Below are 144,179 nucleotides of genomic sequence, written 5' to 3' on the forward strand. Positions count from 1 at the left end.
GCTGTCTTGAATTGTTAAGCAATGGGCCCACACTCTCATTCATTTTCCTCCTGTTCCTTACATACCTAAAGAAGGACCTCTTGTTGTCCTTGATTCCCATTGCTAATTTTAGTTCAGTCGCTGCTTTAGCTTTTCTAATCTGATGCCTACAAGTGTGGGTCATAGTTATATAGTCCTCCTTAGGGGCTGTCCTTAGCTTCCATTGACTGTACATCTCTTCCTTCTTTCTTAAGAGGACCATGATTTCCCTGTTTACCCAAGAGGGCTTCCCAGCCCTTTTGCTACATTTCCTCTGCATGGGAATAGAGTTCCTTTGTGCTTCAAGGATCGTGTCCTTTAGGAACAACCATCCTTCATGCATTCCTTTCACCTTCATAGATTCATAGATTCATAGATGTTAGGGTCGGAAGGGACCTCAATAGATCATCAAGTCCGACCCCCTGCATAGGCAGGAAAGCGTGCTGGGTCTAGATGACCCCAGCTAGATGCTTATCTAACCTCCTCTTGAAGACCCCCAGGGTAGGGGAGAGCACCACCTCCCTTGGGAGCCCATTCCAGACCTTGGCCACTCTAACTGTGAAGAAGTTCTTCCTAATGTCCAATCTAAATCTGCTCTCTGCTAGCTTGTGGCCATTATTTCTTGTAACCCCCGGGGGCGCCTTGGTGAGGAAAACCTCACCAATTCCCTTCTGTGCACTCGTGATGAACTTATAGGCAGCCACAAGGTCGCTTCTCAACCTTCTCTTGCGGAGGCTAAAAAGCTCCAGGTTCTCTTGTCTCTCCTCGTATGGCTTGGCCTGCAAGCCCTTAACCATATGAGTGGCCCTTCTCTGGACCCTCTCCAGGTTATCCACATCTCTCTTGAAGTGCGGTGCCCAGAATTGCACGCAGTACTCCAACTGCGGTCTGACGAGCGCCCGAAAGAGGGGAAGTATCACCTTCTTGGATCTATTCATCATGCATCTGCTGATGCACGATAAAGTGCCATTGGCTTTTCTGACGGCTTCGTCACATTGCCGACTCATGTTCATCTTGGAGTCCACTAGGACTCCAAGATCCCTTTCCACTTCCGTGGCACCCAGCAGGTCATTCCCTAGGCTGTAGGTGTGCTGGACATTTTTCCTCCCTAGGTCCAGCACTTTGCATTTCTCCTTTTTGAACTGCATTCTGTTGTTTTCTGCCCACTTGTCCAACCTGTCCAGGTCTGCTTGCAGCTGTTCCCTGCCCTCCGGCGTGTCCACTTCTCCCCATAGCTTTGTGTCATCTGCAAACTTGGACAGAGTACATTTCACTCCCTTGTCCAAGTCGCTGATGAAGACATTGAAGAGTATCGGTCCAAGGACTGAGCCCTGCGGGACCCCACTGCCCACACCCTTCCAGGTTGAAACCGACCCATCCACTACGACTCTCTGGGTGTGACCTTCTAGCCAATTCGCCACCCACCGGACTGTGTAGTCATCCAAGTCACAGCCTCTTAACTTGTTCACCAGTATGGGGTGGGATGCCATATCGAAGGCCTTCCTTCAGTCCCTGGCCCCTCAGCACTTTTCCTACTAGTGACCTGAACTCAACATGTATTTCACTGTTTTACACCACCTTCATAAATGACCTTGATGTTTAATTTTCTGCTATTTTGTATTCAGTAACCACTTTTTAAAATAAATGTTACATTTCTGTTTATTACATTATATATTTAAATGCATTTAGTAAAAGGGTATATTAGTAAAAGCATTTAAGAAAGAACATCTTGAGGAAGAATGTTATGTGCAGTCATACATAGTATCTCTTTCTTCTCAAAACAATTTTACTTTGTGAGTCAAATAATTTGTTACAACTTGAAGTGGTTAAAATCCTATTTGCTTATGTGTTCCTTACATAATAAATTATACTAATTTCTAGTTTTTAATTTTCTTCCATTCATAATCATTACCTCCGGACAGGCAGTAGTTGAGGAAAATTATGTCTATAACTGAAATTGTTTATCTACCTCTGATTCTTTTAATTAGCTTATATCTTAGGATATATTTCAGAGCAGCAAGGTGGACTCCCTGTAGTTTATTCATTAAAACTAAAGACAATAATCTGACCCCTTTGACAATAGCTTCTTATAAGCATCCTACATTTAAACTCATTCTTTACCTTGAATCTAAATTTTGAATCTTCTTTAATAGGCTCTATTGAAGACCTAGATTAGAATAACTCTTTCAAACTGTATGCTTTACTCATGAAAAAAAATAAGGTTTGGCAAGATGTTAGAAATTCAGGACATCAAAAATGATATCCATAAGCATTATAATCTTAAACTATATATTTAAAGAAAAGAATGGAATCAATTCCCAGGATAAAATTAGTAATCAAAGAGACATGAGGTACTCCACATTGTGGGCCCATTTTATCCCCTCAGGTTTTCTCTTTATGATTTTGATAACCTTAGATTTGACATTCTTGTATGCACACATAGAGGAAGGATGAATCCTGTATTCAGGTGGTGAACATAAGAAGTAGAAATGGGAGACTGAGTAAATCCTGACTGAGGGTAGTATTATATGCACAATGTAACTATGTAAAACCTAGCTTTACCTAGGTACAAAATAAATTAGACATAGGAGACATAGGTCTGTTGGAGCTGTACTTATCTAACTGTGATTGATTGGAATGGAGTTAAGGAATTTAACATACAAGAATGCTGAGATCCACCCAAAACAATAAAAAAATATGTTCATACATACATCTCTCTTGATAGTGCCTTGCATTAATACATGCCAAATGTAGGTGCTATTTTGCCATGAATGGATCTCAAAAGATTTTTGAATGGCAGGACCTGTAGTGTCTTTTTTAAGACAAATGCCAATTACATCATACTCCAGATACATCTTCTCAGGTGTTAGCCATGAATAAATGTCTCAGCTCCTGACTACTTGATTATAGGAAGTTTCAGAGACATGGTTAGTGTTCTGCTTTGCTTAGGAACAGGAGGGTGGGTCATTTTCTTTCCTTACTGACAAAATGCCTCAAGCATAGTTCCCATTTTGGACATCTACTTACCTCATATGTGATGTTGATCCCCACTATGTCTGAAAAAAAATTCTTATTCTTCAACCAATTTGCACCAGTACATGGAGATATATATATACTTGTCAGAGGATGGATGTTCTAATGACTAGCTCTAAACTCATACTTAAGTTCCTGCTCTTCCACAGATGTAATGAAGACAAATACATTAGAAAATGTGAAAGCCATATAAGAACCTAAGATTAACACTACTGAAAACATGGATTCATATATGCATTATAAATAACCACGGTTTTTCCTCAGAAGATACATGCAGCTGGTTTCCTTTTCAAAAGCAGCCTCTTCATAGGAAAATGGCTGAGTTTTCTAAAACCCAGGACAGACAGTGTTTTTAAAAAGGTATTATATAACTGTTTTCAAAGAGGCTTTAACTATATATGGCAGTAATCTCCAAATACAGACACTCTGCAGATTGGATTGCACAATGTAGAAAAAGATAAGGAAATTCTACCAACTGCTTGCTGTCCTGTACAGTAACAGCTGTCTAGGAAAAATTGATTTTATTACAGGGGAGTAAAGGATTCCTTACTTTCCCAAAGTGGTAGTTTGGTCTGTACATGCAAATTACACATATCAATCTCCAGTATAAGCATGCCTTTCAAAAATATCCTGGCTTATGCTCCTAACCCATTTTTTCAAATAGAACAGTAGGGTTCATCCCAATCAATCACATTTTCACACCCATAAGCCACAGGTTCATTATCTGTCAAAAGTTAAAAAAATAAAATAAATCAGCAGCAGTGTGAGTTATACTTATGTGTGGGTAAGATGAGGAAAAGTTTACTGAGTAGAGGTTTCCTGTTTTTCCCATGGAGAAAGGGATGGGATAGGAAACAAATTTTAGAGCCACCTGCAACCACTTACAAAAACAGTCTTAAAAGAAAGTGGCAGCGCACAGTGCATTTTAGGACTCCCCTGATCTTATCAGTGTATTAGGCATTATCAGACCAGCTCAACTGGACCAGGCTCCTCAGGGGACCTAGGCAGGGGAATGCCTACTTTTGATTCTTGGTGAGGCTTAGGCAGTTTTAGGAATGTCCAGCTCCAGATTATCCATTCTCTCAGTTTATACAAAATTAAAACAGAGCATAGTATATGATGATATAAAAATAGACGAAAATGAATCAGTAAAACAGTTCTATTTAATTTTGGCCCTTATTCTTTGTGCAAGTAATGCAAATGCACCTAAGAATTATAGGACTGGCTCCAAGTTGTTCGAAGCCAAATTGTTTTCTTTTTCAGTAGCCTGGTGTTTAAAATTTACCATTAATGGAGAAATCCATTTTCCTCTTATTTCTTCAACAACAACAACAACCCAATAAGAGCACAAAGAGTGTTTTACGTCATCCATCTCATTCTCCTCACAAGCACACATTGGCCATGTCCACACAAGGGCGGCCGTGTGGTACCTGATGCCATAAATATATCTGCAGTGCCACATGCCACACATTCAGCTGTTCTCTGTGCTACAAGGGAGCAGCACAGGGGGTGGGGGGTGGTATTTGACCCCTGGATATTCCCAGATAAAGCTGCTGGGGCCAGTGTTGACTTCGGCCCAGTAAAATTGTATTTGGTCTAATGGTTAGGATTCCTGGTTTTTTCAGCCAAGTGGCTTGGGTTTGACTCCTGGTGTGAGAATAGCTGGCCTTTGGGGACTGGACCTGATGATCCCATGAGATCCCTTCCAGCCCTAAACTTCTGTGAATTTGAATACATTCAATTTTGACTGTGTAATAATTCTATCCATTTATATAGTTTGGTAATGCTGAGGGAAAATGCAGTCGGGGTAACCTACTGCACACCAGAGGGTGCATGCCACAGGTGTTCCCCAAGGACAACTAGCAGCACCACAAGGTATCCTGTTGCTAGTTGTCCCTGGGGAACCAAATGTCCACACTTGTGTGGATGTGGCCATTCTGTCCAAACCTAGAGTCCAACACCACCTGCCCATGACAACTGCAGATCTTATTAAAGTAAATCACATTCTTGTAGTGGCTTCTGGTTGTATTTTTGTGCTGTAGATAGATAGATTTCCAGTCCAAAGGAATGTTTTCTTAACCTCAGAAAAGAGAAAGTTTGAGAAAGTTTCATTGCTAATATATTTGTTAGCATGTTGGCATCTTTCATTTGTAAATGCATGTCTTGCTTTCTAATATGGAGTAAATGTTGGGGCAGTGATTCTGAGTACATTGCCAAGGTCATTTGTTTGGAGAATATGGATGTTATTTAACCATCCAAACAAATGTTTATTTGGTAAAGGAGAGGCTTCTAAAATACACTTTAGGGTATCTGGTAGATGTAAAAAAATCTAATTTTCATCCAATTGTTTATAATTCTTAATTTAGCTAAGGTGTTCACATTAATCAGTCCTGTTACCACATACATTAATCTTTCTCCAGTAAAGCCAGAGTCCTCTAGTTGAATTGGATTGTAGTAGCATGGGCAAATGGCAACATTGGTACAGCCAAAAGCTCTTTGCTGTACTTAAAAAAATATTTTTATCTAAATTTCAAATAGTTTTTAAACATTATATCATTTTGTTTACCTTAAAAAAGCTAGCATTTACGACTCAGGTATGTAGATGGACATTTCTATACAATGGTTTAAATCCTTAAACAGGATTTGGATTCCTGACACCCCTTCCAGACCTATTTTTCTATCATTCTGATTCCATGAATTATACTTACATTTTTTTATCCCCAGATGGCAGTGGTGTTGACTTCGGCCCAGTAAAATTGTATTTGGTCTAATGGTTAGGATTCCTGGTTTTTCAGCCAAGTGGCTTGGGTTTGACTCCTGGTGTGAGAATAGCTGGCCTTTGGGGACTGGACCTGATGATCCCATGAGATCCCTTCCAGCCCTAAACTTCTGTGAATTTGAATACATTCAATTTTGACTGTGTAATAATTCTATCCATTTATATAGTTTGGTAATGCTGCAAAAGGAAAAAAAAAATGCATTGACAGCTATTCAGAACACAAAAAGTCAATGTTGTGTAGAATAGTGTTAGAGCTGTTTGATTGTAATCTTCCTTTGTTCCTCATGAGATGTGGCAAGGGAAATAGGATTATATCGTGGAGCTATAATTAACCTTTATTTGGCCTATGTATTCTATTTTGTTAGTGTATTTTTGATTGTCATATTACCTGATGTGGAAACATCTCAAAGTGATTACATTATTATACTGTCATGGTGCAGGTGTGCATGTATTTGTGTAGAATCAGATGCAAACAATGACTACATTAAAAGAAAGTTAATAAGAGTGCAAAAATAAAAAAATAAAAAGTTATACCTGGAACCTTAATTTAGCTCCCACATATCTCTGCTTTGTGATGAAGGCTTTATTATGTGATCAAATGCTATTTTTTCTATTGGACTCCACAAATCCAGGGTATAGAATGTATTTTAGAATGAGAAGCTACTCCATATTTTGTTTTATCCTAATTATTCAGTGTGTGGCTATAGGCCTTATTTACTGAACAATATTCAAACCCTTCTCTAAAGATCATTAATTTCCGTATTCATTTTTAAGGTACTCATCAGTGTAGTAACTGGGTGCTTCCCAGACATGAATATATTTTTATAATATGTCTGTGAAATGAGGTGGTGGGGGACAGCTTTGCTATTATCCCTATTTTTAGATAGAGAACTGAGTCACAGGGATAAAGGTATAAAATGTGTTATGCTGGATATCGAATGTAAGATGCCTAGAATCTGATTTTTAATTTTTAATGACTTAGCATTAGGGTTAGGTTTTTTTAGAAGTTGAAACCACCCAGATGATGCCTAAGGATGACCACTATGTAGAAACTATATGTTCCTCTACTTAGTTTATACGTCTGAGCCTCTCAAGAGATTTTTATTTTGAAATATAACTACTACATACAAAGAGTCTTGCCCCCACCTGCTTCCCTTCATGCCTTTATGCCAAGTCTCTTTGTCAAGCCAGGATCTAAAGTGTTTTTGCTTCAAGGTCAAAGCCTTTAGATAAAAACCAACACGTTCATAAAGATAAATATTTCAAGCAAATTATGCCTCTGGTCACTTTCTATTCATATACTGTCCAGGCCTATCAACATATTTTAATACATGAAGAGATAGCCATTGAACAACATCCTTTGCCATATAGCATAATTTTACCTCTACATAGAGATCAATAGGAATGCTCTTTAGATGACTTTTCCTGTAGTGGTTCCAGGCAAATGATGTATCCCAAAGAACTGAAATTACTATCTTGCTCACCAAAACAGTATCTCGATTTTGTCCTATTTTATATCAGCATGCTTAAGAGTTACATGAAATTATTTATTGGGGGAAAAAAAACAAACAAAACCAAAGCTATGTAACTAGCCATTAGGCTGAAAGATATTTCTAAGAGGACAGTTTGATTGTGTATTTTAAAGTGGAAATACATATATTATGCATCTATATTCTACATAGATTTAGAATATACCATCTTCAAACCCTTTACTAATATTTATGAAGATACCAACTTTGGGTATCCTATTATCTCAAAGACAATGAGATAAAGACATAGAATATATATATTCATTCAATATTTGTTCCTACATTTATCTATGTAGAAACATAGATAGATGTATGTTTTTGGTATTTATATATATATGCATATACTGCACTGGAATACTGTATCTGAAATATGCACTGAAGATAAACTTTCTGCAGAAATACAGAGGAATCTGAAAATGCCTGGGCAGTATACCATGTAGACTCAAATTGAATGGTTATAGTTTCACACATTTCCAATAACATTTTTGTATGGGTGAATAGTTTTTGCATCCTTTTTCTATGCAAGTTATTCATTTATTTCCAATCACGGGGCTAGCACACAAATGTGCAAGAAACTGAATTCCTCCATTTGTTGCTAATGTCCTACTTGAATGTCATATAAAAAAGGCACATCATTAAAGAATCCTAGCAAAAAGAACCTTTTAACAAGAATGAGATAAGTAGAGCTAGAGTTACAGCAAATTATTCACTACCTTCTTCACTCCCTTTAACTGCTAATATTCATGAAGATACCAACTTTAGATAGCCTATTATCTCAAAGACAATGAGATAAATTTTATTCTCTGGTATGCCAGTGAAACTTGGAGTTGTGCTGGTAGATTGAGAGAACTATTTTTTTCAGTCAAGTTGTAGCAGGAATTGTAAAGGGAAAATTGAGTATTTGAAATATCTGTATGAGCTTATGTAATTTATCCAATGGTATATACAGGAATAGCACCTTGCCTGATATAAAATTACACTTTGTACAAATAACTCACTTGATGGATAATAGCATAAATAACCTGGAGTGACAAAAGTGAACAAAATAATAATGAAAAAAAAATCAAGAGTCAATCATTTCTATTAATAGTTAAGAAGGCATAAATAATGTTATACATATTTTTATTGTATTCCTCTTCCACAACCATTCTTTCTCTTCCTAAATTGTAATCAGTTTAGAACAGGAAACATGAATGTTAAGATTACCTGTTTAACTTCTGGCATCAGTATATTACTACTACTCTCTTTTTTATATATTATATACTTACATAAGTTTATTTATGTCTTAGAATCATAGGATTGGATTAGGATTGGAAGGGACCTCAGGAGGTCATCTAGTCCATCCCCAGCTCAAAGCAGGACCATTCCCAATGATCTCATTCCAGCCAAGGCTGCATCTTAAAAACCTCCAACCTCCACAATCTCTCTGGGTAACCTGTTCCAGTGCTTTGCTATCCTCCTGGTGAGAAAGTTCTTCCTAATATCTAACTTAAACTTCCCTTGCTGCAAACTTGAGACCATCTTCGTGCCATTCACCACTGTAGCTTTAAAATGCTGCATGCAATGACCCCAGGTTTAACTCAATCATAGGTAAACATTGATTAATTAAATAATGCTGAATTCTGTTGCTGTGTGTGAATGCGTGTGTGCATGTGTGTACACACACATGCGCACATGCATACCTGTGCACATATTTTTAGAGGCAGTTGTGTATACATGAAATTTAAGAACAGATTTTTCTCTACATTGCATATATTACTTTGTTTGTTCAGTAGCCAACTCATCTTCATTTTCTGCTTCCTCACTTGATTGCACATTTTTAACTTGTGCAACAGTCAGATATCCCACTGAGCTCTGAGAAACTGGTGTTAATAAACATATTGATTTCCTGTTGCACTGGAGGGGGGCATTGTTAGATTTCTCTATAAAACTTAGATGAAAAGTAACCTTACACAGCATGCACCTCTTCTTGGATTGGGTTTTTAAAAGTGCAAGTACCCATATTTTTAGTGGTGTTGATGTAGTTTCTGAATTCAGCATTATTCCCACACAAATATCCTGTAGTTAAGATATATAAACTCGGCTCTTATCACACAGACATTCTACCTTAGGGTTAACTGTAAGTATTAAGTTACATTTAGTATTAAGAATATGAGCCTGCCATATGTTGATATGTATCCCAGGAAAACAAATCTCAAATGGAATAAGTCAATGAAAATAAGCTATATATACTTACAAGGGATATATATATATATAATGAGCTCAACCACTAAATTAAACAAAGAAACAGAATTTAATGTGTAGTTGTGATATTCCAAAGCTAGTGTGACTCCATTAGTGAGCCTATAATAATAATTCCCAAGAATACAGGGTGTGAAAAGTTTCACAGGCCAGCATGGAAGGAAGTGTAAGTGCCTTGTTTCTCCAAACAACTTTCTATATAACCCTCTTTCCCTTTTTAGCAGCCAAAGAGTATGGACAAAGAAATATGTGGAGCCATTTCAAAATGGGAAGGTTTCAAAAGGGAAGCAGCTGTTACATTTTACTTGTTACTGCACCTACATGCAGAGCTGACCCTAGGAGGATGCAGGGCCCAGGGCAAATCAGCCACTGCAGGATCCCCCTTAACACTGTGTGGGGCTGTGGTACTCCCGCAAAAGCGGGGCGGGGGGAGGGGCTCCATGCTTCTTCTGTGGCATGGGGCTGAGCCGCCAGCTTCAGGCGGGCTCTGCAGGAGGGGTCACAGATGCTCTGCCTGGCTCTCCAGGTCCCCTGCAAAGCATGGGGCCTGGTGCAGTTGTTCCAGTTCACCAAACGTTAGGAATGGCTCTGCCTACATGTTCATTAATGTACCATAATTGCACCACATTACATTTAGTACTTGTAATGACAGGTACTAACTTAATGTGCTGTAATTGGCACTACTGCACCTTAGTGCAGATGAATGCTTTTTTAGTAATATTAATGTGCATTAGACTAAATATACTGTGCATTAGTGCCTTAGCATGGGTTTTGTCTGCTGAGCTAATACGCAGTAGAATTAGTCTTCTGCACATTAAGCATCTCATGTGGATGTGCCCCCAGGTAGACAAGATGGAATTGATACAAATGTAGCAAAAATGCTCTACTTTTAACACTGCTTCACCGGTGTTAAAGTTGGAGTACCTTTGCTGCATTTTCATTGTTCTCTACCTGTCCCAATGTATCAATTAGAACATAACTGCTGCTGCCCTTTTGAAATATTTCTCTTTTAAAGTGACTCCAGATGTACCATGTCCATGCCCATGGTAACACACATAACTTGAAGCTTCATTTCGTCCTCAAATCTTGTCTCCATTATGTTTGAACAATTACAAATTTCAGTGGTTAATCAGAAACAATATCACTGAAAAAACACATATTGATATTAACCCATATTTACAGTTCTTCTAGACAGATAGAATTTCCCTGGGCACAAATCTAGGATATTTTTTTTTCCAGAGTACCTTTAATATTAACTTAGAATTTTTCCTCTTCAAAGCAGGAAGGATTATTGCATTAGGATTATAAATAAATAATTCATTTTCACATAATTACATAATATGTCATGTCCAGAGATAGATAATGTTCGGCAAATTAAAATAAATATTACAAGCTTTTTTAATGTAAAGAGAATTAAATTGATCAACTTTATATTTTTTCCTTAAAAAAGTTAAAAACTCTGACTGTAACAATTTACATTATGGTAAGAATACTGTTTTTTTCTTGCTTACTTTTTTGCATCTAGATTCTCAGATGGTATAATTTACAAAATTCATTGTACTTCAGTTGAACTACTCTGATTAATTCCAATTCAGAATGTAGTTCATCGGTCATAGTTGAAGAAGTTACTCAGGAGAATCTATGACAAAAATTATTTGTCAGGCAAATGGATAATCTTAAAAAAAAATTATCACAATCAAAAGTAATATACAGCTTTTGTAAAGGATTACACGGTAGCAGTTTATTAAGATGATGCTTTTGTCACATGAATTGGCATTTAAAGTTGATATTGAAAAAATGCTTCTCAAAGGAGTGATTGGTTTCATGGTTTTCCCTGAACATAAATGTTCATATTGTAGAACTATTAAATACTGTAATACAAACAATATGGAAAATAAATGACTCTGCCCATTCTTTATAAACAGAACATTTGACAATTCTTGATGAGTACTTTCCAAGGGAATATTTTTTCAGTTATACAGAAATCTAGAAACAAGTGAGAAATTACTGTAGTAAGAGAATGTTATATATGAAAATCTTATGTATGAAACTATTGTGAGAAGTGCTAACATAAGTCCCTTTCAGAATGTACACAATCAAGCACCAGTCTAGATACTTCTTCCTGCTTACATGTTTTCTAAAGAGTTTCTGTTGTTTCCCCCAGAACATGCTACTGTTCTCACCAGCATCTCAAAGGACTTTTTGGCCAAATATCAGGTTTTACTCCAACCTTATCCTTCTGGATTCATTGGTAGTCTACATGGAGTCATGGTGTTTTCCTTGTCTATATCTTATTCACTATTGGTTTTCTGATCTTGTTTTATCCTTTTCTTTCCCCTACTATTTTTAGGTGATTACTTCAGAATCTTTTTATATATCTTGTAATCCGTTGTTTGGGATACTTCTGCTTCTACTTCTCTCCCTCTAAAACCTTTCCTTAGCTGAACTGTTGCATACCTAATTACTGTGACATTTACCTAAATTATCTCAAACTTCTCTCATATTCTGATCTCTTCCTTTCTATCTAATGTCACAGTATGGCCTATCTCTCTGACCTCTTTTTTGGATGCCCTTCCATGACTGAATGTTTAATATGATCCGAACTAACTTTCATCCTCAAAATTTCTCCACTACATATGATAAAATCAGTATCTTCCCAGCCAGTCCTGTTGCCTCTTCAAGAGCATATGCTTGGATCCCACCAACACAAATATGTCTCTATAGGGAAAAATGGTTTGATAACTATTGCCCATTTATCTACCCCCCCCCCCTCCCCACTACCAAAAGTGTCTTTGTGTGTGACTACATGTCTACATGTCTACGCTGCCTCCACACTGGGCTTATTGACATGCTGAGAATCACTCTGAAATGGTTAAATAACTTTATTTCTGGGAGTTGATATGTGCTGAGCAGGAGTAGGAGGGTGGCATAGACATGATTCATAACAGGATTTCCAGGTAAAATACAGAGGTATGCACTAAGAAACTTTACAGACCAGTCTAACCTAAATCTAACTTAATTCAGTATACCTTGCACCAGGTCCATCTTAGACCACTTGCATAATTTTTTAGACTCTTGTACTGTGCCAGTTGTCTGTACAGTTATGGGTTTAGGTGATTTACATTCTCTTAAACCAGCCTAAGTGTAATGTCTGTATGTGGCCTAAGACTCTTTGGGGCTGAGACCTTAGCTTGTTTCCATACAGCACTAATTCCATATGGAACTTCTAGGAAACCAATACAAAACAAAGAATAATTTGATTAAAGATGATCTGGCAAATACAGTTTCTTTCAAATTTTCTGTTAGTGTATATTTTAGCTATGTTTATGGTCATATTCCAAATGAATGTACATACCAAGGTTTTTGCACAGAAAAACAGAGCATCTCTCCTTTTCTTCTATAATGAAAACTTACAACATTCTTTTGTATTTAACAATTTAATCAACTCCTACCTCTTGACACTAATGGACCTGAACAGAACTATTCTTCCTCTGAGGGAAGGGATGGTTGGTTAGTTTTGTTTTCAAATTAACCTGTTGCTCAAATCTGGATTGGAAGAAAAGCAAACAAAAACATAGGATCAAAGCCAAATAGGAAAAAAAGGTATTCTTACTAAATGCTTCTACTTTTAGATACATTTTAAGCAGGATTTTTATGCTTACCGATATAGTTAAAAATCATAATAAAAACCTCATATTGGTGGGCCTGGTCCATCTCCTGCCAAAATGTCACACATCTCAGTCGGAGCAGGTTTGACTTCATTTTATGAAATCTTACGAGTATTCATCTAGATCTGATACAGTTATTCACTTAAAGCAATAACTAATAATAACAAATAACTGTTGTAGCGAGAGTGCAATTAATGTCCTTGTCCAGGTCCAAGCAAATATGGATGTTTGGTTCCCTGGGGGACAACTAGCAGCAGCACACATGTCCTAGGGGAATGCTTGTGCCACATTTCTTCTGGCACACAGAAAGTTACCCTGGGTGGGGTATAGAAGGCTGAGGACAGCATTGGGCTGGCCCCAGAAGCCTTACCTAGAGTCCTGGGGGCCTCTTGGAACTGCAGCAGCAGTGATCCTGCTGCTTGGAGCCTGGTTAGCAGGAGCCACACTCAGGCTTCCAGCAGGAAGTATCAGATCTAGATGAATACTCGTAAGATTTCATAAAATGCAGTCAAACCTGCTCCGACTGAGATGTGTGACATTTTGGCAGGAGATGGACCAGGCCCACCAATATGAGGTTTTTATTATGATTTTTAACTATATCGGTAAGCATAAAAATCCTGCTTAAAATGTATCTAAAAGTAGAAGCATTTAGTAAGAATACCTTTTTTTCCTATTTGGCTTTGATCCTATGTTTTTGTTTGCTTTTCTTCCAATCCAGATTTGAGCAACAGGTTAATTTGAAAACCTGTATAAGAGGAGAGCAGCAGTTTTGAGTGACATGTGCTGCTCTCCTCTTTTTTTGCACAGGTTTTTATTTATTTTTTTTTTGATCCCTGGATATTCAGGGATCATCTGCCTCTCTCCTCCCATGCTGTGCTGCTCCCTTGCAGCATGGAGAATAACTAAATTTGCAGCATGTGGTGCTGCACATGTGTCTGTGGCACCACATACTGCACAGTTATGCTCATCTGGATGCGGCTCCTTAGTCCAAGATTTGAAACTATTAGCAGCTATGATAGGACTCATAAATGTGTTCCTAATTGTGATTTTTTTAAACCCACTGTTGGATCCATCATACTAATGATTAGAGGATATCTAAAAAAAAAAGTCATTAGCAATAAGAAATATTATTTAAATGCCAGGAATAAATGAATCAATACTAGGACCCCATAAACAAAATAAGATGAATGGTAAATGGGAATAAAATTTTATCATAGAGCTAATTGGAAACAGGCAAAGGTGCACAAGAACTATTGATTACAAAAATATTAAATTTTTTACAAGAAGTTTTCATTCTTTGACTGGCACTATGTAGTAGTCTTGCCAAACATGTTTTTCATAGAAATTTTCTTGCACTTATTATATAAAAAAAAGCTTAAAAAAAGTTTTAAAAACTTTTTTAAAAAAAAGTTTTCATTGGGGTATTATGCTGCAAAATGTTTCACACATGCAGGTAATTTTTGTATTTTGCCAAGGTGTTCCTCACTCCCAGGAAATTCAAAAGAGTCCAATTCAGAAGTTATCTCCTTCCCATATATTCTCAATTTGCTCATGTTAGCTACAGCAAAATATTGAATGGAATTATCTTTCTGTCAGTGGGTGCATTTACACTAGATGCTCTATCACCACAGTGACAAGCTACAATGATGTAACTCATTGCTACGATGATATAGTGTTGGAGGGTATAAACCGTGACGCCGATGCTACGTCACCATAGTGATGACATACATCATTGTAGCTTGTCACTTTGTCATTACTATGACATAGCATCTAAAAATAACCGTGCACTGCTAGAACTATATAGTACCAGTGGATACCGAGCAGTCATTTAGTACTTGCTACACAGTACGCATTCAGGGGTCACATGTAGAAATGCCCAGTATCTCTTAACAACAATTTGTTTCCTTTAATATATTGGAATTGTTAGCACCAAGTCTTTAAAATGTCATTCATTTAGATAGTATGCAGTGTGTATAATTTACTACATGCTGTGAACAAATATAGAAAGCTATCGTGAAAATACGCTAGATTTTATCATTACTTAATTTTTTTTTATAAAAAAAAATGCTTATGTAGGGTCTTTTGCATCTTGCTAAATTTGGTAGTGAGATATTAATATTTCCAACAAGTTATAATTTAAGAGATCTCAGTTTCTTAATTGCTGAAATACCTATATTACATCTAGCTTAAACAACATCTGTTCTGGTAGCAGTTGACACTAAAATTTCCATCAAGACAGACTTTTTCCCAGTATTCTTTTCAAAACTGGAGAAACTATTTTTTGTTTGATATTTTTCATATACAATCTAATATAGTCATCAGAACCTAAGGTTCTTATTTTGATAAGTTTGAGCTGTAAGTCTCATATATTTAATAATATTTCCTTTGATCCTTCTTTTCTTCTTTGTTGACATTTTTCTTTGTTCTTTGGCTGCACAAGACTCATTCACCTTTATTTTCATTTAAGCCCTGCCAATGCCTTCATCTGTATCTTTGTTGTCATAGTTCTGATGTATGTTTTCTGCCTTTTTTTTAACCTTTTTATCAGACCATCTGATTCTGTTTAGCTTTTAATCTTTTAAATTCTCTCTATTGCTAGGATGTCTTTTAATCTTCCTTTAGCAATGCTGCTTGTTATGGCTCTTGATCTTTCAGGAAAGAGTGACAACACTGACTGAAATTGTTGATTCTCAGTCCAAATTTAAACAAAAAACACAGTGATTTTTTACCATTTAGAAATATAAGGGTATATGTACACATTCATAATACCTGATCTATCATCACACATCTTGCTTTAGCCATGTGATAATAGGTCAGGTTCCCCTTGTGTGCACGTTTGCCAGCATCAGAAGCCATGTGAGAATCCAATTTAAATAACTCAGATGGGGGCAAGAGCTGGTCAGGATTGGGAGGAGCGGGGGGGCTGGTACACTTGGGGTGGTGCTGGTGGTGCAGGGGAAGGGGGAGTTGGTGGTTTCAGAGGTGGGACTACTGTGGGCTAAAAATATCCTGGTCAGTGTGTGTATGTGTGTGGTGTGGGGGAACGGGGTGGTTAGGAAGAGCATAGCTCCAGGCTAAGACAAGCATCTGGGCTTTCCAAGCCCTGGGTCTGTGCTCCAAACACATACAGACATTTGTTAGATTGGGTTAAACTCATTTCCAATCAAACTTAAATCACCTCCTCAAATTGGCACTTAGATCATCCTAACCCTAGTTAGGTCGATCTAAGTGTATTGTCTGCATGTACCCTGAGATATGTAAACTGAACTTAAACCATGGAAAACAGGGAAAGTCTCTATTTCAGTACCTGCAGATGTAAGGGGTTTTAAATGGAAGTCAGGAGCTTGCTAGAATTGGTGATGGGAACCTATCCATTGCTATCTATTAGATTACAGTTTGCCCTTTTTTCTGTCTGCAAATCAATCATGATTTTATGCATGTGTTTGTTATTCATAAATTACTTGTCAAACAAAGTTTATGAAGAACCAATTTACCTGAGAGCTTTATGAATTATTTTTACTGAATGCTTTTTAGAGTATTGTGAACTCAGTGTTAAAACTATGAGACTGGTTATAAGTAGTAAGATAAACTTCCTATTCTCTGATTGGTTAAAACTGGGACAGGGGGCTGGACTTGATGATCTTCAAGGTCCCTTCTGGTGCTAATGTCTATGAAATCTATGAAATCTATGAAAACTAGCATTTATATGTTGGGGGTCACTCCCAAATAAATTAATGGGGGAACTACATGCTGTAGAATATTTTTGGATGGGTATGAGAGACATTTGTAAAAGATCAGCTGTAATTTTAAGGACACTGAAATCTTATTCAGCACAAGGAAGTTCATGGACCCAGATTTTTTTTTGAAAGAATAGATTCCTTCCTGTTGTTGAAAGATAGAAAGTTATAAACCAAATTTATTGCCTCCTAACTGTCTATTTTGCTTTCCCTGATTCTGTGTATGAGTATAGAATAGTTGGTTAGTGCTTTTACCATAACTGGTCATATGCATGCTAATGTTGATAATTAATCTTAAATCCATATATTTGTATAAATTCGTAGTGGGGGGAGGGAGAAACCTCCTCAAACATTCATGTGAAGCTATATAACTTTATTCTACATTCACAAAAAAGTGAAATGACTGGGTAAAAAAATGGCTTATGTTCAAATCAGTTACCATGGCTACCTCTTAGTCATTGAAAAAAAATGTTGCATATGAAAGAAATGAAAGATTGGCAGAGAGATGCAAGTTTCTGAGTAGGTTTCACTGCGGTGGAATAATAGTCTGGCCACTAAGAGATTCTGGGTTCATCTACAGAAGATGTTTACTGCACAGTAGCATAGTTTCCTGTGCAGTAAGTGTGCACATCTACATGTGCACACACTTACTGTGCAGTAAACCTCATGATTCATGAGTACTTACTGTGCAGTAACACACATATAGATGCCAAAACAGGAGCAAACTTGCTCCTGGTCAGCCCCTTCACTAAGGGGGCAGCCTGTACTCAGATCCAGGGCTCTGGGGCTGGGAACCTCTCCTGTCCCAGCTCCTAGTCCTGCACTGCTGCCAGGCATCCTCTGCCCTATGTGCCTCCTCTGCCTAGGCTTCATGAAAGAGCTCTCCCTGGGGCTCACATATGTTATACAACACCACATTATGAAACAGGCTGTGATGATGACCTGGAGGATCTTGTCCTTAGGAAACTCGAGGAGGGGGGTGAGGGTGCACCAGCATTCCCTGAGGCAGAGGAAGGTGCATTCCACCAGGGCATAAGTCCAGCCCAGGCACCTGGTGAAGTGGGTATGGTGGGGGTCCAGCTGGCCAGTGTAGGGCTGCATGAGCCAAAGCAGGAGCAGGTAGGCAGGGGCCCAAATGAAGAGGGGTGGGACCACCACGGCACCCAGCTGAAGGCCCAGTGCCCCCAATGCAAAGTGCTTGCTTTGTACCAGGGCTGGCAGGGTGGAATTAAAGAAGATGTTGTTGTCATGGGTACTGTCCACCCAGCCAGGGCTCATGTTGGTGAAGGTGCCACGGTGGTAAATGATGCCCTGGAGCAGAATGGAGTGAAAGCCACTCCAGCTGTAGTAGAGGTGGTTGCTGTGGAGTGGGCAGGTGACAGGGATGAGGGCCCCAATGCAGTGGAGGAATCCCAGGGCATAGAACCCTGCCACCACCTGGCTGCTTCAGGCTGTCTAGAGTAGCCAGCTTCAGCAGGGAAATGGAAAACAAGATGTCTGTGGGCCGGGGTGTCCATATGGTGGTGTCCTGCCACTCCAGATGTGGGTGAAGATACTCCAAGAGGTTCAGGAAGGTGGCTCAGGTTATGCAGAATGCTTCCAAGCACTGCTCATCATCTCAGGTGTGCTGGATGATGTGTAGCCACCAGTACTGGCTGGCCCTGTGTGCCCAGGGGTGGCAGTGCTGGAGGCCCAGGAGGGTGAGGATGGCATCCTGGATCCTATCATTGGCATCCCTGGTGGGGTCATGTCATCAGGATGGGGTCCAGGCAGAAGCTGCATAAAGGTGGTAGCTCTGGGATGGCACACTGGGGCTGGGCAGGTGGTTGTTGAGCATGGGGGAGGCAGGAGCATGGAATAGGTTACTCACAAGTAAACTGATCCCACATCAAATGCACATGTAGATATGCTCAGTTTTACTTTTATGAGACTATATCCATTATTAACTAATATTTTTTCAATATTAAAACTATTAATGTGATTCTTGAGTTTTCAGGGTGAAACATGAGAATTGTGTAAGTTTTGCATGTATACACACAAATTCCGTAAGAGTTTTAGCTCCAAATATTTTTTTTTTACCCTGAAGCAGCTCACCCAGGAATTTCCTCCAATTCTATTCAAGTCTAGTGCATAGAATTATGGGATAATTTATGACAGCACCATTTTTATTAAGTCTTTTGTGAATACTGATACTGACATTTAGCATCCCTTTTACTTTCCGTTAGTTGTCTCTTTCAGAAAGAGACATTCACAAGCTACCCCAAAGGCAACTACTTGCAAAGTATTTCAGTTGTGATCCATCCCTTGCAAAGGCAGGCAAGCTTCATTTGATCTTTTTATAGTTTGCAATAGACTTTACAGATGTGGTTTGTACTCTGTACTGTAGAAAGACACCATTAACCAGGCAAACTTAGTATAAAGAGACTTTTAAACTGCCTCTGATAGGGTCTACTAAACCTGTTTTGTAAATTCAGATTTTTTTTCCAATGTTGTTGATCTTGATTCTTTTAATTTTCGACCAGGTTTTCAAATGTAGGGGAAAGGAGAAGGAGAAAGGGAAAGGGTAGCCTGCTTTTAGTAACCTAAATAAACAGTGCAGTTTTAATCTTTAAAAAAATCATGGAATAATTTGCATTTAAGTCAGGCAGCTCCCATGAATGGTGAGACAATATTGGAAATAATGAAGTGTTTTTTTTTAAATGGAGCTATTTTTGTATAAACTGTCTATAGAGCATTTCCCTTTCCTACTTGCACTGGGAAAGACACACATAACCCTTTCCAGGTTATTTAACATTAGCACCTTGCCATTTTCTGTCTTGGCCAAGATTCCACGACAAACAGTTCTTGCTCCAAACAGCAGCAACGTCCTTCTTAGTGAAGCACAAATGATCCAAGATTTCTGCTTTCAATACCCACCAAATCCAGATCATTGCATAGTAAAAACATGTCATGCTAGTTTGCAGCTGTCAGTTATGGCAGTCTTGATGCTCCCTATATCCTGTGGCCAGGTGCTTTAAGATAACTTACCATACAGCCCTCCCTACCTATCATTTCTCTATAAGTAACAAATGGTTAATTCCTGCCTTGAACTAGCTTCCATTATCCACTTAAAGGTTCAGACACTCCCATGCTTGGAAATTGTACCATGTAAACATCTACAAAGTCACCTCTGTCCTCTTTCTAGCTCTTAATTAAAACTTTTTTGGGTTTTAAACTATGATTCTGACATCAGCTGGGCCACTCCTGCATTCAGATGACTATGCATAAACATCATGGGTGCAGAGAAGTGCCATTTTTTGCCTGATCTGGCCATAGAAAACAGCCTATAGCCATTACGAAACACAAATGCATAGCTGCAAGCCAGTCAAAAAAGGGCCGATTGAGTGAAAATCTGAACCCTGATGAAGAAATTTCAAAACATAGCACCTTCTCTAACTTGTCTACACTGCCTCCCAGCCTGTTGCTGCTCTCAGAATGGGAGGGGGCAAAGGGAGCTAAAGGGGATCAGTCTGGGGTTTTTTCAGCCCTTGCTGAAGGGTGGGGTGGGTATACTGGAACCCCTCACCAAGATGGGGAACCCCTAGAATGAGCTGCCTCTGCTCCCTTTACCCCTCCCATTCTGAAAACAGCACAGGATAAGAAGAAGTAGGGGCAGTTTCTAGTAGAAACCAGCTACAGGATGGCAGCCAACAGCTAGATTCCCCTCCCCCTGGAACCAACAGTGAACTTTTGTTTGGTCTGGGGGACCTTTGTCACTCAGAACGCTTCCTGAAAAGCATTCTGAGTTACAGTGAGGAGCTGCACTTCTGTCTGAGCCCCATCTGATTATTTCTTTGCACTTCTGCCTTAAGCTGATTAACCTGTTGTCCTTTGTCCTACATTGAGTTTGTAAGTGCTTTGGAACAGAGAATGCCCTCTTATTCTGTGTATTTACAGGCCCTATCACATTAGAGTCCTGTTCTATAAGGGCTTCTATAACACTAGAAAAACAAACATAATGGTGGGTAGCTATTACCTTTCAAAGGTTACCAGAAATACCTAAAAGTCCTCGTCCAGTCCCATTTTTGATGAGATATATTCTACCCAAGTGTAAGCTGCAACATCCCATCTACTTCCAAGTCCCTAGCATCTTGATCAAGAAACTGGAACAGAAGATCCATCTGGCTTCCCTCTTATTGTGGTTGAAATAGCTATAGGCACTTTTACACATACTCTGGGGGCAGGAGGGGCAGCACTTAATTAAGGTGCTGATGTGTCTCCTGTATCAGGATCCCTGTGATTAAAAATGGTAGTGGGGCGCTTGATCTAAAGCTCATTCAATGAGCTTTAGTTCAAGTGCTCCTGCTGCCATTTTTAAGTGCGAGGACGCTGATACACCAGGCGCAGGAGACTGCTAGAGTGCAGCAATTGCCATGCTCCAACAAACTCGATTAATTGAGTCTGTTCCGAAGCACTGGAATTCCAGTGCATCAGAGCAGACTCAACACCAGTGCAGAGGCTACCTATGGGTATTACTGTAACGGTGGCTGCAGCTGCTGGTACAGCTTCTGTTGTGGCTAGGAGTAGCTGCAGCTGCTACTTCTGTTCTCCCAGGTACATCAGTTTGTATTCAGGTTGTGGCAACTCTTCATATTTTCCAACAGATTTAAGCCAGTGGGCAGTCTAAAGAAAAAAAAAAACTAATACAACACCCAAGTCTCCTTCAGGCCCTTTTCTCAGGCCACCATGCATAAATTCAAAAGCCAAAATGCAATGTAACACAAAAGAAAAGGAAAGGGGCAGGAAAAGAAGCTACAGCATAATGTTAATGTGAGATTAAAGACTACATTTATTTCTTTTTCATGCTGGCATAATTATTTCTCTAAATACCCCTTCCTTTTATGCTGCCATTAAAAAAGTTAAAACCCTATCCTCAAACTTTCTTCACCAGGCTCTTTTCTTGTTATGAGAGGGTAGCTATCAGCAGGTACAAAAGTTCAAAGAAAGAGCGTGAAAACTCAAACACTTCCAACTTACAAAAATAAGATCCTAATACTGGAATCCTGCTGAGAAGCTTTTATTAGTTCTGATTAAATCAAACTTTTCACAGTTATATAATGATCTTCTCCCATTCCTGGGAATTCCCTCCCTTGCTCTTAGCTCTTTTTTCACAGGTACTCTGAACCAAACCATTTTCCTTTAATTGCTATTTCACTGTACACCTAAGGATAGCACTGCAGGAAAATAGTTAGTAGAGGGTGGAGTATTGACTTGCAGTTTTAGTGAAGGTGATGGAATGACTGATTAAAGCATTACTGAGTGTGATACGCTGAAAGACAGACAAAGAAACTGGCATAAAAATGAAGTCCTCGTCTACCTCATTGTATTCCAAAGGCTGCCTCATCCTGGGAGTTAGGAGGTCTGCACTTATTTTTCTTTTATAAACTTTGGGGAAATTAAATTCTCTTTGAAAGCTTTGAAAAGTTTGATTCACAAGCAGGCTCCAGACCAAAGCAAATTTGAAATATTAACTATTAAGGACCAAATTCTACTTTTCTTTCTGATTCCAGTAATACTACAGGCTTCAAAAGGATTTCTCACTTGACTCCATACTGCTTGCTTTAAGATGTATGGCATGCACTCAGTTAAAGGAAGCCCTATGTCCTTTAGCAAATAAAAATGTGGCAGTTTTACGTGAATATCTTACTCATTGATGTGGATTAGAACTTGGTTATTTATATTTGAGATGCACCATGTATTCTATGGTTGCAGATTCCACAGGCAAAGTAGGAACAGAAAGGTGGAAGGGGCCCTCTTAGTTAAACTTAAGTTCCTAGGTGTTGTAGGAACCATGCTTTGTAATCCCTTTCATACAACTTACCTAACTAAACCTTAAAAATAGATAAAGGTTTTGCCCCCACTACTCTGATCTGAAGGCTGTTTCATAACCTCAGTGCTCAACTAGTTAGTCTCCTAATTTCCATCTTAAATTTTTTCATATACATTTTATACCTAATTGTTCTTGTGCCACCATTTCCCATTAGTCTAAATATCTCTTTTCCCTCTTTGATGTTTGCTCCAGCATGTGTATATATAGAAAACAATTATATCCTCTTTCAGCCTTCATTTTTCTACTAAATAAGTCAAGAAGCTAGATTTGTTTTGTTTGACTGGTTGTATAGTTGAAATACATGTTAGGGAAGCTTTCAGACACAGGATCTCTTCCCAGGCCTCCAATAGCTTACAATCCAGTTTTAGACAAAGGGTGTGGGTCAAAAAGAAGAACAAGAATTAAAGGTCATAAATGATCGCTACCATGCAAGAAATGGTCTTTGTAGCTGTGATTCCCCACATTTGAATGATCCTCATGGAGCGAGGCAATGTAAGGTCCAAAGGTGGGAAACTGGCAGGAAAAGGTGTTCCAAATAGACCTCAAGTGAAGGAGACAGGACAGCAACACAAACTACATATAAAGAGGACAGTTTCCTAGGGAAATGTCTGCTGCTTTTTGGAGAAAAAAAAGGTCTCTGCTCCTTGATGGATTATTCCAAATATATGTACTTTTACTTGTCTTAGTTTACATTATTATATTAATTTATTATATTAATTTTGAATATTGGCCCCTGTTATTCACGAGAATTATTGAATTGGGTTGTGCTTCATAAGAATTACAACTAAAACATTATCCAGGTACTTAGGCTCACAGTTTCATTTAATTTTAAAATATTTCTTCTGTGGTTGAGATATGGTATGTGCAGACATTGAGAAAACATGGAGAAGAACCAACCTGAGTTACATAGTTTACTTTGAGCAATCTACGTTTAGGTTGGGAGTGAAAAGTAGATGTTTACCTTTGGTTTAGGAAGAGCACAGGCAGCTCTCAAAGAGGCCCACAGATGGGGGATGCTTGTACATGCATCCCAGTGTGCTCTATGGGCTCCCTGGGCTATCAGAAGATACTAAGCACAGCCAAGCTGTGCCACCCTTGATTGACTGCCCAACATGGAGAAACCATGCCCCCTAGTGCCACGCTTGCCCCCAGCTCCCACCCAGACACTTTCAGAGGAGACCCAGAGTGTCAGTTTCCCTACCTACCCACACTCTAACAGGGTGATCCACCTTGTACAGCCAAGCCTGCAGACCCCAGAGCTGCAGCATATCCTGCCTATCCTCATGCACAACTCTCACCAGAGGCTATTGGGCATCATACGTACAAGTCTGGAAATGGCTGGCAGATAGTCATGGTGACTTCATGCCCATAAGCCAATGCCTTCATGCCCATAAGCTAGCAGCCAGGCATCCAATAGAGAGCCACTTACCTTATCCTATGGCCACCAAGCATCCTGAACTGGGCTGACTTCTGAATTACTGAAGAGGAGGAGCGTATCCATGATGCTGTGGAACTACTTCCATATCATTGTATGGTGATTCTGTGCCTATGCCAAAACCATCGACTAGTGGGAGTGGATCATGCTGGGTCCTCGAAATGATGACGTGTGGTTCCAGAACTTCTGCATCTGCTGGGAGATCTTCATGGACTTCATTGCCCAACTGCCCCCCCCCCCCCATTAAGCACATGAGATGACCCCTCTTTCTGGAGAAGCTGGTAGCCATCACCATATGGAAGCTGGCCCCTGCCACCCAGCCTCCACATGTCTAATGCATGGTACTCCTGTTCTTCACAGAGAGGGGATTGGGCCCAATAGGCACCTTCTGGAGACAGTTTTAACCAAAGGCTTGGGGTTGTTGAGGCATCATTGTCCCACATCCTCTGTGTACCACTGGCCATGGGTGAGGCCCACCTGCAGCAATTGCTCCTTTCCATTTTTTAGGACACTTGCATTTTCCCTGTTGCCTGGATCTCTTTCACAGCTGAATGATGTGAGGTAGAAATGTACATATCTGGGCAGAGGGCTCTGGTCACTCAGTGCAAGAAACATTGCTGGAATTGGGAGGAGGGGTGGAATCAGGTGCTGTATGGCCCACAGTGCTGGAACCAGGGAGATTGGTGGGCATCCGTGATGGTGTCACCAAGGAGACATTGAGGACCAGGAGTGGAATACCCATGGTACTGATGCAGGAAATGGTGTCCCTGAAACCATGTGTTTTCCCACAGCTAGCAGTTTTGAGAACTGGGGGGAGGGGAGAGGTGATACTCATGCCCAAGGCACCTGCAAGGTGGATGGCACAGTGTTGAGGTCCAGATCCTTGGTCTCCATGAATGCGCTGTTGAAGCTGTCCCCCAGGTCCTCTATGGTGGGATCCTTGCTCCAGCCACACCTCTGGTGCTGGTTCCTCTGATGTACCAGGGACCAGCACCAGTGATCCAGGGTCCTTAGGGACTAACAGTAGCACATCTTCTGCCCTGGGTCCCTGGAGACCTGATTCTGGGCATCCAGTCCTCCCATCTTCTCCAGATGAGAAGCAGCTGAGCAGGATCTGGAGGGGAAGCCCCCCGAGTCCCATATAGCTGAGCCAGTAGGGAGCCACGCTCCCAAGCTGCGCGGTGCGAACAGAGCATGCAAACAGGCGCGCTCTGTAAGAGCACGCCGGCGTTTGCGCAGGCGTTCGCGCCGGCGGGCGGGCCGGGAGGGCCAGGAGTGAGACTCCTGTACGGGTAGGGTGTAGACACCACACAGGTCTACAAACAGCAGCTAATAGAATGGTGTCTACGAGGAGTGCTGCTAGGGCCTCTGCCCAGGGGGACAAGGCTACCCGGGGCTGGTCTGAGGCCTCCACCCAGACCGAGCCCATGGGGGAGCTGATGTCCCCCTACCTCCTGGCCTGTGGGGGATCCCCAGCAGGGCCGGGGGGAGCAGAGATTGGGGGCCCCCACACCTGTCCAGCAGGTGCCCATCTTAGGGCTCTGGAGGCGCAGGTGAGGGAGCTCCGGGAGGAGGTTAGCAGGTTGAGGGGGATCAGGGAGGCGGAGGATGAAATTGACAGTTACTTCCTTTCCCTGCAGGCCCAGGCACCCAAGGAAGAAGCACCCCGGGGAATACCCTCCACAGCAGAGTGGCAGACGGTCACAGCCAGGACCGGAGCGGCACACAGCGAACCGGTACCAGCTTCTCCAGTCCGACTGGTGAACAGGTACGAGGCCCTGGCGACCCTGCAGGAGATGGAAGGGGAGGAGGACACCCTTGAGCAAGAAGAAACACCACGTTCTTCACACTCCAAACAGATCAAGAGATCCACGATGACCCAGAGGAGGAGGCGACGAGTGCTCGTCATAGGAGACTCCATCCTGAGAGGTACGGAAGGACCCATCTGTCGCCAGGACCCCTCGGCACGAGAGGTATGCTGCCTCCCTGGAGCAAAGATTCGGGATGTGACAGAGGTAATCCAGGCCAGGATCAAGCCCACCGATTATTTCCCCATGGTCCTAGTCCATGTGGGTACTAATGATGTGGCCAGGAGAACCCCCAATCACTTGATGGTGGACTACTGTGCTCTGGGCGGTGTGCTGAAGGAGTTCGGTGCCCAGGTGGTTTTCTCTTCCATCCTACCAGTGACCGGACGAGGAAGACGGCAGGAGAACTGCATCAGAGAGACCAACTGGCGGCTTCGGCAGTGGTGTCTTGAGGCAGGCTTCGGCTTCCTGGACAATGACCCGCACATCACGATGAGGGACATGCTCAGCTGGGATGGGCTTCACCTGTCCCCCAAAGGTAAGCGTGTGTTTTCTTCTAGGTTGGCGGATCTCCTCCGGCGGGCTTTAAACTAGGCTCGTCGGGGGGAGGGGAGTACGAGGGCAGGGGAAGCTGTGGACCACCAAACCATGTGGCACCCACAAGGACAGCCCAGCCTGAAGAAGGAGAACATTGGGAACCTGAAAGCCATTGGGAGGCCAGCACTACAGAACAGGTAAGGAACAAGAAGGTAAGAAACAATGGTCCCCATGGGACTCGGAGCGGGAGGGCAGCAAAGGCACCAGTCGCAGGGCTCAAGTGCCTATATACTAATGCTAGGAGCATGGGGAACAAGCAGGATGAACTAGCACTCCTGCTTGCACTAAACACCTATGACTTAGTGGGGCTAACACAGACCTGGTGGGATTCATCCCATGACTGGGCGGTACATATTGAGGGCTATAGATTGTACAGAAAGGACAGGTTGGGGAAGAAAGGGGGGGGGGGTTGCACTTTATGTCAGTGAGCAATACACATCAACCCTCATCAAGACAGAATCCGAGGTTGAGGAAGTAGAAGGATTGTGGGTTAGGCTACATGGGGGGCAAGGAGAAAGGGATTTGGTGGTAGGGGTCTGTTACAGACCCCCACACCAAGGGGAAGAAATAGATGCGGGGCTCCTGAGGCAACTCTCGGAGACCATAAAAGCTAAAGAGGCGGTAGTCATGGGGGACCTAAACTACCCGGACATCTGCTGGGAGACGCAGACAGCAAGGTCCCATCGCTCACGCAGGTTTCTAACCTGTGTACAGGACCTCCATCTGACACAGGAGGTGCATGGTCCCACTAGGGGGGATGCCATACTGGATCTGGTATTGGCAACAGGGGATGACATGATAGGGGACCTCCAGATCGGTAGCCATTTGGGAGACAGTGATCACTTAATAATAGAATTCAACATAAGACATCGAGTGGGTAAGGTAACTAGTAGGGTGAAAGTGCTAGACTTTAGGAAAGCTGATCTCAATGCACTCAGGCGATTAGTCAAGGATGCACTGCAGAGTAGGAGTTTTGAAGGGATGGGAGCCCAAGAAGGGTGGCTGTGCCTTAAGGAAACGATCCTTCGGGCACAAAGCAAGACGATCCCCGAGCGAGGCAAAAGAGGGAAAGGGGCCAGGAGGCTTCCACGGCTGACTAGAGAAATCCAGGGCAGCCTAAGGGCCAAAAGGGGAGCACATAAAAAGTGGAAACAAGGTGAGATCACCAAAGATGAATATACCTCCTCTGCTCTAGCTTGTAGGGAGGCAGTTAGACGGGCCAAAGCTACCATGAAGCTGAGGATGGCAACCCAAGTAAAAGACAACAAGAAATTGTTTTTTAGATATATTGGGAGTAAAAGGAAGGCCCAGGGAGGAATAGGGCCCCTGCTAAATGGGCAGAAACAATTGGTGACAGATAGGGGGGACAAGGCTGAACTCCTCAACGAGTTCTTTGCCTCAGTGTTCCTAAGTGAGGGGCATGACAAGTCTCTCACTGGGGTTGTAGAGAGGCAGCAGCAAGGTGCCAGACTTCCATACGTAGATCCTGAGGTGGTGCAGAGTCACTTGGAAGAACTGGATGCCTTTAAGTCGGCAGGCCCAGATGAGCTCCATCCGAGGGTGCTGAAGGCACTGGCCAACATCATTGCAGAGCCACTGGCGGGAATATTCGAATGCTCGTGGCGCACGGGCCAAGTCCCGGAGGACTGGAAAAGGGCTAACGTGGTCCCCATTTTCAAAAAGGGGAGGAAGGAGGACCCGGGCAACTATAGGCCAGTCAGTCTCACCTCCATCCTTGGTAAAGTCTTTGAAAAAATTATCAAGGCTCACATCTGTGAGAGCCCGGCAGGGCAAATTATGCTGAGGGGAAACCAGCACGGGTTTATGGTGGGCAGATCGTGCCTTACCAATCTAGTCTCTTTCTATGACCAGGTTACGAAACGCCTGGACACAGGAGGAGGGGTGGATGTCGTATACTTAGACTTCAGGAAGGCCTTCGATACGGTATCCCACCACATACTGGTGAACACGTTAAGAGGCTGTGATGTGGATGACTACACAGTCCGGTGGGTGGCGAATTGGCTAGAGGGTCATACCCAGAGAGTCGTGGTGGATGGGTCGGTCTCGACCTGGAAGGGTGTGGGCAGTGGGGTCCCGCAGGGCTTGGTCCTTGGACCGATACTCTTTAATGTCTTCATCAGTGACTTGGACGAGGAAGTCAAATGTACTCTGTCCAAGTTTGCAGATGACACAAAGCTATGGGGAGAAGTGGACACACCGGAGGGCAGGGAACAGCTGCAGGCGGACCTGGATAGGTTGTACAAGTGGGCAGAAAACAACAGGATGCAGTTCAACAAGGAGAAATGCAAAGTGCTGCACCTAGGTAGGAAAAATGTCCAGCACACCTACAGCCTAGGGAATGACCTGCTGGGTGGCACGGAAGTGGAAAGGGATCTTGGAGTCCTAGTGGACTCCAAGATGAACATGAGTCGGCAATGTGACGAAGCCGTCAGAAAAGCCAATGGCACTTTATCGTGCATCAGCAGATGCATGATGAATAGATCCAAGAAGGTGATACTTCCCTTCTTTCGGGCGCTGGTCAGACCGCAGTTGGAGTACTGCATGCAATTCTGGGCACCGCACTTCAAGAGAGATGTGGATAACCTGGAGAGGGTCCAGAGAAGGGCCACTCATATGGTTAAGGGCTTGCAGGCCAAGCCATACGAGGAGAGACAAGAGAAACTGGACCTTTTCAGCTTCCGCAAGAGAAGGTTGAGAGGTGACCTTGTGGCTGCCTATAAGTTCATCATGGGGGCACAGAAGGGAATTGGTGAGTATTTATTCACCAAGGCGCCCCCAGGGGTTACAAGAAACAATGGCCACAAGCTAGCAGAGAGCAGATTTAGATTGGACATTAGGAAGAAATTCTTCACAGTTCAAGTGACCAAGGTCTGGAACGGGCTCCCAAGGGAGGTGGTGCTCTCCCCTACCCTGGGGGTCTTCAAGAGGAGGTTAGATTAGTATCTAGCTGGGGTCATCTAGACCCAGCACTCTTTCCTGCTTATGCAGGAGGTCGGACTCGATGATCTATTGAGGTCCCTTCCGACCCTAACATCTATGAATAAGATCTTCCTGCACAACCTCCTGGGGGGTGGGGGGGAGCACAAACTACTGATTCTTCCCCTCCCTATTAGTGTCATAGGTCTCTGGGGTAGAGATAGCCCTATCAATGGTGAGGAAGCAGCACAACGTCTAGTAGAAAGGCATGGTGTCCTTGCCACTGGACATCTTGTTGGTATTATGTATGTGTATTCATTGCACCGTCATCAACTTGGTCTTTGCCCAGTAGTGCACCCAGTCCCTGTTGTGGCCTAACACTAACATCTGGTCAGCAATCTGTTTAAACACCTCCCTGTTGCAATTCCAAATGAATTGCTGTTCCTAGGTCACCTGCTCACCTCAGATGGAGATGAAATTCCTAATCTCTGTGAGGGCGTAGTATGTACCCAGGTGGCTGGCCATATTCCACCTGCTACCAAAGTTTTCAAGGAAATCCACCTATCTGCTCTGGCTTGTTTATGGCTCCCCACAAGGCATGGGATTACTCCAGGAACATGTACAAGCCATCCAGCCAGTAAACCCTGATAGCACTTGTTGGCTTTACCCAAGCTACAGAAATGACAGTCACCTATGTGCCAGCTGAGTTCCAAGGTTCTTCTCTCTCCCCCACCTCACCAAGGGATGACTTTCCACACTGGCCCCTGCTTGGGGTGGGTGGGGTGGTATATGTGTGGTCTGGGTCACGCAGTGCCTGGATCTGGTATCTGAAATGTGTGGTCTGTTGGGCTGTGCCTGAGTCTGTGCATGTGAAGTTTCCAACTTGGTGTGTTAATGCTATGGTCCAGGGCTGAGGGGCTATGTTGACATTTTGGGGGTCTCCTTACCTCAGTATTTGAGTTAGTAGGTTCTAGGGTGATTTGAGATGGGGTCTTGGGTATGTGAGGACAAGGTCTGGGAACTGTGGTGCCCAGGGTATGTACAGGGGACACAGATACCCTGCTTATCCACCTACCTGTCTAGAGCCTGAAGCTGGATGCAGGGTCTCAGGAGTGGAGCTGGGCTCTAAGACAGCCCAGGGGAGGGGTTTGCTGAGCTCTTGGCTGGAGCAGCCAGTGCACATTGGGTGTCAGTGTACTTTCTGATAAGAGAGGGTTAAAGTGGGTGCAAAGTATGCTGGGGCAATTTAACTTTAATCAATAAGGGAACAGTGCAGATATTTGATAGATCAACCTACCCTGAACTGATCTCAGATATGATTTAGGTTTAGATTGCTTGAACCACTTTAGCCCATTTTTAAGTGTGCATGTGCATTGCCCCTCTATACCTGCAGGTTTAGATGGATCTACATTCACTTAGACTGACCAAAGTCTAACATCTGTACATACTTATAGTATTTAGCTGACTAATGCTAATGTTAGTGAGTCCTTCATAAATATCTGAGTTATCCAATAAAGCAGATCAGGTTTACTGAGATTGGAAAATTGTTTCAGACAAGCAGGAAGATGGAAGAAAAGATCCAAAGAGATCTTAGGCTTGCATCACAGAACAGACACAAGGCCAAATGCTATTTTAAAAATGGGACTCAAAATGGAGGCTAGAGTGGAGTTGTATAGAAACTACACAAAAGTTAATAAATACGGACTGGGGATTAGTATATTTTGAGACTAGGAGAAATGACCATGATAATGTAATTTAATTTTTAAGACAGACAGTCCAGGAACACTTGGATAGAGGTAGCCAGTGGGACTATTGTGAGAGAAGAGGAACATAGTCAAAGTGATTATTTTTTAAAACATAATAATTATTAAATTAGTGGATTCACTTAAGAGCAGTGGTGCTAGCATAAGGAATGCCAGAGAAGTTGATGTTGAACACAGAAGTAAAGATAGAAAATACATTATATGAATAGATGTATTGATAAGGTATGTTTGGATTTTTTTTGAAAAAACTTTTTTTTCCCCTCTTTTCTCTTCCTTCCCTGCACACCCCTCATACTCCTCCCCCCCCACTAGTTGTTTACTTATCAAAGCTGAAATTGGTAATCAAATAAAAGACAGTTTGATTAACCTTGCTCGGCTTACATCCCTTTCCATCATTAGCAAATTAACATCTCATGACGCACCCCCAACCCAGGAGAAAGCAACAACTTTCACTCCATCCCTTTGTCCTTTGTCCCTTCATCTTTACTCAGGCTCTTCTCTGTCTTTTACTTCTCCATCTCATCTGTATCTTGATCCACATAGTATTTCAATTTATAAACTGCCAACTCCAAATATTATTTTTTTGGTGAGAGCCAGTCCTTTGGCTAACCAGTAGATTTCATGGGCAGATCCCATGGCTGGCCACCATTTTCATGGGCTTAGCATGGTGCCTCCACCCGCCATCTCCCATCCTCCACATCTCTGATTGGCCAAGGAGCCTAGGCAGTCTTGCCACAGGGCCTGAAACCATGGCTTAATTACCCTGAATAACACATTAATCTGTGTGTTGCTAAGCATTAATTAATGGCTTCCCTGGGCTTATTCAGGGTAATTAAGCCATGGTTTCAGGCCATCCCCAAGTGGTAGGCTCCAGGCTTTTGGCTGGCTCACTGAAAAAAAATAAATACTGGCAAGCAGAGAAGCCCTGAGCATGGGGTAAAGGTAGAGGGGAGAGGGTAGGGAGCAGGGGAGGGGGAAGAGGGTGGAGGAGGTGAGAGGGCAGGGAGGAGGGAAGGTGGGGTGGGGTGGCTGCCATGATGGTGCATACACCTCCCATGTGTAAATGATGATCAGCAAGAGTACCATTTTCACTGCAGTTACGTTACTCTTTAAAGTTAGTGCTCTATCACTCCATGTTCCTAAGATCTGCATCATTCTTACCTCTAACTATCTAACATCTCCTACACCTTTGTTCTTTTCCCTTCATCATCCAATGGGATTCCCAAGATCCCATTACCAACTGGTAGATACCCTCTACCACCTGCAGTTGGAACATCTGTAAATTCTCCCCATTCCCCACAAACATCAATATACTTTTCATCTTATTTAGTTTTGCCCTTGACATTTCACTGTAGTCCTCAGTATGCTTCAATATGCTATTGACTGATACATTGTCCTAGCCATTAAGTTCACATCATCCATATATAATGTACATTTGATTTATCCTCCTCCTGTTATATTCAAATTGATTATCAGCTTTTCATCATGAATTCCCTACACCAATGATTCAATCACACACATAAAAAGATAGGGGGACAATGAGCATTCCTGTCTTACTCCCTTTGGTATGTGGAATGCTTTCCTCAAGTAACCATTCACTAGTAATTGATAGGCAATTGAGGAAGTTTTTGTGAGAGTGTTGGAGACAATAGTGCAAATGTTAAACAGGCCAACTAGGGGCTATGTTTTCTTGGCCTGCTGCTCATGAACAGGGAAGAATTAGTGGGGAATGTAGAAGTGGATGGCAAACGTGGCAGCGGTGATCATGAGATGGCTGCATTAATGATCCTGAGGAAAGAAAGGAAGAAGAGCAGCGGAGTAAGGATGCTGCAGACTTTGACATGCTCAGAGAACTTGCTCAGAGCAGGATTCCCTTGGAGACCAGTCTGAGGGGGACAGGAGTCTAGGAAAGCTGGTTGTATTTTAAAGAAACTTTACTAAGGGTGCAGGAATGAAACATTCTGATGTGCAAGGAAACTATAAGTATTGTAGAAGATCATTTGGCCACTCTTCATTGAGCTAAAACACAAAGGAGTCTAAGAATATTGCTTGGGCATGCAGGGATGAAATCAGGAAGACCAGAGCTCAGTTGGTTTAGCAGGGAACTCTTCAGTGACCTTAAACACAAAGAGGAAGTTTACAAGAAATGGAAACTTGAACAAACAACTAGGGAGGAGTTTAAGAGCATTGCTCAGGCCTGATGGGATGACATCAGGAAGGCCAAAGTGCAAATATAGCCAGCAAGAAGTTGAAGTTGCAGCTAGCAAAGACATGAAGGGTAACAAGAAGGGTTTCTATAAGTATGTCAGCAACAAGAGAAAATCAGGGAAAGTGTGGGTCCCTTACCAAAGGCAACCTAGTGAGAGAGGATGCAGAAAAGGCTGAAGTACTCAGTGCCTTGCTCATCTCAGTCTTCATGAGGTTTAATAAAATCAAGTGCAAAATCCTGCACTTAGGATGGACCAATCCCATGCACCACTCAGTCACCCAGGCTGGAGGGTGAGTGGCTAAGCAGCAGCTGTGCAGAAAAGGACCTGAGGGTCACAGTGGACAATATGCTGAATATGAACCAAAAGTATGACCTTCTTGCCAAGAAGGCTAGCAGCGTACTGGGATGCATTACTGAGAGTGTTTCCAGCAGACTGAGGAAAGGGTTACTAACCTCTGATCAGGACTGGGAAGGCCACATCTGGAGTTCTGTGTCCAGTTTTGGACCCCTCACTACATAAAGGGTGTAGACAAATTGTAGAAGGCACCAGAGGGCAGCAGAGGGCAACAAAAATGGTTATGGTTCTGGGGCACATGACTTATGAGGAAAGACTGATGCTAGTAAAGCCCTGGAACAGGTCACCTAGATAGGTTGTGGAATCTCCATCGCTGGAGGTTTTTAAGACTTGGGTAGACAAAGATTTGGCTGGGATGCTCTAGTTGGGGATGATCCTGCTTTGAGCAGGGGGTTTGACTAGATCCGTGGTTCTCAACCACCAACCATTTTGTCAAAACACCCTGGTCCCACCATGATAAAAACAAAACCCCACTTTTTCCAGAAGTGTATTTTTTATGTTTAGATAGTTTCATAGTTTCATAGATGTTAGGGTTGGAAGGGACCTATTACATCATCGAGTCTGACCCCCTTGCCTTGGGCAGGAATGAGTGCTGGGGTCAGATGACCCCAGCCAGGTGTCTGTCCAATCTCCTTTTAAATACCTCCAAGGAAGGGGACAGCATCACCTCCCTTGGAAGCATATTCCATATATGGCAACCCTCACTGTACAGAATTTTTTCCTGATGTCCAATCTAAATTTGCTCCTTTCCAGTTTGTGGCCATTATTTCTAGTTACCCTGACAGGCACCCTGGTAAACATTGTATCCCCTATTTCTTGCTGGCCCCCCGATGAGTTTGTAGGCAGCCATAAGATGACCTCTCAGCCTCCTCTTCTGGAGGCTGAAGAGGTTCAGGTCTCCCAATTGGTCCACATAGGGTTTTTTGTCTGTAGACCTTTAACCAGATTAGTGGCCCCCCTCTGAATCCTTTCCAAGCCATCCACATTCCTCCTGAAGTGTGTTATCCAAAACTGGATGCAGTACTCCAGCTGTGACCTGACCAATGCTGCATCGAGGGGAAGTATCACCTCCCTAGACCTGTTTGTGATGCACCTACTTATGCAAGAAAGGGTGTGGTTAGCTTTACTTATTACCTCATCACACTGGTGACCCATGTTCATTTTGGAGTTGACTACTACTTCGAGATCCCTTTCTGCAGTTGTGTTACGTAGAATGGTACCTCCCAGGATATAGGAGTGTTGATGATTCTTCCTCCCCAGGTGCAACACATGACACTGTGAAACCGCATCCTATTCTGTTCGGCCCATTTTCCTAGCCTGTCTAAATCAGCCTGGATTTGCTCCCTGCCTTCTAGATTTCATAGATTTCATAGATGTTAGGGCTGGAAGGGACCTCAAAGATCATCAAGTCCAGCCCCCTGTCTCAGAGGCAGGAAGTCAGCTAGGGTCAAAGGACCCCAGCAAGATAAGCATTCAAACATTTCTTGAATAAGTCCAGAGTAGGTGCCTGCACCACCTCTGTAGGGAGTCTATTCCAGGTCTTGGGGGTTCAGACAGTAAAGAATTTTTTTTCTTATGTCCAGTCTAAAATGGTCTTGTAGGAGTTTATGACCATTGGTCTTTGTTTTTCCTTGGGGCACTCTGGTGAACAGATGTTCTCCCAGATCCTGATGAACACCCCTTGTGTAGTTTATGTACCTCCCCCCATAGTTTGGTGTCATCAGAAAACTTGGACAGGGTGCTTTCTACTTCCTCATACAAGTCACTAATGAAGATATTGAATAGTCCCGGTCCCAGGACAGAGTCTTAGGAGACTCCGCTGCCTACATTTCTCCATGTAGAAACTGAATCATCCACCACCACTCTCTGGGTGCATAGCATAAGCCAATTTTTCTAACCACTGGACTGTGCAATAATTGACATTGCAAGTGTTTAGTTTATTTATAAGAATTGGGTTTGACACTGTATCAAAGGCCTTTTTAAAATCTAAGTAAATAACATCTACCTCTCTTCCTTCATCCAAGCATTTTGTGACCCGGTCATAAAATGAAACCAAGTTAGACAGGCAGGATCTGCCTGCTAGGAACCCATGGTGATTGCCCCTTACCATTATTTTACCCGCTGGTCCCCCACAAATGTGATCCTTAAAAATTTTCTTGAAGGTGTTGCCAAGGATAGAGGTGAGACTAACCAGTCTACAGTTACCCACTTCCTCCTTCCTCCCCTTGAAAATAGGGACCACATTGGCCCTTTTTCAATCCTCCAGGACCTGTCCTGAGCACCATGAGTGCTCAAACAGTTGTGCCAGTGGCTCCGCTATGACTCCAGCTAATTTCCTAAGTACCCAAGGATGAAGATCATCAGGACCTATTGACTTAAATACATTCAACCACTCCAAGTGCCCCTTTACTAGGTCAGCATAAATAGTTGGTGGGTTGGTATTTATACTGGGCTTACCTAAAGTCCCAATGGGATGCGTATTTGTATTTGTGTCCAGGAACGTGGATGCAAAGAAATCATTTATTAGCTCCTCTTTCGCCATCCTATCTGTTACCAGTTGCCCTAGTTCATCCTGAAATGGCCCTAAGTTACGCTGCATCTTCTTTTTGCTTCCTATGTATTTAAAGAATGACTGTTTGTTATCCTTAACTTTTGCTGCCAGCCTAAGCTCCATTTCTGCTTTGGCTCTCCTCACCTTTTCCCTTCAAGCTCGAGCCAAGCAGGGATACTCCTCCTTAGTAGCAGCCCCCTGTTCAACAGCCTGTAGGCCTCTTTTTTCCCCTCCAGGCTCTCCTGGATTTCCCTGCTCAACCAAGTGGGTTTCTTTGGTTTTTTGCTCCCTTTTATGTGTACTGGGATGGTCCTTTTCTGCTCCAAATCTGCGAGTTGACCTCTCCAATGCAATTGCTGTGGTGCTGTCTGTGACCACTGACTGGTAGGATGGATAAGAAGACCACCTGTGCCCCCTAACCTCTGAGCCTGCCTCCCAGCACCATGTAGACACTCATGAACCTGTCTGGACTACTCCGGGCTGTGTCATTCATTCCTACATGGATGAGAACCATGGGATAGTAGTTAGAGGGGCTAATCAGATCTGGAATCCTCATTGTGATGTCTCATATCCAGGCTCTGGGCAGGCAGCATACCTCCCGTACCATGGGATCTGGGCGGCAGATGGTTCCCTCCGTTCCTCTCAGGAGGGAGTCACCCACCGCGATGACCCAATGTCTTCTCCTCTGGCTTCATGGTTCTCTCATAGCTTGCTTGGTGGTGACTGTGGGAGTGGCCTACACTGCTGAGCTCTGTGCCAGTGATGCCATGGCCACATATTTGTTCTCTAGCTGCACAGAGGGAGTCACCCTGGCCTTGTGTTGTCTAGCCCCCAAGGTGACTGTCTGCCGTCTGGGTGCTTTGACTCCCTCCTGTGACTCCTTCCCTCCAGGCGTGTGAACCTGCAGAGAATGGAAGTACCCATCAATCTCCTCCTCAATCGCCCTGATACCCCACAGCCTACTCACCTCTGCCTGGAGTTCCCTCACCTGCCACTCCAGGGCCTGAATCTGGGCACATGTGGGACAGGTGAGGGGAGTCCTGGCCCTCCTGATACCCCTGGGGCCCTTGAGAAGCCACCAGGCAACCCCTCCAGGCAGGAGCCCCGGGTGCTGCTGAACCACCCAATGGCTTCGTCTGGGTGGAGGCCTCAGTGGAGCCCTGGGTTGGAGGGATTCCCTAGTAAGCAGCAGCCTCTCCCCAGGGGTCAGTGCCCCTTCAGCTGCCCCTCTCCCCTCAGTTGCCCCTCTCTCCTAACCCACTCCTGTGCAAACTCCATTGCACTTTTGAAGAGCGTGCCTGTTTGCCCGACCTGTTCGCCCAGCTCGAGAGCATGGCTCCTGCCCAGTGCATCTAAGTAGGGATGGGAGGGGAGGAAAACCCCTTCCTAATTCCCTACAGCTGGCCCAGCTCAGCTCTCCCTTCCCTCTCCATGACCAGCTTACCTTATTGCTGCTGCTGGTTCCTCGCTGCTCCACTTGCTGAGGTCAGAGGAGCTGAGGACACACGTGCACTGGTGCACATGTGTGCTCACTTTGGCATCCAGATCCTGATGTGCATGCATTTTAGCAGTATATTAATCATTAATGGAAATTTTCAAATGCATTGAAGTCCCACCTACACAACCTTCGTGTCCTACCAGTAGGGCGAGCCCCACTGGTTGAGAAACACTGGACTAGATAACCTCCTGAGGTTCCTTCAAACAGTAATTTTCTATGGTTCTATGATGTCCCTCTTTGCTATATAACATTTTAATCCATGCAATCACCTTCACAAGAAACACCATCCTCCACAATACTTCAACCACGAAACCATATTCAACCTTGTCATAGTCTTTTTTTCCAGGTCTAAATTAATTATTATCATGTTTCTTTTCCTATCTTGAACATCTGATAAGACATCTATCATAGATTTCATAGATTTCATAGACACTAGGGCTGGGACCTCACAAGATCTTTGGGTCTAGCACCCTGCCCAAGGGGCGGGAAGTCAGCTGGGGTCAGATAACCCCAGCAGGATAAGCATCCAGGCATTTCTTAAAGGTATCCAGAGTAGGTGCTTGCACCACTTCTGACAGAAGTCTATTCCACACTTTGGAGATTCAGACAGTGAAGAAGTTTTTCCTTATGTCCAATCTAAAATGGTCTTCCAGCAGTTTGTGACCATTAGATCTTGTCTTTCCTTGGGTGAATAGGTGTTCTTCCAGTTCCTGATGCACACCCCTTATATACTTATAGGCTGCCAACAGGTCACCCCTGAGCCTTCGCATCTCCAGACTGAAGAGTCCCATGCCTCTCAGCCTTTCCTCATAAGGCCTGCTCTCTTGACCTCTGATCATGTGCATGGCTCTCTTCTGGACTCTTTTAAGCTTCTCCACATCCTTTCTGAAGTGTGGAGACAAGAATTGGATGCAATACTCCAGCTGCAGCCTCACCAAGGCTGAGTAAAGCAGGGGGATGACTTCTTGGGTCTTGCTTGAGATGTATCGGTAGATGCAAGCCAGAGTTTTTTTTTGCTTATGTTCATCTTGTGGTCAATCATGACCCCCAAGTCTATTTCAGTCATGGTGTCACTCTGACAGTGAGTGTAGCACTGCCAAGACTATAAGTATGATGTAGGGTTTTTTTCTCCTGAAGTGGAGCACCTTGCATTTCTCTGTGTTGATTGTCATCAGGTTTCTATCTGTGCACCTTGTGAGCCTGTCCAGATTGGCCTGAATTGCCAGCCTATCCTCTAGTGTGCCCACATTTTCCCATAATTGGTTTTTTTGAAGTCTAAATATATGACATTAACGTCTTCTCTTTCTCCAGGTGATACATCACCTGGTCATAGAAGGAAATGAGGTTAGTCAGGCAAGACCTACCCACAACAAAGCCATGTTGGCTATCCCTTAGAATGTTGTTTTCCATTAGCCTGTAGTTGATTGTTTCTTTGATTATTTTTTTCAAGATCTTTCCAGGGATTGAGGTAAAACTGTTTGGTCTGTAGTTCCCTGGATCCTCCTTCCTTCCTTTCTTGCAGATAAGCACCACATTGTCCCTCTTCCAATCTTCAGGAACCTCCCCTGAGCACCATTAGTTCTCAAATATCCTTGCCATTGTTCTTGCTATGATGTTAGAGACCTCTTTTAGCACTCTTGGGTGCACTCCATCTGGGCCAGCTGACTTGTGGATGTCCAGCATCTCAAGCTGTTCCCTCACAAGATCTTTGCCAATTATAGGTATATGATCACCCTTACCCTGGTAGTCCTGTGTCCTGTCAGGTAAGATGATCCCTTTGGGATGACAGAAACTGACACAAAGGAATCATTCAGGAGATTAACTTTTTCCTGGGTGTTGGTTGTCAGCTGTTTCGTTTGGTTCAGGAAGGGTCTGATGTTGTCCTTGTTTTGTTTTGTTTTGTTTTTTGTTTGTTTTTTTCTGACTTCCCATGTAATTAGAGAAGGAATTTTTATTGTCCTTGATTCCCATAGCCAGCTTGAGTTCGGTTTAAGCCTTGGCTTTTCTGTTCCACTACAGGTTTGGGCCAGTGCTGTATAACCCTCCTTAGTGATAATTCCCAATTTCCATCTCTTTTAAGCTTCTCTTTTCAGATGCAGGAGGTCCATGCATTCCCTATTGAGTCAATGGGGTCTCCCAACCTTTTTGTTACCTTTCCTATGGGCTGGAATTGACTTCCCTTGTGCTTTTAGGATCATGTCCTTAAGGAGTAACCACTCATCATGGACTCTCAGGGCCTCAAAACCCAACCTCCTGAACTTGTGAAAGTCAGCTTTCCTAAAGTTGGGAATTTCTTCATTGCTGAGTGATTTGCCAGCATTGCAATGGTTAGAGAAAGTGATCAACTCATGATCACTGTTACTGAGCTTCCCTTCAATCCTCAGGTCCCCTTTGGCCAGTACCAGATCCAGCAGTGCCTTACCTCTTGTTGGTCCGTAGACTTCTTGAGACATTTTAAAAATTTGGTATAATTTTCCATTTATATAATCTATTTATAAAGGACTGTCTTAAATTCATCCCCCCCAATACCTTTGTAAAAGATGACATGGCTGCAGGGTCGGGGGGGGGGGTGCTGGATCAGGGGGAAGCATTGTGGGGCAGGCAGTGGATGCAGGAATTGGGAGAGAATTAGATGGAAAGGCAGTGACAGTCAGATGGTAGGAGGGAGGAGGTGTGGAGGCAGTAGGGGGCAGACAGTTTGTGCCCTGTCTCCTTTCTCCCCTCAGTTACCCCTCCTTGTTTCATAGTTTCATTGTTGGTAGGGTCAGAAGGGTCCTGAGGAGATCATCTAGTCTGACCCCCTGCCATGGCAGGAAAGAATACTGGGGTAAAACAACCCCGGCCAGATGTTCGTCCAGCTTCCTTTTAAAGACCCCCAGGGTAGGAGCCAGCACCACTTCTTTTGGAAGTTGGTTCCAGGTCCTAGCCACCCTGACAGTGAAATAACACTTCCTAATGTCTAGCCTGAAACTACCCTCCGCTAGCTCGTGTCCATTGTTTCTTGTAACTCCCAGGATTGCTCATGGGAACAGGGACTCTCCCAATGCCTGCTGGTCCCCCTTGACTACTTTGTAGATTGCCACTAGATCCCCTCTCAGCCTTCTCTTTTGAAGGCTGAACAGGTTGAGGTCCCTCAGCCTCTCCTCGTAGGGCCTGCCCTGCTGACCTCAAATCATGCATGTGGCCCTCCTTTGGACTCTCTCCATATTGGCCACATCCCTCCTAAAGCGTGGCACCCAAAACTGGACACAGTACTCCGGCTGCGGCCAGACCAGTGTCGCATAGAGGGGGAGGATCACCTCCTTGGACCTGCTTGAGATGCATCTGTGGATGCACGACAAGGTATGGTTGGACTTCCTGACCTTGTCCCCACACTGTCGGCCCATGTTCATTGTGGCATCAATGATGACTCCAAGATCCTTTTCTGTCTCAACACTGGTGAGAAGAGAGTTCCCCAGCCTGTAGGTGTGCTGCTGGTTCTTCCTCCCCAGGTGCATTACCCTGCACTTGTCAGTGTTGAACCCCATCCTGTTCTCTTCGGCCAACCCCTGTAACCTGTCTAGATCTGCTTGCAGCCTGTTCCTTCCTACTAGTGTACCCACTTCCCCCCACATCTTAGTGTCATCTGCAAACTTGAACAGGGTGATTTCTACCCCCTCGCCCAAGTCACTGATGAAGATGTTGAATAGTGCGGGCCTGAGGACTGAGCCCTGGGGAACCCCACTGCCCACATCCCTCCAGGTTGAATAAGACCCGCCCACCACCACCCTCTGGGTGTGGCCCTCCAGCCAGTTAGTGACCCATCTGACCGTGTAGGCATCAACACCACTGTCTCTTAGTTTCTTACTGAGAATGGGGTGAGAGACCGTGTGGAAGGCCTTCCTGAAGTCCAGAAAGACTATATCCACTGCAACACCTGCATCCAAGGACTTGGTGACCTGGTCATAGAAGGCCACCAGGTTGGTTTGACAAGACCTGCCCCTAATGAACCCATGCTGGTTGCCCCTAAGCATAACCTCCCCTGCTGGCCCTTCCTGGACATATGCCAGGATAATTCTTTCGAAAAGGTTCCTCAGGACTGAGGTAAAACTCATGTGCCTATAGTTTCCTGGGTCCTCCTTCCTCCCTTTTTTGAAGATGGGGACCACATTGGCCCTTTTCCAGTCCTCTGGCACATCACCCGAGTGCCATGAGTGCTCAAAAAGCTGCGCCAGTGGTCCCGCAATGACCCCTTCTAGTTCCTTCAGCACTCTGGGGTGGAAATCATCAGGACCTGCAGATTTAAATACATCCAGTCCCTCCAGAAGTTCCCTGACAAGCTCCTCATTAACCCTAGGCCTGGGTGTGCTACCCACAGGGCCTTCAGGGGGGGCATTGGGGGAGATATCTGGGTCCCTCCTCAGAAATACAGAGGCAAAGGAATTGTTGAATATGTCAGGTTTAATGTCAGTTGAGATGACCAGAATTCCTAGCATGTCCTGAAGAGGCCCCACATTACTTGGCACCTTCTTTTGCCCCCCTGTGTATTTGAAAAAAGAATTATTGTTGTCCTTGATCTGGGCCACTTGTCTCAGCTCCATTTCTGCCTTGGCCTTCCTGACCACCCCCCTACATTCCCGAGCTACCAAGGTATAGTCCTCTCTTGTGATGGCCCCTCCCTTCCAATGGGTGTACTCTTCCTTTTTTGTTTGGAGATGTTCCCAGGTGCTTTTGGTGAGTCATGGGGGCCTTTGTGCCCTCTTGCCGTCTTTGATTCATGTAGGGATTACTTCCTTTTGAGTTTGGAGGATCGTCTCCTTAAGGAGCGACCACTCCTCCTGGACACTCGACTCCCTCCAGCTCTGGGACCTCAGTGCTTCCCCCACTAGTCTTCTTACTTCATTAAAGTCCGTATCTGCCCCCTGCTATCTTGTATCTTCCCCCTGCAGTCTCAATCAGACCACTGCCCCTTTTCCTCCCATTACCCCCACTTCCTTCTATCTCCCTTCTACACTGCTTCTACTTCCCTACAATCTCAGGTTCCCAGTCCCCTCCCCCACAACCTGAAACCTCTGTTCCCCACCAGGTTCTCCCCACAGCTTACCCTTTCATTATGCTAGTTGGCTCCGTCCAAACTGCAGCCTGGGTCATGGATCATGGCCCCAGCCTGGCCCCATAGCAGAGGTGCAAAGCTGGAACAATTGCTGTGTGCCCAGGCTGGGGCTGTGCTCCATGGTAAATGTTGCAGCATAGACAGAACCTGCCTTCACTGGAGCAAATGTAAGAAGGGGTGGGTTGCGGAGGGACAGAAGCAGCATGGGGCCAGATAGGAGGGCCCAAAGATTTAGTGGGGTGGAAGGGTAAGGGGTTTAGAAGTGGCAGGGGGACAGACAGCAGCCCAGGGTAGTTGTCTGACCCTCTCCCCTCCACCTCCTTGTACTCAATGCCAAGATGAGGGGCTTTTTCCCCCATGTTAAGTGTGGGGATGGGGAGAACCTAATTTTGGAACTGAATAAATATGGCATTTGAATTACAGTTGAGCCCAGAATTGCCAGCTAATGTCAGTACCTATTCTAAAGATTTTGGAATAAAAAAAGATACAGAAGGGTAAAAGAGACAACAAAGGCACCCTTCAGGAATTAGCAGAATACATATAAGCTTTTTATCCATTCATAGCTAGCTACAATCATAACTGAAAAGATAAGCAACTTTTTTTAGGAAAGTTTTTCTTGCTGTAGGTGTAGTAATTTCATATACTAAACATTCTACTTGCATTCACAACATATCCTTCACAAAATGATTATTGTTGATTGTTTCATGATGATAATTATTATGTTTGCAAAGAAAAATATGCCTTTTTTTTCTATCCATCGTTGGAAAGCAATAATTTGTATAGTTTTGAAACACCAAACAACTTTTAAAAACTGGGGAGTGGGGAGGGGTTAAGAAAATGAAAATTTAGTGTTTTGCAGTTGGGTTACCTCAAATGACAAAGTAGTCAATCATAATGATTTAGCTATGTTCAAAACAAAAACAAAAAAAAGAGGGGGTTTTGTTTCATTTTTTTAAAAATACACACAACATACCCAATAAACAAGAGCTGAATCTCTCATTAGTGACAGCTGGAAAGAAACAATTTACTACTTGATGGAATTTCCCTGAGGGAATTCTTCCATGAAACAAACCTATTTAATTGAAGATGCCAGAATCAATATAAGGGGAAACAACAATTGTGATCTTACAGTTGAAATAATGCTGGAGAATGGTGCTAAAGAAGATGCTTAAATCACACAAATAAACTATTAACAACAAAATGACAAAAGCAGAAGAGAGAAAATGAACTGTAGATGATGAAAAGGAAGTTAAAATAGAATATTTTGCTTGGTTTCAAAAGGATTAATTCAGCATAAAATGTGTCTCTTGATATAGGTAACCATGTAAAAAATCGATCAGTGTCTCCCTGATAGTGTTCAAAGGGAGGCAGGAATTCCCTAACTCTATTCCTACATATACACTCTGGCCTGGTCCAATATTATGCTGATCAGCTGATTGGGCAGGCAGCAGAGGGGCTGAGGGAGGGGAGAGTTAGAGTGATGGAGTTCTCACTGTTGTTTGAACAGTATCAGGGAACCCCAAAGCTGATAAAAGGGCTGGAAGCCAGGCTACCATGGTAGTGTTCAAGTAGTGGCAAAAATCAGCACTACTACTTGAACAGTACTGGCAGTATTGAATTGTACCAGCAGCCAGGTCCAAGCAGGACTCCCTGAGAGCTTGATGATGGGCGGACCATTGGTAGCTAGTGCTCTCTCTTCCTCCTACCCCCTTGAAAGAGGAGAGGGAAAGTTGCAGACTGGAATATTGGGGATCCTAGGAACCCAGAAATGACCACTTACGTGGCACTAAAAAACTTCTTTCCTCCAAGAATTTACTGGTTAAAAGATCTAACATTTTTGGCAGAACAGATAGTTTTATCCCACAAAAAAAGTCTCAAATATCTGTTATGCTAGTTTTTCTGTGTTGACAAAAGGGAATATTTCTCATCACAAATATAATGCCTGTCCATGGCCCGTAAATTACTAACTTATAGCTAGGGGTTTGTTCAACTTGTAAATTCACAGATTTCATAAAAACTGTAAAATCTGGGATTGTCCACTAAATCAATTTAGAAAAAAATAACTTAATAAAAATAAAATACTTGCTGCCATGTGGGAGCAAGTAATTCTCACTGTCATAGCCTGCCCTCACAGCCTGCCTGGGTGGTGGAAGGTGCCAGCTGGCGGGATGGCACAAAGAGCAGCAGACAAGATAGTGGCTGTCCCCTCTTCCCTCCTCCCCGTGCTGAGTCTTTCCACCAGTCAACACCAAGGGGCAGGGCCTTATGAAGAGTAGCCATCAGACAAGAAGCATAGGCCCAAGAGGCATGGGACTCTACAGCCTGGAAAAGTGAAGGCTCAGGGAGGACTTGGTGGCAGGCTATAAGTATATTAGGAGTGTGCACCAGGAACTGGGAGAATGTCTGTTCACCAGGGCACCCCAAGGGAAGACAAGGTCTAATGGTTATAAACTCTGGGAAGACTGTATTAGTCTGGACATAAGAAAAAAATGTCTTTATCATCCAAGTCCCCAGAGTCTGGAATAAACTTTTCACAGAAGTGCTGCAAGCACCTACTCTGGACACCTTTAAAACACATTTGAATGTTTATCTTGCTGGGATCATTTAACTCCAGCAGACTTCCTGCCCATTGGTTAGAGGGCTGGACCCAGTGATCTTGTAAAGTCCCTTCCAGTCCTAATGTCTATGAAATCTATGAAATCTGGGTCATTCCACTGGTACTTTTATTACTCTCAAAGTTCAAACAGGAAGGGAAAAAACCTTGAGAAGCCTAAACAAATTAAATGTAGGGCCTCTTAACTGCTCGGTGTGAGCTGTCAAGGAGGCTGATTGGCTGCCCCACCCCTGGTGCTTGCTGTCTAACAGCAGTGCTGCCAGGGCAGGGACTACCTAGGAAAAATGTAGGTTTCTATTTGGCATGTAAGCTGCTACCAAAAAGTGGAAAAGTCATCCAACTAGTAGATGATCAACTATCTAATTTAGCATGTGGGGAGATATGGTCAGGGGGCACTAAATCTGCAAGCTGGGGTGAGCAGACAGACACCTCTGGAACATTTAAGACCATGTGGGATGTGGCCACCCACCTCCTTGATTGACCTTTGAATTTTACAGCTTGGGTGAGGTGTGCAGCACTGCCAGAATCATGGAGCATCTTCTGAAAGACCCTGGAAATCTCAAGACTGTGGAGGTGACCTGAGCAATGGAGCCCAGGTGACATGGGAATTTGAGCCAAAGTCCTCTGAAGTGAAATCGAAAGCAAAACCTATGTACCCAGAACCGCACTTTCACATGTCTGCTGCTGCTTTTATCCACCCTTGCATCCAACCCCTCGCAGCCAAATCTCTACCCATCCATGGACACCAAGATCCCATGAGCACCACCACGGACCATGGATGAATCCTCCCTGTCTGCTGCCACCAGCCAAACCCATGCACTGAACTGTTTCTGGGGGCACAAAAGAGACTGGTTGCAGTGTTTCACTAAGATCATGTTGCTGAGAGACAGTATTAACTCATTGTTGCTGAGAGACAGTATTAACTTATGCTTGATACTACAAAGTGGTTTGTGGGTTCCATACAGGTGCTGTTCCAGACCGAATGCTGTCATATGTTTTTCAACCACACCAGGCACCCCAGTAACAGTGCAGCAGCCACTGTGCTAGAAAATTTGGTTTTGGAAGGGACCTCAGTCCAACCCCTTTCTCAGTCCAACATGTAGTCCAACCCCCTGCTCACTCAAGGTAGAACCATCCTCTATTAGATCATCCCAACCAAAGCTTTGTCTAGCCAAGTCTTCAAAACCTCCAAGGATGGGGATTCCACCACTTCTCTTGGTAACCTGTTCTAGTGTTACTACACTCCTAGTAAGAAAATTCTTCCTAATATCTCACCTAAACTTCCCTTGCTACAATTTGAGACTGTTGCTCCTTGTTCTGTCATTTGCCACTGCTGAGAACAGTCTAGCTTCATCCCCTTTTGAACGCCCCCCCCCCCCCCCCTGCTTCCGGTAGTTGAAGGATGCTAATAAATCCCCTCTCACTCTCCTATTTTCTAGACTAAATAAACCCAGTTCCCTCAGTCTTGCCTCCTAAGTCATGTCCCCCAGCCCTCTCACCATTTTTGTTGTCCTCTGCTGGACTCTATCCAACTTGTCCACATCCTTTATGTAGTGGGGGGCTCAAAATGGACACAGTACTGAAGATGTGGCCTCACCAGTGCTGAAATAATCATTTCCCTTGATATGCTGGCAACACTCCTACCAATGCAGCCCAGTATGCCATTAGTCTTCTTTGCAACAAGGGCATACTGCTGGTTCATATTCATCTTATTGTCCACTGTAACTCCTAGGTCCTTTTCTGCAGAGCTGCTGCCCAGCCTACCCTTCAGTGTATTTAGTACACCCCCCAGCTTGTTATCACCTGAAAACTTGATGACTTGACAAGTTATGTTCTGCATGAGGACTCCATGCAAACTGTGATGGTAAAATTTGCCCAAGCTCCATGCCACTATGGTGGGAACTTAGGCCCTGAGGGAAATGCAGTCCCCTTGGATGGGGGAATAATGGGTACTGGAGGATCCAAAACCACCACAGGCTATGCCCTGTAATCATAGCCCTCTCTCAGGCCATTATGGCCGAGAGGCCCACAAAGGGGCTTGGGGGGGGGGGGTGGAATACTGGGGCATAGAAGAAGGGTGAATTGCCCACTTTCCCCCTACCCCTGCCCTTCCCTGCTGAAGCCTGACAAAGTGCTCAGGTCACACACCCCTCCCCCCACCCCACACTCTTCATCACTTAAGAAAGTATGCCCCATTCAATGAAATCATAAATCTGTGTAATCAATATATCCATGGGATATTGGAGTCTAAGCACATATCCTGAGTGCTTGTATGTAAACAGCTCTCCCTCCCCACAAAGCACTCATAGAAAGGCACCAATACTGCTTATTGAACTCAGCATTAAACAGCAGTTTTGGCAGACAGCACTCCCAAGTCAGGGGCAGGATTTACCACACAGCTATGTCTGACAACTGCTGCAGTCACAGCGCAGCAGGAACAAGAAAAAACACTTTAACAAAATCGCCCAGATCTCCCTCCCACCCTCCCTTCCAGGCCAGGAAAGGGACACATGTGATAGAAGGACTCCCACATGGGAACTATTATCTCATCTATTTAGGTTTCACTGCCATGGTGATTCCTGGGTTCTGCACCTGAACAGGCTAACAAGTGTCCCAACAGCATTTTTCTCTCCTCACCTCTGATCCAATCCATGGGTGAAATCCAATGGGTGTTGGCTGATTCCAGTTCTCACATCACAGGCATTCAATGTACTGAGACCTCAGAGTAACCCCAGCCTTTCTCCTGAAATTGTGCTGCCATCCCACCCACATACCATCCCCCAAACCCATCCACCCCAGCTCCTGAAAGCTGAGCAACCCCTCCACCTTGTCTACAGTCTCCACATCTGTGCATGGGAAGCTAGCTTGTGTCTGTTGGATGGTGGATTCAGGATGGATGCTTAAACACCCACAGATCACATGAAAGATGTGCATATGAGGCACCAGAGAAATAAAGAAGAGATGTTATAAGCTCTAGTCCCAGCCTTTGAGGTCAGGCTGAGCACCACGGACTTCTGGCATCAGGGGCTGTGAGACCAGCATAAGGAATGAATCCAGATGGCCACGTGCTGTTTAGTGGTGATAATCTGTGCTGCAGCAGAGCTGAGAGAGTTGCAGCACCAGGATAGGAAGTGAATGTACACAGTTCTAGACGACTGGCAGTCATCCCATATGCACAAGCCCCTCAAGCTCCTCAGTATGCACAAGCCCCTCAGTATCAGGGCAGTCCCAGAGAGATGCAGGAGTGCTCAAAAGGAAGGGGGGGGCAGTGCAGCTTACAAGCTTACTGAGACAGGTGGTCACTGGGGCAGCTTCTGGCAGCACAGCCTGGTGGCCCCAGCTCATCCATCCACCAGCCAGGAGGCCCAGGGGAGAGCTCTTCCACTCCCTGTGGCCCCACTCCTCTCCCAGGTCCTGCTATGCGGAAGTGGTGCAGCTTTGGTGAGGATAGGCATCCTCCCAGCTCAGCCTGGCTGCCTGACATGAGTCCTAAGTGTTGACAAGGGCCACAGCTATGAAGGGAGAGACAGCCTCAGGGCCCAAGGGGCCAGGAGTCCCATGTGGGAGGGCCAGAAGTCCTTGGCACCTGCCTGTGGCCTCCTGACTGCCCTCCCCTCTGCCTCAGCCCAGAAGCCACTTCCTGGTCCACAGATGTCTCTCAAACAGAAATTAGGTCTGGGATCACACAGCTCTCCAGCTCCTACATGGAGAAATCCCTGGTCTTTACTCTGGATACCTAAAAGTAGGGTGCCAGGTCAAAATCCCCTACCTCATGCCTCCCCTCCAAGATTTTATGTTTGTTGAGTTCAGTCTCTGTGGTATTCCCCCTGGCCCTGCACTCCCTGTAAGGTTCTGGCACCTCGTTCTCAGCCAACCCCCTATCCCGTCCAAAGGTTTGTTGTTTTGTGTTATTTGAAAGGAGGGACCAAGCAGAGAAATGGGCAATGTTCAAGGGTTTTTTATTATTATTATTAAATACAGGAAAAGTTTGGCAACTGCAATATTTTAAATTAAGGCATGTCTCTTTCTCATGCTGCATTCTCCTGCTCTTCAATGTGTCCCCCTGGCAGTGGGGTTGGGAGAAAGAGGGGAAGGGGAATGGTCCCTGGGCAACCTGAGTTGTGGGCAGCTCTGCATGGGACACAGTGCCAGTGCACAGGCACGCAAAGCCCTCTAGCCCTACTGATGTGGAGAGGGCTTCTGGTCCCTGTGGTTGAGGTAGTCATCCAGGGCTTTATGGATTAGGACAGCTTGCCACTGCATGGGGCTGGGGCCACCAACATCAGCAGTGGGGCTTGCCCTCTCCCCCAGTCCCTGTGGCACATGTGCTCATAGTGCTAGGTTCAGTCCATAGTTGAAGTGCTCCTTTGGGTGGTCCAGCTGCCCTTCATAGAGCTTTATGAGCCAGGGAAGGAGGGGGTTGGCTAGCCTCTGATGAGGACTGGGGGGTGATGACATTAATGATAACAAAATCAGAGACTCCAGGAGCATAGTGCTCACTATCCATCAACTAGGAGAAAAGGGAGTTACACAAGACATAAACATCATCCTCATTGGTTGTGTGAAAGCTGGTGGCCCAGTTGTGCCCTGGATGCCTGGGTTGTGTGCGCATCCCAGATGCCTGGGTTATGTGTGTATGTGTGTGTGTGTGTGTTTGTGTGTGATTGTTCTGGACCTAACCCTGGGCACATAGAGTAAAGCTCAAAATTTAGAGGGCTTCTGCCACAGGCTTCTTGATTCTTAGCCAAAGGTGTTAGACATGCCATTTTTCAAACGAACCCACAATTTATGTTCTCACTAGTTGTAGTACTTAAAACTCTGCTGTTTTTATTTCTTTTTTTTCTTTACTTTTGTTAAGTTGTTAATTCTAGTGACCTTACTAAATTCCACTTCGATTGAGTATATTTTTTTTCAAGTTTCATTTGGATAGTGCTAATTTTCATATTCGCTCTTACATGATTATAAATTATTCTCATTTTCTAAATAGAATTAATACATTCCTAGATTTTGGTTAATAAATTATTTCAGATTGTATATGTATATGTAGTGTATGCATGCATGTGAGTGTGTGAGAGCATGAGTGTACATGTGAATGTGCGTGCATGCATGAATGTGTGTATAAAACAAAATGTTAAGGGGAAACATGATGCTACATTACTTACACTAGGACTGAATCAAGCACAGTTTGTTAATATTTAGTTAATATTTTGATAGCAAGCTCTTAAGTAAGATTTAGGTAAATGGGTGCTATCTTTTTCAAGACAAAAACTGGATACACTGTTTCCTTTTTCAATGTATATTTACCAGGATGGCAAGAAAAAAGCAGCTGTGCATTTGAGGTTGCTTTCAAAACAATAATTCAAGTCACTTCAGAATTAACTTTGACTGTCTGATCTGAAAAAGGAGCATAAAAAGGTGTGTTACATTCTGTCACCTAATGTGACATGGCATGTCAAATTAAAAATAAAATAAAATCAAAGAATTTGAACTTGCTAGCAGCCTCTTTGTTAATCTGCATTCAAATAATTTTTGAGCAATTTGGCCCATCTCTAATTATCTCCATGCTTGAATAAGAATAATGGCAGAGACCACAGAGATTCAGTGTGAGAATAAATTATAGATGGATTATTTCTTTGGAGTTAAAACATTAGTCTTTCCCTAGCTGTAACAGAAGAGAGAAGCATGGCTGTATCATGATGAACAATTTCATCTGAGTGATTATATATTCATAAATCTCATATAATAGGCTATTACGTCTCAGAAAAAAAATAAAGGGGATTTGTGCTTTACACCACATCCAAGTATTATATGGCTATTTTTTTTTGTTTGTTTTTAAACAAGAAACATTTTTTTACCATAGGTGTCACATGAATAATAATATCCTAAATTTATATAGATCAGTTCATTTTTCAAAGGAAGCATGGAGGTTTATCTCTCTCTCTTTTTTTTTTTTTTTTTTGGAACAAACTGAAAATGGATGGGGTACATATTAATCTAGGCAAAGGAGTCCTCTTAAAACTTGGTGGTAAGTCTATCCCTGCAGCAATTTGATTTCTTCACAAAATTATTCATTAAGGACTGTCATCGCTTTGCAGTGAAGTCTTAATGAGCATACATGAGAGATATGGAGTAAGATTGTCTACAAGTGCTTGTAAGATATTTAGTATCCTCCCAATCCTGGGTTATTTAGGGATAGGAGAGGGACCCAAAAAAAAAAAAAAAATGACAACTGTGACTCCTAAGTTAATCAGCCTCTCTAGTCTGTCTATGGGCAACTGCCTAGAATCACCACCAATTCTGCATGCCTTTCTACATTCCTCCCCCTTGGCAAAACCAACTCTTGTAGCCTATTTTCAGGACCCTTGAGGGGCAGCATTCTGGCCATTTTCTCTTGTTCCTGAATGAAATTCCTCCCCGATTCCTTTTAGGACCCTATTCTGACCCTTCTACATGTGGTAAATAAAACAGTCCAGAGAGAGGGTGAGAGTATCACTTAATGCCATTCCAGAAAATAATCTATTAAAAAAAAATGAAGTTTTGATACTTTTAATTCTGCCAGTAGTCAGAGCATTCACCTAGGACATAGGGAACCCAGGGTTTAGTCCCTTCTTTGACAAATTCAAGCTGCCATATCCTCCATTACAGGCGATTAGGAACACTAGGTTATTAGCTGTTCTGGGTTTTCTCTCTTTTGATAGTAACACATTTTGAGGGAGAGGAGAAAGGTTCTGGTTTTAACAAATGAAGCTTTTGGTTAAAAAAAAGGAAAAAGAAAAAAAAAGAAAGAAAGATTTTGTCGTCAGCATGCCAAACAACTTTGTTTTCCTAGCTTTGCTTGTTTTGTCCTTTTTTATTATTATTAAAGAGCTCGCTTTTAGCATCCCAGTGCAAATCAGTGATTCTTCTACCATATATTACATGTTTCATTTAGTGCCAAAAACCTAGTAACATTTTTTTTTTTCTATTTATCTCACGGAGACACAGAGCCACAGTGTCATACACAAATGTCATACCCAAAGTCAGTACAGACTGTAAATATCTTGACACCTAGTCTCATAATAGATTTCTCAAATTAGACTCACTAACCCATAATTCCAGCACTTTAAGTAGCTCACCGAGCATAGGTGACATTACATAACAACAATGGATTCATCACAGACCAATAGGGCTACTGGTGCATGCAGAGCTGCAAAGTTTTACTTTCATACCATTGGACATCCTTTCTCTTGATTCTGAACAGTCGCTTCAGCAGACTAGATGGAGGGGGAGGAAGGTGGAAACCAGTCATCATCATCTCCATAGCTGCCTCTCTAGCACCTCCTGAGATGTGAATTTAAGGTTTTTGCTAATCTCTTCCTGTTGTGACAATTTCCATCATGAGTTTATTCTCCGTGCCTGCATTCTATGTTTTTCTCTTCACTTGAGAGCCTGTCTTGGCCAGACTGGATAAATCTGACATTGCAGTGCTGCTGTGGCCAGTTTGGCAAGCTGTGTTCTGTGGGTCTGATTTTTTCACCAACTAAACTACAAGCATCAGACAGGGAGGCTTCATTTTCTTCTTTTTTGTCCATCTATTCCATCCAGTGCCCCATGCTTTTGTGGCTGCTTTTTTTTTTTTCCCAACATGTACAGTCAATCTTTCTAGAACCTGTGAACAACTAACTATAGCTAACCCCAGATGCTTTTGCAACGAAGAGAAAGATATTTGACGTCACCTAATGGAATTTCAAGCAAAAAGTTTTCTGTTTCATAAATACTCTCTACAGTTAATGAAAGCATAAGAGAATATGTTAAAACTTATGATTTATTTATGCCTTTACTTTCTCAGTAATCATTTCTTTCTGCCTCATCCTTGTTCTTTATTATGTGCATGTGCATGCTTGTTCTTAATGAATGTTAAACATTATTTCTAGTTCAATTATGTACAGCAAATGAAACCATGACCCCGGCAACAGAAACCAGAGCCCAAGTTACACTTGATGCTGTAGCAAATGAAGAAAAGTAGAAAGTAAAATACCTTGAGAGTATGATACATTAATCCTTCTATTTTATCTCTATAACATTTTTTCTCTCTTCCTCACTTCTGTACCCACAAATTCTGGTGAGTCCCAGCAGAAATCAAAGACATTCCACTTTGTTAATGTGGCTTTACAAATAATTGTGGGATGGGGGGGGGGGGGGGGGAGGGGTTGTACTATGAAAAGAGCAAGAAAACTTTGTGCCCATATAGGAAAAGTTTGAAAATAGCTGTATTGCTGACCTCTATCCTTTTCATCAGCTGGTGGTTCATTACTCAAATTGATTGAGTAAATAAACTCCAGAACTGATCCAACTAATATTATCTTAAAATTTAGTTTGAAGTATTTTCAACCAGATGCTGAAATAGTCAAATATTTTATGATTATATTGAATAAAACTTAAGCCTTTTTATTCATGTTTCATTATAAACTTTCAATATTCAGGAAAATTCAGAAGTAGACTATCGGAGAAAGTTACTCTGTTTTCATGTGATTAAAATAAGCATCAACGGGTATGTCTACATTAGCTGTTTGCTGCACAGTGGACCAATGAGCTTCATTGTAAATGTCTCAGCGTCTACGCGTGCACCCCTATTAGGCTGGAGTAAACTAATTTACTCTGCAGCAGCACATGTGTGGACACTGCTTTGGCTGGCGGGGGCACAAGGGTGCTTCAGTGTGGGGGCTACCTGCTGGCTAGCCCCCACACTGAAGCACCCTTATGCCCCAACCAGCTCTTCCCCAGCATGTTGAGCCAAGGGGAGCAGCCCTGGGCTGGCAGGCTAACCCTGGAGGGCCCCTGCCAACTGGGGCTGCTCTGACCCAGCTCAACATGCTATACTTCCGGGCACATGTTCAAATGGCAATAAATTCTAGCAGGCAAGGTTCTTTGAGTAGATGTGATATCTTTTATTAGAGCAGCTAAGTAGTTGGTCCAATAAAAGTAGTCTAATAAAAGATATCACATCTACTCAAAGAACCTTACCTGCTTACGTCCTTAGACCAACATAGCTACAACCAAAAACCCAGCAATAAATTCTGAAGCATGTTCAAACAGCATGCGCCCGAGCAATAAACTACAGAGCAATAAACCCCAGAGTTTATTGCTTCACACTAATTGTATGTGTTTACACACCCAGTACAATGTTAACCAGTGACCACATCATTTACATACCTTTCATAGGGCTTTCCCTTGATATCTGTACTGGGCCAAGTGTTTTCTTTATAGGAGATCCCATTTCTAGCCTATGAAAGGACCACTTTATTTTTTTATGTGCAAATGGCAATAAATACAAACAATTGAAGTCATTGCATTATACCTGTGTCTTGTGTAATAATTAAAAAAAAAATCACTGGGATTTCTTTCATTGAATTTCTTCTTTCAGCATAACTCTTCATTGTATTAAAAGTTTTTTCAAACATGAAGGTGTCAAGGCTTAAACTGAAAACAAAATGTGTGTTGTGTCAGTATGCAGACCATCAAATAAAAATGAGGCAACTAATCAAATAAGAACTATAGATTGAAAAGCAATTAGAAGTGACATTTTGACTAGAAAGCTTGCTTTTGGCTATGGAAAAAATAGTGGGGCGGGGAAAGTGGTTGCTGGAGTGAGAAAGTGAACAGCCAAACTGCAGAGAGAGAGATAAAAGAGGAAGAATAAAAACTCAAGATATAATACATGAATAAAAATATAGAGAATTAGTAGTTGAAATGGTCAGGTTACATGCAAAAAAAGGGGGGAAATGAAGTAATCAGAGGGCAAAAGCATTGTTTAGATGATCAAAAGATATATTTTAAAAAATAGGGTGTGATTAAAATGAGGAAGCCTGAGAGATTTAGAATAGAGAGGTGATAATTAGAATGGGCTGTTCATTTTTTTTCTGTTAATTCACATACCAATGCTATCCTCATTTGCAAGTTTATGAATTTTTAGACTTTTAACCCAGATTCTACAGAGCCAATTTGCTCACATTGCATCTAGAAGCCATTATCAGACTCCTCAGGTAGAAATGCTGTACTCTGCTATATGATCTTACTTTTACATTTTTTGAAGGCGTTCCTGCTTTTTATCAGTTTAGGTTCATGACATCATTGAGTTAGACATACAACACAAAAGTGCATTTATCTAAATAATGAAAAACTGAATTCCTGCTGACAATAAAATTAGTATCCACTTGCTGTAGCTGGGGAAGCTATGATAAATTTTCCTTGTAGAAACAAATGCAGACTACTTACAAGAGATTGTTTTCACCATGAAGATCCATCTAATTAGTTTGTTCTACAAATGAAGGGGGTGGGGGAAGAAGCAGGGAAGCAATATTACTAGAGAACAGGGCAAAAGTTTTTTGACAAAAAAATATTTTCTAAAGATGCAGTTTCAGGTTCACTGAAACTATCTGAAAATTGAATTAAATTTAATGTATACTTTCAGACAAAAATAAATGTAAAAACTATTGAAAAGTCAAAATGGATCATTTTAGCATTTTTGAAATAAACTGAAATAACAGTTTTCATTTTTAATTTTGAAATTATTACAGAATTTTGATTTTTTCCTTTTTTTTTCAAGAGAATTAAAAATCCCAAAATGAAGCAAAGTGTTTAATTTGAGGCTCAGCAAAATGTATATGTAAATTCCAAATAATGTGGTCATCTTTTTTTTTTAAATCTAAAACAGAAAAAAACCTTGGACATTGTTTCCATTAGGATGGATTCAAAACAGTTATTTTTGTTGTGTTATTATCATTATTTATTTTGGTTCAGTTCGTGAACTAAATAGAAAAATTAATTATTTGTGTCTACTTCTAGACCAAAGTATGCCTCTACGATCCATGCAAAGTAAGAACTTGCCATATAAAATCTTTCCCTGACTGTAGCAGGATATGTGAGTATATGGGTCTGAGTTTTCAATAGCTTCTACAATTAGGGGTTTCACTGACCATCTGGCCGAGTTGTTTCATGGGTTGGGTATCACTCATGGTATCATCATTTAGGAATGCAGGATAAAATCTTACATGCATACCTGAATTTGACCAGGAATTGACATAAATGCTTAAATGTGTCAGGACGATGTAGAGTACCACCACGTATGGGTATTGCTGAATAACCTTCCTCATCCCCACAAACTATGAGGAAATTTCTCATGTTCTAAAAGTCATAATCTAAGCACAGGCCACTCAGAGAGCATTAAAGGAAATGAAAAAGCAAAATTCTGAAAAGGGCCACTGACTCTTTAAAAAGAGTTTAAACTGTTTTGGCAACAAGCCAGTGAAGAGCTGAAAATGGAAAAGGCTTATGATGGTGGGATACACATTCTATCTGCACCTTAGAAATCAGACAGCTCTCTGAATTCAATAAAAGAGAACCAAAACATCATTTGAAAATTCTTCCTGACACAGATACTCGACTCTATCAGCAAAAAGAAACCAATCAGATAAACAAAGTCATTTGTGAGCTAGAACTGTTCCAGGAAGAACAGGAAAATCATATGGAAGCAAGTGCATTACTTTTCTGCAAAAATAGTAATTTTCATCTTTAAAGTTTGTAACATAATATTTTAGCATTAAGTGAATAAAATCTAGTTGGAAGAACAGTTTCAAACATTTTGAATTTTCCTTGCTTGTCTTCATTCTAGTTTTTCTATTCTTTTCTTCCATCTATTTTTAACTAGGTTTAATAATTTTTCCTTCATGTTTCCCCATTATTCTTTCTCCTTACTTTTCCTGTATTATATCCTCTCCTTAATTTCTTATGTTCTCTATCAATCTGTATATACTGTTTTGTTTTGCTTTGTTTTGTTTTGTTTTGTTCTCTACAGAAGTGGTATGAATTAATCATTCTAGAACTGTTTTGATAGGAGAAAAAATAGGCATGTTAATACAAGAATAATACTAATAAAATCTAAGCTCAATCATTCTACAATATAGGCAGGCAGGCACATTATCCACTAAGCTATCAATAACATTTATGAGAATATAGAGGTACAATGCTGGCTATGGAAGGAGGACTTGCCTATTGCTCCATAAATGGAATATAAACATATTGAAAGTATACAAATAGTGAGCCAATGAAAACGGAATATAATGAATACAAAGACAAATAAAGCGTGGCTCTACACTCCCACCAAGATCTACCTAAAAAGTATCATGCTAACTAAATTTAAATTACTGTGACTTCTGTTTTTCAGTAAAAGAGTTATGTAAATATCAACAGTCTTTTTTACACTTTAACAGCACATTTTCATAACTAGAACACTTCTAAAAATTATTCTGTTTCGGAACCAGAGGAATGTAAAAGAAACAAAGATTCAGTGCTAGACAAGGCAAGTACTTCAGATTTTCCACCAAGGACTTGAAAATGATGAACCCCAAAGATGACCCCCCCCCCCCCCCCCGGTCCAAGGACCTTCTACTGAAACCAATATATTATTACTTATTCAGATATTTAGGGTCTGGGTCCCAAGTCTGGTGGAGCTCATTGAAACAAAAGATTTTCTAATTTGGTTCTGCTCCTTTCATTGCTTTAATTATTTAGATAGACTTCATTTTCACATATGTGAAGGTTTATACCTAATAATGTGTATTAGCAATAGGCAACTAATGGTTGTCACAATGATGATACAGTTTGCTCATCATGGTAAAAAGACATACAGCTGGATTGAGAGATGTTTATAATCCATGAACACACAAATACACACACGTTCTGATCTCTTAACTAGAAAATCTTCTTTAATACGTGGTAGACTTTTCAGTGTGAGACCACATCTGCCATATCCCAGTTCTATGGGTATTATATGGATTTTATTTTTCAATCTTCTGCAAACAGACCCACCACAAGGCCCTTATTTCCTTCTAGAGTCCCACTGAAACCTATGGTGAAAGTACCAAAATCACACAATTAAAATCTAGGCTAGTTCCAGTGCACAGAAAATGAGAAAGGAAGTTAGTAAAAATATTAAATGGCAATGTTACACAAAGTTTGAACTGCTTCTATGAAAATCTTTTCAAGCTGCTTAGCCTTAGAAAACTGCATTTCTCCTATTGAGAAAAAAAGAAGAGAATACATTTTAATGATATTGGAAACCCTTTGATTTTTCAAGATTAATGTGAAATCCACATTTAAGAAATCATTCACTACAGATTAGAGAGGAAAGGATTGCATTCTCAGGCTTACAGTTTCAGTACTGAACATTTTCACATAACATGAAAATCCCACAGTTGTTCAAATGTATTTTCCTTCATCTTCAATGTTTATATGATCTTTTAATTTACATAAAATAAAGGATTCACCAAATGAAACTGCAACTCCCCCTCCAGTTAAAATTGTTTATCATCTCCACTCCTCTCCTTTCACCAATAATCTGGACTTCAGTTCATATTCAAAATAAGACATTTTAATGATAAAAAACTGCTGTAAGTAAATTAAAATATTATGAAGGACAAGAAAATAAGTATGTGTATGTTGTGAATAATAGAAAACTTTGTACTGGCCTGAATTCTGCAAACTGACTGACTGTGAATAAACTGAGAAGTGTATTGAGGCCTATTACTACCTACTAGGCTTACTAAGATTTTCTTATTGTTTTCATATTGCCCTCCCTGATCTGCCACTATCTATTATCCCTTGTCTTGCTTTTGGAAGAACAAAATTATGGTTTTTGTCCCAAGCAGTCATGTCAGTATGGTACATAGCAAAATGGTTCCTGGTGCATGATAGGGGCTCCCAGGGACCATGTTAATACAAATAATATCTGATCAAAGCACTCATGTGGATGCTGAATTTCCAATTTCAGATGAATGGCACTAGTATTAATGTTTTCTTTTACTATTTTGAATGTAGTGTCCATAACCATGGAAACATAAATAGTCCTAGCTAGGGAACACCACTACAAACAGATATAAAAGCATCCCTCAGCTTGGGCCAGTGAGCTTTGGACCCCAATCTTAGATAAAGACCTCTTTTGAAGCTAATCGCATAATGGCAGGTTTGTGAGGTGGGGAAAGAGAACTATGATAAAACTTCCAATCTCATTTTTATTTTGACATCAAGTAAATATTGGAATCAGGTTTTATAGTGAAAAATCCAAGAAGACAATTACAAGGATCAAACTTAGTCCCTGTTTATATATGAGTTTATTCCCATTTATAATAATTCCCAATGATGCAGTAACTGGGGATGGCAGTAAAAAAGTCCACTGCAAGTCAAATATAACCCAGACCAATCCACCAGTTAAGCCCCAAAGCCTTTAATCCATATTCTCCTTTATATGACTAGGAGTGGGGAAAGTAAGGGACGGGGGAGGGGATGGGGGGCTTTATAACACGTGCAAACTTAACAAATCTACACATGCACTTTACTGTGGAGCTGACTAATTAGCTCCAAAAGAAAGCATCATCATCTACACATGCATCTGTATTAATTAACTCAGCTGTAGGATAGTATTGTCTGGGACAAGGTAAGTGCAGAGCAGCATGTGAGGAGTAATAGTAGTACTATGTACAGAGTAGTTACAGGTGCCAAAATGCATGTGGAGACAGTGACTGGGCTGGCTGGGGCATGAAGTTGAGGGGGTTGGGGCACTGTGGGTGCTGCCTGCTAGCTAGCCCTGCACTGTAGCACTCTTGTGCCCCAGACAGCCCCTCTGGGTGGAGAAGCCCCAGGCTGGCAGGCTAACCCCTTGGGCTCCATGCCATGCCAGGGCTGCTCCTCCCCAACTCTACATGTAAACACTGTGCCCGGGAGAAATAAATTCCATCTCGAACTGTGCTGAAATTTATTGCTACATGCTAATTGGATGTGTAGATGCACTCCCTGTGCATGAATGCTGAAACATTTTCTATTTTAACCTCAATGCCCATAACAGCAGTGTTGAAAGTAGAGCTATTAGATGTTAGGGACCAGGTCAAGGGCAGTTAGGAAGGGTCCCTTGGTAATCAGGAGAAGTCTAGGAACTGAGTTCATGAGAAACTATGAGTTAAGGCTTGGGTCACAGCAAGCCAGGAGACAAGATCACAGTCCTAGGTAAACTATGCCTAAGCCGGGGTGGGCAATTATTTTGGGCAGAGGGCCACTTACCCAGTTTTGGCAGGCTGTCAAGGGTCACATGGGTAGGCCCGCCCCGTGACAGGTGCCCCACCCCTTGACAGGTGTTCCTCCCCCTGGTCACCATCTTGGGACCAATGTCCCAATGTCTTGGGACCAATGTCCCAGGGCCAGCACTGGTGGGGTCCAGAGTAGGGCACACGCTGGCAAGGGTCTGTGGAGCTGGGCTGGGCTGCACCAGCAGGGAGGGGGGAGCTGGCCTGGATCCATAGAGCCCCTGACAGCTGGGACCCCGCACTCCTGCCACCCTGCTCTGGGCCCTGCTGGCGCTGGCCCCAGGATACGGGTGTGGGTCCCATGCTCCTGCTGGCTCCCCACCCGCTTATGCCCAGTGCCTCTCAGCCCCGCAGTACAGGTGGGGGGGCAGCACTCAGCCCTGACCTCTTGCTCGCCAGCAGCAAAGAAACTGGTGCTGAGCAAGGGGAAAAGTGGCCCCTCACCTGCCACATGGCCAGTGCTCCCTGCTGCAGCTGCTTGCAGCCCACATGGGGCTCTCTGGAGCAGGCACAGGCAGCCCCAGGCAGGCTGCAGGTGGCTGCAGCACGGGGTGCTGGCCATGGGGCCGGTGAGGGGCCATTTTTCCCCATGCTCAGCACCAGCTTGTAACCTGCCCCACGGCCAGCCTGGGAAAGCAGCACCTTGCCCACTGCATGCCTGGCACCCCATACTGCAGCTGCTCGCAGAAGGCCTGGGACTGCCCATGCCTGCTCTGGAGAGCCCCGTGCGAGCTGTGAGTGCCTGCAGCATGGCGTGCCAGTGAAGGGCCACCTTTCTCCATGCAGGGAAGGAGCCCAGGGAAAAGCTGAGTGTGGGGGGGAAGCAGCCCCTCCCCCGCCCTATGGCCCATGCCCCACACTGCAGATGCTTGCAGCCCAAGTGGGGCTGTCTGGAGTGGGCACAGGCAGCCCCACATGGGCTGCAAGCAGCTGCAGTGCAGGGCACTGAGCACTGAGCACTGGGCATGGGGAGGGGAGGGGCTGCTTCTCCCCTGCTTCGCTCCTTCCTTCCCTGGGGTCCCCCCCCCCCACTTACCTGAGCTTCCCAAGCTGGGGCAGCAACATGCTCCCAGCCCAGAAACCCCAGCTGGGGGGGTGAGGCCAGGTGGGCCCTTGGAGCCCACAGGGTTCCCCTGGGACCTACTGCCTTTGGTTCCTGTCATTTTTGACAGGAACCAAGGGCAGATAAATATTAATTTTCTATATTTTTTAGGGTCTCCACAGGCCAGATAGAATGGCTTCATGGACCAGATCTGGCCTGAGGGCCATATTTTGCCCACCCCTGGCCTAAGCCCGAGCCAGGGTACACTAAGGAGTTAATATCCAAGTCAGGGTGTGTCAAAAACCAGGGTTTCACATGAGCAAGTCAAGGAATTGGAAAGGAAACAGACACAAGTACTAGCATCTTTGCCCAGACAGCATACTGCTGTTTGGGACTCACTTTAAAGGCTGATGAGGGTGGACTCTATTTCACCTGCTGCTGGGGGATAGGTTGCTCTGATTGATTAATTAAAACTAGCTATGATCAGGACACTGATTCAATAGTGTTTCAGGTGGGGCCTGTTTCCCTACAGCCTCAGGGGATGGATGGTCCTAGTCATCTTATTTGGACTGGCTGTGCCCTGCACCTTGATCTGAGCCCATTACACCTGAAAAAACTGACTTTTGGCTTTCTGTTGAGAAGATCTGTAAAAAAAATGAAACTATTTAGAAAAGGGTGGTTTTTCTTAAATTTTCTATTAAAATTGTAAATAATTTCAAAATTTTCACAAGGTGATAATTTTCTGAAAGGAAAAAAAAATCTTCCTTTTTTGTTCTGGAACCACTTTTTCATTTTGAAATTTAGGTTTACCTATAAATAGGGTAAGACATTGAAAGAGACAAACTGAATTGAAGCAAACTGAAATACTTGGATTTATTCAATATGAAATGTTGTTTCCCATTTCCGATTTTCAATCCATAATACATATATTTCATATTTCAAATTGTCTTCTTGATTTGTAATATGCTATGTCTAGTTTTATTGTTCTATGTCTCTAGACCTACATATATTTGGATATACTAGGGACCAGGACGAGGGCTCTTAGGAAAGGTCCCCAGGTAATCAGGAGAGGTCTAGGAACTGAGTTCATGAAACCATGAGTCAAGGCTTGGATCACAGAACACAGAAATAGATTAGCTTTGGGGTGTTTACATTAATGCTCAAGTTCCTCCACAAGGTGTTAGGATAGCAAAAAATCCCTCTATGCCACATTTTGGTTCATAGAATAAGTGTAACTGCTTGTCCCATCTACTTATAAAGTATAACTGGAAAGGTTAAGTGGACCTGGCCTCTGTAAACATTATGTACCTGCAGGGTTAGACAGCTGCTCCATGGTGTTTCTGTAGCACTCTTTTGGACTTAGTCATTTCTGACAACCTTACAACGCTCTGTAAGTAACACTTGACATTTTCCCTTTGGTCTTTTAAGTACAAAAAGCTCTAACTCACTCCTGCTGGGAAAAAATATAATTAGCTTTAATATTTATTTCAAGAAAAAAAAGGACACAGGTATTTTGAATCCTGATTTTTAATATTAGGTACAAAATAGTGAATGCTGTCTTGAGAAGAAGCAGATGTTGCTGACAAGACTTTTTTTTTAACTTTTTGACTGTCTAATGGAAAGTGCAGGAACAGTTCTGACAGTAAGGAGCAGAACCCAGGACTCCTCCCATCCAAGCGTGAGCCAGCCTCACTGAGATATAGTTAGATTTCTTCTTCCTTGCTCTTCTTCTGGCCTCATGAGTCACACACTCATAGAGTCTTAGAAAAATAGGGCCAAAAGGGACCTCTAGAAGTCCCCTAGTTTATACCCATGCTCAAGGCAGAATCATTTGCATTCAAACCGTTCCACACAAATCTTTGTCCTTGTCCGACCTATTCATAAAACTATACATTCAACCCTGCTGCACAAGTACAAGGCATGTTGCCTAAATAAAACAAAACACCCTAAACTGCCACAAGTAGAATAGGGTGATAGAACTGTTTGTGTCCTGCCATTGCGAAGATTGTTAAAATACACTCAAGAGATGCCTCTCAGGATGAGGTGGGCCTACAACCCACAGTTCTCCCTGGTTAAGGGAGACCTGGAACTACTAGTGTATTAGGTAAAAGTTGACCACCGTAAGTAAAAGGTGGCCACAAGTGACCACTAGTGTTTTATGCCAAAATCAATGATGGTGTCAGTCCAGATAAAGATCCTGGCTCAGGTAGGAGCATCTACTCTGTACACTCTGGATCCCAAGTAACAGTGGCACTTAATTTTCAGCCCTGAGCCTAGCGGTCCAAGCAACTTCTTTGCTCCACATTCATTTCTGTGTTCAGCACCCAGGCACTCTGGGACCAGACTTGAGAGGTGCGTAGATCCCTTTGATTTCTATATAAGGATCATAGACAATCAGTCCTGTCAATCTGGGTCACTCTTAAAAGGCAAAGTGACCAGCAAGACGCAGTATGTGGAAGTGCCTACTAAGTCCATTTGGGCCTGGCCCCTATAAATGTTAGGTGCCTCCAGAGTTAGGCAGCTGCTCCATGGTGTTTTTAGAGCACTGTTTTGGACTTAGATACTTTAGATCCACCTGAATTTTGTCTTGGGCACTGTACATGGGTTGCTTAACCTGCTGGTTTGTGCAGGAATGTTTAATCCCTGAGGAGCTCCGCAGCCAGTCCTCCCAAATAAAACATAGTCTTTTACACAAAACAAGAAAAAAATTCTGCAGTCCTGTCCCAGACACCATGAATCTTTTTTGCTCTGGCCCCAGCACAGCAACTTGTCCTGCCTATGCAGAAAGCAGTTCATGTCCTGCTTCCTTCCTCTTTGCAAACTGTTTATTCACTGTTTCTGTGCCTTTTTGCACTCCTCTCTGGGGTTTTATACTCTCTGTAAGATATTCCCTCAGTATTCAAATGGCCCACATCTGGCCTTCCAATCTGCTCCCTTTTAAAAGGACAGATTGCCCTGAGACAGGCACTTAATACCCTCTTTTGATTTGGTTCTTCCTTCATGGAATTTTTCTGATGACATTAAAGAATGCTGGACATGGATGTTTAAAGAAACAGTACTGAAATGTGTCAAAGTAGTTTTTAGTTTCCCAGATTTCATTTATTATTTAGATTACTCTGCTGTCCTAAATTACTTCGTATACTTTCTCCCAAGACAGAATACCAAGCATATGGTTCATCATTTTTCTGATTTTTTTCTTCCATATCCTTTCTGAGTACTCAATTTTCTCAAGGGACATTTCTTCCTTAGCTCTTTCCACATCCACGTTTTCTCACTCAAATTGAATAGTAATGCTTTATTTTTTTTAAAACAAGATAAAATCCATTATGGAACTGCAAAAAATGTACTGAGTTTCACTGCTAAGTTTTCTGTGTTTTGCTTTCCTTGGTCAGATTTGGATTTGTTTTTAGCATGCCTCACATTATATTATTATATGTGTTTACACACATGCTTACACACAGTGGTCCCCTAGCACTAGCTCCTGCCGTGCTGGTTATAGCAACACAATCAGCTGCTGCTGTGGTAAAGGTTGCTTTTGTATGCACCCCCCATAAAGGCAGTGCTTGGGGCTGCTTCCTTGGTTGCTCCATCTCAGTTATGCCACCAACTACATGTAACAAAATATTATTTTTTTCCCTTAATGCACTAACTCCCAGGCATTCACATACCACAGTGATAGATATAATAACTTGAACAGAACAGAATAGCTGTCTGGATTAACAATTCAGGTCAAGCACCTTATCTTTTGTACCTAGTAGCACAATGTTTGTGCTATGCAAGTAAAAGTCCTCTCAGAATTCCTATTTTATTATATTCACAACTAAATCAGGCAGCTGTCCAATTATAGCTTTAAACTATCCTTACATGGGATCACATCCACACAAGTATGTATGAGTAGCTGTAGCAGCTTTGGAAAGCACAGGAATCATAAGAGAAAACTAGAAAGAAGAGTGGTAAGCAGTAGGCCAGGGAGTACACTGAGAACAGAGAGGTGACAGAGTAAAATTTCACGGTCATACATTATATTATTATAATTCACACACACACACACACACACACACACACACTGTTACAGTGTTCCCCCAGTGACACCAAGCTGGAAGAAAATCATTCATGGGATCAGTCTAGTCATGCTGGGAAAAGGTTACAAGGTAGAGACTAGGATCTAATAACCAAGAAGACCAGCTGATTAAGCGTGAAAGAATGAAAGTCTGATTCCTGAATTCTGAAGTCAATTGGATTTTTCCTATTGACTTTGTACCAGGTACCAATGTATGCGTTACTGTAAGTGCTACAAAGATTTTTATAAAGGTTTTATTTATTTAAAGGCACGTTACATCCAATCATATTGAATATGCTACAATTGCAGCTTATATCCCAGCATTTTTATTTCTCTTAAAATATAATGAGATGTATTCCCCACATTTTTTACTTGCTTAGTTTCTTCATAAAAACAGCTTTCTTTATACCAGGTTCTCACAGTTTTTGGTTTTATACCTGAAATTGTCTTTCTTTAGATTGATGGATTTTAAGTACCTCAGTCAGCATTAGCTCTTCTTTCTTTCATGTTGTTCTCATCTCAGCTTGACTTTCAGCTAACCTTTTAACTAACAAGTTAAAAGAACAATTACTGCAATAACTGTAACAAGCAAGGAAAGGTTACATACCCCATAGGAAAATATTTTAATATTTACACTGTATTATATTGAAATGAAGATTTTTTTTTATGTTTCTGTTATTCATATTCCAGCAGAGCTAGGTTAAAAAATGAATCGCTATGAGTCTTTGAACAAGTTTGTCTATAAAGTGCCACCTTGCCTAGCCTTCTGCCTGTTATCTAAAGCCAAGCAAATTGAAGCAGTTTATTATTCATATAGATTATTAAACAGTTGATTTTTTTTTTCTCAGAGCCACTTTAATTAAAGAGATCCTGCCCCCCACTCTAATTAAAGTGACCCTGCCCCCCCCCCCCCCTCCACTCCCACCCCGAGCATATGTAAAGATGCCCTGGGAGACCAAGGTTTAGGCTGTCTTCAGCCTCAAGGAATTTGAATTCTCTCTCATTTCCTGGAAGAACAGTGAGCCCCATGTTAGTCTGAGTCAAGGCATCCTCCACCCCTGACTGTTGATGTTAAGCCATTGTGCAGATAACAACACAAGAGTCACAGGGCCAATAGAAGAGCAAGCAGGAGAGATCCTGAAGTATGTGGGGAGGGGAGTTTCAGGGTCTACTCCCCGTTCTCTTGATTATTTCTATTTTGTTATCAACTTAGTCTCCAATGTAAAAAAAAACAAACCACACATTAACATTTCAGAGTATGAATATGTCTATGCTTTGAAATGTTAATGTTTTTTATATATATTTACTAAACTGACTGGTCCTACTGAGACCAAGTTTTAGCTTCTAAATCAGTGGTTCTCAACCTTTTTAGATTCAGGGCACTCCTTGTTAGACCCAAAAAACCCTTTGTTAGACTTAAAGTACCCCTCAGAAAATGCCTGTTCTAATTTTTTTTTTTTTTAACTACAAAAAGTAATAGAGCAATTCTTCTGTTGCAAAGAACTCAGAAAGATCACAAGTCAGGATATTTTTAACACTATTTATCCCTATTTGAAATCTTTGGATTTATCCTGAGAATCATGTTTACACACTTAAAATGCATCATCCTTGAAAAGATCTAACTAAGTCATCCTAGTGGAGAACTACTGTTTTTTATTCATTATTTCACTTTGGAAAAATTTGGAGCATAATTTCTGATAATTCTTTGAAAACATCACCTTTTACATTGGCAGTCAACCCCCCCCCCCCCCCCCCCGCAACCTCCCATCAAAAAAACCCCTAATACATTTTGGGTGGATATAATTAGATAGAATATAATACTAAATGTTTTAAATTATCAATATGCAAGTGCTATGGAGTGTCAATATAACAGTGTAAAAAAAATATATATAAGCTACAGCTTGATTATAACTGTAAGCATTTAATTTAAATTTTAATTGTTTAAGTGCCCCACAGCAAGACAAAGAAGAAAAAAAAAAAACGACAGTGTACGAAGTAAAATCAGTAGCAGCCAACTGTATCCTATAAGGTAATCATTTAAATGATCATTTTTTGGAGTAGTGGAAAGGTTAGTTTAATGCTCTTTTTTCTTGTTTTTTTTCACAACTAATAGTGCCGGAAGTGATAGTTTTGATAAGAAAATCAACCAATCCTGATGTTGTGGGTGTGTATAAAGACCAAACATGCATGCCAATTTGTTTCAGAAGTTATACTGAAAGCATCATTAATATATTATAAACAATCCTAACACAAATTAATTTTAATGATCTTATATATTAATTTTAATGTTTAATGATCAAATAGCATGTTTCAGCTAATATTAATACTAAATATATAACAATATAAGATAAGATGACTTTAGATCAAGCAACTTATTCACTGAGATTTGGATTTTGTTGCCCTTACCAAGGTTCAGGAACTGAAAGAAAATTCATTTTTCTCTTGACTAAAGTTTGTGATAGTAACTTATTGATTATTTCTTCATTATTTCCTCTTAGTTGTCATTGTGTCTAAAGTTTTTATTGGCTCTTCATCGTGATAAAATATGTTGTAGCATCCACAGAAATAGAAACAAATACTGTTATTATAAACTGGAGATTAAATGGTGGGCCCCTTAATGCTCAACATAATTAAAGTATCAAACTGTAGAAATTCCCACATTGTATTTGTATTTAAACATTGTATTTGTATTTAAATTTGTACTTAAACAGCCACCTGAAAGTTTTTTTCTAATATTAGGTATTTCAAGCTAATAATGGAAGCAATTTGTCTTCTCTCCACTTCAGAAATAGATATTTGAAAATAAGATAAAAAAATGTAATTGGATTTTCCTCTTTGGAACTTATTTGGAATCTTCCTTCCTATTGCAACTTTCAGTTACTTATAAAAAATTTAAGGTTCCCTTCTTCACCTTTCCCCTCAGTTTCCCCATATCTTAGATTTAAGTTAGACATATATGAGGAACATGATCAAAAGAAACAATTAAGCTCCTGCAGAATCTAAACCAACTTCAAACTTCAGGATTAATGTAGGAAAATATCGATAGACATAGGGTTGAAACCAGCCAGCAAAAAATGGCAGTATCATTGCAGAGGAGAAACATAGGAGTGGATCCAGGGCAGGTACACTGGTACACTTGAACCTCCACTTTGATTCCTGATCCACCCAAAATTTAACACCACCTGCCTAGTAATGGCAAGCAGCATGTCTAGTGAGGGAGTGCTGAGGGAATAAGTTGACTTCATGGCTCATTATAATCTCCTTGATCCCTTCTAAACTCTTCATTCCAGAGGTGTTAATGACACACTCTTCTTTTTAATGTTCTTGATGTTCCACCAATCAAGCTAGCCTTTGTCTGTTAGCTGCTCCTGATAATGAAGCTCCTATTTTACAGCCTTGAAGATGGCTTTTAATTCATTTCAATTAAGTTATATTTGTTTTTGCTCATTACACTAAATAATACAGCTCTGGGCCCCTAAGGTATTTGTAAAGTGTATAGGGTATTTTTAACTGGAGAAAAATATGTCTTGTTTTATATGTGATGATGCATCTCATCATCTACAGTCCCCCCTCCCCAAATTTCTGCCCATGAAGACAGGAGCCTTTCATTCATTCAATTTACAATTCTATGGACTCTGAGTTCCCAAGACATTTTATAATTTATTATTTCATTGTAAATCTTTGAAAAATATTGGCCAGGTTGCTGTGGAATAGAAAAAATAAATGATTACCACATCCTTGCTAATCTATCTGATGTTTTCTTGCAATGTTTAAATTTACTTTGGGATCCAGGTCTTCAGTTGGTGTAGTTAATGTAGTTTCATAGTTATGCAGATGCATATATGCTGATGGTCACGCCCACAATTGTGAGTATTCTAGTATGTTCAAGTCATTTTTTACTCTCAGATGCTGTACAGTTTACTCTGTGCTGGTTAGGACATTGTTAATTTCTTGTACCTCACCTTCCATGGATACAAAACCCATACTGAATGTATTTATGTATCCTAGTCTACATCCTATGTAGTTTACATCCTACATAAAGGCTAAATTTTAGATTACTTAAAAATAAGATGGAAATGAAAACAATATTTGCTACATGGAAAAAAGAAAAGGAAGGAAGCCAGGCATTTATATTTATAGTTTTTATTCAAATTATAGAAGAGTTTAACAACAAAAGAGAGTAGATGACAAGCACCAGAGAGTGAACTAAATAACCCTTTGTTGTCAAGCAATGATTTAAAGTACTATATAGTGCTTTACCATCTTTTTCAAATAGTGACTAAACAAACTGACTCAAAACTGAACATGGACACTATGCTTGAACTTTTATTCTGATATGGTTTTAAAATCCTCTGGGTCTCTAGTCAACAGTGGATGGCTTTTGACCAAAATGTAAAGAACATGATGGTACTTGACTGATTTTATTATGTAATGATACTCAAGAGTCCATACTCTCAGAAGGAAGGTACACTAGAAGAGAGCTCATTAAAATTGAGGACCTATTCTGTAGAAAAATCTGACTCAACTTATCTGACATCTGCACATGAGGGGGTTATTCCAACAGAGGAGATGGAGGGAAATTGCTATGCCCTCTTGAACTTTTAATGTCAGCTAACTTTTACTTGATGAAACTTGATAATTAGAGAGAAGAGCATTAGGGGGTCATAAGTTAGAAGCCTTCTAAAAGTTACAGTTCAAAAAAGAAAATCAATTGAAAGCACATCATGTGGTCAGTTCTACTGTTGTTATCTATTGGTTCCCACCATGTTTACTAGATCAGAGGAATGAATCAGGCACCCAACCACCTAAAGATTATTCCTTGTTGTTAAACAGGAGCAAGAAATCACTCTTATGTGTTTCCTGACACTACATAATGAAAATGGAGGCTGACTAGAAGGTTATTAGAAAAGCAAATTGCACCAAACTAATTTTAAAATGCTTAAGTGTTAATTAAACATAAGTTAAAATTCACATTGTAGGAAGTTTAAGTGGATATAATTGCAAATGAAACCAGAAATTTAGTTTTAGAAAGTTTCAAGATCTAAAGAACTCCTGTTCTTTAATGGGAAATAGTGTGTTACTACTTACCTTCTTCATCTTGAAAAATATGCTGCCAGGCATAGTCCCCAAGTATAACGTTCTATAGATGTTTGCTAGTTATTATTGTTACTATAGACTATACAAATGAGCACACACCAAAATATCCATTTTAATACTTAAATGCAAATTTGTATTCATATTTATATTATTTGTTGTCTAATACAATGAACACATTATGGATTAGCTCTTCATCCTAAGAATGATATGTTAAAAATTCCCAAATACAAAGATGTTTCTGCCATTGATAAATAGAATAGGATAATAAAAAAATAGAATAGGAGGTGCATCTAGCAAGGGATATGAGGGGTGAATGAAAAGGAGGATCTTTACAATTATGTCAGCAACAAGAGGAAGATCAGGGAAAATGTGAGCCACTCGCTGAATTGAGGAGGCAACTTAGCGACAGGTGATGCAGAAAAAAACTGAAAGATTCAAAGTATTTTTATGTCAGTCTTCACAGCAAAGAGAAGACTACTGACTCTGACAGCATTGGCAAGATGTCAGGATGGCATGGGAGAGAATGTGCCCTCTCAGATTTCCACACTGGTGGTAGGGTGCAGGCATCAAGCTGAAACCTGGCTGGGGCCAGAACCTAGCAGCAGTGGCAGTGGTGGCGGTGGCAGTGGAGAGGTGGAGTTTTGCCCCCACTCTCAACACTTACGTGCCATTTATGCATGGCAGCCCAGTTTGGGGAGGAGGTGAGTAGCTGACAATGGCAGAAGAAAAGGTAGGGACTATTTAGAAAAGCTGGATGTGTATAAATCTAAGGAGCCAGATGCAATGCACCCAAAGGTGTTGAGGTTCTTGGTCAATGTGACTACAGAGCTGGTGGCCATTATTTTTGAAAACTCATTGTAATCAGGAAGGTCCTGGACAATTGAAAAGGGGAAAACATAGTGCCCATCTTTAAGAAAAGAAAAAAAGGAGGATCCAGGGACCTACAGATCAGTCAGCCTCACCTAGTCCCCAGAAAAATAATGTAGCACGTCCTCAAGGAATCCATTTCTAAGTACTTGGAGGAGAAGGTGATTAGGAACAGTCAGCATGGATTCACCAAGGGCAACTCATTCCTGACCAACTTGATTGCTTTCTATGATGAGATGACTGGCTCTGTGCATGTGGGAAGAGCAGTGGACAAGATATACCTTGACTTTAGCAAGGCTTTTGATACAGTGTCCCACAATATTCTCACAAGCAAGCTAAGGAAGTATGGGTTGGATGAACAGATTGTAAGGTAGATAAAAAACTGGCTGTATTGTCAGGCTCAAAGGGTAGTATTCAATGGCTTAATGTCTAGTTGGCAACCAGTATAAAATTAAGTGCCCCAGAGGTTGGTTCTAGGGCTGGTTTTCTTCAATATCTTCATCAACAATCTGGAAGATGGAATGGAGTGCAACATCAGCAAGTTTGCAAATGAAATTAAGCTGGGGAAAGGAGTAGATGCACTGGAGAGTAGGACTAGGATTCAGAGCAACCTAGACAAATCGGAGGATTGGACTAAAAGACATATCATATGAATCAAAAAGGTCAAATGAAAAGTCCTGTACTTAGGATGGAACAATCCCACTGGTATCCGATGAAGATTGACTGTCTAGACAATAGCTCTGCAAGAAAGGACTTGTGGATTACAGTGGACAATAAGTGAAATATGAGCCATAAGTGTGTCCTTGCTGTGAAGAAGGCTAACAGCATACTGGGCTGCATTAGTGTTGCCAGCAGATTGAAGAAAGTTATTATTCCCCTCTATTTGGCAGTGGTGAGGCCACATCCAAAGTACTGAGTCCAGTCCCCCTCTCCCACCCCCACCCCACTACAGAAAGTATGTGGACAAGCTGAAAAGGGTCCAGTGTAGGGCAGCAAAACTGCTTAGGGGGTTGGGGAACATGACTTCTGAAGAGAAGGTGAGGAAGCTGAGTTTGTTTAGTCAGGAAAAGAAAAGGCTGAGGCGTGATTTAGTAGCAGCCTTCAGCTACCTGAAGGGCAGTTACAGAGAAGATGAAGTTAAACTGTTCTCAGTGGTGGTAGATGATAAAACAAGTAGCCAATGGTCTCATGGTACAGCAAGGGAAGCTTAGGTTAGAAATTAACAAAAAAACTTTTTCACTGGGAGGGTAGTAGAGCACTGAAACAACGACCCAGAGAGGTGGTGGAATCTCCATCTTTAGAGGTTTATAAGGCCAGGCTAGATAAATCCCTAGCTGGAATGATCCAGTTGGGGATGGTCCCGCTTTGAGCAGGGGGTTGGACTAGATGACCTCCTGAGGTCCCATCCAACCTTAATTTTCTATGATTCTAGATGAAAAAAGTTTCAATTGGTTGAAGGAAACCAAAGGAGAACAGAGTTAAATTGAAGATCTAGCCCAATACAAATTGTGCTTCTCTTGCATCATGTTCTCTAAAGCTTTCTTTAGAGTTTTCTCTAGAGTTTTAGCTTCTTCAGTGACAATTCAAGAGAAACTTGGGTCTCTTGTGTCAGTCACAAGATCTACCTGAGGGCATACCTTGAACTACAGCTAGAAACAGATGATTCCACAGCTCTGAGTGCTTCATTCTTCTGGACTATTCCATGCTAGTTGAGACTAAAAGATATTAAGCTATGCAAATGTCAATGTAGAACAAACTACATTGCCTGCTCAGATGCCTGCTCAGTGTCATCATCTGGTGGGTAGGGGTTGCCCTCATTTATAGTAATCATTAGAAATAATTGCTCGAATAATAATCAGAGTAAGCAGTACAAATAATGTTTCAGAAATGTCTGTGAAACATGCAGAGTGTGAAACGCTTCCTGGCCGGTATCTGTGTGCATGTTTGCTGGCTTCCCCCAGTTTCCCCCTCCCCTCACCCAGTGACCCCCACACTGTGCAGCCTGCATGCATGCAGCTGTAGGAGCAGGGGACCTGGTTGGCACTGCAGGACAGTACGATGAGTGGCCACCCCACCACCAGTCTGCCCATGAAAGAAAAAGTTCCATTTCAGGAACTGTATGAATTTCTCAAGTGTATGAATTTCTAAAATGGTGCTCCATTTACATGCTTTTTTCTCACTAAAAAAAAATCCCTCCATTGGATGTCTGCCTGCAGAGGTGCCTGCTACAAACTATGGGGTACTGCTGGCCAAATGGTGTTGGGGTCCCCTGTCAATGTAGCTGCTAAGTTATTGAACTGTGAATACTTCTATGCTCAGATTTCTAGAAATGTAATTCACTCATGTGTTTGCTAATGAAAAAAAATAAAAGCGTGAATAAAACATTAAAGGATTTTTATATAAAAGAGAATGAATGATTTGGCTCCTGTCTTTTGTATCCTCATGTGAAATAGTGGAGTGGGGATGTGTAGAGGTGGATTAAGATTCCTTGGCTCCCAGAGATCCCTGTGCCCAGGACATCTGCCCCCCCCCCCCCCCACACACACCTGGTGGGGACCCTGAGCTCCCTAGTCCCCGCCCCTGCCTGGTGACCACCATGCTGCCCAGCCTGCCTGCATGCAGGTATGGGAGCAGAGGGGATGGCCAGTGGTGCAAGAACAGCGAGATGAGATGCTCCCACCACGAAACCACATGGACTGCCATGACAATCTGTCTATGAAAGAAAATACACCACATGCAGAAGGAACTTTACTGAGTTTCAAAACTTTATTTCAACATTATAATGGTGGTACATTTACATGACTTTTTTCTCATAAAAAAGGGATTTTATTATTTAAAAAAAATACATTTTATTATTAAAAAAATAAAATTGTTTAGTAGTAGAAAATTTGAAAAATGGAGTCTGGATTTTCCTTCCCTGCACCCCTGTATCTATTTCTTTACTATTTATATATGCTTAATCACATATACACTATCTGTTTACTTATACACTACATACACTATTTAAATGTATACACTATTTATACACTATTTATTATTTATACACTATTTACTTATACACTATATACACTATTTAAATACTACTAACCATTGATACTCTGGCTAAATATGTATATCCATTTCTATTCTACTTTCTTATTATTTACTCGGTTCTTCTATTTCTTGCACTTTTATTATGCATTCATTCTTTCATTTATTCACTCTTTTTAATTTCTGATCTCAAATGTCTTCTGCAGGGGAAGAAAGAAGAAGAGGAAAATTTGTCCCACAAACACCATCCTTACCTCCCCCCAGAGGCTCCAATGTTGGTGGGATATTTCTGACATTACCCATATATCAACTGGGATGCTGCATATCCTGGGGGGTGGGTCTGGCATGTAGCATCTGCCTGCATTATTTATCGTGTTTCTGAAATGACGATGGCAATTATAAGTAAAAGGAACGTTACCCCCAAAATATTAAAGTGTTAAGAAGAGGTGCCACAATCAATCAAATGGGTCACTAAGTGGCTGGAGGGACACACCCAGAGAGTGGTGGTGGATGGGTCTTAATCAACCTGTAGGGATGTGGGCAGTGGGGTTCCAAAGGGCTCAGTGCTTGGGCCTGCACAGTTCAACATCTTCATCAGTGACTTGGATGAGGGGGTAAAGAACACCCTGTTCAAATTCGTAGATGACACTAAGATGTGGGGGGAAGTGGGCACGTGAGAAGGGAGGAATAGGCTGCAATCGGACCTAGACAGGTTACAGGGGTGGGTGGATGAGAACAGGATGGATTTCAACACTGACAAGTGCAAGGTACTGCACCTGGGGAGGAAGAACCAGCAGCATATCTACAGGCTGGGGAACTCCCTTCTCATTAGCGCAGAGGCAGAAAAGGATCTTGGAGTCATTATTGATGCCGAAATGAACATGAGCCAACAGTGTGGGGACGCAGTCAGGAAGGCCAACCATACCTTGTCATGCATCCACAGATGCATCTCAAGCAGGTCCAAGGAGGTGATCCTCCCCCTCTATGCAACACTGGTCAGGCTGCAGTTGGAGTAGTGCATCCAGTTCTGGGAGCCACACTTCAGGAGGGATGCGGACAACATGGAGAGGGTCCAGAGGAGGGCCACTCGCATGATCAGGGGGCAGCAGGCCCTACAAGGAGAGGCTAAGGGACCTGAACCTGTTCAGCCTCCACAAGAGAAGACTGAGGGGGGGGATCTATTGGCCATTTACAAACTAGTCAGAGGGGACCAGCAGGCATTGGGGGAGTCCCTGTTCCCCCGAGCACTACCAGGAGTGACTAGAAATAATGTTCACAAGCTTGCAGAGGGTAGATTCAGACTAGACATCAGGAGGCACTGCTTCACTGTCAGGGTGGCTAGGACCTGGAACCAACTTCCAAGGGAAGTGGTGCTGGCTCCTACCCTGGGGGCCTTTAAGAGGAGGCTAGATGAATACCTTGCCAGGGTCATTTGACCCCACTACTCTTTCCTGCCATGACAGGGGGTCAGACTTGATGATCTGCTCAGGTCCCTTCCAACCCTACCAACTATGAAACTATGAAACTCCCTTAGTTGTAAACTTACCATTTGGTGCTGATGCTGCTGTGCTCTGCAGTTTAGAACACAAGGCTGGGTGCAGGGGGTGGGGAGCAGCAGAGGAAGGGGAGCACATACAGGACTGGTGGTGATGGTGGTGGCATGGGCACGACCACTACCACGGGGTGGTACACCACAGTGTGTATTGGGAATGTATTGAGTTGCTCCTCCATTTTTTTTTTCTTTCTGTATAAGTACTACTGCCTCCAGTACACGACATGCCCCTGCACTGTGATGAGATGCCCCTGCACCATGCCTTCCCTGCATGGAGCTGTGGCAGCAGGGGAGCAGGGCACTGGAGCATGACAGAGAGAGGGATGAGCAGGGGCCAATAAAATAAATAGTAGCAATGGAAAGCGGCATCTAGTGGACAAATCCATGAACTACAGAAATAGCACAACGTCACCTGGTAGAAAAATAAGGTAATCACAAGTCCTTGAGTGCCTTTGTGTTTGCGTGCAACAAATCCAGAGATATGACACTAATCTTCGGCAAGCCAAACTAAACTACACCCCAGAAGTTTTACTTCAATATGTCAAAAAGACTTCAAACAGTGGGAAATCCTGCTTGTGCAAACACACGTGCAGCAGAAGTGCCTGAAATGTCAAATATTGTGGTGTGTACATATACTTGCTTTCACCTTCTCATCAAAATTAGGGCTGCTTTCTTCAGCTACACCTCTTACGCTCAAAAAAGTCCTTTGCTTTCAACTCACTCAAAATACTCTCTGATAATCAAAGAGATATTTTTATAAGTATTCCAACAAGAAAGTAAAATAGCTTTTAAGCCAAGTGATCAGTGAATTCACTTATGCATGAGATTACTGGGGTTTTGTTCCCTACTCCAACAACTGCTTTGATATATATTAAACATTAAATAGTTATTGGAGAAATATATTAAACCCAGTTGGAACCCAGATTTTCCCCTCCCAGGTGAGTATCCTAATAACTAGATTATATATAGAGAGTCACGCTGCCTCTTACTTTTTCTTTCTGTCCTAATGAGTTTTAAGTTGTTTGATACACAATGGAAGAATCTAAACAAAAGAACAGAAAATTTCTCTGCACCCCAGCTATAGCCTTGTGGCCATGACATAGTCTACAGTTGTGCATTTGAATTACCTTGCGATAATTAAACCATTATCTTCCACACATTGGGCACATCTACATGAGACACTAATGACACAGTAGACTAATTCTACTGTGCATTAGTGCAATGCAAAAAAAAATCCCATAAGTAAAAACATTGTTAGTATTAGTATGTGCTGCAAATGGAGGCATACTTGGAGTTAAAACCCACTGCAATGTGCACAACTCTGACCTGCCACTAAAGGGCTGGAAAAATAGGGGTGTATCCAGGAGCTGACAAGTCTTCTTCCTGCTTCTCCTGCTTGCCTGGCTTTCTAATACCAACATACACCACACGCACACACACACACACACACACACACACACACACACACACACGTGCATGCCCCTGTCCCAAGCTTTTCCATGCACTGCCATTGCTGCCAAGGAGCACAGCTGGGACATTGTGACAGAAGCTGAAGCAGCAGTGGAGAATCCCATCCTGGAATTCATAGGGCTACACATAGCCTGGGAGCATGCAGGCATTCCCCCATTGCTGCTGTTGACAATAGCAGTAGTCAGAGGCATACATGCACACACTCCTCACAGCTGTTCATGTGGTGATGCCCTTCATCACCCTGCCATCCCCCCCATGTCCAGTACCTCCTGTCACGTATGTCACAGGCCAGCTGGGCACTGTGAGTGTATCAATTTTATCACAGCCCAACTGGACTGTTTGATTCCGTTTCGGATCAAGGAGGCAAAGTTGGGAGTGAAATAAAAACAAATCTATTATAGCTTACACACACAGAAAACAGTTAACAGAAAGATAGATGTGATAAGCAGATAATGCAGTATTAAAGAGCTAGTAGTAAATAATAACAACAGATAATAACAACAGATAGATAGATAGATAGATAGATAGATAGATAGATAGATAGATAGATAGATAGATAGATAGATAGATAGATAGATAGATAGATAGATAGATTAATCTGTCACAGGCCAACTGGGCACTGTGAGGGTATTAGCCACTGGGCTGTTCAAAACAACAGATAGACAGACATGGGTTGGCAACTTATCGATAGTCCCTCAATGCCAGGTGCACACCAAGTGATTCCAGCGAAGTCAGGCATCTCCAATGATCAACGCTGTCAGAGGGATTACTGGGGAAGGTCCCTTGATCAAGATCTGATCCTCACTCACACCAGGAATCTGGGGTCTGGGCATGGAACAGAAATGACCATTCTGTTCCCTCCTTCCTGCTGGTTACCTTATGCATGTGCTTTTTATACCTAGTTTTATGTTAATCTGTTGGCCTCAGGGCCACTCACAATATTGTCCTATAGCTGTTACCCTATGGGATTGAAAGGTGTTAGAATTATCATAAAAGGTTACTACCCAGACTTGGGTTTATCCAATAAGCAAATTATGATGCAGCACTTTAGGTTTGAAATTGACATTGACCCACCTAAGTTTCAATCCCTTCTAGGCTTCATTTGAATATGCTTTCTTGGGATATGCTTTCCTGAAATGTGTTGGGTGTGCCAAGCAGTTAGATCCAGTTTTTATCACTAAGGCTGAACCCTGAGCAAAAAAACATTAGGGCAGCTAATCTCACAGCTACAGCTTTGCCTATGGGCCCCAGTCAGTTCCATGAACAGTTAATTTATCATTTTGGTTAAACCTATGACAGTCAAGTTACATTTGCAGTTTACAAGCTTACAAGCTTTATATTAACTAATATTACCTGCTGAGGCAAAATACCAAATGCCTCCAAGAAGCACATAGCTATTGCTTATTAATCCCTCTGGTTCTAGCTGTTACATATGTGCCCCATCTGGGCTTCTCGGCAGCAATGACAGCCAAAGACAAGTCTGGGGATGGTGTATATGTGTGTGTGTGCTTGTGTAGGGTTTGCATGCATGTGCATACCATGATCATCAGTGTTTGTGTGTGTGTGTACATGCGTACGTGTTTTGTGCTGGACCCCCATGCAGCTTGCCAGCCTCCCCTCCTGCCTCCCCAACTCCCCCTTTTCCTAACTCACTGCCACTGTTCTGCTGTCTACTTTTTCATCACAGGGGCATCAAAGTCCAGGATGACAGCTAGTCCACCTGGCAGTTGTGCCTCCTGTGTTACTGGAGGACCACAAATTGGTCATTTTATCTCCATGGAACATTTAGAAGTTAAGCCAAATCAAGCTGCCTAGAATAGTGCAAAGATAATCCTTACCTGTAGTTATATGGCTTTAAGACACCTAGAGGACACTTAACACTAGTTATTGAGTTTGAACATGTGATTGTTCAAGTTTTAGGTGTTCTTAATTTGAGCCAACTGTAATGTGTGATCTATCTTTAACTCCACCTAAATCTTGTCTTGGGTACCTAACTCCCTTGCTGGATCTGGTCCGTCCTCCTTGGAAATTTCTCCTGATAACAGAAAATGTGTTACATGGATATTTTAAGAAACAGCACTCAAATGTGTCAAAGCAATTTTTTAGCTTCCCAGATTTTATTTATTTAGATTACTGTGCTGTCCTAAATTACCTACCATATTTTTTCCCCCAAGACAGAATATCAAGCATATGTTTTATCATTCTTCTTGTTCTATATCCTCTCTGAGTAGTTACTTTTCCTGAGGCATTTCTTCCTTATCCCTCTTCTGATCCATGCACTCTCATTCAAATGAAATATTTCCTGAATAGAATGATTTTATAAAAATTAACAAAAATTCCCATATAGAACTACTAATTTTTCTGTTTGTCATTTGTCTCCCCTTGGTTAACTTTGGGTTTGCTCAGAGCATGTCACTCATACGAAGGGTGGCCAACCTGTGGCACACATATGTATCATAAGTGGCACAGGCCACCCTTATGTGGTGTGAGGTAGATCAGTGAGAAAAAAGGCAGCACAGCAGCAGATAGGACAGGAGACAGGAATCAGAGAAGCAGATCAGACAGGGAACACAGGGCAAAGAGTGAAAGAAGAGCAGCAGATAGGGCAGAGGAAGAAGATTGGATTAGCCCTCAAAGAGGGTGCAGGGTTAATTTGTGGCATATCTGCCAAAAAGTTTGGCTTCTCATTGCATTCTATTATTATATGCATAACACACACACACACACACACACACACACACACACACACACACACAGTTCCCCAGGTTTGAAAGAATGAACTACATGTGACAAAATATTCCTTTTCTTCCCTCTGTGTACTGTAAGACCTTCAGATAGTACAGTGATAAGTATGGTAAAACAACTTGAACAGAACAGAATATTTGTCTAGATTAACAATTCAGGTCAAGCACCTTATCTTTATACCTAGCAAAACAATGTTTGTCCTATGCAAATAGCAGTCCTCTCAAATTTACTATTTTATTATATTCACAACTGAATCATCACAACTGTCCAGTGACAACTTTAAATTATCCTTATCTGAGAGCACCCCTACACAAGTATGTTTAAGTAGCTGTAGAAGCTATGAAAACCACAGGAATCATAAGAGATAACTAGAAAGAAAAGTGGTAAGCAGTAGGAGTACACTGGGAACACAGAGGTCACATAATAAAATCTGCAAGCTGGAAAGAACTAATCTATGGGATCGAAAAGTAGTAATAGTTAACCCCAGGCAAGGTTGCAAAGTATACACTAAGATCTAAGGAATTCTATACATATACTCCAGGGTGAAGGAAATGGTGCCTGGAGCATCATATATATTCAGCATCCTGTGCTTCAAAATGGTGGAAGGGGTGCTTTAACTAAAGCTCATTTGATGAACTTTAGTTAAAACACCCCACCACTATTTTGAAATGTGGGGACACTGAATACAGGTGACACGGAGGCTGCTGGAGTGTGCTAATTAGCATGGTCCAGCACACTCACAGCAGACTCGATTAATCAAGTCTTCAAGTCTGCTCTGATGCAAGCTAATTAGCATATGTCAGAGCAGAGGTCTGTCATGTGTATAGGTAGGTGCCCAAATAGTCTAGAAGAGCAGCTGAACATGTTTTCCTAAGAAAAGTGCCAAAGCCCTAGGAATTTACCACCACCCTTTAGTAAGCATTTTCCTTTTGGCTGGCACCAGGCTGTTCCCCACTCAGGCTTGGTCTACTATTCACTGTTTTGCCAACATAGTGCTACATCAGCAGAGCCTGCTTTAGGGGTGGGTGACATATGCAACCACCCAAGGTCCCGTGATTGGGGGGCACACACACACACACACACACACACACACACACACACACACACACACACACACACACACACACACAAGCAGCGTGTGCTCACAGCAAACCTGCCCCTCATCCTTGCCTTTCCTGCCTCATCCTAGCTGATCCCTGCCTCAGGCAGGAGGAGCATTGCCCTGTCCAGCCCAGCCTATGTCCCACCTCCAGTCACTGCTCAGAAAAAGCCAGGCCAGGTAGTGTGTGTGGCAGCAGCTGTGCCTACCTACCTGGGGCACCATACCACTCTGCCTCCCCACTGAACTCAGCCCCATGCCTCTGCTTGTCCTGCCTCTATTTAGGCAATTTAACCCCCCCAAAATCCTTCTGTTGCCATATGTCCTAATGCACTAGTGTGCTCTGCTGCTGATAGCCCTATGAGCCCTCAAATATGTTGGCTGTTCTAGGTCCTATTCTTACATGTGTACCTCTCACCTTCCTTTGAAGAGAGACTGATATCTAATACCAGTTTTGGATTCTATTCCAGCAGTGGAGTGTGGGGTGGAGAGATAAGGGAGGAACTAAATTTGGTCTTTGAAATGACCAGCATTGTGACAACTAAGGAGCATTCTTGGGACTAGCCCTAGCTTCTCTGAACCTCAACATGGGATTATATTCAAGGGCTTTTACACTGCTTCTCATTTATTCTGTTGGGTTATATAACATGGAAATGCAGGAAATCTTATCTTATCATCTGGGTTTTTTGCTTTTGGGCAAACTTCACTGAAATATGCCTCTTCAATGATCAGAATTTCTCAAAATGCAAGATGCAGCTGACAGAAAGCTAAGATGCACTGTTGCTTTAGGACAGTCAAACGCTAACTATAGCATTGTGGAGCCAGTAGACAGTGAATGTCAAAGGATTCTGTTCCTACTGCAGTTAGCTCTATGAGCTTTTCTACATTTTCAGTCTTGTTAAGAAGAAAACAATCTCCTTACTGCTGCCAATGCTCCCTATAGTAGAAAAAGGCAGAACACACTAAAGAGAGCTTCTAGTTTTTCTGCATTGTTATTGTCACACACAGTGAAACAATAAAGGCAGAATCAAGAGGCTGGGATGAGATAGAAGTTTAGAGCTTTATAATTTACACAGTAGACCATTATTTACATGACTTTGAAAATTGTCAGAACCGTAAAATGTTGTTTCAAAGAACTGCCAAGAGATTTCATTCTTGTTCCTACTGGTTTTAATGTTTGAGAGTCCAATAAGCCTATTCAAAAACATCCTTTTAACTGATTTAATTGTACACACAACTTATCACATGAATCCATTTCAGCAAAAACTACACATAGTACCCACAATGTTGCAAGACCGTAGAATTCTGATTGTTAAGGGCTTCTAGATTCCGGACACTTTCATTGCTTTTATGATACAGAAGAGTTATGTTGACTAGAATGTGGTACTGAGAGTCCATGAGATGCATGCTTTAGTTTTAAGTCTGTCACTGTTAACAGGGACAATTTTATCTAATTGTCGGTTCCTTAAGAAAGCCGCTTTGCTTCTCTGTTCCTCAAGTATAACCACAAAGAAAATAACTCACCTATTTATAAGTATTTTGGGATCTATGCATAAAAATGCTACAACTTTTGCATGGTATTTCCCTCCTTTATTTTTAAAATATAATACAATATTAAATGCAATTTTTTTTTTTTTCAAAATGTAGTGGCTCTTGTGAGTTAAAAAGATAGAAAGTACTTTGGAGTCTGAAAATTATAAACCTATTAATTTAGCAGCAATCAATGAACAAAGAAGAGGTGTCTGCCTTTAATCCTTCTGAGTTTGAATTGTTTTAACAGGTTTCAGCAACAACTCCATAATATCTTTGAACTTAAGAGTTAGTATAATTAAAGACTAAACAGCTAATATACACCAATTTGTTCATGGAAGGGTTTTCTCAAATTATTTTTTTTTCAATTTCTTTTTATACATAAACAGGAAATACCATGGTATATATAATTATTACAAGTGGTGATTATCCATTAGGACCACTGAAGGTCTTCACTGTGCTAGGGTAACTTTATAATATGTTCAGTGATGTGAGACCCGGATAGCTCTGAAGTATCTGTGATGAAAGATGACTGAAGGTGGTAATTACAATAGCAATGAAAAAGAAGTGGGTAATATTTTTTGATGGAAATTAGGTGACATTATCTCAGATGTGCTATAAGCAGTTGGCATCAACTAATTCCCAATATCTTTGAATGAACCATTTTGAATACTTATAATGGCTAAAATTTCATTTTTTTAGAATTTTAGAACTTATTGAGTGCTTATTGCTTATGATTCAATATAGTCAATATAAGTGTGGCTAACTAGTGTGCTAGAAAGCAAAAATCAGGCTCTCATGGCCTAGCAGGGAAGCAGCTCTGTAACAAGGCAGTTCTCACATTCCAGAGATAGCAATGGCTTTTGGGGGGAGTAGAAAGTGTCTAATGAACCCTGAGGAGAGAAACAGCCCATCTCCCATGTGTTCAAAAGATACGAGTGCAGCTGCAGGAATTAACCTGTCCTGGTACCTATAAGTCCCCATTAGGGATGGAAACTGTATGACCACATCTTACCAGATGCCTGGTGCCTGTAACACAAGTGAACAGCACCACTATTGGCTAGACAAGGTATGTTGGACTGGACCACTAACGAATGAGCACCAGCTAGGTACACAATAAATGGACTAAAGGTATAACACTAGAGAGGAACTAAGAGAGTGTATGTTTATTGCTCAGCAACTGCCTCCAAGGAAGACCACCACAAACTGAAGCAAGAGACCTTCTGAAGATGATCATGTGCTGGCCACATGCCCATCTTCCTGCATGCATCCCTAGGTCACACTGTATAGTGACAGCTTTTGCTTGCTTGCTAATTGTGTCAGATGCTGTTACTGTGTATCATTAAAGGTCTCCAAGTAGCAATGGAATATCTTGTGATTGGTCATTTCAGGGATGTTGCACTCTGCCCACAATTAAGTATCAGCTGCTGATTCTTAAAATCAGGCCAGCAATCTGATCAGAGAGGCAGACAAATTTACTCTAGATATCATTATGATTGTATAAATATAGAGCAAAGGAAATGCATATGTTTGAGGAAAAAAAGGAGAAAAATTATAAATGAGTTCTCTCATTTATACTGGTTGGGTATGCATTATATCACCTCATGACAAATATCAAGCTATAGATTCTAAGAGAAGTTTTCATAAAGTTTAAATCTCTCTCTCGTCCTCTCTAAAAAGCTTTACAACAATATTCACCAATTGATTAGATATGTTTACGATATATAATTTTAGTTCCCCAAGTTGGAGCCTCTGCTGTGAAGCTATCTTGAATGGCTGTGGTGTATTGCTGCTGCTCCACCACTCTGTGAAGAAACTTGGAGCAGGCACCATGTACAGCATGATGGGCCATCTTGTGCACCCAACATGCTGTCTGTGTACCACATTGAGACCCACAGGCAGCACTGGGGGATGGCCAATATGGCTCTATGGGCTGTATCTATGACACCCCTAGTCATATTCTTTGGTAGCCATCAATTTTGGGAGACCACAGAGATTGCACCTTTGGTGGATAACCAGCTGTACCACTACAGCTTCTTGAGTGGCTGAGGAGTCTGACACTCAAATAGCAAATCCTATGACAAGATGCACATTCAAACTTGGTTGAGAGAGATAAGTACACAAGCACTTTAGATCGGCATCTTTATCTATAGAGTGAGTGCACCATTTTTCCAAACTCTCTTTTGAAGTTTGGCCATGGCTTTCCGTTTTGCTTGCTTTCCAATGCAAGCATTAATTTAGGTTTCTAAGCCAAGATTTTGAAAGGAAGTGAAGCCTAAGTAAGTGAATTTTTCAGCCACTTCCAGGCTTTCATAATTTATTCTAAACAGGACTCTCATGGCATTTATCCATGGTAAAGGGAGCTTCTTGCTTTTGTACAATTTCCTGGGCCATAGTAGGAATATCTACATGATACGCTACTGTGCAGTCTTTACTGCACATTTATTTAGTACTTGTATTAGCAAGTACTAAATAAATGTGCAGTGACCAGAGTTACTGTGCAGTAGTTTTGGCAATTTTTTTTTTAAGTGATGCTACTGTGCAGGAGCCAATAATACTGTAGCAGTAGCTTATTAGTACTGCGACACACTACTGTGCAGTATTTTTCAGCTACAGCACAGTCCGTGTCTTGTTCAAATGTTCCCTGTTTGCTTTCAGTGCATACCAATGAATGATCAGTATCACCATCAACACTCTGATAGGATAGCATCATGGAAGTCTCAGCAGGTGATAAGTCAAGTTGACACCAGTGTCCACATAGGTGGCACCAAAATATTTTGTGTTGTTTCATGTAAAAAAAAAAAAAAAAGTTTTACATAGCTTATTGCATGAGCATATCTTGAGCAAGCATTGTTCATTTTCAATCATTTTGCTGAGACCATTAGTGCCCAAACAGTGAGGCCAGGTAGCATGCTTAGCACCAACCCTTGAGTTGAAGTCTCTGAGCAGAAGGATTTTTTTCATTGGGGAAATATTATTGATTAAGACATTAAGCTCATCGTAGAAGCAGTCCTTTGATTTGGATGAAGCAGCCAGAGTTGGGGCGTATGCACGTAAGAGAGGACCAGAGGCAGTCATAAGTCAAAGCATCATTAATTTTTTGGAGCCTTTGATTGGGGGTTCTATTGCAAACAGCATTTTGTTTTGACTGCAAAGCCAGCACCACTCTCTCGGATTTCATTGGGCTGTTTACCACATGAGAAAAAGGTATAGTTCTTCTCTTTCAGACAGTCAGTGCCTGATTGTCATTCTACAAGACACCAGACTATATCTACATTTAGTCTCAGCAGTTCTGCGTCAATGACTACAGTTTATGTAAATTGCCAACAGTATGGAGTTCACCAGATATACCTGGGGTCACTGTATGTACATTCCAACTTCCAATCTTTAGGATTGATAGTTTTTCCTTCTCCTTTTTTGTTGTAGCTGGTGGTACATGATAGCAGCCTGCTTTCAAGTTAAATCTCTAAGTTCCAAGCACCCACTGAAGCAGCAGACTATGGTGGGAAAACACCTTATAGGCTGTGGCCTGCCCAGATTGATGTGGGCAGTCATTTTTCAATGAGGTACGATGACCTCTCCCACCATCAAAGACAACCCCGGTGCATGGAACTATGACAGTTGATCCATGCTTTATACCTGGGAGCTATTGAATCCCATTTTTTTCAACATGTTGGCAAAGCTGGAGTGACCTCTCCAGAGATCAAAAATTGGCCAAGTACTTAGGTACTTTGCCAACTAGTCCACTTGAAAGGTAGAATTGATATAATGTGGGCCCAGGAAAGTTCCATTAGCGCCATTCCAGATTTTCTTTCAGGTTTTACTCCCTTAGCCTTCACCTCTCCTGAGGAAATCCACAAGATGATAGTAGCAGTTATTGTTATCTTCTTCTGCCAGCTTTTCCATTGGGAAATATCCTCTTCCACCACAGCTGCCATTGTGATGACCAAAGGACAAGTGTTAATGATGAGAACAGTTCCCCCTGTGTAACCATGTTGATAAAGAAGGCTGTAAAGCATGTACATTTTATCATGAAATATATACATCTGGATTCCCACTATGCAAATTAATTTCAGGACTGGGGAAGTTCATACACACACTGTCTTTTTTTATCATAATCTCACTATATACTATACAAGTATGTTAATTATATCAAATTATGTTACCCTTAAAATTAATTTTCTTAAGTGTTGCTTATATTTCTGATTGTAGAAGAAAAGAAAAAAAAGTGATAATTACACACACACACATCAGATTACAAAATCTGGAACAAAGTATTTTATGAATTTTTAAATAACAAATAACCTACGGAGCAGTATCCAAAAGTATGTCTGATATGATTATGACTTCAAGTTCTACTCAAACTGTAATTTTCCATGAATTAATGTGTTATTTTTGTAATTAAATCAAACCAGGAATAATTCTGTAATAATTTCTTAGTTCTTAATTGGGACAGCCATTAATGCATCCCCAGTGAATTCAGCAATTTGTTCTAATTGTATTTCACATTAATATTACCAAAAAGTATGGCAGCTTTCAGGCATGTTGAACTAGAAAATATAGAGCAGCATTTCTCAACTCATGGGTCACAATACAAAAGTAGGTCACAAGAAAATATAAAAGGGTCCTGAACAAACATAGAAAAATGTGAAAAAATATGGATTTTGTCCTTTAAAGGAGGAAAACATGAGAAAGTATGGATTTTCTCTTGCAGGCTGGCAGAGTTCTTCATTTTCTTGATAGCACTCCCAACCTCTGCCAGGATAGGTGGCAAACCGAGGTCTTCTCTGATTGCTTTCTATGGAAAGTTGTTGATCTTATCTTCATCAACAGTTGAATCACCATTTCCAGGTTCTTCTGAATTTTCTTTCCAATGAGCATTGAAGGATTTGCTTTCTTTCAGGAGTGTTGTTCCCTCCTTTGGTCTTAGCGGATTAAGACCTTGAGTGCTAGAGCCATAGACAGCTTTGGTAGCACTGAAGAAACCACGAGTGTCATGGATGTCAGCAAAATGTTGGATTTATTTTGATTTCTGAATCCACCATGCATTCTTCAGTTCTCATGTTCTCCTTTTATTTTGCTTTTTTGGTGTATATTTTTCTTGATGGCAGAGTTGATGTCATTCTGCCAGGCATAGCATGCTTTCCATTTCCTGTTGATGACACCTTGAATTTCAGTGTCATTTTAATCAAACCAGTTTTGATGTTTCCTGGTCTTTTATCCTATGGTCTTTTCACAGGATAAGAGAACAGCTGTCTCGAGTCCAATCCAGTGCTCCTTGACTCCTTCTGGGTGGTCTGTTGGTAGTGTCTCAATCAGGAGTTGCTGGTATTCGCTCTGCTTGAGTGGGTACTTCACGTACTCGATGTTTAACTTGTGCCTGATCTGCTTCATTTGCATTCTTCATTTAGAAGCAATCCTCATGGACATGCAGGAATGGATGAGGCAGTGGTCAGTCCAACAGTCATCAGTGCTAGTCACAGCTCTCATAATAAGGACTTTCATAGACATTAGGGCAGGAAGGGACCTGGGAAAATCATCGAGTCCAGCCCCCTGCCCCAGGGGCAGGAAGTCAGCTGCACTTCAAGGATCCCAGCAAATTTCTCTTGAAGGCATTCAATGTAGGTGCTTGAATCACCTCCGGTGGCAGGCTATCCCATACCTTGGGGGCTCGGACAGTGAACAGATTCTTCCTTATGTCCAGCCTGAAACGGTCTTGCAGGAGTTTATAACCATTCAACCTTGTCATCCCTTGTCAACCTTGTCATCCCTTGGCTGGAAGGGACCTAGGAAGAGCATCGAGTCCAACCCCCTGCCCCAGGGGCAGGAAGTCAGCTGGGGTCATAGGATCCCAACAAGATAAACATCCAAATTTCTCCTGAAGGCGTTCAAAGTAGGTGTTCGAACTATCTCTGATGACAGGCTATTCCAGATCTTGGGGGCTCGGACAGTAAAGAAATTCTTCCTTATGTCCAGCCTGACGTCCAACTCCGGTCTGGCAGTAGTTTATAACCATTCAACCTTGTCATCCCTTGGGGCACTCTGGTGAACAATCGTTTCCCCAGATCCTGGTGAACACCCTGATAAACTGATAGGTGGCCATCAGATTGCCCCTGAGCCTGCGCTTTTCCAGGCTAAAGAGCCCCATAGCTCTCAGCCTGTCATCATAAGGTCTGTTTTCTTGACCTCTGATCATGCGTGTGGCTCTTCTCTGGACTTTCATAGCTTCTCCACATCCTTTTTGAATTGCGGAGCCCAAAACTGGATGCAGTACTCCAGCTGTGGCCTCACCAAGGCTGAGTACAAGGGGAGAATAAGGTCCCGGGATTTGCTTGAGAAGCATCTACGGGTGCAAGCCTGCATTTTGCTTGCTTTACTAGCTGCAGCATCGCACTGAAGGCTCATGTTTATCTTTTGGACTACCATGACCCCCAAGTCCCTTTCATCTGTAGTGCTAACCAGCGTAGCACTGCTGAGCCTATAAGGATGCTGCAGATTTTTCCCCCCCAAGGTGGAGAACCTTGCATTTTTCAGTGTTAAACATCATCAGGTTCTCATCTGCCCAGTTTCTGAGCCTGTCAATGTCAGCCTGGATCAACCTCCTGTCCTCAGGTGTGGATGCTTTACCCCAGAATTTGGTATCATCGGCAAACTTGGCCAGTAGACTTCTGACGCCAATGTCCACATCATTAATGAAGATGACAATTGTCCTTGGACAATATAGGTCCAAGGACAGAGCCTTGGGGGACCCCACTGGTCACAGGACACCATGATGATTGACTTCCATCAACCACCACCCTCTGGGTCTGACCATGGAGCCAATTCCTCAGCCAGCAGATCATGGTGGATCCGAGTCCACAGTTGGCCAGTTTTACCAAGAGGTGATCATGGGATACAAGATCAAAGGCTTTTTTGAAGTCAAGATGCATGACATCAATCTCCTCTCCCTTGTCCAGGTGATAGGTCACCTGGTCATATAAGGAAATAAAATTGATCAAGGAAGACCTACCCACAATGAACCCATGCTGGCTATCCCTTAGGATGGTGCTGTTAGACAGTCTGTTAAGAGTGGCCTCTTTGGTAATCTTTTCTAAGTCCTTCCCTGGGATAGAGGTCAGGCTGCTGGACCTGTAGTTTGCTGGATCCACTTTCCTCCCTTTTTTGAAGACAGGCACCACATTGGCCTTCTTCCAATCTTCAGGCACTTCACCAGAGTGCCAAGAGTTCTCAAAGATCCATGCCAGGGCCTGGGCTATGATGCTAGCCAGCTCCTTGTGTACCCTGGGGTGTAGATTATCAGGGTCAGCTGACTTGAAGTCTCTCAAGGTGTTCCTTCATGAGGCCAGCATTGATAGAGGGCAGGGAATCTCCCTCACCCAGGCCTCCCTGTCCCATAATGGGCAGGGGGGTCCCATGGGACTGATGAAAGGCCGACACAAAGTACCCATTTAATAGATTGGCTTTTTCCTGGGCATGAGTTGTCAGTTCTCCCTTCTGGTTTAGCAGGGGTTCAATGCTGCCCTTACTTTTCCTCTCACTCTCCACATATCTAAAAAAGGACTTTTTATTGTCCTTGATACTTGTAGATATTTGGAGTTCTGTCACAGCCTTGGCTTTCCTGGTTCACTACCTGCAGGACCGGACCAGTGAAGAATATTCCTCCTTGGAGGTGGATCCCATCCTCCATCCTTTGAAGGCCTTTCTTTTTAGATGCAGGAGGTCTGCTAGTTCCCTGGAGAGCCAAGGGGGCTGCTGTGCCTTTTTGCTGCCTTTCCTTCAAGATGGAATAGCATTAGCTTGTGCATCGTGGATCGCTCCCTTGAGGACCAACCACTCTTCCTAAACTCCCCTCCCCTTGGGGTCATGGTCCCTTAGGGCCTCACTGACAAGCCTCCTGAGCTTGTCAAAGTCAGCTTTCCTGAAGTCAAGGACTTTTGTATTGCTGACTGACTTGCCAGTTTTACAGCAGATGGTGAAGGTGATCAGCTCATGGTTGCTGTCACTCAGCTTCCCACCAATCATTAGGTCACTGATTAGGTCATCTCTGGTTGCCAGTACCAGGTTGAGCAGCACTTTACCTCTCATTGGCCCATAGACCTCTTGTGTCAGATAGAGGTAATCTATGCATGAGAGGAAGCTCTGTGACCATTTGGATTTAGCTGAGCACTCTTCCCATGAGATGTCTGGGTAGTTGAAGTCTCCCATGACATCCATGGATCTGGAGCATGCGGCCTCATCCAATTCCCTGGTTAACTCCTGGTCAAGCTCTTGACTTTGGGTGAGAGGTCTGTAATAGACTCCTACCATTGTGTCCCTTGTGCCATGTTCCCCACAGATTTTAACCCAGAGGGTCTCCAGCCATGCACCCTGGTCGCCAATATCAGTTTGCAGGGATGCATAGCTTTCCTTGACACAGAAAGCTATGCCCCTGCCCCTTTTGTCCCCTCGATCTCTCCTGTATAGTGTATAGCTGTCTATACCCGAGGTCCAGTATGGGTGGAGTCCTACCAGGTCTCCATTATCCCTATGACATCATAATTATTTTTGTTTAGCAGGAGGACACATTCCTCCTGTTTATTGCCCAAGATCCTGGCATTTGTGTACAGGAAAGCAAGTGTCCCCTTGGGGGCCCTTGCCTTGTCCACAGATTGTTCCAGGGCTGGGGTCCTTTAAGTGCCTTGGTCTGCTGGCTTTACAAGGGCTGCTCAGTGAGCCAGCAGTGGCGGTAGTCCCCCTATCCCCCAGCGGGCGTAGTTTAAAGCCCGGTCGAGCAGGTCAGCCAGTCTGGCTGAGAAGACCCTTCTCCTCAGTGGAGAGAAGTGGAGGCTGTCCCTTCCCAGAAGCTCACTGCCTCTCTCACCATAAGCGGACTGTGGTCATGGAAGCCAAAGCCTTCCTGATGTCACCAGCGCCACATTCTTTGGTTAACTACCTGTATCCTCCTTTCCCTCCTCAGCCCATAGCCTGAGACTGGGAGGATCACAGAAAACGCCACCTGCACCCCCATACCTTTTAGCCCCGCTCCCAAATCCCTGTAGTGCCTCATGACCCAGCTGGGAGTGCTCTGAGCTGTGCCATTGGTGCCCACATAGATAAGGAGCATGGGATAGTGGTCAGTGGGCTGGAGGAGTTTAGGGATCTTCTCTGCAATGTCTCAGATGTGGGCTCCTGGGAAGCAGTAGACTTTCTTGGCTAAGGGGTTGGAGCAGCAGATTGCCCCCTCAGTCCCCCTCAGGATGGAGTCTCCCATGACAAACACTTTATATTTTGTCTTGGAGAGAGTGGGGGTGATAGCTACAGTAGTGCCTGTGGTAGCTGGCAACTCAGTAGGCTCTGCTGGGGCTGCAAGAGGTTCATATCTGTTGCATTGCTCCCGTGGGGCAGGGGCCTTGGTGCAGCAGGCCTTGGGGCCCTTGACCACCTTGGTCCATCCTGTTGGCTGGAGAGAATGGGAGGTCCCCGGGTTCTCCCTTGTACTGGAGGGAGACTGTGGTCTACCCTCCATTTCCTGGGGGAGAAGGGCCTGGCAGTAGGAGTCTACCTCCTGCTTGCAGTCCCTGATAGCATGCAGTCTCTAGACCGTGCCCTGGAGCTCCTCCAGCTGGTGTGCCAGAGACCCCAAAAGGGAGCAGACCCCAAAAGGTGAAGTGACCATGCTCCCGGGCCCCAGAGCCTGAAAAAGCGACAGGCAGCCCCCACAGCTGAGAGCCAGGAGCCTGGAACCATGGGCTCTGTCTGGGTAGAGGCCTTTAAGGAGCTAGAATGGGGGGACCACAGACCCCGAGGGGACCCGAGGGGTGTGGCGCATGCCCATCCGTGTCATGCCACTGGTGGGCTGGCTATGGCTGGGACTGGCTTTCATAGGGCGGGGATGAATAGGCAGGGCCTCGGGCCCTCCCTCTCACCCTCCTGTGCAAACTCCATGCTAACTCATGCACCAGGCAGACAAGTGTGCCTGTTTGTGCAGCCTGTTCACGTGGTCCCCTTGGGGGTTAGGCGAAGTAGGGGCCATGGGGGGCAAAACCCTCCCCGGTCAACTCAGCCACCTCCTCCCACTGTCTGGGGTTAACCCCCTCCCACCACAGGCCCTGCTTACCTCCAGCTGTGCTCGGGGTTGGCAGGGTGCTCCACAGCTGCTGGAGGTCACTGCGGGGCTTCAGGGGAGTGGGGGCAAAGAAAGCTTTCACCTGCACATCTCTTGCCACTCCCAGAGCCTGTCTGTTTTTTTTTTTTGTTTTTTTTTTGTTTTTTGGTTTGGTAGGCCCTTTTATACTGCGGGCATGCACAGTGGGCCTGCCATCGGTAGGAATGCTGTTCCTGGCTAGGAGGGACCCTACCCAGGATTCAAGGAACCCTGCCCCACCGGAGAGGGACTGGTAAGTACCCTCTCCCCCTCACTTGTTCTCTCCCTGGGGGGATGGGCCAAATAGGAGCTGTGGGGGGCAAGATCCTCCCCGGTCCACTCAGCCACCTCCTTTCATTGTCTGGGGTTAATCCCCTCCTACCACAGGCCCCACTTACCTCCAGTTGTGCTGGGGGTCAGCAGGGTGCTCTGTGGCTGCTGGGGGTCACTGGGGGGCTTTGGGGGAGCAGGGGCGCAGCAGGGTTTCATCCGTGCATCTCTCACCGCTTCCGGAACCTGTCTCTTAGACATCCTGATGATTGCAAGTCCAAATAATCATGTAGTCAATCAAATGCCAGTGTTTTCATCTAGGGTGTTTCCAGGACATCCTGAACTTGTTCCTTTGATGGAACAGGGTATTCATGATGACAAGCCTGTGTTCTGCACACTTGGTGAGGAGAAGCACCCCGTTAACATTTGAACTATGAACTCTGTGCCAGCTGAGTTTCCAGCAGCATGAGAAGTAATGGATGCAGGGGCAGGGGCATGCTGTGCTGGGCTATGACTCTACCTCAAGCCATGGCCTGGCTGGTGTTGCTCCCCTCAGGCTGCAGCTTTACCCCACAGGGAGGGTGGGGTGGTAAACAGTGTAGACAGCCTGAGGGGAGTGGTAGTGGCAGCAGCCAGACCATGGCAGAGGTGTAGAGCTGCAGCTGGGTGCACAAGCAGCCGGTAGTGGGAAGAGGTGAGGGCAGTACAGCCTCCCCACCACCCCCACAACCACTGTTTGTTACACCTCATGCTGCTATTGACATGGCTGGTGTGGGGGTCCTGGTGGCTGCAGCAATGAGTCTCACCACCCCCTATGCCAGGTTGTATCCCCATGCCTATGGGGAGCACAAAAGTCTAGAGAGGCACATGCATCTCCCCCATTCCCGCCCCCCCCTCCCTGCATCTAATACACCCACCCCCAGCTGCACACACTAAAGTGTTGGGGCCTGAGATTGGAGGGAAGCAGGTTGGGAGTGAGGGGCACCAGCAGGGATGGGGGGCCATGAGCTGGCAGTGAAAGGCACTGACAATATGCATTGTACATGTCATTTGGGAGTAATGGTGGGCCACATATTGATAATGCTGTTAATGTTTTCCTATTGATGTTGATTTCTGTCTTTAAATTAAGACTGTTGAGTAGCTTTAAATTGTATTGTATAATAAGTATAATATTTTGGGGCCAAAATATTTGTGTGTTTTCTACTTAAACTATTTACTGGGTCAGAACTGGCCACCAATGTTTAAAAATAGATCCTGGGGGAAGAAAAAAAAGTTGGGAACCACTGATATAGAGGATACCTTTCAGCTATCTCTTTCTTTTGGCAGTGTGCCTTTCAGAATCTTCAGATTGAAGTCTGCCCCTTCCAGGTTAGTCTGTAGTCTATTGGACCTTTTAAATGACAAAACTGGGTTATTCTACAGCTAAATGACTGCAATTTCATACTTAAGTAAAACTAAACTATTAACAGCATCAAGTTTACCTTTTAAGGTTAAAAGGACACATCTAGAGAAATTCCTTTGCATACATATTTTTGGTTACTTACCTCTATTAATCTACCACAACCTTATCTAAATCCTTTGCTAGTAATAGAAATCTTTGCAAGGAGTTCAATTGTTTTTGGATGAAGACGTAGAGGTTAGATCTACAAAGGGACTTGGACAACTAACCAAAGACCTAGCTATCTAATTGGGAGGCAGCTAAATTCCAAGGCTGCATCCACATTCCTGCCACAGCTTTCTTGGGGATGCCACTGAAGCATATCCCAAAACTGTGCCTTCTTTCAGGGTTTCTAACTGTCCATAAATATACAGGCAGCTTGTAAAAACAGGAGGGGAAGGGGAGGAACCTGTCCATAAAAAAAACAAAAAACAAAACTAAAGCTATCCGTAAAATAACTAAGCAACAATGAGCTTGATGGACTGATGGAGCACAGGAGCGCCACCTGATATCTGAGTGGAAGCATGGCATCCTGCAAACACTTATTTGCCAGGGTTTTGTGGCTCATGGGAACCTGTGTACACCCCCTTCCCATTCAGCCATGTGCCAACTCTGTGTTCCTTTGGCTGTCCCCTGTCTCTAACATCTGCTTGCCTCAAAGTCACAAGTAGGGGCGCAGTGTGATCAGGATGGAGCTAGGGAACAGAGTGGGAGGGAGAAAGGCACTGAGTGGGAGATCTGTGCTGGGATGAGGGAAGCATAGTTAGTGGGAGTAAGGCTGGAGGCATGTGCTGGGGTGGGGGGAAAAAAATTATGCAGGTTGAGGCTGGGGGTTGTCTGGATTTTAGCCTGAGTAGAGGGCTTCTGGGGTGGGGGCAGAAAGGTATAAAATCATTTCTGAAGTCAAGCAGGGTTACCAAGCCAATAATCATTGGCTTTTCATTTATTTAGCCAATAATCATTGGCATCATTTATCATTATTATTATTTACAATCTGAAAATGGTTAGGGACAACTGGAAGGATTACCTTTATATTTTGTAAAACATATGTCAGTAAAAAACATGTGTCAGTAAAAAAAAAAACAAAAAAAATGGTTTTCAGTAAAACATTTTCAGACTGTCATTATATATATATATATAAAAAAAATCTTAGATTGTCAACCCTGCTTCCTTTCCACACTAGCCAAACTTAGAAATGAAGCTGATCCCAGAGACACCAGGAAGCCTAGGATTTTGGCATGGTAACAGAGAGCCTAATGTTCTCTGTGACCCAAAGGAATACTTTCCACTATTTGGAATGTTTAGTATTGGGTTCTCAGTGCAGGCCAACAACAAAGTAATGCAAAGTGACACCATGCCACTAATCCTGAAGCTTGAGCATGTCATTTCCTTTCTGTATTGAAGAATCACTAGCTTGAATATCTCGGTGTTTCTTCTAAGCCTAGATATTTTGCATTGACCAATAAAATGTATCAATTTTATAACTGACAGTAGATATTTGCACCATTTATCTGAAATTATTGCATGCAGAATTACAGTGGATTTGCATGAAATCTATGTGAAGATTTGTCTATGATTAAAGTTAACAAAACACAAAGGAAGTTAACAAAAATTCATGACTCTTTCTAAAATTTTTTCATTTGTTGCTTGTTGAATAATGTCATAAACCATCAGATTTTAGAAGAACAACATATTCAATAACTCTCTGTGGTGCGTCTGTGGTAGTGGGATTTCAATTAGGTCTGAACACAATGAGCTTGTAGGGCAGTTTGGGACTTTTTCTTTTTTATATGTGAAGTGAGGCCTTATAACTCCTACTAAAGTTAATCAAAACAAACTTGCATATATATAATTAAACCGTCCTTACTTTTTAAATGTATATGTTTACAGTTAGAAAGTATATATAGTGTGGGGAAATACAGGTAGCTATTTTGAGTCTACTTGTATTCAAATAAATGCACTTAGACTTCACGTTATCACAAAACAGTGCAAGAAGATATTTTGCACTTTCTTAATAGTGGAAGGTAAAAAGTTATTTTTGTAATTAGTAATTTAGTTTGGGTTCATTTTGATAATATACATTTTTTAAAGATTGCTTTTTATATTAAAGCATATCTCATTTATATAGGAAAGGTGCCCTATGTAAAACAAACAAAGAAACAAAAAACTCCAAAAACAAAACAAAAAACCCCCAAAAAGAAAACCATGCACACTTTTGTTAAATCCACTGAATTTCAAAGAATTATAATAAATGTTAATTAATCTTCAGAATTCCCCCATGAGAAAGGTATTGCAAACTACCATCATTCATATCATTGAAATGAGGCAGGACAGCTATAGTCAGACTTTTCAAATGTGTTCTTCAGGTTGATACCAAAATGGACAGATGAACAAATCATATTGGGTTAAACTTAAAATGTGTCCAGTGTGCCTTGATGCCTTTGAATATTCATATGAAGTTTCTTTTGTTCTTTTAAAAATTATACTGACCTACTGTAAATCACTTGTTCTGTGGTAACTTTTTCATCAGTTTTCTCCTACTCCACAGTGGGTGTGTCAATGCAAGACGCTTTACTGCATAGTAGACAAATCTACTGTGCAGTAAAGTATCACCATTTACACATGCACACATTTAGTGCACAGTAGATTAGACTATTGTACACTTAGCTACTACTTGGAAATACAGGTAGTAAGCTAATTGTACAGTTGATGCTGCACAGTAGTGCATGTGTAGATGCTGACTGGGAGCAAATTTGCTCCCAGTCAGTCCCAACACTAGGGGACCACAGAGGAATGGGGAACTCCCCTGGTCTTGCTGCTACTTGGTTCCCAGCTTCCCATGGAGCAGTGGGATGGGGTAGCTATCTGCCCCTCCCTGCTCCCTATATGGGTGAAGCTCAGCTCCTGGCTCCCAACAGGAGCTGGGAGCTGAGCAGAGCTGGCACTTGGGAGCTCTCTGCTTTCCCATCCAGCCTAGGGTTCACTGAGAACTGTCTCACTTCTGGGGCAACTCTCATCCAACTCCAGGCTGTGTGAGGATTTCCCCACCCAGCCAGGAACTGTCACACTTCTGGGGCTCTGCAACAGCAGCTCTCTCCCAGGCCCCTGCGCATTAGGTTCCATGATGATTTCCCTGAGAAGCCCAGGGATAACCAACAGTTGTCCCTTATGGCTCAACTCCCAGCCAGCTTCAGAAATCCTCATGCAACTTGGAGATGGCTGGGAGCTGTCCCAGAAGGGATGTTTACTGACCAGCTTCAGGCTGGATGTGGAAATTCCCACACAGACTGGAGCTGTCTGGGACCTGCCCCAGAAGTGGACCAGCTCTGGGCCAGCCCCTGGCTGCATGCAGAAGCCATGCTGAACATAGAGCTTGTCCCCATGTGCTGAGGGCTAGGAGAGCTCTGCAACAGCAGCTTTATCCCAGGCTCCTGCACATCAGAACCCCTCCCAATGCCCACAGGACCAGGAAACAGCTCCTGCTACAGCTGACAGAGCACTCCTAGCCCCATGTGCATGGGAACCAGCCCCATGCTCCCTGGAAAGGTGTACTCTGCAGTATTTTACTGAAAAGTAAGACTTGATACCTTTAATTGCACATGTTCATGCACCCAGTATATAGGATCTAAATTGTGAATAAAACTGAATTAAACCAATTTATTTGGAGGTAAGTTCCTCTCAGTTTAGTTTCCACTTGCTGTAGCACATAAGTGGACACACAAAACAATTACTTCAGACAGCTAAAGCACAAAAAGGTCCTCTCTCTCCAGCCCACACATGCTTTCAATTGGATGTAATCTGTCTGTACACACCTTTGTTTTCAGGAGGTCCCAGGGTAAACACCGGGGCTAGGAAAAGACATTACACATAAACCTGTAACAGAACAGATGTTCAGTGCACATAAACCAGCTTGAAAATGGCTGAAGTTGTTTTGAGATAAACCTGGTTGAATGTAGTATCAGACTTAAGTGATTTGGCTCAAACCAGTTTATTCAATGTCTGTCAAAGACCCCTTGCTGGTTTAATATAAACCAGACTCCCCCAGCATCCTGGCATGCTCTCTGGGCTGGGCAGGGCTGTCTATTCCACAGCAGGGCTGGCTCCTCCCCTTTGCTCCCTGGCTGAAGCTCCAGCTGAGATTGCAGGTACAGCAGAGCCAGGCTAGCTTCCCCCTTCCTCCCCCTCCCCCCCCCCAACCCGCTGTTCACTGCCAAAGCAGGAACTCTGCTTCCCTCTCATCTCCCACAGAATGGACTCCAGCCCCATGAACCCTAGGAATGTGTTATGCTAGTTAATGCAGATGTGCGTGTGTCTCCAATTTCACTGGGGTAGGCAGACAGAACAGTGACTACTTGGAACTTTTGGGAGCTAATCAACAGGTCAGCTGGTAAACTGTTTACAAAGAGTTTGAATTAATGGAGAGAAGCTATTATTTTGCTGATGGGGTGATAAACACTTATCAGGTCTGTGTTGGCTTGCTTGCCTATCATTTTGCTGCAGACAGTATAAAGAAGCAGGGAGAGGGAAATGGAAAAGCTTCATGTCATCAATAGATGCATGCACTGCACATCTCCCCTTGCTTCAGAGTGCTAGCCTGGGGCTGGGGTCTAGCAACACTCCTGCCCCTTGAGCAGTCAGGGGGATGAGTCTGGGATGGTACAGGCAAACCTCCCTAACTAGAGGTCCTGCCAGGCCTGGCAATGCCTCCCTCAGCTCAGCACTTGGAAAGGGAAGGGAAGGGAAGGAAAGGGAAGGGAAGGGAAGGGCTGCTCTAGCACCTCCCTTCTTCTAGCCTGAGCCACTACAGGCATGTGCCTGAATTTCTTCAGTCCAGAGAGAATGTCTGTCTAGTTACAAACCAGTTCAGCCTAGCCAGATTAGACTAACCTGCAAAGATTGAATCAATTCAGGCTCAAACTTTTTGAATGTTGGTTCCTAGCCCTGCAGTTTCCAAAGACATTAATATCAACATCTTGTATCCCTATCTAAAAGCACTTGAAATTGGATGCTTTGGATTAAGGACCAGAACATTAAAACTCTGATCTTCTTGAAACCATATAGGATTAGACTTAGATTTGAAACCTTTTAGGTTCTGCATCTCAGCCTTGTGGTCAGACCACCCATACACATACCTTTCTCCTGCTGTACTATATTGATTTGCAAATAATTCCTATAGGATAAAATGAATAATGAAAGAGTGACTGAACTAATTGCCTTCTTTGAATCTGTTTTTGGTTTTTTTGTTTTGTTTGTTTTTTGTTAATGCAATTTTCATGCTAATTTGTGAGTGACCCTGGAGAATCTGATAGATAAATGGAACAAATATTTAGAATTTTCAAAAGGCACCCAAGGCTTCCACATTTAGATTTGAAATAGAACAAATAAAGGTCAAAAATTAAGGTCACAGTAACAATTGGGGAGTTCCCTATGCATGGGTTGAACAAGTTAAAAAGGTCATTTTTATAAATATGACTGATGTTGAGCCTATGATTCAGGACTTCGCTGATTTATTCTAACCTTCAAGTAACAAATCAGCCCTCAATGTGAAGTAAATCACATTTCCCCATCTTTTTCCTCCTTTCTGACTCCTACCACTTTTCATTATGCTGTCTTCAATTTTTGGCCAGTTTTCCATATGTGAAAACTGGCTGGCTGGCACAGTAATTCACAATATGTCATTTAAAAACTATCTAGACTTTTGAGCTATTAAATGACAAAATCTACATTAAGGTAATTTGTTAAGGGCCCAACAAACACACAGAAGAAATAAATTTAGAGTTAGAAATGAAACTCTATCTCCCTTTCACCCTGCGTTATTCAGATATAACAGGCAATAAAGCAGTATTGTCTGAGGCACAAGACTTAGAGTTAGGACTATTTGAATTTTAACTCAGTGATCTTGATTCATTGCAATAGTGGACAACTCCATTATCCTCTCTTTTCCTCATGACTTGTCCACTTACAAAATGGAAATATAGTTTACTTCTTTATAACCACATAAACATTGTAGAGATCACATAACTGGACACTTACCAAGCTGCTACATTTCAATCCATGCCCCTTAGCCCTGAGAAAGATATAACTCTGGCTCCCTTTTTTGGCCTTGCTGATATATTTCCTAGACACAGACTCTGTCACTCATTCACTGATTTGGAACCACAGGGCACAACTGCCCTATAGGACCAATTCTGACCCTTCTTTCCAAATTCTTGTACAGTTTAGGCATAACTTTTCTTAGGTCTCCAATGTTGCTAGTGTCCTGTCTTTTAAGTTCAGACGCATCTGACTATGGAAGCAAAACATTACATCAGCTTTGCCCTTTGAGGCCATGATAATCACTCTTTACTATAGCTAGACACATTCAAATCTAGACAAAAACAAACAAAAAAACATGCCCAGATGTGTTAATCTGTGTCAATTTCTTTGCCAGTCTTCAGATTTTGTAAGAGTTCCCTAAAGAATCTAGGATCACCTCTTCTAAATCATCCTCCCCACTTCACTCCCCCTCTCTTCCCCCATAATGTCCATCTCCATAGTCTTTGAATAGTCCTGCAATAACGAGATCCTTCTGCTATAAAGGCACATACCTCTGTTCCTGCCCTCATTCCATGTTTTCTCTTTCTGAAACTCCATGAGAGTTTTCTTCAAGTGTCTGAAGCTTTGCGGTTTATAAGACTTAAAGTGGGTCTGTGGAAATTTCACTTTCCTAACCCAGGCAATCTATAAAGAGTTTAAAAACACAAAGCAAAACAAAACAAAAATCTAAACAAACTGTATCTTTAACTGGAATGCTGCCAACTCATTGTATTCAGATGCTTTTACCTTGAACAGTTTAGGTTAAGTAATTTCCATTGTTCCTTTTTAAGAGATGAACAATATAGCCCTGACTGAATATGGATGACTCCACATACACTGAGGCAATAAAGCAATTTAATATCTTCAGTTAGAATTTGTAAACTGTAAAAAGGTAGATTTTTCCAATCAACGTACAGTAGGGAGTTGTCCTTTCCTTGCTTCCTCAATAGCTGTATTTTAGTGCTACAGAAAACTATATTAATCAGATGAGTCAGGTTCAGAAAAAACCAGGATGACTGCATAGACAAATGAGTAAGGAAGCAGGAAAGAGAAGTTTTCTGTTCAGGTCAGTACAGACAGCCAAAAAGCCTGAGGGTGAATCAATTTAGTCTTTGCAGGTTAGTCTAAGCTATAGAGATGAAATGTCTGTCCAGAGAAATAACTGAACAGACATTCACTTTTGATTCAGGAAATGCAATCACATACCTGCAGTGACTCAGGACAGAAGCTGGGGGGCGCTAGACTATGGCTCTTTGGCATGTAGCCAGTATGGGGTATGTGTTTCCTTCCTCTTTCTGATGCCCCCAAGTTCCCTGGAAATTGCAGTCCAGAATCACAGGAGCAGGACTCTCTAGAGTTTCTCATCACTTCTTCTTGCTTCCAAGTGTCTCTGGGATTTGCAGTTCACAGTCACAGCCAGCAGTAAGTTTTTAGCAGGGTCGGGCAGGGCAGGGCAGGGCAGCTCTGTACTTGGAGGAAGGAAAGTTTAACACCGTCCCCACCTGGCCCCAGACCCCAGCCAGGGTTTGCCCTGGGGTGAGGGGCAGTCCCTGACTCCTCCCTCCCAACCCTTCTCTGCTGGAGAAGACAGCATAGCCTAGCCCAGGGCTGGAAAGCATGCTGGGATGCTGTGGGACTGTGCTTTAAGCTTGACCCAGGAAGGGGTCTGGGACAGAAGTTTCATAAACCAATTTGACCCAAGTCAGTTACATCTGATATACTATATTCAAACAGGTTTCTTGTAAGCCAGTTTCAGCCATTTTGAAACTGGTTTATATACACTGAACTTCTGTTCTCCTGCATTTTCAGATTACTTAAACCAGTTTATGTACAACTTCTGTTCCTAGCCTTGATGTTATGAGCAATGGAGTATGTTGCATATCAAGAAGGGAGAAAGCACTGCTTGTAAGGAGATATATTTATAGTAAATGCCTATATGAGAAGGAGTAGCTGGAAAGGCACCAAAAGTGAACAGTACAGAGAACAGGAATGGGTGATGCATTGATGCTGGAACAGAAAAGACTAATGACAGAGAAGATGCATCAATTGGGAGTAGGGATCATGTGCACAGGGGAAGTGGCATCTGGGAGTGCCTGAAATTTGCCAAGCTATTTCACACAGAGCCAGCAAACAGCTGTAAAATCGTAACAACATCTGGTCATTACTGCCATAAACCAGATTTCTTTATACAAATAATATGAATGTTTGTCCTTTTATGAATATGAATCTCTCTCTAAAATGTGCAATGTGATGCTGTGACCAGACTTTACTGGGAATTATGTCATTGCCAGATTTTTGGATTATTCCCTGCACTGTATTTTATAAAGTTTGGTTTTGTGTATTTTTCTTTAACACCAAAGGAGCAAACTATTCTCAGAGGTAATGCAGATAATTGAATTTCTATTCTGAAATAAACATAAACTTTAAATGTTCAATCATAATATGTCATAAATAGCTCAGTTTGTGTAGCTTTTCCCCAACTCAGACTGCTTTATAGAACAGTGGACTGCAGCAGGTTAAGCAGATAAGCTGAGCCAGTTCCAAAAACATAGAAGAAAATAAACCTATACAGATTCCATTTAAAACAAAACAACAAAATATCTCTTTGTCTACAGTAATCTGCTTTATTCACTGCCACTGAATATTAAGTGGCAAAATTGTCCACTGAATTTAATTTAGATTCCTATCTGTACTACAGGATATTAACAAGGGTTGCCAAATCAGCTAATTATTTAAAAAGTGGGACCTGGGGATATCTATAAAAGTATCATATTTTATGTGTCAGTCACAATTTATTTAGTTAGTCTTAGATAAGGCTTTTCCCACAGAATAGTAAGAGCAATTCACTTCATCGTCATGAATCAGCCTGACTACTGCCAAGACAGGACTCTGTTGATCTGATTGAATGTGGAAGCTAACAAGAAAAGAGCAATAACAAATACCAGAGAGAGCATCAATGTAGAAAGGCAGAAACTCAAAGAGTAGATTTCTAGAAGTACTGCAGAGAAAACAAGTAGACAACTAGATCAAAATCATAGACAAGTTTTAAGTTAGAAGGATGTGCATTCCTATTTCTAAGAGAGTAATCTGATTTTGGAATGAAATTTCCAGTAATGTATAAAACTATTACTTTAACCTGTCACATACAGAGTTAGCATAAAACATGAGAAAAATGTAAAATATCCAATATCACAGGATTTATACTCCTTTTGTTGGGGAAGGGGTGGGGGTATTTTGTTATACTTCATAAGCAACCACTTGGCTTATCATAATAAAGGGCCACCACTGCAACAGTTATGATTGCAAATCCCTCTGTGTTTAAATGCCCCCTCCTACACATTACATATATTGAACAATTAACAGGTCAATTGCACAATTAATTTAGACCAGCCATCATCTAAAATGTTCACCCATGCACCCAAACATGTACCCATGTTTGGCACCCATGCTCTGAGGCTAAAACACCCATATAGTTACTTGCAGATGTAAAAAAAATGCAAAAAAACAAATAAAAGGACTTTACTGAAAAAAACAGCATGCAACTTCATAGATTTCATAGACATAAGGCCTGGAAGGAACCTCGGAAGATTATCAAGTCCAGCCCCCTGCCCCAGGGGCAGGAAGTCAGCTGGGATCAATCTAAATGTTTCTTAAAAGTGTTCAGAGTATTTGCTTGCACCACCTCTGGAGGGAGTCTATTCCAGGCCTCAGGGACTCGGACAGCAAAGAAGTTTTCCCTTGCGTCCAGCCTAAAATGGTCTTGGAGGAGTTTATGACTGTTGAAGCTTGTCATCCCTTGGGGCACTCTGGTATACAGGCATTCTCTCAGATCCTTCACGCCCCTTATATACTTATAGGCTGCCACCAGGTAACCCCTGAGCCTATGCTTTTCCAGGCTCAAGAGTCCCATGGTTCTCAGTCTCTCTTCATAAGGCCTGTTCTCTTGCCCTCTAATCATGAATGTGGCTCTCCTCTGGACTCTCTCAAGCATCTCCACATCCTTCTTGAATTGTGGAGCCTGGAACTGGATGCAGAACTCCAGCTGCAGCCTCACCAAGGCCTCACTTCAACCTGTGTTTGCAGTGTCTGTAAAGATTTGGTTCTTCAGCAATGCTTTTTGCACTTTTAGCTAAAGCTGATTCAGTCACCTATTAGATAGAAGCACCAAAAAGTCCCACGAAGGAGACGGATCTTTACAGATGCTGCAGAGCTGGTAGAAGTAGCATACTGCCTCTTCTGGACACATGCAGGGCTTGGCACTGGAGTACACTGAATTAAAAGTAAAGTGCTGAGGGATTTTTTGGGGGTGGGTGGGGAGGGTTACATGTGCAAGCACCCACTGGGAAAAAACCAAGTCAGTACTTACGAGACGGGGGGGAGGGGGGTGATAAATGGGAAAAAAAAGCAAAAACACACACACAATACACAGCAATCAAAGGCACACACGCTGCTTTATACAGCACAAGTATGCGTGGGTGTTACATATACTTACATATATCATAGCTGTAATTAGAAAATAAGTTGTAGCATATGTTATGAAAACAATTGTGAAAATAACTGCAAAGATTCACAGGTTATTGCATATTTTTATACCAGTCACCTCAAGCAGACAGGTGTTGTGATACTCTGTTGATGCAAGCCACCAACCCATGTGTCAGAAGTTGTCTAGAGAAGTTGGATGAGAGAAAAAGACTGCTGAGAATGTTTAAAGAAATAGGGTTTTTCCAGATCCAGGGGATAATTCCTGTAGTTATGTGATCCATGATGATAATTAAGTCAACTAGGGTGCTTGTACATGTGACAGGAGTTTAGTCCTTAGGCTTGCATTCTATGCCCCCTAAATTGAAACAATGGGTTTTTAATCAAAACCCACCATTTCAATTTAGGGATTTTATTTTTCTGTCACTGTTACAATGACGGGTCTGATCCTTTTCTTTTTTTTTTTTTTTTAAGCAGAGCATGCTTATGGGGGGGGAGGGGGGAGCTGCTGCTGGGCTCAGAGGCCCCTGAGCTGGGGGGAGCCCTGGTTCTTCCCTCCATGGCAGTAGTGCTCCCCAGGGCTGCCCAGGTAGACTAGTAGTGGGCTGGGTGCTGCCCCAGTTATGAAGGCAACACCCAGCCCAATCCAACTCTACCCTGACCCTGAGCTGGGTCAGCACCCAGCTCATTAGAAGCCCACTTGGGTGGCACTGAGGGTGCCACCATTATGGAGGGAAGGACCAGGGCCCCCCACAGCCCAAGGGCTGCTTGGCCCACTGGTAGCTTGTCCCCAGGCTGTGGGAGAAGCAGGCAGGCTCCGTTGGGAAAAGTGAAAAAAAGGATAGGGCCCCACACCACTTCTGCCTTCATCAGGTCCCTGTTGAAAGTAGAAATGGCAAGAGGCCTGATCCTTTTTTTCTGCAAAGCCTGCCTGCCTCTCCCATGGCTGGGGTGCAAACTGACTAGTACCACATCATTGGAAACTAAACTACATTGGTATGTAGTTTAGTTTGCAACAATGCAAACTCACTTTAAATTCCCAAAACTCTTGAACGTGTATGGTGCGATGCCATTAAGCCATACAAAGTGATATTTTCAACATGTGTATGTGGTAACGGCATCATGTGTACAAGCGCCCCTAGTCACCTCTTAATTAAGATGTGCAGCCAGTCCCAAAGAAGAAAATACATTTACCTTGGATTTGTCCACTCGCCACTACTTGGGGACAACCATTAGGTTTCTGACAGCAGAAGCTAGAATGCTTACTATCTAGTAATATTGCTTCCTTGAATATGCTTTTCTATTTGCCTGTTGTCTCTGATTTTATAGATATTTCTTAAGTTGTTTGGGCTGCCTTATTACATTAATGCATCCTCATCCAGGGTTTTTAGGCACTATGATAATAAACATGATCATGGCTATTATTATTATGATGACCTGTCTGATTTTAGGAAATTAAAACATTTCAAAGTAGAGAGTCAGTGCAAACAAGGAAGGCCTGCAAAGGAAAAAGTGTTTACATTAAGAGATACAGATATGAATTCTTATGTATGACCATAGTTATGCCAACAGAGGAAAATGAAGAATAAAAAATCTTGTATTCAAGATACATAAGGAATGGGCAGGAGAATAGGAAGCAGAGAGATAGTAATGGATAGTATTACTGACCTTAAAATGTCTATAGGTAATATCTATAAAATTATATTTTGAAATGGAGAAGAAGCTATCAAGCTATTATGTACTGACAAACTAGATACCTTTGGTTCCACGTATAAGTAAGGAGTCGCAATAATAGTTTCTTTAAAGCTTTTGCTAAATGAATAAAATAAAATTGACAATAAAATTATATAAAATATAACATTAAAAATATATAGTTTATGGTTACAAAAGCATACAATAGGATTATATGATCTACCGGGTTAAGCAAAATTAAAATAAAGCATAGTACATGATGATACAAAAAACAGATAAAATCAAACAGTAATCAATAGTAGAGCAAGATAAATAAATATAAAAATAATATAAGCATAAGGGACCTCTATGAGATTTTGGCCGTTATTTGTTGTGCAAGTAATGCAAAAACACCTCGAAAGTATAGGGCAGGCTGAAAGTTGTTAGAGAATAATTACATTGTTTTTCTTCATTAGTCCAGTACTAAAAAATTTCCACTAATGGAGAAATCCATGTGTTTTTTTATTTCTTCAGAAAATGAGCAAGACTACAACAGTGATTTTAGTCATCTATCTCATTCTTCTGACAAGTACATATCTTATTTGTATATTGAAACTGATATCACCTGCCCATAAGACCTGCAGATCTCATTAGAGTGAATTTCATGTAGTAATGGCCTCTCATTGTTTGTAGTTTTGTAGGCCAAAAGAGTACTTTAGCAATCTTAAAAAGGGGGCATGCTTCTAAAACACACTTCTTAGGGAATTTAATAGGGATACAAATTGTAATCTTAATTAAAAATGCTAAATTATTAGATAAAGTTAAAATTCTCACATTAAACAGCCCTGTTTCAAATCACATAAGCCTCCCCCTCTCCCATAATAGAATATGATAGAGATAAAAGCCACCTTTAGAAGAACCTTTAGATTTTCTTTTCTATTCTTGGATGAGCTGTGGTGTCCAGCACCCCATGGTCAGACTCCATAAATAAGATGGATTCTACCTTAGATCTCCAGACTAACAGTGCTGCTAGTATCACCTTTCTTCCCATCTTACTGTAAAAGGATACAGCTCCATCCAAGGGTTATTTTGGCTTTAGTGTTTACATTTTCTATGTGTTTATTCCAGCTCAGATTTCTATTGAATGAAAATCCAATATATCTAAATGAGGGCCCCACCTCTAATTTCTTTTCCTGTAAAAAATACACTTGTTTCCTCCCTTTATTCCCGTAAACCACCAGCACCTTGGATTTAAAACTGTTTATTTCCAAGCTATTTCAGACACAATACTACTGAAAAGCATCTAATGACTTCTGGGCTAGGTACAAACCATCAACAAGCTGGAGGGTGAATCAATTCAGTCTTTACAGGTTAGCCTAACTGCACAGATTAAATTGGAACAGAAATGAACAGATATTTACTTTTGATTCAGGAAATGCAGCTACATGCCTGCAGTGGCTCAGGCCAGAAGCCAGGAAGCCCTACAGTAGGGCTGTGTGTTCACTTCCTCTCTCTGCTACCCCAAGGTCTCTGTGATTTGCAGTCCAAACTTACAGCAGTAGGACTCTGAAGGGTTGCTCATCACTTCCTCTTCCTGCTTCCAGGTGCCTCTGGAATTTGTAGTTCACAGTTGCAGCCAGAAGTTTGAGTGGAGAAAGGGGTGTTTAACCCCCCTCCCTGGCCCCAGACACTAGCTGGGATTTGCCTGGAAGAGGACAGTTCACTTCCCCACAATAGATGGGACTGCATCCCCAGCTGGGCTTGCCCCCCTATCCCCTTTTCAGCCACATCTCATTGCTTTAGCTAGGAGCAGAGGGCCTGAGCCAGCCCTGCCTTCTGGAGCAGACAGCACAGCCCAGCCCGGGGCTCGAAAACCCACTGGGATGCCGGGGGACTATGATTTAACTTGAACCAGGAAGGGGTGTGGGACAGAAGTTTGATAAACAAATTTGACCCAAATCAGTTAAGTCTGGTACTACATTCAACTAGATTTATCTTAAACCAGCTTCAGCCATTTTGAAACTAGTTTATGTACACTGAACTTCTATCCTGTTACAGGTTTAAACCAGTTTCTGATCACTTAGTTTATGTATAACTTCTGTCCCTAGCCTTGGAGGCCTACCTGGATATGTGACATTAACAGCATGTCATCTGCATGAAGCAAAAGAGGGATAGAATCATTCATTATTGCAGGTGCACGGAATTAATTCACTGTTAGGACCTGTTTTAGGAATAGATCATTCAGAAATAGATTAAAAGTAGCAAAGGAAGCAAACATATTTGTTGGGCCCCTTTCTTAGTTAGAAAACTACTAGACAGGGCACCACTGATCCAATCCTGATCCACTGATCCAATCCTGGATGCTGTATTTGAATTGTAAGTAATGATTACTTGTAGGCAAACTTTATCCCTTGATGTCCCAGGCAGTTTCTTCCATATTTTTTATCAGTCTATGGAGTCAAAAACTCCCTTTAGACCAAGGAAAGCTACATATGAATAATTTAGGTTTTTTTTATATATATATTTGGATGTCAAATAATACAACAGTAAGTAGTGGTCCCTGCAAAAATAGCCTTATCTGATACTGGCCTGCTCTTCTCTTCTCATCACCATATTTAAAGATTGGGGATATTACAATTTTATTCTAATAATTAGGATTAAATGCCTTCTAAAATAATTATATTAAAACTGATTGTTAAAATGGAGACCACTAAATAATACATTCCTTCAAGATTTCTGGGGGAATAAAATCAAGGCCAGGGTACTTTTCCATTTAGTATGTATTAGGAAATAATCCTCACCTGGAAGGGAATGTTTGCAATTACCCACACTTAAGATTCAGAGCTGAAGTTATGATCTGCTTGTAACTGTTATAACAGATAAAATGTCCTTTAGTGAGCAACCATTATTTCCCCCACCAGCTGCTGGAAAGTGGGTTGTTAACTTTTTTTTTTTAAATGAAACCCATGTTTCTTCAGGAATATACACATCAGAGATAAAGCTAAAATTTTTGGTCTCTTTTCCTATAACTCACCAAACACTTTGTCTTCTATTTTGCCCTGCAGCTACCAGTTCCTCCCACAACCTCGTTTGATACTGTCTCTTATTTCTATTAGCTTTTATAATTTCTTTTAGTTTTCCTGATCTGTTGGAAGCAGGCAAAATTATTTTAAAATCTGTATTCCTCCAAGGGTTCTATTAAGGAGTCTTTAGATTTAGAGCAATCTTCATCAAACCATGATTTATGCCATCAACACCTCTCCCCTACAAAATCTATCTCTTTTGTGAGATAATTTTCTGGTAGTTGGACAACCATTTCATACTGAGTAATTGCTTGTTGGGGTTCTTTTTCTTTGAGAATGTTAGATGAGTGGCATGAGAAAATATCTTTAACTAGGGCCAAACAGACAGAGACTTGTGGATAGAACTGAATTTGGAGAGTATGGAGTACCAAAGGACATTATATTATTATCCAAAGATAAAATAACTTTATCATTACAAAATTGAGGCTGGCTGGTGACATTTTGTACCCTTTTGGAATGCTATGTTCAGCAAAACTCAATTTTCTTGTCCCATTACAAAGAGATGCATATTTTTTTCTTTTACAGATAATACCATCTACATCTAGAAGGTTTCTCTTAGGACACCAAGAACAACAAACAATGTAAAACACTGAATATGTAATATCTTCCTTCCAAGAATTCTACATGTGTCCATAAAAATCCACTGTGGCAATACCAGTGACTGGATCCACTATCTGTGTCTCTAACCCCTATGACTTGGTGAAAGAAACTAGAGAGGGCTAGGAATACTTGCCAACAACTCATTCAGTTAAAGAACTGTACAACCCAGCATCTAATCTTTTTTGCTCTCATTAAGCTGTAGTGGGAAATACAAACAATCTCCCATCCCACCTTTTGGGTGGGGGACCTGTTGGGGGTGCTGGAGCCTTGCAGGGGGACAGTCCATGTGCTGTGGGGGGGGGGGGCTGTGCCCTGTGCGGGGGCAGGGGACCCATACCTCCTGAGTAGCCCCCCACACAGTCCCCCCACAATTCCTCTGCACCTACCCATGTACCCCACATCCACCCACATCCCTCTACATACCCCCACATCCCCACCCACATCCTCCCCACACCCTTCCCTACCCCCACATCCCCCCATCATGCACCCATCATACTCAGCTGCCAGACAGGATAAAACCTGCTGGCAGGAGCTATGGCTGCAGGGACAGCTGTCCCCACATCCTAGTTAGTGAAGGGGTTAGGGGGAGCTTTAATAGTTATGATAAGAAAACAAAAAGCAAACATCAAAACATTTAAATATTTAGAATGTATTTTATTATGCTAATAGATATGCTGGTGGGCTTTCAAATTGCTTTAGAATTGTAAATATATCAATAAAATGTTGCCCAACTGATAGGTCTCTCTGTCTGTCTGTCTGTCTGTCTGTCTCTCTGTTTATCTATCTATCTATCTATCTATCTATCTATCTATCTATCTATCTATCTAGAGGTCTTTTGTTTTAATTGTGGAAGAACATGGATCTTGGGGTATTTTAAAGAGTGAATTTGGCATTTTTTTTATCAGAGATTTTGCAGTTTTTAAATAGGGAACCAGAGAATTCCTGCTTGTGAGGCAAGTGGCAGAGCCCAGGCAGAGAAGCCTGCTCAGGGCTGACACCTGGGACCCAACTGAAGTGACCTCCTGGCCACTTGGGGCCAGGAGGACATGCTTTGACAGTTCAAAACAGGTAACCACACTGAGAACATCTTCCAGGCAATAGTTGCCCAGATGGTAGGGCGGCGACACACATGGCAGCAGTGCAGCATAAAGGCCAAGTGTGCTGGCGCAGCCCATTGGCAGTTGGCCCAGAGGTGCAGATGCTTTCCCTATCTGGGTCTGGCAGGCATGCAGCCTTGGGGCTACATGCTTTCATAGGTGGCAGCAGGTTATAGCTGGCAGCAGACCCCCACTGCCAGATTGCTGCAGTGGGTAGAGGGTGCAGGGAACTCTCAGTTAGGGCTGCTTCAGCAGTCCAGCTGGCACAAGGGGCTAGTGTCCCCAGATACCAATTGGCCAGGCCCCAGAAGCTCCTGAGAGCAAGTAGCTCTGAGCTGCTTTCCAGGGAAGCTTTTTATACTGCTGGGGCCAGCACAGGGCTTGTTTTTATACTGTTGGGGTCAGCACAGGTGCAGGCCTCAAGCTCTAGCTCCCTTTGGCTGCAGATCTGGGAGGAGCTGGGCAGGGTCATTTTTCCCCAAGTGGCACAACTTGTCCCACACTGAAGTGCATGTCCAAGCATGTGTATGGAGGCAAAAATCCCCGGCTCAAATTTGTGCCTCTCCTATTTGAGCTGCTGCAAGTGCTCTTGCCTTCATTTGTGGACGTGCCCAAGATTATTAAAAAAAAAGGTGGGAGAGATATTTCTTTTTCATATAAATATGTAAAGTGCTCAGAGACACTTGTAGTGACAGTTTAAAATCCTATTAAGATAAACAGAGAGCTTGTAAGTGAAAGAATTATATGGGCAGATTTCCCATCTGTCTAGTGGCATCAGACTGTGACAACAAATGTTGCAGCCCAGCAAGGATTTTTTTAAACAAATATTTTCAAAACCCTCAGCTGACCTAACAATCAGCCTGTAGGCATCTGAGAGCATTTTAAAAATAGAATTGAGGAATAAAATTATGAAGCATTTGTTTAGAGCAGATGCTTCAGGTAGGTAAACGGTTGGTGGATTGCACTGCTACTTCGGCTCATCTCACAAGTTCAGAACATGGAAAGGAATCCTGATGAGACACAGGAAAAAAGATCCCTGGAAAGTACACTGGCACATGGGAATATGGCAGCTCCACACCTTCTGGAGTTTGCTAAGTAAGCCTTTTTTTAATAAATATGTAATAAAAGGTCAGCCAGGATATTTTTTCAGAAGGGCTGAAAAGTCTGCTTCTATCCAAAGATATATGACTGGTAAGGTAATTTAAATAAACTACCCATGTACGTATTGGCCCCATAGAACTAGTGTTTCATCATATCCAATTAATTCTGCACTATATTTTTAACATCCATTTACAGCATGGTATACTTGCAAACCTTATTAAAAATCTTTGCTTCCTTCCACACCCTGTCCTTACTTCGATATTCAAGCCATAAATGCTAATGTTCTTTTTTAATTCTCATCTGGTGAGAAAAATTCTTCAAAGACAGCCATTAACCTACTAGGAGTTTAATTACAGCTAAATAGCAGGGTATATACTTTCAGTTATCTGGCTCCTTCTTTGCCCCAGAAGGAATCATAATCTTTTTATTCTTTTAATTTAAGTTTGCTATTTTAAATTATTCAAGTAGTTAACATAATACAGTACTTCTATTTTGTCTTTTACTATTCTAGTTCCAGTCTCAGGTTTTCTTATAAGAGGTTACCATGGTGCTAGTTTGAATAGACTTTTGAAACTTCTTACCCTTTGATGTTTTAAATGTATCAGAATATATGTTTTACTTACAGTCTTGTGAAATAATAGTTTATGACAGTGTGTGGTCAGCTATTGTTTACATGTGATAGGTCCTTCTATATTTTATAATGCTGTGGTAGAGAATTGTACATCAAAACAGGTAGAACTTCAGAGAATTATTACAAAACATTCCTTGCTGTTTTTTTGACACTAAAAAAAGTCACAGAACATTTGTGCTCCCCAGTACATAAACATAAGGAGCATTTCAATACAGCTTCTGGCAAGTCATTCTTGGGATTACAGTTGCTAGTCTTATTGGCCAGAGTTGCCTGCCAATAGCTTCAATATATTCGTGCCATTTTGTTCTTCCTACCTCCCTTCACCCCATGATTATACGGTTGTTGTTTTATTTTTTATGTGAGATTCTCTTCTCTTAGAATCATAAAAAAGTAGGGCTGGAAGAGATATCCATTGGCCACCTAGTCCAACCCCCTGGTATAGTATCATAGTATAATAGTACTTAGGGTCAGAAGGGACCTAAACAGATCATCAGGTCTGACCCCCTGCCCTGGGCAGGAATGGGTCCCAGGATCATATCACCCCAGCCAAATATCTGTCCAGCTTGCTCTTGAAAACCCCCAAGGTAGAAGAGAGTACCACCTCACTTGGGAGCCCATTCCAGAGCCTGGCAGCCCAAACAGTAAAGTAATGTCTCCTGATGTCCAGCCTGAATCTTCTCTCTAATAATTGGTGGCCATTATTCCTAGTAACCCTGAGTGGTGCTCAGGGGAACAGATCCTCCCCCAATTCCTGCTAGTCCCCACCCCCCCTGTGAGTTTGTAAATGGCCACCAGATCCCCTCTCAGCCTTCTCTTGTGAATGCTGAATAGGTTCAGGCCCTTTAGCCTCTCTTCTTAGGGCCTGCTCTGCTGCCCCTTGACCATGCAAATGGCCCTCCACTGGACCCTCTCAGTGCTAGCCACATCCCTCTTGAAGTGTGGCGCCTAGAACTGGATGCAGTACTCCAACTGTGGCCTGACCAATGCTGCCTAGAGGGGAAGGATCACGTCCCTGGACCTGCTTGTGATGCATCAGTAGATGCATGACAAGGGGTGGTTAACCTTACTGACCGCTTCCTTGCATTAGTGGCTCATGTTCATGTAGGAGTCAACAATGACTCCAAGATCCCTTTCTGCCACCATGTTGACACAAAGGGTGTTCCCCAGCCTACAGGTGTGTTGCTGGTTCCTTCTCCCTAGATGTAGCACCCTGCACTTGTCTGCATTGAATTTCATCCTATTCTCATCCACCCACCTCTGTAATTTATCTAGATTTAGCTGGATCCTGTCCCTCCCCTACAGCGTGCCCACCTTGCCCCACAACTTAGTGACGTCAGCGAATTTGGACAGTGTGCATTCCACACCTACATCCAGATCACTAATAAAGATGTTGAACAGTACAGGCCCCAGGACTGAGCCCTGGGGGACTCCACTGCCCACATCCCTCCAGATTGAAAACGACCCATCCACCACCACTCTCTGGGTGCGACCATCTAGCCAATGTGCCACCCATCTGACTATGTAGGCATCAGTGCCACAGTCACCAAGATTTTTAAGAGAATGTGGTGGGAATCTTGGTCAAAAGCCTTCTTAAAATCCAGGAAGATGACATCCAGATCAACACCCTTGTCCAGGGACATTGTGACCTGATCATAAAAAGAAACCAGGTTAGTCAGGCAGGACCTGCCCTCAGTGAACTCACATTGGTTGCCCCTGAGCATTACCTCCCCTGCTGGGCCCTTGAAGATGTGCTCCTTGATAATTTTTTCAAAAGTCTTCCCAAGAATCGAGGTAAGACTGACTGGCCTATAATTGCCAGGGTCCTTCTTTCTCTCCTTCTTGTAAATGGGGACCACATTGGGTCTTTTCCAATCCTCTGGTACCTGGCCAGTGCCCCACAAGTGCTCATAGAGCTGTGCCAGGGGCCCTGCTATGACCCCTGCCAATTCCCTCAGCACCTTTGGGTGAAGAGCATCTGGGCCTACTGATTTAAACATGTCCAGCCCCTCCAAAAGTACCCTACCTAGGTCATCCCTGACCCTAGGCCCTATCCAAACTATCCTATATCCAAATCCATAATCTAACCTCCTAATAAAACTACTCAGCCAACCCTAGTATAACACAAGGCATAAGGTCCTGAACTGCATAGTTAAAGTAGGGGGACTATAGCAACCAATGCCCTGCTTTTTTTAAATATGCACTCAAACAGTACCAGAAAGAGGGCCATGAACCCTACCCCACACTACAAAGGAAAACAGAAACCCCCACAGTTTGTGGGGGATAACGATCTAACCATGGGGTGACATTCCTTCCTTACCCCAAATATGTTGATTGGTCTGATGCTGAAAGCGGAGGGGGGGGGGGGCGCTAAACCAGGGGTTTTCAGCCTTTCTTGGTCAGTGTACCCCCAGTGGCTGTACAAGAAAGAAGTCCCCAAGCAGCCGATCATCAAGCGGGGGGGGGGGGTCCCCCAGCAGCCGGTCGACATGTGGGGGGAGTCCTCCAGTGGCTGGTTGATGAGTGAGGGGGGTTCTCTCAGTGGCTAATTGGTGAGTGTGTCAGTGGCAAAAGTGTCGGTGGCAGAAATGACAGCAGTACCCACTGCCAAGTACTGCCTGAGGCCTTCCCAAGTACCCCCAGGGGTACACGTACCCTTATTTGAAAACCCCTGGAATAAACCTTCTAGCCAGGAACCTCCATCTTTAAGTCCTAGAAGGAACATTGCTACAACCCAGTCAAAGTCCCCACCCTTGCCTGCAGCAAACATTCAATGACTGAGGAATGCTTAAAAAAGAAAGAAAGAAAACCCCCTTATGTGTAGTGGAAATTAGGGGGCAGGGAGAGGCAGATTTCTCTCTAAGCCCTCTATAGCAACCAGCAAAGCCCAGAAACATGGGACATAGTAGAACACAGCCATAGGTATGTCTAGATCATCCTTGACCAGTGGTTATCCAACAATTTCTTGAATATCTCCAGTGATGGAAATTCCACAACTTCCCTAAGTGGTTCTAACAGGGCTTTGGCTTGAAAGAAATTAATTTGAGGGATAAAGAAAGAAGCCTTACAATTTTGCATGTTTTTAGTATCATCAAATAGTATTGGGGGATAGTAGTACTGATAGTTGTTTTTCCTTGTTTTGCACTAACCAGGAAAGCCAAAGGTCTGTTTGTAAAGTGATGTTTTGAGAAATTTTCCAGGTTAACAATGAGTCAAAATATGTTTGGGCTGTAATTGCTCTGTATGAAGAATAGATGTATTTTAAGGCCTAGTTTAAAATGTTCTTTTAGAATTAGTATAACAAAATGTGTTCCAGTTACAGTCACCCCACAGAAAAGAAAGCTGTCTCTATGAACAACAGAGAATTAAAATTCAATCTGTTTTCTGCAGCAAGAATGCAAGTTTTTTGGTTTCTTTTTGATGAATTGAAACATGAATCTACTGTAGATACAAAGTGCAGGAGTCATCGTTTGAATACTAAACTGCTAGTAGTGCTAACAGCATTTCTTTTTGGTCTTCATTTTTTTTTTTTCCTTTGGGTGTCACAAATATAAACCATCTGGTATACCAGATGCTTGGTTTTTTGGTTTTTTTTTTACATATACAGCAAGTATGGGGTGGAAGAGCTCCAAAACTGCAGACAACATTATCTTTTTTTTTGCTTATCATCACCATTATCATCATTATAATCTTCTTGGCATTTTAATGCATGATATTTCTTTTTGTGTCCTGAAAGATCTATTACTATTTTATACTCATTTTTTTCTCTCCCTAGAAAGATATCATTGTGATTACTGAGCTAGATATTTGGCTTTCTTGAACTTAAAACTCCAGTTCCCTTTAAAATTGCATGTTAACCAATTTTATTTTGGTATTTATCAACTTGTGCATAACATGTTTTACTTCTCCACATGGAACAATACAAATGTGGTGACATATACTCTGGAAAATGTCTTCATTATATTTGAAGTCAAGTTTAATTTTCTATTTATAGTCATTGCTCAATGAGTAGTCCCACTGATTTTAATGGATCTCCATGTACTAGGCCATAGTTTCTAACCTTAACAAACATATTTGTCTGAGTTCATATTGAAAGACAAAGCCAAATGGCAGCCAAATCCGCGCTTGTAGGGAGGCAGTTAGATGGGCCAAAGCTACCATGGAGCTGAGGATGGCATCCCAAGTAAAGGATAACAAAAAAATGTTTTTTAGATATATAGGGAGTAAAAGGAAGGCCCAGGGAGGAATAGGACCCCTGCTAAATGGGCAGAAGCAATTGGTGATGGACAGGGGGGACAAGGCTGAACTCCTCAACAAGTTCTTTGCCTCAGTGTTCCTAAGTGAGGGGCAAGACAAGTCTCTCACTGGGATTGTAGAGAGGCAGCAGCAAGGTGCCAGACTACCATGCGTAGACCCTGAGATGGTGCAGATTCACTTGGAGGATCTGGATGCCTTTAAGTCGGCAGGCCCGGATGAGCTCAATCTGAGGATACTGAAGGCACTGGCCAATATCATTGCACAGCCACTGGTGGGAATATTTGAACTCTCGTGGTGCATGGGCCAAGTCCCGGAGGACTGGAAAAGGGCCAATGTGGTCCCCATTTTCAAGAAGGGGAGGAAGGAGGACCCGGGCAACTATAGGCCAGTCAGTCTCACCTCCATCCTTGGCAAAGTCTTTGAAAAAATTATCAAGGCTCACATTTGCGAGAGCCCGGCAGGACAAATTATGCCGAGGGGAAACCAGCATGGGTTCGTAGCAGGTAGATCATGCCTGACTAATCTAGTCTCTTTTTATGACCAGGTTACAAAACGCCTGGATGCAGGAGTAGTGGTTGATGTCGTATACTTAGAATTCAGGAAGGCCTTCGATACGGTATCCCACGCCATACTGGTGAACAAGTTAAGAGGCTGTGACTTGGATGACTACACAGTCCGGTGGGTGGCGAATTGGCTAGAGGGTCACACCCAGAGAGTCATGGTGGATGGGTTGGTTTTGACCTGGAAGGGTGTGGGCAGTGGGGTCCTGCAGGGCTCGGTCCTTGGACCAATACTCTTCAATGTCTTCATCAGTGACTTGGACGAGGGAGTGAAGTGTACTCTGTCCAAGTTTGCGGATGACACAAAACTGTGGGGACAAGTGGACATGCTGGAGGGCAGGGAACAACTACAAGCAGACCTGGATAGATTGGACAAGTGGGCAGAAAACAACAGAATGTAATTCAAGAAGGAGAAATGCAAAGTGCTGTACCTAGGGAGGAAAAAAGTCCAGCATACCTACTGCCTAGGAAATGACCTCCTTGGTGACACGGAAGCGGAAAGGGATCTTGGAGTCCTAGTGGACTTCAAGATGAACATGAGCCGGCAGTGTGACGAAGCCATCAGAAAAGCTAATGGCACTTTATCATGCATCAGCAGACGCATGACGAATAGATACAAAGAGGTGATGCTTCCCCTTTATCGGGCACTGGTCAGACCGCAGTTGGAGTACTGCATGCAATTCTGGGTGCCGCACTTCAAGAGGGATGCAGATAACCTGGAGAGGGTCCAGAGAAGGGCCACTCATATGGTTAAGGGCTTGCAGGCCAAGCCCTACGAGGAGAGACTAGAGAACCTGGACCTTTTCAACCTCCGCAAGAGAAGGTTGAGAAGCGACCTTGTGGCTGCCTATAAGTTCATCACGGGGGCACAGAAGGGAATTGGTGAGGTTTTATTCACTGAGGCGCCCCCGGGGGTTACAAGAAATAATGGCCACAAGCTAGCAGAGAGCAGATTTCAACTGGACATTAGGAAGAACTTCTTCACAGTTAGGGTGGCCAAGGTCTGGAATGGGCTCCCAAGGGAGGTGGTGCTCTCCCCTACCCTGGGGGTCTTCAAGAGGAGGTTAGATAAGCATCTAGCTGGGGTCATCTAGACCCAGCACTCTTTCCTGCCTATGCAGGGGGTCGGACTCGATGATCTATTGTGGTCCCTTCCGACCCTAACATCTACGAATCTATGAATCTACGTGTGCAGGCTCCAAGCGATCCAGGCCCTTTTGTGCACGTGGGCTGTGGCCAGCAGGCCGGGCACGCGGGGTCGGAGAAAACCGGTGCTGAGCTAGAATTAGTCACGGACACGTAGTGGTTGATTTAAAGATTGTTTACTTACACCAAAGGTGGTCGTGGTGTAGGCTGGACAGTTTTCCAGGCACAGCTCCACTTAAATCCTCGTTAGAGGATTACGACAAGTTCGCTCTCTCCCATGGAGTTGTTGAAGCTCCGTGGGTTCGTCTCTTTCTCGTGCAGGAAGGGATACGTCTAGGAATCTATCAGTGACGGGGAGAAGCTAGAAGCTGGTTAGGCCCCTGTTGCCTTTTAAGAAATACGTTGGGTCCGTAAGGATCCGCAGCGCTTAGAGATCTTCACACAAGGCGAAGGTTTTTCTTTTTCTCTCTCACTCCCATTTCTCTCCAACTTGGGCGGGAACCACCCAAGCTCTTTATACAGCTAGCGATCCAATCGCTAGCCACCACGTGTGCATAATTTAACGTGAACCAATAATGTGGCTCGGAGTTTCATACAAATGGCGGGAACTCTTTGCACCGAGCATTTCTTAGATGCAAAAAGAAATGCACCATGCAAAGAAAGCTACAAATTGGCGGGAAATTCTCCGTTGCACCGGGGTTCTCTTCTGCAGCAGAAAACTCCACCGTGCAAAGAAGCTGCAATTTAGCGGGAAAATAATTTAGCAGTGCCAAAGCACACACAAAACAAAAATCACAACTTTGGGTTGTGACACTATGAATCTATGGTCTCTTTGGAGCCTTTACCTCTGTAGAGTGGTGCTATAGTTTTTTAGCATACCTTTCACATTTGTGGAGAAGCAAAGATTAGCGATTTTAATACTTTGTAACCACAACTTTACAAGCATTTTCTCTGTCCTTTGAATCATCACTGGGCATTTTAATTTGGACTAATGGATCATTCAAGAACTGGAGTGGCCAACCTGTAGCACAGGAGCCACAAGAGATGCATGTAGCCTCTGTGTGTGGCATCTGGCATATCAGGGAGGGGACAGGCAGCACAAGAACCAGTATGCCAAGAAACACCATAGCAGAACAGGCAGGAAGCAAAAAGCAGGAAGCAGAAAAAAATGAAGAGTTTGGGAAGGGAGTACAGATAAGGGAGCAGAAAGCAGAGTAGCAGATTGTGCAAAGGAAAGGGATTTTTCATATTCTACTCTCTAGATTCTAAAGAGTCTCCGGTATTTACTATTTACAGATATAAAGAAAGAGAACAAATATGCAGTAAATTTTATCTAACAAAAAGGTCCAAGGATACCGTCTTTCTCAACTCCTACTTAATTTACACCATTTCTGGCTGGTCCTCATATAAGAAGGATGTCTGAATACAAGGACAATACATTTACATAAATGGAAACATGCAGAAGTTAAGAATTGCACAGGAAAATATTTACCAATCATCTGGTTCCATTACTAGATTTAATCAACGTATTAGGAGGTTTATGGTTCTTTTGGGGTGACAGTGGATGCAGATGGGATTGTGGAAATGTTGGGCTACAGATGGTTGTGAAAATAATATCTTTTCAATAAGTCAGAAAAATAGATTTTATGTAGATACCATTTGGGAAAGATAATATGGATGGACACAGGATTTGGAATATATATTCACACATGACTTTTTTTCTTTCAGAATGTAGAGGAAGTTATTAAAATTAGGTTTGCTTCTGACTAACTTGAAGAAATTGGTTGAGAATCTGAAGGTGGAAGACTACTTGGGTAAAAATGGACACAAAAGAGCAGGAAGGAGTGAGAATAGTAAAATAATGGCAGTAACCTTCAGTAAAATAAGGAATTTACAAGGTAAGACTCCACGGAAAAACGTAGTAGAATTGGAGTTTTGTTGTCAATGGGCTTGTCGATACAAGATGTTTAATGCGCAAAAGACTAATTCTACAGCACATTAATGTGGTAGGCAAAACTCATGCCAATGTGCTAATGCACAGTACAATGTCTACTACACATTAACGTCATCAAAAACCCATTCAACTGTGCTAATGCACAGTAGTGCTGATTACAGTGTTTTAAGTTAGTACCTGCCAGTACAGACTGTGAGGGGGTTGTGGATACTAACTCTGTCTTCCTCTGCACTCACCCGACACAACTTAGAGGGGAAAGATAATAAGAGGTATACAGTGATGTTGCCCCACGCAGAGTTAGTAACACTACCCAGGTAGTGAATTCTCACACTATAGCTTTATTGTCCAGCAAGGGATTTGGAGCACAGTAAGAGCCTTGCTAATTACATCATTAGAGAAGGAAGCCTGGGCTGCCAATAAGGTAACTCGGTGCCAGGTGCATCAAAGATGCATTGTAATCATTATAGTCCTTGCCACTAATTGTCTTGTTAGAACGGCGCATTCTCCACGTCTTCTGCTTATGGCTTATGCCGGTAGTGGCTCCAGCTGCTCTCTTACTATCTGTGCTGCCTCACTCAGCATTGCTACTTGCCCTGTGGATTTGGGACTCAGCTGAGCTCCTCTGGCCTGCACCTCATCCCTGGGGACCACCTCCCCTTTTCTCCCGACTTCTAGCCAAGCTGCTTCAAGGACCCCTGGCTCTTCCCCAAACTCACCAGAGCCACTGCAGTTCCCAGGTGAATACCTGGCTCCGTGGCTGACCTGCCATCATCCAGAATCCCATAGTCCCATTGTCCTGTGGAGTCACAAGTCTGGCTCCTCACACTCCTCGCTTCTGCATCTTGGTAACCTCACGTATGCACTCTGGTGCCCAAAGGCAGCGTGCCTATGCCCCACCACCAGATTTATACCTGCCGTGGATTGCTAATCACCCAGCCCTTACCCTGGTGTTTAACTCTTTTCACCTGGCAGGGTGCACCGAAAGGTCATTGTACCTGACCTATCTCAGTAACAGGGCTCCCTCCTGAGCTCCTGTTACACAGACACTAAACTTAATGTACTGTAATTACAGTTCATTAATGAATGTGTAGATGCACCCAGTGTGTTGATAAAGGAAATATATGAGGTGTAACAGCCACAGGAGACACAGGCAGACTCCATGAAAAAAACCCCAAAACGATTGGGTCCCTCACCATTACAGTGATGGAAACCCCTAAATATCACATGACCCTCCAATAATTAGATTCTATATATGGAAAAAGCATTAATTTGTTTTAAAATGTACAGGTATAGATTCTAATTATTGGAGGTTTGCACTGAATTTGTCCCTCTACCACTGTGACAGCAGGGAAATTAAATCTGGGAGCACCTGGACATGAGAGCAAATTGGAAAGCACTGATCTTAAAATAAACATACCTGTAGTAACTTGCATTTAATACCCATAAATTCATCCAACTGATAAGGAGGGTACAGAGGCAGGTATGCTTTTCTTTATTGTTGTGGGTAAGTAAAAGAGAAAGGGTAGCCAGAATGGTACTATACAAAATCAGGGGAATTAGGAGGTTGGGGAATGCCAGATTTGGAAAGATTTGTGAATACTTACTTTATAAGTATGTCCTGTAAAGAAACAAATGAGAAGGTGGGGAATACTGCATGTTTCTGATGTTACCTGGTAAGAAGAATGTTAGGAAGGTAGGGCATATACAGGGGAGATTGGAAAAAGCCACAGGTGTTACAGCCACTGGCCTACGATGTGAAGATGGAGAGTTTTTCAAGGGTAAATAAACTTGGGAAAGATATATTAGAATACTTGAAAGACTGTAAGATGGTGATTAATATAATAAGAAAGAAAGATAACATAACAATAGTTGGTGATCTGACAGATAGATGGTAAATGTGTGGAAAGAAGTGACAGATAATAGAGTAAAAGGATAACATATGGATGATGATATGAAATATTCTTCTTGTAAGGGTTTTTCAGCATAAATGAGGTTTGGAAAGATCCGTGGTGCACCCAAGGAAGTGATGTTGGGGCTGAAGAATTTGTACAACATGTATTTTGTGACTGCCCTTCTGTGCAAGGGGTATAGGAAGCAGTGTGTCAATTTCTGAGGGCAATCAATATGAACTGTTACTTAACATATGAAATGTTGTTATATGACTTAATACCCCAAGGACTGGAGACACAGGGCACCTATACATAATCAATGAGGCTGTTCCTATGTATTGTAATTACAGCACATCAGAGCAGACTTGATTCATTGAGTCTGTTGGAGCATGGTAATTACTGCACTTGAGAAGCCTCCAGCATCTTGTGTATCAGTGTTCCCATGCTTAAAAATGGCAGCAGGGGCACTTTAGATATAGTTTGTTTGAAGAGCTTTAGATAAAGTATCCCCCACCACCATTTTTAAGTGTGAGGACCCTGAAACATAAAATGCTTCAGGCATTTTAATTAAAGTGCTCCCCCCTCCCCCTCCAGTCCTGAAGCATGTGTATAAGTTCCCACAGAAACTGAGAACAGTAGTACTTTGTGTGACAGTAGCGATATGGAAGGTGAGAAACCTATTGTTTGTGAAGAGAATGGTTTTCACCATAAGACAGTGTTTGGTATTGGCAATATATGAATTGAAATACTATGTAGATCAAGATGTGGACAAAATGAAAGAAATGTCAGAGAAGAGGTTGAAGAAAGAAACATGGTGGGCTTTTGTTCTAAAAGGATAAAGGGGCAGATTGAAAGTTAGGACTACTTCCTTGGTTGGGAAGTTTTGGGAAAGGTTAATGTGTTAATGGTGAAAAGGAGCATAATAAGAACAAGGTACTGTTTTAGGTGAAGGTTTTCAAGTTTTGTATTAATGTAGTTTGTTTTAGTTGTTTTGAAATTTCAAAAAAGTTTCCCATCAACATGTTTATCCAATATGGGTGTGGCAGCTGGAGCCACTCAGGGGAGCCAGGGGCTCTGGCAGTCTGCCCTGGAAACCCTGCCCCAGACAGAGGACCCCAGGACAGGTAGGAAATTTACCTCAAGGGAGGCTGGAGCTGGCGCAGGAGTGGTATGCAATGCCATGGCACCAGCTTTTGAACTGACTGGCAATTAAGATAAATGGTGCCTGGCTGATGATTTTAGCCTCAGGTGCCACCACAGGAAGTTTAAAAACTCTGGCTAATACTGGGCATGGGGGAAGCAAGCAGAGACATAGCCTAGGGCAGCCTGTGGGCACCCAGACTTCAGGTCATTCCCCCAGCACACTGTCCCCACAGGACCTGATGCGGGGGCAGAGGTAGCAAGGCTGGGAATGCTTCTCTAGCTGGGAGTACCCCAAAGGGGAAGCTAAGGAGAGGCTGTTGCCTTTTGTGTTATCCGTCTTCTTTAGTTGTACCTGTCCTAACAGGGTTGCTGCTCGGAGGACCGAAGCAGAGGCAGCCACAACAAAGGTGGGCATGGTGAAGTCCCAAGCCCAAACCTCCTGAGAAAACAGTTGGCAGTGAGTCCCAATGGGAAAGCTCCAGGAGCCTGAACCAGTGGCTGTGTACCATGGGGTCCCAACTTGCATGGTCGGCATGTGGACTGGGGTGTAGGGGAGGCGGAGCCCCAGAACCATCTGCATTGTCAACGTGAGTACCACCAGTAACGGGCATGAGATAACACCACTGAGCCCCTCCTTATTACATTTCAATCCAGGTGTGGCAGGAGATTGAGAGAGCCTGCCCTTGGGTACTGGGAAGTACACATAGGACATGAGCCAGTGCTACAGGGCTCCTTTTCACAATGGTCAATTGTTTTATAGTTATGCTCAAGGTTGACTTCCTTTAATCAACTTAATAGTTGGTTTCTAATTCTGAGTATATGCTGTTTTGGCAGTTGCTTAATAATAGACAGTGTATTTAATGTGGCTTTCTTGTATTCAAATGTAAGAGGAGGTGGGGTTTTTTCCTCCCATGCTGTTTGCATGGGGAACTTCATCTTGTATTCGAGTAAATATAGTATGCTTTGTAATACCTTTTATTAGACCATGTATACAGTTGGGAAACTGGTTGAATAAGCTTTCCAGCATCAAGAACCCTTCTTCAGAGCTGGGAAAAAATGGTAAGGAAACAAAATCAGGACCTTGTTGTTTGCTAAAAGGGACAGCATTAAAGAAACAAATACAAACTATGTCTGTGTGAAAAAGGAATAACAGTAAAATCCCAATAAGCTTCATCATAAACTCTTTAATAACTTGAAAAAAATACAAACTTAAAAAAAAAAATTAAACAGATAAGTTATAGGAATGAGTGTGGAAGAAGAGCACAACCACATAGGAACAAATGGTCAGGTCTGATTAACCTATAAGGAACTCAAACAGCAATCAGGTGGAATTTAGGCACATACATCATCAAGACTGACCAAATCAACATTACTGAGAGACTGGAAAAACACTTAACCACTTAAGAATCATTAATCACTTTCATCTGGCCCATAAAAATGCTTAGGTGACCATAGGTGGGCAACAATACATGCTGAGAAGTAATTCTGAGCAGTCACTTCAGCACCTCACTTGTCTGCTGAGAATTGGTGCTGAGAAACACATATAATTTTCCTACATCCCTGATACTTGAGGCTTTCTCTTACCTTTCATAGAAACTGGCTGCTGAGAAAGATGTATGCATATCTATACAAAATATAGGTACTGAAAGTGTCTACTTTTTGCCACTAGGCTAATGATAATAGCTTTTGCCCTAGATGCTATTACCCTTGAGTCTTAGGACCTCTTCCCCCTGAGGGGACTTAACTCCCTCTTCCCTAAGTCTGTTCATGGTCTATTGAACAGCTAAGAGACTAAAGTTCATGGTGTCAAAAAGAGAACCAGCAAAAAATGTGACTCTGTAGTCCAGTGAGGAAAGCACTGCCTGGGGAAATGAGTGTCCTGAAATATTACCCTACTAACAGGATGTGATGAACTATGAGGTTTATAGTAATATTTCTCTGTTACCTGTGTTGATTCTGTTGTAACCATGTTGTATGTTTCAATTTCCCCCTAGCTAACTCTAGATAAATTATAGAAGGGGGAAAGATTGGGTTCTGGATGCAGTGAAAGCAGTTTCTGTCCTGGGCGACAGAAGACACATTCATCTATCAGAGACTTGAATAGCTTTGTTAGCATTTCATTAAAGATGGAGATTGCAGGTAACACTCAGGAGTTTCCAGGGGAGAAAGAGAAATAAATATGATAAAGGGTGCAGCAGGAAAGGACAAGCAGGTTGTTGTTGAAGGAGAGAATCTTGATTAGAGACTAGTGCAGCAGTTTTGGGGCTCACACAGAAGTGAAGCAGACTGGAAAGAGAACAGAAGGGCAATCTTTGGGCTGCTCTGGGTTGTGCAGTGTGCACTGGGGACAGAGGGATTGCTTAACTCTTTGGAGGAAAAGGGTGGGGGGGGGGGAGAACATTGAGCTGGGTTGCCTTTCCCCAAATAAATGACTTTATTGAAGTGGGGCTATTGAAACTGCATCTGCTGCTTGGAACTTCAAGCAGCACTTGTTCTTCTCAACATGAGATAAACTCCTTCTCCTAGGAGTGAAACTGGATGATAGCTTATGTCAGGGTCATGGATGAACAGCGAGGATAAGGAACTGAAAGACCAGGGTCTCAGAATGGGAAGGATCCTGGACTTCCTTCACCTCCACTAGAATCCATCCCTGAGCTGACTTGGAGGGCCACTCTCAGAGAACAGAAAAGAGTGGTTCTGACCAAGCATCTCCACCCACCCCACCCACAACCCAGGAGTACTCCATGACACAAGGCAATTTCTATTTTTGAATCAATCATTTTCTAACATAAAATGGGTAAAAAATCCTGACAACAGCAACATAATCCTATGCCAAAATCAAAAAGGCTAAAGACAAAATGAGTTACAACTAGCAATAGGCATAAGGGGCAAAAAAAAATGATCCTATAATTACATAAAGAGTGAAAGAGAGGGACAGAAAGAAAGTATCCATCCATATAGATGGAAAATAGCTAATGTCACAGAAAATACCAACATGTTTAATATCATTGTTGCTTCCAAATTAAAAGAAATAAATTAAAATGAATAGCATAGAAAGTAGGGTTGCATAGAGGTCCATCCTGTTTCTGGCAGTATATTTCCTTATATATTTCACTAATTACCTGGATCAGAGAATAGACTACAATTATAAAATATGAGGATGAAATCAAGATGGATGCCATGTAAAGAGATAATGAAAATTCAGAGTTATTTTGGTTGGAGAAATTTCAAAACTGGTTAAAAATTAATTACATTAAATTCATTACAAACATCTGTACAGCATTAGGTTTAGGAACAGAAAAAATTATAAGCCACAAAAACAAAAGCAATAGAAGCTCTGATAGCTATAGTGGATTGCTAACTAAGTGTCATTTTGCAATGTGATGTTGCAAAATAGGCACATCTCAATCTGGGATGTATTAATCTGAGAACTCTATGTAACACTTACAAAGTAATTCTGCTCTGCTTGATGCTGGTGAAGCCTAAAATGGAGGATTGTATCCAGTTTTGGCACTGCACCATATTTTATGAGGAATAGTTGAATGAATTGTTTTCTGCTTAGTCTTAAAAAGAAAACAGGTATTATGTGACAGCCATCTTCAAATATATAAAAAGCTTACATAAAGAGGGTAGTAATTCATTATTTTCCATGTCCACTAAGAGTAGCAGAAGAATTAAATAGCTTAAATTGCTATTAGGTTAAATATTGTATTATTATTACAAATTATTTAAAAAAAACACTATAAAAAGTGAAGTTTAAGATATCCTTGTTCTTATAGGCATATAAGAACAAACTATGGGCATCCATGGCTAGCAGAGTCTCAGGTTCAGGAGAAGGAGTTCATGGACAGGATTCTGGACTGATTTGCCACCTATGATTTGACACCTATGACAGCCCTGAGTGGCACCAGAACTACCTCCCACAGACACTTCATAACTGTCTGGGCTGAGGTGGCAGAAAAGGCTGCCCCAACTGGCTTGCCATGCACAATTCTGGAGAGTCTTCCTAGGAGTGAAAGGAATGGTGGTCCTGCAGGAGGTACCCCTCAATGCTGAGAGGGTGAAACAGTCCCTACTGTACCTTGACTGGGAGCAAGAGGAGTGGGAGGAGGCAAGAGGAGTGAGGACCCCAGACAGGAGGAGTGCGGCCTGAGGCTAGAACCATACTGGATACTACCCTCCTCCCTAGTCCAATATGCAGCCCCAGCCTTGGTGCAGATCCCCCAAATGATTCTAGGATCGTCCTGGATGGGTACAGGAGTGCTCAGGACCAGGGGGAGAGCACAGCCCAATAGTTGGTCATGCCAGGATTTCCCTTGGACAGCAGATGGTAATGGACCTGAGTACCCCAGTTCATCCAACTGCCTCACAGGGGACCCACAAGAGCTTGTCCATTCCATGCAACTCCTCTCCTGGTCTGGGTTCCTTTGCAGGGAAGCACACCAACCGCATCTGGGATGGGTATCCCCTGACTTTGGTCTCAGTATCACTGTATGATGTGGACCCCAGATATGGCCAGGGGTAATGGTCTAGGGGTTCCGGCAGAGAGACTGGCACCTGGGGCAGGGGACAGGAAGTTGGGATCATCTGAGAGAGCACCAGGGGCCTATAGACTCTGCTGTGGTGCTGCCTCCCACTCTGATTTTGCCTCCACCCTAGCCCCACATCCCTCTTAGGCAGACAGTAGGTCCAGGATCACCCACGTGCTCTGTTCCTACATGGAAAAATCCATGATCTTTACTCCCAAGTTGGGGAATTAGTGTGCCAGTTCAAAGCCTCCTTCCCCACCCCTCTCCTCCAAGTTTCCGTGTTGGGCTGTGCTCATGATCTGTTTCTGATCCTAACCATCCCTCCAGGTTAATTTGTCCCTTTCCAAAACCTCTCCTTCCCCTATCCCTGTCTCTGCTCTATTCCAAAGATTTGCAAGTTTGCATCAATGGGGAAAGAGACCAAGTTCTGACACAGACAACGTTCATTGAGTTCCTTTAATAAAAACAAACAAAAAAATGGCAACTGCAACATTGTAAACTGAGGCACATCTCTTCCTCACATTGCATTCCGCCACATCCAAGGGCGTGCCCGTTTGTGGATACAGGAGGAAAGCTCTCCAGGTGGGAAGGGTTTCATGCATCTGTGCTGGGCATGTAGGACCACAAGAGACTGGAGAAGATCTATCGCTCACTGTCAGGGTGTGGGAACTCAGGGATTCAAAGCCCTTCATCCCTATTCATCTGGAGTGTGACACCAGTCCCTGCAGGCCAGGAGGTAGTTGGTCAGGGCTTTGTGGACCCTGACTCCCTGCCAATATGTGGGCCCAGGGCATGAAACTGCAAGGAGTGGTGGCATGAGGCAGATCACTCCTGGCAGCCTCCATGTGCCACATGTGCTTGGTGCACCATGCCTTGTCTGCATATGATGACTCTTCCCAGGCTTCACTGAGGTCCTCCCCCCTGGTCTCACAAGTACTGCGGAGGACACATGTAGCTAGGACAAGGTGTGGAAAGTTCTCTTTTTTCCACTTTGAGGTGCATACTGAGATCCTGCTAGTGTACCCTGATGCAGCCAAAGGTACACTCAACAGTCATACCTCACCTGCTCAGGCAGTAGTTAAAGTGCTTCTTTCAGCAGTCCAGCTGCCCCATGTATGGCACCATAAGCCAGGGCAGGAGGGGGTAGGCTGGTTCACCACTGATGAAGGGAAGGAGAATGATGTTGCCACCACTGCCAATACTGGGAATCCTAGGAATGTAGTTCACATTCTCCCTTATCTTCATTGGCAAAGATGTGGGTATTGTGGGCTCTGACCACCTAGCCAGTGAAGCTGTAGATGAAGCAGCACTAGTGGTCAACAGTGTCCTGCAGGATGATGGAGAAGTAGCCCATGTGGTTGATGAACTCCTGGGTTCCTTGGGGAGCACAGAGGATGGAGATGTGGGTGCTGTCTATGGCCCCCACATACTAGGGGAATCCCATGCATCAGAAGCCAGCACCACCTCCTGTGGGTTGATAAGGCAGATCAAGTGGTTGGCCACAAAGATCTGAATGGCCAGACACAGCTCCCAGATGACCTCTATGGCCATGGAATTTCCCAAGATGAACTGGCTGGTAATGTAGTTAAGACTGGCAATGGCCACCCACTTCTCCAGAGTGAGAGTTGGCCACATGCTAATATCCAGACATATGATGTGGAAGACCAGCTGGGACACAATGCCCATGAAGGTGTCCTGGCACATGTGGAAGATCTGGAACCAGCGGGATCCCAGTAATGGTGTTTGGAGTGGGTCGGGGGCATTCAAAGTGCTTTGGACCCACTTCGGATGTTTTGGACCTGCTTCAGCCATTTTGAGGCAATTAGAAGAGGGAGGGGGAGCAGGGGAGGGACAGACAGTGGGAGTGGGAAGGGGGAAGAGTGACATCTGTAGGTAGCCAGTGAGAAGCATTTCTCCCTGGCGACCTTTCTAATGGCAGCGTCTGTGGGGTGGGACTAAAAAAAGTATAAAAGCCCCTGTTTCCAGCTCTTCTGTGCCTTTTGCAGCTCGTTCCCTGTCAGCCACTGTGTGAGAGAGGAATGGTGCAACTGAGACCTGCTTGCTGCTTTCTTATATTATAAAGGAGTGGTTAGGATTTAGCTTAGCTTAGTTTAGTTTAGCTTAGTTATTCTATTCAATTTTTAGTAGTATTGCAATTCAATTTATTTCTTTGAATTTTTTGGGGGGGGGAACTTGTTTTGGAAACTTTGCAAAAAGACAGTTGAGTTTTCCCAGCCAGTGTTATCTATCACTGTGCAGGGAGGCACAGATTGCTTAAACACATGCACACATGCACGCACATACACAGACCCAGAATATAGAAAAAAAAAATCACAGCAGAAGAAGAAAGACAGATATTTACAGAAGAACAAGACACAGATAATATATTGAGACACAGGAAGACACACAAATAATTTGATTCACAGCACAAGATAGACCAGGAGTTGACAACCCCTGGCACACGTGTCGAGTGTGGCATGTGAGATCATTTTGCTTGGCACGCTGTGGCCAGCCCCATTTCCAGCTAGCTGCTGCCAGCGGCAGAGCCCAGACTGCTCCCAGCAGGGCTTTCAGCATCCCAGCTAACTGCTGGGAGCGGCCCAGAATGCCGGCTGGCAGCATCTCCCCAGAGCCAGGCCTGGCTGCAGCTGGAAGGCTCCAAACAGCTGTGCCAGGCTCTGGCATCAGCTCCGTACTGGTGTGTGCAGGTGCTCCTCAGAGTGGGGGGGGAGGTAGAGCCTGAGGCAGCACAGCCCTAGTCCCTCCCCCGCTCCCAGCATGGAGGTGATGAGCCCAGTGCAGCTTTTTGTAGCTAGCCCATTGCTTGCTGCAGCTGCCCAGAGCCTGGGCTGGCTACAAACAGCTGTGCTGGGCTCATCACCTCCCTGCTGAGAGCAGGGGAGAGACCAGGGCTGCATTGCCTCGAGCCCCGCCCCCAACACATGCTCAATGGCGTGTCTGTGTGCGCCAGTGTGGAGCTGATGCTGGAGCCTGGCACAGCTGTTTGAAGCCTCCCAGCACCACCCTTTTGCCCTTCTTCCTGCTGCTCAGCCTGGCACCAGTGTGAGTATACCAAAAGGAAAGTCCCCTGGTCCCTTCAAAGCCCTGCCACCCCCCTGGCACCAGGAATGCTGAGCACGCTGGCTCAGGCAATTCTGGGGACTAAGGGGGAATCTTAGTGCTCCACACCCCTCGTTTCCCCTAGACCAAGTTGTCCTCTGGAAAGCACCACCTCAGAGGAAGCTGAGATTGTGAAGGCAAGTGGCTCAGCTGAAGCAGCTCCTCCTGATGTTCAGCCTCAGCCTGCTGTGAAGGGGGAAAAGGCAGGATCCTCTCCCTCAACCAAGTAATGGGGGAGTAGTATAGTGTGGGAGGTGACAGATGATCCCAGGTTTGCCATCTGCCAGCACTGTCGAAGGCATTTGAGCCATGGCAAGGACGTGAGACACTTCTCCATCATGGTCATGCTCTTGCATCTGAGGAGGCACCACCCCCTTGCCCTTCTTCCTGCCACTCAGCCTGGCACTAGTGTGTGTGTGCTGAAAGGGAAGTCCCCCACTCACTTCAAAGCCCCCTTACCCCCAAAGCAGAGTCAGGCCACCCTGGACCAGGGGAGAAAGGTGGACAGAAAGGGAGCATGTTTGCAAGGTGTGCTAGATAACCCAGAGCACTGGGAAGATGCTTGCTCTGGATAGCCAGCCCTTCTCCCTAGTTGAGCAGTCAGGGTTCAGGTGGTTTGTAACACTTCGGGCCCCATTTTACAAAGTGCCCGCACTCCCACCTTTAGCAGAGTGGTGGTGCCATCCATGTATCAGGCATGTAGGGAGTACTTGAGGGAGGAGCTGCGCAAGGCAGGGCCACAAGTAGCCTTGCACTTTACCTCTGACATCTGGAGCTGCCAGGGTGGTGATCATGCCTACCTCTCCCTCACGGGGCACTGGTGCACTAAGTCAGTCCATTGGTGGGCTCTACTGCAAGCCGAGGTGTTGGATGAGTCCCACACAGCAAGGGAGATTATGGGGGCCATGAACTGCATGGTGCAGGAGTAGCTCATTGGGCAGGCCAAGCTCATCCACGGGGTCATGGTCACTGACAACGGGGCCAATATGGTGAAGACTATCTATCATGCCAACTTTGTTGGCATCCGCTGTGTGGTACGGGCTGTACCTAATAGTGAGGGGTGCCTTGGAGGGGGACAGGGCTGCCAGTGATGGTGCCACCCCCAGTACTGCTACAAGCCAATTGATTTCAAAATGCAGGAAGATGTTGGGCTACTTCCACTGCAGCATCAAGGGGGGCAAGATGCTGTGGGAGAAACAGGCAAAGCTCATCATCCTGCAGCACAGAATCATACAAGATGTGGAGATTCGGTGGAACTCCACATACCTGGTGCTCGAGAGGCTGGTGGAGCAACAGAAGGCCATCCATGAGATGGCCTTGCATGGGGAGATAGGGATCAGCGCCCCCCTGAACAAAGCTAAGGCAGGTACCATCTCCCACATATTGGTGTTCCTCAAGCCCTTCCTCAAGGGCACTGAGACCTTTAGCACTGGCAATGGCCTCCTCAGCCAGGTGATCCCCCTAGTAAGGGAACTGGAGAACCAAATGGAAAAGTTCCAGGGGATCAGTGTTCCTGGCTGGGGCTGGCCGCTGTCACCAGACATACAGGCACTGCTGAGGCGGCTGAAGGAGGGCATCAGGAGATGGCTGGATCCCTTGTGGTCCAGTACGGTCCACATGATGACAGGCATGTGTGACCCAAAGGTGAAGGGGAGCATGTGCACTGGCAGCCCCAAAACCCTTGATCACTTGACGCAAGTGCTGCTGAACAGTCAGGGAAGATGAAGTGCAGAGGTGAGGGGATGTGGAAGCGAGGGATCCACTTTCCCATGCCAGAACTCCCAGCCCCAGCCCCAGCACCAGAACCAGCACCAGCCAGTCTCCTCCATGCCAGCCACTGCCAATGGGGCTATGGGCATGGCTTCAACACTGGGGTCCAAATGTACCAGACCCCAGCCTCGGGCAGGTAGCGCTGAGGCTTTGGTGGCTACCTATCTTGCTGAGGATGTGGAGCCACTGGACTGCGACCTCTTGGCTGTGTGTGACAGCCCACTGCACCTGCTTGAATCCTACATTGGTGGAGCAGCTGGTGTTCCTAAAGGTGAACCTCCCGCTGCTGGGGTTTCCCAAGCTCCACCTGCAGATGGACCGAGTGCCACCCTTCTCACTCCGTCTGCACCAGTTGCCTTTTCTGAGGCTTTGAAAAGCCAAGTTATGTTCCACTCTCAGCTGAAAGGGGCACTAACTACATGACCAGCCAGCAGGGGAAGAACATGTCCCTGCTGAGCTCATTCCCCTGCCAGGACGACTTGGAGTTTTGGGGTTGGTGCTATGGGGAAGGAGGAGGCCCCAGGTCCTGGTCCTGACCCCTAAAACTGCACCCTGCCAGGGTAGGGAGGCCTGGTGGGACTGCTGGCCCCTGCACCAATCTTCTTGAAACTTGGGAAACTTGGCAAGCTTTGTGGCCTCAGCAAGAGCTACCACCCTTGCACTTTTCAGCCCGCTGCGCCTTAATATACACAGGGTCATTTGTGTCACAAGTTTTGTCTGTCAGCAGCTTCACGTGCAGTTCCCCCCAACCACTGCACTGAACTTCTTGAAACTTGGCAGTCTTTGTGACCTCAGTAAGAGCTACCACCCCTGCAGTTTTGACCCCACTGTGCTGTAACACATAGACGTGATAGAAGTTTTGCTTTTAGAAATTTGGGGTGCAGTTCCCCCCAAACCCCTGCACTGATCTTCTTGAAACTTGGCAGGATTTCTGGCCTCACCAGAGGCCACCATCTGAGCCTGTTTTCAGAATCCTGTAGTGTAACATACAGCCGTGACATGAGTTTGGCTTTCAAGAATTTGGGTTACAGTTCCCTGCAAGCACCTCCCTTAATCTTCTTGAAACTTGGCAGGATTCATGCTCTTAGAAGAAGCTACCATCTCTGCAAGTTTCATCCAAATCCTACAAAAACCAACAACGTTATAGATCTTTCATTGATTCCCCATTAAACCCTATGGCCAGATTTCCAAGACCATTTCGAGGTGGAAACCTGGTCCGGAGCTCTGGATCATATTACGGCCATCTGAAGTGGCTGGATCTGAAGCCAGATCAGATCGCTGCCAACTCACACAGCACTACTATCTACCAGTAATTTATTAGCTGGGTTTTTTTTACACATTATTGGTTTTAATGATGGAATACATTGTAAATGATATATTTAAGCAAATGTCATATCAAACCCACACTCTTTTCTCTATATACAAAACTTGTTTTCAATTTAATAATTCTAGTTGGGTAGAAATTTCAGACTTTAAGTACCAGAAAAAAAATGGTTCTTTCTCTCTCTCAAAAAAAGTCTACCTGTTATTGTTCGGTAATACTGAGGCATTAAGCAAAAAGTTTTTTATTGAAATAACATGAAACATTAATGTGAGGCATCAAGTACCTTGGATAGGAAAGGGGGGAAAAAAGATATAGTGAGTAACTGTTATGTGTTCCCTTCATCCTATTATAGTTGTTGGCAAGACTCTTTAAAAAAACTATTTCAAACATAACTCATAATGTGAGACTGGTATTTATCTCCAGGCAAACATGCAGGAAACCCTTGTGACATTTATCAGGAATGGTTAGATCTCTGCAAGATTGCTCAGGTTAATTTCCTGTTTTTGTATAAACTCAGCTAAGCTGACATTCAACTTTAATGACAACCACCACAGCTAAGTCTCTGTAGGTTAAACCTGTGATCTTCTTTTTTGCTCCAATGAACAATACTCCAAAGAAGCATCATTCTAAGCACTTTATTTATTTATTTGAGAATCCTGACATAGCAGATGTAACATTCAACCTAGATGTTAAGGGTGGGGATGGGGGGGAGGGAAAGTGAAAGTAATGGATGCCAATGATGATAACATTTACACGTCTGCTGCCTGCTTTATAACTTGACTATTGAATATTGTCCACATTATATCAATAATTTAGATGTTTGAGACCTAGATTATGTAACTGGTTATATCAAGGAAAGTTTTCTACAGAGATAATTAATAGGTATAAAAATTCTAGAGATTCTGACTCAAGAAGAAAAATTTGTGGTCAAGTTATGAATCAGATGTCATTTTATACTCTATCTATGAGTTAATGTACCTTGGGAGACCCTAAAAGTATATTATTAGTAGTAGTAGTAGTAGTAATAATAATAATAATAATAATAATTACCATAACCCTATAAAATCTGAAAAGGCTCAAAGAGAAAGGCAAATGGAGGCTAAGAGGCATGCCCAAAAGTTTTGGTTGAAACTTTGTGATGATATTGAGAAAGCAGCTGATACAGGTGATAGCCATGGAATGTGAGAAGACATCAAATGAGCAACTGGTCCAGTCAAGAAGAAAACAGCTCTGCTGAAAGATTTAAATGGAAATGTCATTACTGATAAATAAAAATAAGTCAAACATTGGATTGAACACAATGGATTTCTATACTCCAACGAAATTGAAATCAAATACAAGAGCTCAAAGGATTACCACAGTTTAAACTTATGATGGATTCAAACAATGAGCCTACATTAGAAGATTTGTTAAAACCATTAAATCAATTCCTGGGAACAGGGTATCCAGGAACAACTATTTGCCTGCTGAAATTTACAAATGTGCCAATGATGAATTATTTTGAAGTCCTCATGATATTATACTGCTCTGTTGGAAAGAGGAAGTGGTACCACAAGATTTCAAAGCTGCTCAGTTGGTACAATTATACAAAAACAAAGAAGATTGAAGTGACTGAGACAACTATAGAGTTATCTCCCTGTTGAACATCGTCAGAAAAAGTATTACTTGCATAATGCTCCCTAGTATGCAATCTCTAGATGAAAGATCTACCCTAAAAGTCAATGCAGTTTTCAGTCAGGATGCTTCACCATTGACATATTTTCAGTCAAGCAACTGCAAAAATGAATACCACTTATACATAACTTTCATTGGCCTGACAAAGCCTTTGATACAGTCATACAGGGCCTTTTTACTATTCTGAAGATATTGGGTTATCTCACCAAACTGTTGAACATCATTCACACATTACATCAAGGTATGAAAGTGACTAGTGTAAGTGTAATGAAAAATGAAATCACCTTACCTGAGAGAACAAGGTCCCAGAGTGAACTCAGGCAGGCAGCAGTATAGGACAGAAAGGCTCCTCAGATACCATGTGATACAGGTCAATTAAGCCCTCTCTGGGGGCAGCCATTTTGAAAAAAGGGAAAATGGGTCCTCAGAGATCCTAAGTGCAGATGAAGCCCACTCTGAAGGCAGCCACCTTGAAGAAAGGGAGAGTAGAGAGAAAATCCTAGAGGCTGAAGGAGAGCCTGGGCATGTGTCCTGGCCTCAGAGCTGCCAGAGCCTGAGGAAAGCATGAGCTATGCTGTGGGCTGGAGGGGTAGAAAGCCCACTTTCAGCACCTCTCTTCCTCCTTTTCCGCTGAGAACCCTGCCCAAGCTGTTTGGAGGAGCACCTGGCCCTTCTGGAGACCCCCTCCCCCCACCCCCAGTGAGGAAGACTATTCTCCAAGCCCCTGTGTGGCATCAGGGGACTAGGAGGGAGGCGGGACAGGAGAGAAATTGAGTTCTGTGAGTTCTTGGTAGAAAGCAAAACTAGAGGATGTTACCCATCTTTACATAGGGCAGGGCCCCTGTGAGAAAGAGCTAAGACCTAAGGGATGACACAGACTTTGACTACCTGGCAAGCAGTTGTGTTTGAGTGTTGACAAGGGAGATTGCTAGAGTTCCAGCCCAGACCCTGCTCCCTGTGTGGTAGGAGATGAAGGTCTGGGAAGAGCAAGGTATCTTACAGGACTTTCAGTGAGGAAGCACCTGCCTGCAGCACAGCAACCCCTGGGGCATGCCACGCAAAACCCTCAGAGCAAGTACCTGCCCACACTTCCCACAGGAGGGTCACAGAAGCAGCTCCACCTTCCTGGGTATCCAGTCCAGGCTACCCATGTACACATATCATACAAGGCCATCACCATGTACAACATTATTGACTGAAGGTATGAATAAGTTTCTGACAGTTTATCAGTTGTGTATTAATTATTTCCCTTTTCTTTAAACCACTGTTAATAAAGTGTATATAGTTATAAATTGTATGTTGTTTAATCAATAGTTCATGGAGACCAGGTGCTTTCCTGGGAGGGGCAACTCCCTCACTTCAGGAGGGTGGGCAGGTCCAGGCTGTGGACATCTTCAGGGATACAGAGTTGGGTTCTGTATTTGTGGGTAGCCCCACATCCAGGGTTACATAAGAAAACTAATTATCAAGCACCTTTGACAACAACAGAGTGAAACAGGGGCGTTTTAACCTCCATGCTTTTTAACAACTACTTTTCATTCCTTTCATTGCTTCTTTATGTCATTACCCAATGATTGTGTGTGCGCTTCGGCACTGCAGAATTATTTCCTGCCACATGGAGCTTTCTTTGCACGGTGCAATTCTCAGCTGCAGAGAGAAAACCCCGGTGCAAAGGAGTTCCCACCGCTCGCATGCAAATTTGTGTCCCACTATTGGCTGTTTCTAAATTATTCCCACGTGGTGGCTAGCGATTGGCTTGCTAGCCGTATAAGAGGCTTGAGCAGTTTCTGCCAAAGTCAGAGATCTCCGAGAATCTCAAGAGGATCCTGAGAACCCCGATTCCGAGAATTCCGGGAGAAATCCGAGAGAATTCCGGCAAGGAGTCCACGATTACCTCGTGGACTTCTACGTAAATCTCGGACCGAATGGTGGTTTGATCACCCATCAAGAGTCTCTCCCCATCACCGGATGATCCTTGACGTACCCCTGCCCTGCGCGCTCGTTGAGAGTCACAGCACAGACTCTCGTATCGGTTTAAAGAGCTCTCACCGTTTGAGTTTTTCTTCTTTTCTTCTTTTCTTCTTTTCTTCTGTCTACAACTGTAACCAAGCAAGTTTTCCTGCCTGCACCACGACCATCTATGGGGTAATTAAAATAATCTTTAATCAACCTCCACGGGTCAGTGCCTAATTCTAGTTCACCATGCTGACTTCCCCGGCCCATGTGCCCGGGCTTCTGGCCACAGCCCCTCGGCCTTGACACTTTATGCATTCACGGACAGCAGTGGTGGTATTTACCTTCAAATCATACTAGATGGAGGCTTGTTCAACACTTCAAGAGAGAAAAAAGCACTATGAAATAACTTTTCTGAGAGATTTCCTATTTATGTATAGCATGGTCTTGGTTGCCTGCAGTGAATCTTCCCTGCAAAATCTCCCAGGCAGATTTTTTGAATCATGCAAGAGCTTCAGGATGACAATTAGTTGCAAGAAGACTGTGATCATGTACCAAGGGGTAAAATAGCCAATACCTGATATCACTCTGGAGGACAAATATCTTGGTCTTGTTGACGGTTTTTTCTACTTGCATTCTATGCTCAGCAGGAATCTTGACCTTCAGATTGAACTAACAGTATCATAAAAGCAGCTAAGAATTTTGGGTTATTACAAAAAATATTCATGGAATAACAGCAAACTATTAGCTAAACTGAATGTATGAACCTACAAAACTTATGTTCTGTCATCCCTGCTTTATGGTTCAGAAATGTGGACTACACATGCTAGGCATATCAAGAGACTGAACAGCTTCCACATGAGGTGTCTGCATAAGATCCTGAAAATGAAGTGAGAAGACAGAATAAAAAATACAGAGGTATTGGAGTGCACAGGACTGACAAATTTGGAAACAATTATCAAGAAGAGGAAGTTGCCATAAATCAGTCATGCCAGGAAAATGGGAGGAGACCATATCACCAGTAATTATTTCATATAGCAAGATTTGAAATGGCTCTAGAAGTCAGGGTTACCCTCTATGGCAGTACCATGATGTGTGCAAAAATGATATGAAGTTGTTCAACATCAACATAGATAACTGGGAGTGCAGAAAATTCCATCTGATCTGGAGGGAACATCTGGCACTGGGTGCAGCTCAACATGAAACAGCTTTGCACCAGAGGATGGAAGCAAAGTAAAAGAGAAGAAAACAACATTCTGTAAACTTGGACTGCATATGGATCTGTGAAACTTGTAACAAGACATGTCAGTCTCAAATTGGATTTGTCAGCCACAAATGGATTCATCAGGCATCTGACTAGACCTCTTACATGTACAACATGATCCAGACAATCAATGATTGTCTACTGAGTGAAGGGAAGAAAAGGAGGAGTTGCACTTTATGTAAAAGAGCTCTATGATTGCTCAGAGCTCCAGTATGAAGCTAGAGATAGGCCGGTCAAAAGTCTATGGGTTAGGGACAGAGGAGAGAACAACAAGGGTGATGGCATGGTAGGGATTGACTATAGACCACCAGACCAGGAGGAAGTGGTTGATATGGCTTTCCTCAGACAGCTAGCGGAAGCTCCATGATCACAGACCCAGGTTCTCATGGGGTATTTTAGTCACCCTGATATTTGCTGGGAGGACAATACAGCAGCGTACAAGCAATCCAGAAAGTTTTTGGAGAGTATTGGGGACAACCTCCTGGTGAAAGTGCTGGAGCAGCCAACTAGGGGCTGTCCTTTTCTTGACCTGCTGCTCACAAACATGGAAGAATTGGTGAGGAATGTACTAATAAATGGCAACTTGGGCAGCACAAGACGATTGAGTTCAAGTTGGAAAGGAAGGATGGAGAGCAGCAGAGTAAGGACTCTGGACCTTAGAAAAGCAGACTGACTTACTCAGGAAACTCAAAGGTCAGATGGCCTGGGAAGCCAGTCTGACAGGGAGAGGAGTCTGGGAGAACTGGCTGTACTTAAGTCTTATTGATAATGCAGGAACAAACCATCCCAATGTTTAGGAAGACTACAAAATATGGCAGAAGACCAGGTGGCTTATCAGGGGACTCTTCAGTAAGCTAAATCACAAAAAGGAAACTTATAAGAAGTGGAAACTTGGACAAATGACTAGGGAGGAGTATAAGAGTATTGCTTGGGCATGCAGGGATGCAGTCAGGAAGGCCAAAGAGCAATTGGAGATGCAGATAGCAAGGGACAAAAGGATAAAAAAAAGGGTTTCTACAAATATTTCAATAGCAAGAGGAGGGTCAGGGAAAGTGTGGGTTCCTTAATGAATGGGGAAGGCAACCTAGTAACAAGGATGTAGACAGGGCTGAAGTACTCAATGCCCTTTTCACCTCAGTCTTCACAGGCACAGTCTACTGCACCTGTCAGCACAGGCTGGGAAGGAAGTGAGCAGCCAACCACAGTGAAAGAACAAGTTAGGGACTATTTAGAAAAGCTGGACATATACAAGTCCATGGGGCTGAATGAGATGGACCCAAGGGTGTTGAAGGAGTTGGTTTATGTGATTGCAAAGCCATCAGCCATCATCTTTGAAAACTCATGGCTATCAGGAGATCTCCCAGATGATTGGAAAACGGCAAACATAGTGCCCATATTTAAGAAAGGGAAAAAGGAGGATCCAGGGAACTACAGACCAGTCAGCCTTATCTCAGTCCCTGGAAAAATCATGGAGTAGATCCACAAGGAATCCATTTCTAAGGACTTGGAGGAGAAGAAGGTGATCAGGAACAGTCAGCATGGATTCACCAAGGGCAATTCATGCCTGACCAACCTGACTGCCTTCTATGATGAGTTGACTAACTCTTTGAATGGGGGGAGACCAGTGGATGTGAAATACTTTGATTTTAGCAAGGACTTTGTTATGGTCTCCCACAACATTCTCACAGGCAAGCTAAAAAAGTATGATTTGGATGAATGTAAAATGGACAGAAAACTGGCTGGTAAATTGGGCATAGAGGTTATTAATCAATGGCTCAATGTTTAGTTGGCAGCCAGTATCAAGTGGAGTGCCCCAGGGGAAAGTCCCAGGGCCAGTTTTGTTCAATATCTTCATCAATGACCTGGAAAATGGCATAGAGTGCACCCTTTATAAGATTGCAGATGACACCAAGTTGGTGGGAATAGTAGATATGCTGGAGAATAGGGTTAGGATCCAGAGTGACCTAGACAAATTGGCGAATTGGACCAAAAGGAATCTCATGAGGTTCACACGGACAAGTACAAAGTCCTGCACTTAGGATGAAAGAATCCCATGCACTGGTACCTACTGGCTGGGCAGCATCTCTGCAGAAAAGGACCTAGAGGGTACAGTGGGAAGTAAGCCGAATTTGAGCCAACAGCATGCCCATGTTGCCAAGCAGGCTAATGGCATACTGGGCTGTGTTGGTAGGAGTGTTACCAGCAGATCAAGGGAAGTGATTCTTCCCATCAATTCAGCATGGATGAGGCCACATCTGGAGTACTGCATGTAGTTTTGGGAACCCCACTACAGAAAGGATATGGAGAAATTGGAGAGAGTCGATTGGAGGGCAACAAAAATGGTGAGGGAGCTGGGGCACATGACTTCTGAGGAAAGAGACTGAGGGAACTGGCCTTATTTAGTCTAGAGAAGAGAAGACTGAATGGGTATTTAATAGCAATCTTCAACTACCTGAAGTGGGGTTCAAAACGGATGGAGCCAGACTGTTCTCAGTGGTGGCAGATAGCAGGAGAAGGAGCAATGGTCTCAAGTTAGAGCAAGGGAAGTTAGCTCTTAGTAAGAATTTTCTCATTAGAAGGGTAGTAAAATACTGGAACACGTTACCCAGGGAGGTTGTTGGCTCTCCGTCATTGGAGTTTTTTAAGACCCAGTTAGACAAGGCCTTGGATCTAGTTGGGGATGGTCCTGCTTTGAGAGGAGGGTTGCACTAAATGTCCTCCTGAGGTCCCTTCCAAACCTAATTTTCTATGATTCTATGAGTCGAAGAATTAATGGCAGCAATATTCACAATGGCTGCAAAGCCCCTGAAGATAAGAGTTAAACTCACAGCAATGAAGTAAAAAATGGGTAGGTTTGCTAAAATAAGAATTTGCTACTCATTTATATTGACATGAATTGCTGGAGTTTGGTTTCCAGCATGTTTCCTCTGTCACGTTAATATAAAGTTGTTTTTAATGAAAGACCAGGGCTCTGACATAATTAATTTATATTTTCTATAGATAGATGCCCAAAAGCTTTTAGAGTTTTAAATCAATTTATTACTAGAACAAGGAGATACCCCGTATTATCTGTGTACAGGAAGAGAGAGTGATATTCTTTTTTTTTTTTTTTAAGTCTGGTAAGCTAACAATCTGAAAGTATCACACTGCATGCTGGTTTCAGAGTAAGTTGTATACTTAGCAAGAATTTTAAATAGCAAATGTTAAGCCACTAAAAAATCCAGCAGTAACCTGTATTTTGCCTTGTGATGAAATGCAACTATTTTTGTTGTGATTCATTTTGTAGGTTGGGATAGTAGCACCATGTATACTTACTGATTATTACCTAACACTTGCATTTGATGGGAGAGGGGGTGTTGGGCCCTTCTTTCAGATGTTCATAACTTTGTAAAAAAATACCATTTGTTAGGAGACAAGATTTTTGTGATATTTTTACTGGACTAATAGTACAGTTGGAAGGGCTCTTGGACAAGCTTTTGGACATCAGGTCCAATATAGTTAGCCTAGTCAAAGATACCACAAAAAATCCTTACATCTTGATATTTCTTAGACCATCATAGCTACCAAAACACTCCAAATCCATTTGAGTTGAAAACTCCTATACTGGAAATCTACCTCATGATGATTTTATTGTATTGATTTTTCTTGGAAAAGTGTCAGTCATAAATGTACAACCATTTTCAGTAATAAGGC

The sequence above is a fragment of the Alligator mississippiensis genome, chromosome 1 (genome assembly GCF_030867095.1).
Source record: "Alligator mississippiensis isolate rAllMis1 chromosome 1, rAllMis1, whole genome shotgun sequence".
Classification (NCBI taxonomy): Eukaryota; Metazoa; Chordata; order Crocodylia; family Alligatoridae; genus Alligator; species Alligator mississippiensis.